Source organism: Bos grunniens, chromosome 27 (genome assembly GCF_055505025.1).
Source record: "Bos grunniens cultivar Pamir isolate PY7600 chromosome 27, Bosgru_T2T1.0, whole genome shotgun sequence".
NCBI lineage: Eukaryota > Metazoa > Chordata > Mammalia > Artiodactyla > Bovidae > Bos > Bos grunniens.
Genome location: NC_141191.1, coordinates 26,359,403 through 26,481,298, shown reverse-complemented (window position 1 = coordinate 26,481,298; position 121,896 = coordinate 26,359,403). Strand labels below are relative to the sequence as shown.

Sequence of the window (121,896 nt, the reverse complement as noted above, 5' to 3'; positions counted from 1 at the left end):
ATTGGGCTTGCTGCATAAATGGTCCTCTGTAGCAGCCTTCTTTCTCCTTTCAAATTGCTGCTTAAATTTCACCTCTTTTTAAATCTTTTCAGGATGATATCGCCTGGCATGTCATCATTCATCATTTCTTCCTTTTAGCTGTTGATACATACACAGATACCCATACAATTCTCTGATACCCAGCCTGCCAAAGGGTAAGGTGTTGGTGAATCAACTCACTGATGGAGATTCACTGTGCTTAAACATATATAAATTAGCAAATTCCAAAGTTAGAAAATAAAATGCACCTAACACCAAATCAGCTGATAAAAAACCCACTTGCCAATGCAGGAAATGCCAGAGACCTCAGGTTCGATCCCTGGGTCCAGAAGATCCCTTGGAGAAGGAAATGGCAACCCACTTCAGTATCCTTGCCTGGGAAATCCCATGGACAGAGGAGCCTGGTAGGCTATAGACCATGGGGTCACAGAGTTAGACATGACGGAGCATGCACACACACACCACCAAATAAATCATTTTAGTATCAATTTTTAAAGCATTATGCGTCATCGCAATTTACCATATCATTTTATTATTATTATTTATTATTAATTGCACATTTTCCAACTTCTGTCAGCACTCAGCATTCATAAGTCACAGTATTTATTAGATCATATATATATATATACACACACATATACACACACACACACACACTATGCTGACTACACACTCATGTTCTCATTAGTCAATGGAGGGGGTACAGTCCATTAACCACACTATATTTCTTTAATACAAATTTATATTTATGACCAAGTGGGATGAATTTATTCCAGGAATGCACGGTTGGTTGTACTGGAAACTCTTACTATTAGTATTATTTTTGGTACTCTGAGAGCCTGACATTAAGCTTTTTGATTGTCAGGCATCCACTTGGAAGGATGGTATCTCAACAAAACACATTGCCAAATACATAACCACACAGAGACCAGGCCACCCCACCCATGCAGCTCCCCTTTTTAGAAAGCACTCAGTGACTTAAATAACTGACCACTTGACTACTTTTCCATTCCTGCACTTTAATTCCTCCTCATACATTTAAAATTCACCAATAAAGAATGAAGCCTCAAAACATGAGGCCCCCCCACTGCCAACCTCAATAAAGGCAGAACCCCAGGTCCACACTTGCTCTCTCTATCGAGACCTCACAGTGCCTCTGGGACCTGTGAGAAATAAGCCTTGTTTTTTCAAAGTTCTCTCTCTGGTGGTTGTTTTGAGGTGCTTCCTGCAATCATAATAAAATCCACGAGGGCTGGTCCAGCCACACTTTGGCTGTGGTCTGGGAACTGTCCATGGGGGCTGCCAGTCACACAGCCCAGGTGAGTGCCCCAGGCATGTCTAGTCCATAGCATCACTATTAATAGGCTGAGACTGACCCCAAAATTGGTTTAACATCTGAAAAGTAGATCAACATAATGCACCATATTAATAGAATGGCAGTGGTGGTGGTGGTTTAGTTGCTAAGCTGTGTCAGACTCTTGCAACCCCATGGATGGTAGACCGCCAGGCTCCTCTGTCCATGGGATTTCCCAGGGAAGAATACTGGAGTGGGTTGCAATTTCCTTCTGCAATGTGAACGGAATAAAGGATCAGAATCACATGTTCATATTGATAGGTGCAGAAGAGGCACTTCACAGAATCTAAGTCCTTTTCACGACAAAAATGCTGAACAAACTAAGGATGAAGGAACTTGTGTGGGTGCATCATTATTTCATGTAATGGACAAAGGCTGACTGCCTTCCCTCAAGGTCAAGAGTATTTCTGGCTCCAAATTTCAAGTCCTAGGGGAGATGAATCAGCCAAGCTAGGTGCCCACTTTCTGCCAGGCTGGGGAGGACCAAAAAATAATCTGTCCTTGGGCACTGGTAGGAGGTGGGGACTGGGCTCCCACCAAGACACAACAGGGAGGAGGTAATTCTCCACAAGGAGATTCAGGTGCTCCTGGGAAGGGGCCCAGACACCGAGTGGCAAAAACTCAACCCAGTTTTGCTTTACAGTAATAGTCAGGCCTTCTCACTCCTGTTCTATACCATCTCACAATATTTCAAAATATCTTTCATAACTCAAAATATTTCGAGGTCCTAATTATGAACATTGATGTTATTAAACAGTCTATGGCCCCACTGAACTGCATAGTAGAATATAGTTAAAACAGTATGTTTTGTATTATGTGACTTTCACCACAATGAAAAAAATATTAAAAAAAAAATCTGTGGCCAGTGGGTTTTGAAATATATGTGGTTGCCGATTCTGGCCTCCAGACCATTTCTTTCCTGGCAGATTCTGCTTATGGTGGCTCCATGCTTCTCCTGGGGCCAGTGAAGGGAAGCCTGCAGCATGTGTGGGTTCTTTTGTCTTCAACTGCTGGACCACTGACCCCATCTAATCAGAACTCCTAGCGCAACTCCAGCTGGGTCCCCTCTTAATGCTCTCAGCCTGGCCTTAGTTGGAATCTTTGTACTCTTACTTGAAGTGAAAGTCGCTCAGTCATGTCTGATTCTTTGGGACCCCATGGACTATACAGTCCATGGAATTCTCCAGAATACTGGAGTGGGTGGCTTTTCCCTTCTCCAGGGGATCTTCCCAACCCAGGGATCGAACACAGGTCTCCCTCATTGCAGGTGGATTTCTTATCAGCTGAGCCACAAGGGAAGCCCAAGAACACTGGAATGGGTAGCCTATCCCTTCTCCAGGGGATCTTCCCAACCCAGAAATCGAACCAGGGGTCTCCTGCATTGCAGGTGGATTCTTTACCAACTGAGCTATCAGGGAAGCCAATGTACTCCTACTTAGAACTAGCTTTAGAATGCCAGCTTATCACCTCGAATGGCCCAGTCTCAACCAAGCTGCAGCCCTAATTCTCTCCTTCCTTCTTCCTCCCCAAGATGCTATGGAAAAGATGGCCAAGGTGTTGTCTCTAAATCACCGCTCCCAGGAAGTCTTGAGGAGGTTCCGAGCAGTCCTCCCAGAAGGCTACAAATTTACTATAATGACATTTCCATAACATGTTTACTTTTTGTCTTTTGGACTGAAAATTTTCTGCAGGTCCACTTTACAAGTCACATACAGAAAGAAATTCCACTAGAACTATACCTTGAATATTATTACACTGTTCTTTTGAACAGTTTAGGCCTCTCCCCTACTACAAAAGAAAATTTATGACAAACCTAGACAGCATATTAAAAATCAGAGACATTACTTTGCTGACAAAGATCCATACAGTCAAAGCTATGGTTTTTCCAGCAGGCAAGGACAGATGTGAGGGTTGGACTATAAAGAAGGCTGAGCACCAAATAATTGATGCTTTTGAACTGTGGTGTTGGAGAAGACTCTTGAGAGTCCCTTGAACTGCAAGGAGATCCAACCAGTCCATCCTAAAGGAAATCAACCCTGAATATTCATCGCAAAGACTGATGCTGAAGCTGAAGTTCCAATACTTTGGCCACCTGATGCGAAGAGCTGACTCATTGGAAAAGACCCTGATGCTGGGAAAGATTGAAGGCAGGAGGAGAAGGGGACGACAGAGGATGAGATGGTGGATGGCATCACTGAATGAATGTGAGTTTGAGCAAACTCAGGGAGATAGTGAAGGGCAGGAAAGCCTAGGGTCCATGGGGTGCCAAAGAGTAGAACACGACTTAGCAAATGAACAACTACTACAAACTGTCCCAAAGGTTCCCCGGAACTTTCCTTGCTCTAGCCCATGGCACTTCATACCCTGGGATCTGCCCATTTGCCTAGCTTCATGGCTGTCCATCACCCGGTGAGAACCCTCACTCCAGCCATTCTGCAGAGGCAGCAATTTCTCAGAACATGCTTCCAGGCCTTTGTGTTTTTCTATTGCCTGCCTGGAAGGTTCTTAATCTGCATAACATCTTTGAGAAATCTGCTCAGTGTCATGCTTTCTGTGAAGCCGGCCAGATCATGCCTCTCCCAGCCCCATCTCTGTCTCCTCCTCTTTGTTTTTACAGAACATCCACGTATCCCCCATCACACGTATCACACCAAACTGCAGTCACAGGGATGGAAAACCGTAGGGCATGTTATCTTAAATTATTTTGAATCTCCAGTGCTGGGTGCTCCTTAAAATTATGGAAGCATCTACTGAATGGGGAGAAGGGTGGTGCACCTTAACATTATTTTCCCTTTAAATCAAAACGAGCTGAGAGTGCGTGCAGATTTATTACTGATGATAGTCATGAGACTTTTAATGAGTAATGATTTGTTTCAAATCAACTGAAGTCATAAAGTATTTTTTAGTTTTTACCACACTTATTTTCCAGATATGATCAGAAAGTTTAGGCATTAATTAAAAACTCAGGATTAAGGGGGGAAAAAAAAAACCTCAACAGCAGATCATCAGCAGAAGTTTAACCCAATTTAACATTTGTTGTGTATATCCTGTATGCACAAATAGCAACCCACTCCAGTATTCTTGCCTGGAGAAGCCCATGCACAGAGGAGCCTGAGAGGCTACAGTCCATAGGGTTGCAAAGAGCTGGACATGACTGAAGCGACTTAGCACACATCCTTATATGCAAGACACTGGTTACTAAGATATTGGTTCAGTTTCACTAGACACTGAGTTTCAGAAAATCAGTGAAAATATAAACTTCCAGAATGAAAATACTTTCAGTTTTTCTGCATAGATTCCAACTCTAAGTGTCCAGCATTGCAAATTATGTTACATGGATTCTTCTCTCTTGTTTTGTTTATATGAGTTGAAATTTTGGGATATGACCAGAAATGCAAATGTCTTGTTAGCATATATATATATATATATATATATATATATATATATAAGAACAAATACAAAATTTTTTCTAGGCAGAATCCTGAACATGCAAAAAAATTATCTACTAGAATTCTAGAGGCCCAGGGGCTAAAGTCTAGATTTTGGTTTTACATAGAGTTCCAATTCAGAAGGGCATTCATTTCATGACATAGCTATATTAGGGTTCTTCAGAAAAACAGGTACCTTCCTTCATAGCTCAGTCGGTAAAGAATCTGCCTGCAATGCAGGAGACCTGGGTTCGATTCCTGGGTTAGGAAGATCTCCTGGCAAAGGAAATGGCAACCCACTTCAGTATTCTTACCTGGAGAATCCCATGGACAGAGGAGCCTGGCAGGCTACAGCCTGTAGGATCGCAAGAGTTGAACATGAGTTAATGACTAAACTATTACTACTAGAGAAACAGAGCCAAAAGGATGCATTTAGATCTATGTGCGCGTGCTAAGCCACTTCAGTCATGTCTGACTTGGTGACCCTATGGAGTGTAGCCTGTCAGGTCTTTCCATGGGATTCTCAGGTAAGAATACTGGGGTGAGTTGCCATACCCTCCTCCACGAATTTAGATCTGTAAGAAAAAGTTTATTATGGGAATTGGCTCACATGATTATGGGGGTTCAGATATGGTATGAGATGCCATTTACAAGCTGGAGAACCAGGAAAGTCAGTGATATAATTCAGTCCAAGTAAGAAGGCCTGAGAACTGGAGGCCTGCTGGTGTAACTGTCCGAGTCCAAGGCTTCTGATCCTGGAGGGCAGGAGAAGATGGACATTCCTGTTCAAGGAGAGTATGCTTATGCATGTTTCCTCTGCTTTTTTGTTCTGTGGGGTCCCTCAATGGACTGTGGATGCTCACCCACATGGGAGATGGTGGATCTTCTTTACTCAGTCTACTCATTCAGATGCTAATCTCTTCGCTTCTGGAAACACTCTCAGGGACACACCTGGAAATAATGATTTCTCAGCTATCAGGACATCTCTGAAGCAGTCAAGTAGACACACAAAATTAACCATCACAATTGATCAGGAAGCCCCACTAGGAGATTGCAAGATGTGCCTTGGGCCACACCAAAGGTCAGTTACACATTTGTACACCAGCTTCTGGAGCACCTGGGCTATTACAAGTGCCCTCAACGGGAACAGAACAGTTGGCTCCTCTGTTTAGAAGTCATTCACTCACACGTTCACTCACTCACTCACTCACTCACAATCACTGATTCTTTATCATATATCAAAGATGTGTTAGATACTGGAGCTCAAAGATTATTAAGACAAGGTTCTTGCCTTGAACCTCAAGGGTATTAGGGTACAGAAGTATAAAAAGAAAGAGTGCGAAATAACATCAGAAGCAATGGTAGCATGACCCCGTAAAAACTGCCAAAGAAAGTCTTTCAATATTTTGAGTATATTGCTTATCATGTAATCAAAGAAATGTTTATGCAATTAAGGTCTTCATATCTCAAGATATGTATATATATATATACTTCATTAATAGAAATATACTATATCTTATATACTTAATATTAATAAAAGTCAATATGTTTTTATAGCTTTAGTATATATGCTGTACTTTGAGTATATATCCTTTTTTAGTATATATCCTTTGCTTTTTTTGCTTTTCCACTTCGACTGCTTTATTTGGTAGCATAGAGAGAAGATACCAACTGTTACATTGCTTACAGGCATATTAGCATATTCTCTGATTACTTTCCTTTTTGTGTGTGGGGGCTCACGTGGGGTCTTGGTTCCCTGACCGGAGATTGAACCTGTACCTCTGGCACTGGAAGTGCAGAATCTTAACCCCCGGACCACTAGGAAAGTCTCTCATTAGTTTCAGCATAACTTAATATTTATTAAGTTTTAGGAATGTAGCAAATATTTTCTTTATTTTCTAATACATTTTATTACACTGCTTATTTTATCTTCCTGCATTAGCTAGGATTTCTAAGACAATGCAGAATAATCATGGAAGTAGAGCATTAGCATTTCGTTGTTTATTATGATGCTGGCTGTTGTTTTCATTTAGTCCTATACTCCTTGTGAAGATTTCTCTGTTCCTATTTTACTTATACTTGTAAAAACTTATGAATGGCTGCTGAATTCCATTGAGCTTTTGAGCATATATTTACATTATATGGATAATATAGTATTAATCCTTTAGTATTTAAGTTAATTAATAAACTTCCTAATGGTGAATCAACTTTGCATTACTAGAATAAACCCTACTAGCTATTTAGTATTATGTTCCTTTAAACTACTTGACATAATTTCATTTAATTATATTACTACTTAATTTTTGCAGACTTTTACCTTCATTTTCATGTGTAATGCTTGTCTATTATGAAGAATTAAAAATTCTTCATAATACGCTAATTATGCTAATCCCATAAGACAAATTGGCACTGTTTCCATATTTTTCTCTGATGTGTAATTTTTGTTACAGATTGTCTCAGTAGTTTTCAAATTATTTATCCTTTAAAGGTGAGCTAGGATTCAAGTTAAAAAAAAAAGTCAACCGAGCCTAATCCTTTAAAAAACAAAAAACCATCTCAAGTATCAGATCAGATCAGATCAGTCGCTCAGTCGTGTCCAACTCTTTGCGACCCCATGAATCGCAGCACGCCAGGCCTCCCTGTCCATCACCAGCTCCCGGAGTTCACTCAGACTCACGTCCATCGAGTCAGTGATGCCATCCAGCCATCTCATCCTCTGTCGTCCCCTTCTCCTTCTGCCCCCAATCCCTCCTAGCATCAGAGTCTTTTCCAGAGTCAACTCTTCGCATGAGGTGGCCAAAGTACTGGAGTTTCAGCTTTAGCATCATTCCTTCCAAAGAAATCCCAGGGCTGATCTCCTTCAGAATGTACTGGTTGGATCTCCTTGCAGTCTAAGCAACTCTCAAGAGTCTTCTCCAACACCACAGTTCAAAAGCATCAATTCTTCGGTGCTCAGCCTTCTTCACAGTCCAACTCTCACATCCATACATGACCACAGGAAAAACCATAGCCTTGACTAGATGAACCTTTGTTGGCAAAGTAATGTCTCTGCTTTTGAATATGCTATCTAGGTTGGTCATAATTTTCCTTCCAAGGAGTAAGCGTCTTTTAATTTCATGGCTGCAGTCACCATCTGCAGTGCTTTTGGAGCCCAGAAAAATAAAGTCTGACACTGTTTCCCCATCTATTTCCCATGAAGTGGTGGGACCGGATGCCATGATCTTCGTTTTCTGAATGTTGAGCTTTAAGCCAACTTTTTCACTCTCCACTTTCACTTTCATCAAGAGGCTTTTGAGTTCCTCTTCACTTTCTGCCATAAGGGTGGTGTCATCTGCATATCTGAGGTTATTGATATTTCTCCCGGCAATCTTGATTCCAGCTTGTATTTCTTCCAGTCCAGCGTTTCTCATGATGTACTCTGCATATAAGTTAAATAAACAGGGTGACAATATACAGCCTTGACGAACTCCTTTTCCTATATGGAACCAGTCTGTTGTTCCATGTCCAGTTCTAACTGTTGCTTCCTGACCTGCATACAGATTTCTCAAGAGGCAGATCAGGTGTTCTGGTATTCCCATCTCTTTCAGAATTTTCCACAGTTTATTGTGATCCACACAGTTAGTCAATAAAGCAGAAATAGATGTTTTTCTGGAACTCTCTTGCTTTTTCCATGATCCAGCAGATGTTGGCAATTTGATCTCTGGTTCCTCTGCCTTTTCTAAAACCAGCTTGAACATCAGGAAGGTCACGGTTCACGTATTGCTGAAGCCTGGCTTGGAGAATTTTGAGCATTACTTTACTAGCGTGTGAGATGAGTGCAATTGTGTGGTAGTTTGAGCATTCTTTGGCATTGCCTTTCTTTGGGATTGGAATGAAAACTGACCTTTTCCAGTTGTGTGGCCACTGCTGAGTTTTCCAAATTTGCTGGCATATTGAGTGCAGCACTTTCACAGCATCATCTTTCAGGATTTGGAATAGCTCAACTGGAATTCCATCACCTCCACTAGCTTTGTTCGTAGTGATGCTTTCTAAGGCCCACTTGACTTCACATTCCAGGATGTCTGGCTCTAGGTCAGTGATCACACCATCGTGATTATCTGGGTCGTGAAAATCTTTTTTGTACAGTTCTTCTGTGTATTCTTGCCACCTCAACTTAATATCTTCTGCTTCTGTTAGGTCCATACCATTTCTGTCCTTTTTCGAGCCCATCTTTGCATGAAATGCTCCTTTGGTATCTCTGATTTTCTTGAAGAGATCCCTAGTCTTTCCCATTCTGTTGTTTTCCTCTATTTCTTTGCATTGATTGCTGAAGAAAGCTTTCTTATCTCTTCTTGCTATTCTTTGGAACTCTGCATTCAGATGTTTATATCTTTCCTTTTCTCCTTTGCTTTTCGCTTCTCTTCTTTTCACAGCTGTTTGTAAGGCCTCCCCAGACAGCCATTTTGCTTTTTTTGCACCTCAAGTATAGTTTACAATAAAATGCCTTTGTTTTAAGTGGACAGTTAAATGAGTTTCAGCAAATCAATATAGCTGTGCAATCACTATCTCATGTAAGATATAAAATATTTCCATCAACTCCAAAAGTTTCCTTGTATATTTTTTCAATTAATCTCACCAGTCTCAGGCAACCAGTAGTCTGATTCTAAAACTATAGCTTAGTTTTGTCTGTCCTAGACCATCATATACATGGAATCATATAATATGTACCCTTTTGGGTTTGTCTACTTTGCTTAACACAATGTTTCTGAGATGCATCCATGTTACTGGACATATTGGTAGTTGTCTTTTTTTTTTTTTTTATCATTGAATAGTATTCTGTTGTTTGGCTATACCCCACACATTGCTGAACTACTCATGTTTTGATGAACATCTGGGTTACATTTGAGGGCCAGAGTGAATAAAGCAGCTACAAAATTAATGTGTATTAATGCGAAAGTCTTTTTATGGACACATCCTTTCTCTTGGTTTAACATCTGGAAGAGGGATTGCTGAGTCATTTTTTAAGTCGATGTTTAATTTCACAGGAAACAGTCTGTTTTCCTAAGCTGGTTGTTCTATTTTACATCCTCACCAGCAAAGGATGAGAGTTCCAGATGCTTCATATCCTGCCTAACACTTGGTGCAAGTCCACAAGGTCAAAACACAAAAACAAAGCAAAAATCTCTATAATCTAAAAGTATAGTTTATACGTCTCCAAGGTCAAAACTGTTTCCAAAATGAAACCAAAGTACAATGCACCTTTTTGGTGTGCGGACATTTGCATTGATGGTTAAAAAAAAAAAAAAAAGGCAAAAGACTAATGGTGGGTAAAACTACTGATTCCTTAGTATGCATCAGGGTGGTAGCACCAACCTGAACTAATGATCATTTTACCTTTCACCACTACATGCTTTGAGTTTTAACAACTGATTGACCAGAGACATATTAATACGTCTTTTGTTCAGTTCACTTTAGTCTCTCAGTTGTGTCTGACTCTTTGCAACCCCATGAATCCCAGCACACCAGGCATCCCTGTCCATCACCAACTCCCGGAGTTTACCCAAACTCATGTCCATCGAATCAGTGATGTCATCCAGCCATCTCATCCTCTGTCGTCCCCTTCTTCTCCTGCCCCCAATCCCTCCCAGCATCAGAGTCTTTTCCAATGAGTCAACTCTTCGCATGAGGTGGCCAGAGTACTGGAGTTTCAGCTTTAGCATCATTCCTTCCAAAGAACACCCAGGACTGATCTCCTTTAGAATGGACTGGTTGGATCTCCTTGCAGTTGAAGGGACTCTCAGGAGTCTTCTCCAGCACCACAGTTCAAAAGCATCAATTCTTCGGCGCTCAGCTTTCTTCACAATCCAACTCTCACATCCATACATGACCACTGGAAAAACCATAGCCTTGACTGCTGCTGCTGCTGCTAAGTCACTTCAGTTGTGTCCAACTCTGTGCGACCCCATAGACAGCAGCCCACTAGGCTCCTCTGTCCCTGGGATTCTCCAGGCAAGAATACTGGAGTGGGTTGCCATTTCCTTATCCAATGCATAGAAGTGAAAAGTGAAAGTAAAGTCACTCTAGATGGACCTTTGTTGGCAAAGTAATGTCTCTGCTTTTCAATATGCTATCTAGGTTGGTCATAACTTTCCTTCTCAGGAGTAAGCATCTTTTCATTTCATGGCTGCAATCACCATCTGCAGTGATTTTGGAGCCCCCAAAACTAAAGTCTGCTGCTGTTTCCACTGTTTCCCCATCTATTTCCCATGAAGTGATGGGACCAGATGCCATGATCTTCGTTTTCTGAATGTTGAGCTTTAAGCCAACTTTTTCACTCTCTTTCACTTTCATCAATATGCTTTTTAGTTCCTCTTCACTTTCTGCCATAAGGGTGGTGTCATCTGTATGTCTGAGGTTATTGATATTTCTCCTGGCAATCTTGATTCCAGCTTGTGCTTCTTCCAGCCCAGTGTTTCTCATGATGTACTCTGCATAGAAGTTAAATAAGCAGGGTGACAATATACAGCCTGGATGTACTCCTTTTCCTATTTGGACCCAGTCTGTTGTTCTATGTCCAGTTCTAATTGTTGCTTCCTGACCTGCATATAGGTTTCTCAAGAGGCAGGTCAGGTGTTCTGGTATTCCCATCCCTTTCAGAATTTCCCACAGTTTGTTGTGATCCACACAGTCAAAGGCTTTGGCATAGTCAATAAAGCAGAAATAGATGTTCTTCTGGAACTCTCTTGCTTTTTCCATGATCCAGTAGATGTTGGCAATTTGATCTCTGGTTCCTCTGCCTTTTCTAAAACCAGCTTGAACATCTGGAAGGTCACGGTTCACGTATTGCTGAAGCCTGGCTTGGGGAATTTTGAGCATTACTTTACTAGCTTGTGAGATGAGTGTAATTGTGTGGTAGTTTGAGCATTCTTTGGCATTGCCTTTCTTTGGGATTGGAATGAAAACTGACCTTTTCCAGTCGTGTGGCCACTGCTGAGTTTTCCAAATTTGCTGGCATATTGAGTGCAGCACCTTCACAGCATCATCTTTCAGGACTTGAAATAGCTCAACTGGAATTTCATCACCTCCACTAGCTTTGTTCGTGTTGATGCTTTCTAAGGCCCACTTCACATTCCAGGATGTCTGGCTCTAGGTCAGTGATCACACCATCGTGATTATCTGGGTCGTGAAGATCTTTTTTGTACAGTTCTTCTGTGTATTCTTGCCACCTCTTCTTAATATCTTCTACTTCTGTTAGTCTGAACATTATTAATTGGAGACAGTTCAATATTTGGTTACATAGCAAATTGCCAGCCACAGGCATTAGTTTCTACAGATAACCCCCAGTCAATAATGTGTTAAAATATACCTGTTTCACTTAAGAATGTATTTAATGATGTAGTAAAAATTATTAACTTTATTAAATTTTAACCCTGAAGTGTATGGCTTTTTAACACTGCTACTACATCAGGACAGCACAGCACACAACATACATGGGAAGTTTGCCTAAGCCCTTCTCCTGAATGTCAAGATTTGAGGAGGAAAAAAGCTTGTGCAGTTGCAAGCATACCTAGCCACTCTTTTCACAGAATATCATTTTTACTGGAAAGAATGACTGATAGACATCTGGTTATTCAGATTTGTGTGCCTGGCACACATGTTTCTCAAAAAACAGAGTGAGTATGTGTCACTTTAAGGAAAATGACAGTTTTTTTCCCAGTGATAGAATTTGAGCTTTCAAGGGAAAATTAGAATTTTCAAAAACTTGAATCCATCATCATGAGCTTGACAGCTTCCCAACAGTTAACATCACTACAAATGTCATCAGAAATTATTTTAACAAGTTCAATTTTCAAAATATTGTGCAGTGGAAGGTGTCAACATTTGGAATATCAGTGTAACTTAATGAACCAATATTTTTCAAATGAGCGAAGTATGAAGTTACAGTTTTGCATGGCTAGAAAATCTACCCACAGTATAAAACAGGCCGGTAGATTTTAATAAGGACAGTATAAAATGCTCGTTGATGTGGTTTCAGGTTTCACATTACAGCTAACCTTTAAGAAATTTCTTAAGTGTTGGTATATATATATTACCAATAGATACTAACTGGTATCTATTCATAGAGCTGACATAACCCACAAACTAGATGGCTTAGAAGAACATAAATGTATTGTGTCATATTGTGGAAGCCAGAAGTCTGAAGTTAAGCAGGCACGAGCTCTCTGAAGGCTCCATGAGTGGTCCTCAACCTTCAGGATCTAATGCCTGATGATCTGAGGTGGAGCTGATGCAGTAACAACGGAACAAAGTACACAATGAATGTGATGTGCTTGAATCATCTGAAAACCATTCCCTGCAATCCCAGTACGTGGAAAAATTGCCTTCCGTGAAACCGGTCCCTGCTGCCAACAAGGCTGGTACTGCTGCTCCAGAGGAAGAATTCTTCCCTGCCTCTCCTAGCCTCTCGTGGCCCCAGATGGTTCTCGGCTTGTGGCAGCCTAATTCCCGTCTCTGTCTCCACCTTCTCATAACCTTCTCCCTGTGTCTTTTCCGCTTCACAGTGTTTTGTTGTTGTTGTTTTTTTGTATGTCCGTGTCTGAAATTTCCTCTTATCAGCACACCAGTCATAATGTATTAGGAACCACTCTAATGCCCTCGTCTGAACTTGATGAAATCTGTAGAGAACCTATTTCCACGTAAGGTCAACATTCTGAAATCCTGGGAGTTAGGACTTCCTTTTTGGGGGGAAACACTATTGAACCCATAACAGTATCAAAGAATAATATTTGCAATGATCTGAAAAGGCTTGTGAAATATTTCTGTGGCCAACACATATCATTGTGAGGCCAGATTTTCGTCTTATACAGCAACCAAAACAACATATCATAACAGATTGAATGCAAAACCACATATGAAAATATAGCTGTCTTCTATCAGTCTCATTAAAAAGATTTGCAAAAATGTAAAATCCTGCCACTGTCCTAATTTTGTTTGTAGTTTGGGAAGTGTGATTATTTTTCATAAAAATATGTCATTTATGTTAATATGTAATCAATTTACTGTTCTGTCTGAATTAATCATGTTTAAAATTCTGTTTTAATATATGTTATAGAAAATATTGATAGGTACAGGGAAATACTTTACCTCTTTGGTACCTAAAAACCTCTTTGGGTGAGAGGGTGTCTTTAATAATTTTATGAGTAGTCTTTACTTAAGGGCTAGTGGCCTTGTAGGCATCTACAGAATGTTCCAGGTGTTCAACAACTGCTCCAATGTCTTGAACCCTTTCAAGGTCAGGAGTTGTTCAGGTTATAACTAACTCTTCAGTGGTCTTTCTTCATATGGACCCACAGAATCTCACTGTGTACAGGGCCAGCTTAGAATTCAGCCAGTGAACCCCTCTGCAGAAACTTTTTCTGTGTGGAGCCCTACTCTCCAGCACTCGGCTCCCCACAATTCAGCTGCGTCAGGCTCCCAGGACTCTGATCTGTCCCTCTGCCCCCGAGACCACCTGTTTCCCCTCCCTTTGCAGGTTTGGCAAATGCCTCCAGGGAGAATGCTTTTCTCAACCTACGTGTTGAGTTTAGAAGACAGAGCACAAGATAGATTGCTTTCATCATTAGGCCTGTTGTTCTGCTTTGGGGTCAACTACACATACCACTGCCCCTCTGAATCATTTCTGGAATGTAAACCTTATTGCTTTTGTTCCCTGATGTATCCTCAGGACTTGAATAGTGCTCGGAACAGAGGAGGTGTTTGAGAATTTGTTAAATGAATTCAGTGAAGGTGTGAATTTTCATGCTTGTCATATAGGACTTGCATGAAAATATTTGATAGAGAAAATATAACGATTTAAAGATAACCTGCTTAGTGGCTAAGTCGTGTCTGACTCTGCCATGACCCATATGGACTGTAGCCCACCAGGCTTCTCTGTTCATGGGATTTCCCAGGCAAGAATGCTGGAGTGGGTTGCCATTTTTTTCTCCAGGGGATCTTCCCAACCCAGGGATTGATCTCTGCATCATCTCCTGCATTGGCAGGGGGATTCTTTATAGTTGAGCCACCAGGGAAGTCCAAAGATAAAGAGGAACCTATTTTAAATCACTTATTTCTATCACCTGTGTCTGTGGCATCCTCAGAGGGCATGGGTTAAGAGCTGATGTTGGCTATATCCGAGCATCAGTTCTTAACCCATACCATCAATAAAGGTGCTATTTCTGTGTGCATAAGGTCTTGTTTAGCTGAGACTGGAACCCAGGTCTTTCATACCCCCATCCCAAGTACCTTACCACTAGCTTCAATGCCTCTTTGAGGACCAGTGAGGAAAACTGGTCTATATTCTTATACTTCTGTGTCACCGAACATTATTAAGCATCTCAAATAATCTGGTTCCAAAGCAGGAACATTTCAGCAGAAATCGATACATCTTAGATTTTTGTTAAAAGCAGAAGGGTCCTTTTAATTGGCTTATGTAATCAGAGCCTACGATGACTTTAAAGTTCCATAGCATATGGCGTTCCGATATCTTCAAAGTGTGGTTTGATGGGACCAGCAGCGAAAATGAAGAGGAGGTATGATTTAAAAGAAAGCTGTTGGAGGACTGTGTTGCAAATAAAACCTAAGAAAGCACTTTGCAATTCGATTTTCTATTTTTTTTCCTGGTGTTTTATTGCTGCCTTTCATTTGCAGACACTATAAATGTTCCCTGCCAGTTTCCATCTAAATTCAAACCTCATCGTGTTCTCTCCAAGAATCTGACACTTACTTCTCCTGGTAGACTGGAAAGAAGGAATGTCACAGCTGAGCTGAGGAAGGGGGTAGGAGGGCAGTCTGAGCCTCCCTGGCATGTGTCACACAGTCTCATTTTTATCCACCATCTCAATCCTAAATGGCAGCATTTGGGTAAAATGACCTCTGAATTCTTCCAGTCCTTTAAGTCTACCACCCTACAGGGATTATGTGCGACTCTGATTCAGATTCATTACGTTTGATACACGTCTACATCCAACTTCTTTGGATGCGGACCATTTTTAAAGTCTTTGTTGAATCTGTTACAATATTGCTTCTGTTTTATCTTTTGATTTTTTTGGCCCTGAGGCATGTGGGATCTTAGGTCCCTGTGGAGGGTTGAACCCTCACCCTCTGCCTTGAAAGGCGAAGTCTTAATCACTGGACCACAAGGGAAGTCCCCCAACTGTTTCTTAAAGCATTTCCTCCCGGCTGTGACAGAGGCTAAAAGGGGAAGAGTGTTTTTCAGGACTTTTGTGCTGCTACTCAGTATTAACAGCGTGCTGATAGCCAGCTAAAGAGGACGGCTGTCTCAGCTGTCATTACAGACCTGGGTCAAGAAGGCCTCACTGCCCAAGTGGGAAGACAGGAGGCAGCAAGGGGTCCATGCAGGCAGGAGCCCAGAGGTTTGCAGTCATAGTGTTGCCCTCCGTTTGTGGCCCTCAAACCCTTGCTTTTTCAAAGTGAGGTGTGAGGGCAACCGACAAACGCATCACCTAAGAGTCTGTTAGATTCTCAGGCTCCTCCCTGGACCTGCAGGAGCAGAGTCGGCTTATTTAGGCGGTTTCCAGGTGTTTTGTGGACACATAAAAATCATACCAACCCACTCTCCCTCTCCCCACAAAAAACCTTAGGAGGTGAAAGTTCTAATATGTTGAGAACTATAAAACATGAGTAAAGGCAATCAAAGATGATTCAAAGAAATGGAAAGATATTTCATGCTCCTGGATTTGGAAGACTATTGTTAAAATGGTCATACTACCTGAAGCAATCTACAGACCTAATGTGATCCCTATCAAATTACCCATGACATTTTCACAGAACTAGAACAAATAATCCTAAAATTTATATGGAACCACAAAAGACCCAGAATGGCCAAAGCAATCCTGAGGGGAAAGAATAATGCAGCAGGCGTAATCCTCCCAGACTTCAGACAATAGTAAAAAGCTACAGTAATCAAAACAGTGTAATACTGGCACAAAAATAGACACATGAATGAATGGAACAGAGAGGCCAGAAATAAACCCACACACCTATGGTCAATTAATCCTCAACAAAGGCGGCAAGAATACACAATGGGAAAAAGTCTTTTTAGCAAGGGGTGCTGGGAAAGTTGGACAGTCAATGGAAATCAATGAAGTGAGAACACATACACAAAAATAAACTCAAAATGCCTTAAAGATTTAAACATAAGACATGACATTATAAAACTCTTAGAGAACAAAGGCAAAACATTCTCTGACATAAATTATACCAATGTTTTCTTAGGTCAGTCTTCCAAGGCAATAGAAATAAAAGTTAAAATAAATGGAATCTAATCAAACTTAAAAGCTTTTGCATAGCAAAGGAAACCATAAGCAAAATGAAAAGACAACCTACAGGACTGGGAGTAAATATTTGCAAACAATAGACTGACAAGGGCTTAATTTCCAAAATATACAAATGGCTCATACAACTCAACAATAACAAAAACCAAATAGCCTGATTGAAAATGGGCAGAACTAAATAGACATTCCTCCCAAGAAGACATACAGATGGCCAACAGGCACATGAAAAGATGCTCAACACTGCTAATTATTAGAGACATGCAAAGCGAAACTACAATGATGACACCCTGTGATAAACTCTTCTCTCTTGACTGGGCTCCCAGGGAGGTGCTCCTGATCCTGTAAACCCCCAGGAACTTGTTCACAGTCTTGCTCATCTATCAGTGTGTATCTACCAAGACCCTCTTGTTCCCACTCCCACCAGCATGGTGGCAAGCATTTGCTTTATTGATTGTTCTGAGAGGCAAAGTGGCTGCTTGAACAGAGCCAGAGGCCAGATCCGCCTGACACCCTAAGAATGCAGGGGCAGTAACTGGATGAAGGATGCAGAGTCTGCTTGAGTCATCCCGCTCCTCTGACATATACAAGCTCATCCTTCTTAGCCTCTTGCCCTTCCTGGGGTCTTATGAGGCCTGACTACTGCCCAACTAGGCCTAGATGCTTTAGCTCTGCTACTGCTAAGTCACTTCAGTCGTGTCCGACTCTGTGCGACCCCATAAACGGCAGCCCACCAGGCTCCCCCATCCTTGGGATTCTCCAGGCAAGAACACTGGAGTGGGTTGCCATTTCCTTCTCCAATGCATGAAAGTGAAAAGTGAAAGTGAAGTCACTCAGTCGTGTCTGACCCTCAGTGACCCCATGGACTACAGCCTTCCAGGCTCCTCCATCCATGGGATTTTCCAGGCAAGAGCACTGGAGCGGGGTGCCATTGCCTTCTCCTGCTTTAGCTCAGAGCCTTCTAAGTCCTAGAGGCTGACATGTCACCCAGGGTCCAAGATCGGTTCCAAGAAAGTCAGGCCTGTTTCCCAAGAAGAGGGGGCCACCTTCCCAGCCCTGTATGGGAGCCCCACAGCCCCAATGCCATCTTGTTTGATACACAGATACTATAGGTTTTTTGTTATCTTTCTTATTGTTACAGTGTTTTTTAACACAATGAACACACTATGTTTTTTATTACTCATTTGATTCCTCAAGTTTATTTCAGCAATCACTTGGACAGTCAGTTTGTGTGAAAGCTCCCCTTTTCAGATATATTTTCCATTTGGCTATTCACAACATATACCTTGGCAAGAAATACAATTCCAAAATCATTCACGTAGCATGAGTAATAAATGTGAAATGTATTTTTAAAGTGTTAAAAAAGATAGTTTGAATTTCAAAAAAAGAACTACAAAAAGGTACCACTTCACACAAGTCTGGATGGCTATCATTAAAAAGTACACAAATAGGGCTTCCCTGGTGGTCCAGTGGTTGAGAATCTGCCTGCCAATGCAAGGGTCATGGGTTTGATCCCTGCTCTGGGAAGATCCCACATGCCATGGAGCAACTGTGCGACCGTGTGCCACAATTAGTGAGCCTGTGCTCTAGAGCCCGGGAGCCGCAACCACTGAGCCCACGCACCCTAGAGCCCGAGGTCTGCAACAAGAGAAGTCACTGCAGTGAGAAGCCCGCACACCACAAATGGAGAGTGGCCTGCGATTTCCACAAATAGAGAAAGCCCGCAAGCAGCAACGAAGACCCAGCACCACCAAAAATAAAAAAAATAAATCTTAAAAAAAAAAAAAAGTCCACAAATAACAAATGCTGGAGAGGGTGTGGAGAAAAGGTTACCCTCCTACACTATTGGTGGGAATGTAAGTTGATGCAGCCATTTATGGCAAACAGTATGGAAGTTCCTCAAAAAACTAGAGTTGTCATATGATTCAACAATCCTGCTGCTGCTGCTGCTAAGTCGTGTCAGTCATGTCCGACTCTTTGCGACCCCATAGACAGCAGCCCACCAGGCTCCCCCGTCCCTGGGATTCTCCAGGCAAGAACACTGGAGTGGGTTGCCATTTCCTTCTCCAATGCATGAAAGTGAAAAGTGAAAGTGAAGTCGCTCAGTCGTTCCTGGGCATATATCCAGATACGACTACAATTCAAAAAGATATATGTACTCCTATGTTCATAGTAGCACTATTCACAATACCCAAGACATGGAAACAACCTAAACGTTCAACAGATGAATGGATAAAGGAAATGAGGTACATATATATGATGGAATATGATTCAGCCATAAAAAAGAACAAAATAATGACATTTGCACAACCCAGCAGGACCCTATGGGGCCTTCCCAGACCAACTACCCCCACTCTCATGTCCTCAGCCTGCTTTTTGTCTGCAAAAAAAACCTTCATTCAAAGAATAAATTTAATCAAAGAAGTGAAAACATTCAGAAACAAAGGGAAACAATGAAGCAAGACAAAATAATAGTAGTTTAAGCATTAAACAAAATCAAGGACCTTTAGTTTCTCAAGGGCTAGAGAGACTATTCTGAGCCATGTCCTCTGAGTTGTTTTGCAGATACTAAAAGGGCCACCAGGTGGGAAAAATTAACTATTCATATGTTTCCCATAAGCAAGCAGATGCCAGATCAGTTGCACCCAGGTTAGTGATGTTGACTCCTGATTACCTTACAATTAGCCAATTAGAAGAACGTCCAGGAGCTGATAACACACCCTACAACCCGCCTCCCTCACTGTCTTTAAAACCCTTTCCCTGAACGCCTTTGGGAGTTTGGATCTTTTAAGCACTAGCTGCCCTGGACGGCTTGCTTGGCCCTGTAATAAAGGCTCTAAGGGCCTTTACCACCACCAGGTGTTTGAAATTAGTAGATTGCCTTTACTGCCCTGGGGCAAGCAGACCCGAGTTTGGTTCAGTAAAATTTGCAGCAACATGGATGGAACTGGAGATTATCACACTAAATGAAATAAGAAAGAAAAAGGCAAATACCATATGATATCACTTACATGTGGAATCTAAAATATCACACAAATGATATCTGGGAAACAAACAGGCTCACAGGGAGAACAGACTTATGGTTGCTAAGGGGGAGCGGGGTTGGGGCACGATGGAGTGGGAGTTTGGAGTTAGCAGATGCAAACTATTATATATAAAATGCACAAACAACAAGGTCCTACTGTGTAGCGCAGAGAACTATATTCAGTATCCTCTGATAAACCGTAATGGAAAAGAATATAAAAACGTATATGTAACTGAACCACTTTTCTGTACCGCAGAAATCAACACAATATTGTAAATCAACTATACTTAATTTTTAAAAACCAAAGTTTGAAAAGCCTTAAGTATGGTCGACCATCCCTACCTTAAGTGTGACAAGGACCTTGAATCATCTGAGCGTCTGCTGTCCTGCTGCAGGAGGGGCGCGAGGGTGCCAGGCACTCACAGTCACCGAGCACCTCCGGGGGAGACGCATGCGAGGCGCCCTGGCTCAGTATGCAGCCCCACTGCGTCCCCGCTGCCCTTCTCGGAGATCTGGAGGCGCCAACTCCCCGCACACCCCGCCCACAGCCGCCGGCGTTCCCCTTGAGGGGCGGGAGCGCGAGTTAAAGCCTCCTGGGCGCCCGGGGCGCTCCGCCCGCCCGCGGCATCAACGCGCAGCGCGCCGCGCGCCCGGGTCCCTGCGCTGTCCCCTCGCGGCCATGGGACGCCAGACGCTCCTTCTGCTTTTGCTTCCCGTGCTGGGCGGCCTCGGGGGCTCCACGACCGGTGAGTGGGGCCCCCGGGGAGGGACGTTGAGGGGCGGAGGCAGAGGAGAGCTTGGGGCGCCCTCGCTAGGTGTGCGCCGCGTCTCCCCGGTCCTGCGGTGACCTTTTATCCGGGAGGGAGAGGCTGGACCATCTGGAGGGGCCCCTGTTTCTCAGCCCTTAACTCTTTAACAAGCCCGCTGGGTAGGTTGGCTCAGCGGACCAATGGATTGTCTTGATCTCTCTGGCCCTCAAGCCTCAGGGTAAGGAAGCTCTCTCCGCACCTGAGTGCTTGGCACACCCTCCCTCCTAGGTTCTTTCTTCCCGGAGCGTCTGGGATTGGCTTTCTAGCCCGGGTCTCTGATGCGCCCGCCGCCAAGGTTTAACCAGGCAGCAAATTTAGCCTCTTGGAGGCCCGAGACCTTGGGAGGAGATGCTTCTCTCTACCAACAGCCGCGGGGGCGACGGAGCCTGGTCCTGAGGTGCAGTTAGCAAGCAACTTGAAGCGGCACTTGTTAATACCACTTAGATGCAGGCAGACCGCAAGGCAGAGGAGAGCTGAGTCGGGTCCCAGGGTGACCGAGATACCCTCAGCTCCCGTAGGGTCGGTGGCTGGTGACTTAGCCGGTGCAGGAGCTGCCCAGCGTTTGTCAGACCACCTGGCCTGCGGGAGTGCATCTCTCCTGACAGGTGCTCCTGATTGGCCCTCAAGGATGGAGGTAGGCTTTACATCAATTGTTCAAGTACGCAGGCACTTTCTTGGTCAAGATACTGTGAACTGGTTTGCAGGAGATGGCCCTTCATCTCTGAGTTGTTTGTCTTCCAGGAGAGATTCTAACGCTCAGGGTTTTCCCCTAACTTTGTGGAGGGTCTCTCTTGTAGCAGGAAGCCCTTCCACGTGTGTGGTCTGTCTTGCCCCACTCCTAAAATGGGATTTAAAGTTACTTGCCTTTTTCACTAAGCAGTGTTTCCCGAAGCCTTCTGGTGTGAAGACATCTTTATAATGTCTTGTTGTAGAACAGTGTGTGATCTGCTTTGTATATGGTACACAATATACTTTGTATATTGACAGACTATGAGAAAGCTACTGTAAATTTAATATGTAGTTAGATTAGTAAAGTTTAAATTTATTCACAGCAAGCATGTACCTAAATTTGAAAAGTCATGTTTGAGACTCATCTACAGATGGTGTGCAGAATCCGTGTGCACACTGGGTCTCCAGACTGAGAATCCCCAGGGCAGAATAGTGTTCTAGGTGGGACTCGCCTAGCAGTGCAAGTCTCTGAGGGTTGACTGCAACCCTAACTGGGATCCTTCTGGAAGGATCTGCTAGAAGAGGTGGCAAAGGAGCCCAGGAGCATTTATTTGCTGGGTTTATGCCAAGTGATTTTGTGCTCATTTAATCCTTGAATTTTCCTCTTAGTACTACTTATTCACTATCTTCACTTTATAGACAAGAAAAACTGAGGCAGTAAGTCTCCCAGGATGATATTGTTAGTATTCTAACCAAAACTCCAACTGAGTAGCCTGACGACTGACCTGGGATACATCTTAGGGGTTGCTGACCTTACCTGCTCTCAGATGGATGGTTTTGGTCCAGTTAAATGGCATCGCCGGGATAGTGTGTGAGTAGCTGGCAAAGTTGTGAGCTATTCAGTAATAACCAGTTCCTTCTGAGTCTTTCAGTTATAATGCAATTTATAAGCCAGCATTTTAAAATCAAACATTGAGTAACTATGCTAAAAGCACTATCTTAGATGGATATAAGTAAGGCTAAGGTCTGGTCCTTACCAAAGAAGGTGAAGTCTATGCAGTGGGCTTCCATTGTCAACTCCCAACACATGGCTTTGCACACAACTTTCCATCCATATGCGCACATTGTCCCTGGGGTAGGACTGCTGGGTCTTCACTGTGTCTTGCAGAAACTTCTACTGAATGGGCCATGTAGTTTATGTTTTCTTGGAACCAAGGATTGACTTTTTCTCTTTGAAAGTTAGGACAAACAAGTAAACTAAATACAGTCAGCCTTTCAAGTGTTTTCCTCTGAGCACCAAATCCATAACAGACTTATATTTGACCATTAATCATTCAGAGTTGATAAACTCAAGTTCATCATGTGAATAAAACTGATAATATAAATCAGTGCCCTGCAAATAACCGAAAACTTAAGTGTATGTAACCAGGCTGCTAGAAGCTTATAAAGATGCCATGTAGGACCCCAAACCCTGACTTCACTTGAAGTTATATCTGCTGCTGCTGCTGCTAAGTCACTTCAGTCTTGTCTGACTCTGTGCAACCCCATAAACGCAGCCCACCAGGCTGCCCCGACCCTGGGATTCTCCAGGCAAGAACACTGGAGTGGGTTGCCATTTCCTTCTCCAATGCATAAAAGTGAAGTGAAGTCTTTGCGACCCCATGGACTGCAGCCTACCAGGCTCCTCTGTCCATGGGATTTTCCAGGCAAGAGTACAAAAGTAAAGTATGGTCAAGTGCTTTGAGCCCAAACCTCTAAATTTGTAACTCTTTATACTGTGAGTTTTTAAGACCAAATCACACCTGGAGGAAGTAGTCATATCTTGTCAAAGCACAAGTACAAGTCTGAGCCATTCTAACAGGACAACGAGGAGGCAAATGACAGCCCTCCAGCAGCAACTCCACAGCATCAGAAAGAATGGTCCCCAAGGATCATCAGTGGTGAAATCGCATGGGTTTTTCGGGTACAGAACTCGCTAGCATTCTCCTCAGTAGTAGTCAGAAAGGTCTTCCAAAGAGAACACTGACTTCAGCTTATCATGAAAAGGTCTCCTGGACCCAAGGAAGCCGGGAAGTCTGATGGCTTTGCTTCTTGGTCATCCAATGCAGATGAAATGCAGTGTCATGCAACGAGGCAAGCTGCATGTGGTGGGAGGTGCATTCCTGTGGCCTGGCTCTGCAATGGAGAGCGAGAGTGCCCGGATGAGGCTGACGAGCAGTGCGGTAAGCGGTCTCCCAGCTGTGCTGTGTTATGTATCGTGCACTCACCTACACCTGGTCCATAGTGCTACATGCCTCGTTGACAGTTCTCTTGGTTTTTCACCCTCTTAGGAAGTGTTCTAAAACTGCAGGCTTTTGGTGGGGTAGGCCAGGGATGTGTCTTAAAGTATTGGCAACCCTGCTGTGCAAACATGTGGAGGGAGACTTGGGATGGAAAAATCCAGCAAGAGTCTGGCTCCTCATCTTAAATTCAGACCTAAACATCTGAAACAGTGTTACTCAACCTGGAATACTACAGGGATTCATTGATAGAAAACCCCTGCATTGTGTACACAATTGAGTGTTGTGTATAAAAGTTGAAGTAGTTTACTGTATATAAAAGTAATTGTGTACACACAATTTTATATGTGTGTACTTTCAAGTTGGGGACAAAAACTATAAAATCAACAGAAGTCAGTTAGCAGTTTGGTAAATGTCTTCCTGAAATAAATTTCTAGTCCGTCTCTGCTGAGAGAACTTAAAACCCCAGAAGGGAGGCTGGAGGACTTGTGTGAGGAAAGCCTCTCACTCGGCCCCTGGCACCTGGGGGTGCAGTGAATATGAGGGCAGACGTTCCTCATTAAACGAGGAAAACCCCCACAGCACTGGGTGAGTGCTCCCCTCATGCACATCCCTGGGCTGGTCACTTGCTGTAATTTAACACGAAATCTTGGATATCAAAATGTGTACTATTAAAGGTTAGGGTAAAATTTCAGACTTGCAGAAATGCCTTGCGCTCAAGCCCCCCAGACACTTCAGCCCAGCTCCTCAAGTTGACTTGCTTCAGCCTGTAGTCAGACTTTGGTGGAAATACTTGAAGGTCTAATTAAGCCCCCAACCCCAGTTCCCAGGTTGCCTGAGGTCTTAATGGAGTCTCAAACGTCAAAAGAAATCAGAGTAGTAAACCTATAAAACTGAACTAATTTAGGGGCCACTAACCACATGTGAGGATTTAAATTTCTTTAAATGAATACAAATAAAGTTCAATTTCTGGATCATACTGGCCACATTTCAAGAGCTCAATGGCCGCATGTGACTGATGACGGCCATTTGGGACAGCAGAGATGTAAAATGCTTCCATTGTCACAGAAGGTTTTAGTGGACAATGGTGTTCTAGAAGAAAAATGGGAAAGAAATGTTAGATTTTTTATTTTTTTAACTTTTTATTTTGTACTGGGGTATAGACGATTCACAATGTTGTGATGGCTTCAAGTGAACAGCAAAGGGACTCAAACATATATGTATATCTATATCTGGATATATGAGGCGATGTCTACCGATCCGCTGACTGATTGCCCGCAAGGTAGGGCTACTGAGTGATGTCGTCGAAAGTACATAAAAGGATGGGCCAGTTTAGGGTTCACTCCAGGGACAAATCAGGAATGAATTGTTCCTTTGCTAATGAAAATACCTGATAAGAAATCCACATTTAAAAGCTGATAGTGCCCTGACAAGCACCTCTTCCTTTGTTCTGCACCTTGGACGCTGCTGCTGACCCACAGAGGAGGTGTGTCGGGGGCACCCCCAGGCCTGGCAGTGTGATGACGGAAGATGTATTTCTTCCCACTGGCTTTGTGACGGTGTTGGCGACTGCTTAGATGGCTCTGATGAGGTTAACTGCGGTATGTACAGCTTATCTTTTTATCTTCCGTCACATTCTGTTTATTAGCTGCATTGATTAGCATCAACTGCCTTAAGTGAAGCCCCTCACAAAGTAGTCTTCTGCCTGTATGCTAAACCTGGACTTTAAATTGTCTCCCATATTGCAGATGACTGTTTTCACTCACTTCTCCATTTTTCAAAACTACCTAAAATTAAGATTACTAGCTTGGGACTTCCTGGCAGTCCAGTGGTTCAGACTTCACCTTCCAATGCAGAGGGTGTGGGTTCAATCCCGGTTGGGAAGCTAAGATCCCACATGCATTGCAGCCAAAAAACCAAAACATAGAACAGAAAGAATATTGTAACAAATTCAATAAAGACTTTAAAAATGGATCACATCTGAAAAAAAAAGTCTTAAAAAAAAAAAAGATGATTAGCTTTATTGACTTAAAACCTATTTGGGGGTGAAATGTCAGATCACAAAATTATGGCCACATCTCTGACAGCTTCCATCCCCACCCATTCTTGGTTTTCTTAAATTCATGAGCAAATCGTAAATCCCTAAATAATAAGGTCACGACGGGGGTGTTCTACCTTACCCGCTAACTCTGCCTTTTAGAGAGAAGGACGGCATGTCCACATCCGAAAACCCAGTGTCCAGGAGATCCGCGGTGCCGAGATGCCTGGGACCCCTGCGATGTCAGTGAGGACTGTGGAGGGTGGTTCGGGGATGCACTCTGCCCCCAGCACCGCTGTCTGAGTGGGCAGTGGCAGTGCAGGAACGGGCTGTGTATCCCGGACAGCTGGCGGTGTGACGGCGTGGACCACTGCGGGGACTCCTCAGACGAGCAGGGCTGTGGTGAGTCTCGGCCTGCCCCACCTTTCGTTAAAGGAAAGGTTGGACCATGTGGGCTCCTTTCTGCAAGCGGTGCTTTAATCCCTATGACTGAGACTCCCATCTTATATCTAAACATGGGGTGTTTCCTAGCAATAACCAAGATTTCCTTATTCATGGAAACATAAAGCAGTGCTTAAATAGCAACTGCAGAGGACACTCGCAGCACGGCCTAGACTGTTTCCGCTGTTCAAGTCTGGCCAACTTGCAGAACACCTGAGCGCCAGCATCCGGAGGCAGTCTCCTAACAGATGCCTACATCCTTGTGTGGTGAATATGGAAAGAGAACATTCCTCACTAAAAAAGAGAAAGCTTCCCCCAAACATGGTGATTGCTACATTCCTTTTTTTTTTTTTAATCCTCAATACACAGTGTAGCAGAACCTCCAATTTTTTTAATGAAATTCAGTACTTTTCACTATTCTTCCCTAGAGTTAAATCTGTAATAGAAAATGTGTTCATTTTGATATTTGGCAAAACTAATACAATTATGTAAAGTTTAAAAATAAAATAAAATAAAAAAAAAAAGAAAATGTGTTCAGATTCTAACATTTTTTATAGTAATTTATAACCTGGTTTCTTAAGAGAGTATTTTTTTAGGGCTCATGTTATCTGACTTTAATGACTTCAATTAGAACTATTTAATGCTGCTACTGCTGCTGATGCTAAGTCACTTCAGTTGCGTCCAACTCTGTGCGACCCCATAGACGGCAGGCCACCAGGCTCCCCCATCCCTGGGATTCTCCAGGCAAGAACACTGGAGTGGGTTGCCATTTCCTTCTCCAATTCATGAAAGTGAAAGTGAAGTTGCTCAGTCCTGTCTGACTCTTCACAATCCCATGGACTGCAGCCTACCAGGCTCCTCCGTCCATGGGGTTTTCCAGGCAAGAGTACTGGAGTGGGCTAGCTCAGTTCAATTTTAATACAATTTCAATCCAGTGCCCTGATGTCTTAACATTGTTGCTATTGAATCTTAAGTCCCAGTTCCTGAAAACTCTGCTTAAAAAGATAACTTCCTTTCCAGCCTAGACTTGCCCTGGGTTATAGAAATAGTGCCACCTCCCTTCCCGGCTGTAAGACTTGTCTATTTTTACTACCACCCCAAATATTAATGAAAACAATGCTTAACTTCCTACACAGCTTCCTGTCCAGAAGGCATGGTTGGATGTGATGAGGGGAAGTGCATTCTAGAATCCCTGATGTGTGACGGGGAAGTGGACTGCACAGATGGTACTGATGAGCCCGTCACATGTGGTAAGAAATCAATTGCTCTGCTTAACATGGGAGAGAGGAGAGTAAGATGAAACAAGCCAGCACCTTAGTTATCATGTGGGTCTACTCTCTGAGACAACTCCTGGGCTCAAACTCCTTTAGAAGCAGTTATCCTTCAGTGATGGATCCCTTACAAGTTCCAGCCCTTGGCTTTGGTCTCCTGAATTCGAGGAAATGTTACCTGACCTGTAAAAACTGAGGGCCATTCTATGTTGTAGCTTTATGGAACTAGATTAGCTAAATAGCCCCCAAATTACAGGGCTCCTAAAATTCTGGAAGAAAGAACATAAACTTTGACACAAAGAAGCAAATCATTTAGCTAAAGAACTGAGGAATGATGAACCTATTTGCAGGGCACCAATGGAGACACAGACAATAGAGAACAGACTTATGGACACAGTTGAGGGTAGAAGGGAGGATAGGGAGGGATGTATGGAGAGAGTAACATGGGATGTATGGAGAGTAACATTCCCATATATAAAATAGATAGCCAGTGGGAATTTGCTGTATGACTCAGGAAACTCAAACTGGGGCTCTATCAGTTTGGGAGGGGTGGGATGGGGAGGGAGGTGGGTGGGAGGTTCAAGAGGGACATAGGTATACCTATGGCTGATTCATGTTGATTGGCAGAAATCAACACAATACTGTAAAGCAATTATCCTTCAAATTAAAAATAATTTAATTTTTAAAAAAAGAACTGAGAAAGACTTTCTTGATGAGAAGGAACCTTCTGAACAGGCAGCTCGCAGCTCTGACTTTTAAATCCTGGTGGTTCCAGTTGGGGCAGAGGAAGAAGGGCATCTGTCCCCAGTCATCTGTCCCCCTCTCATTTCCACCCATATCGATCTTAGACATTATGATGCAAGCTCCTTTAGTACTATTAAAGGCCGTGAAGAAGTTTTGCACTTAAGAGATACTAAAAGCATAAACAGTAGGACCCAAAATACAGGCTTCTGTTCCTGTATAGATAATTCATTGGGATTAATAAATTATTATATCACTTCCTGAACTAATGGTCCCAGCTGTCTATAGATTCTAGAGAAAATAGAAGAGAGGTGGCTGGTCCCTCCATGGGTGAACCGTACACCAACACTTGGAATGGTCCAGACGCTCCACCTTTCCCCAGCTCTGTGATTCCTAACTTTCCCTCTTCTCTGGTCTCCCCACAAAGCCTCCACTTTCCTAGGGAGGAGGGCGGGGTCAAGGGTTATCTTTAGCCAGTCATCTACTCCTCACACAAGTATGGAAGGCTGTGACACAGCATGGTTTATAAAGCATTTGATCCTGACCATGTTCATCTGTACTGACCACTGTCCTGTCTGTCTCTACCAGGGAAAAACTGCTCTCTGGCCAACGGGGGCTGCGAGGGGCAGTGCGGGGACTCACCCTGGGGTGTCCAGTGTTCATGCACAGCCGGATGGCAGTTACAGCCCGATGGTCAGAGCTGCGGAGGTCAGAATTCTTTTGGCTCATCTTTACAAGTTCTCATTGGACTAACTTAACATTTACCATTTTCATCATTTTTAATGGGCATTTTGATGTACATTCACAGTGTTGTGCAACCATCACACTATGTCCAGAACTTTTTCATGATCCCAGACAAAAACTCTGTACCCATTAAGCAATAACTGTCCCCCTTCCCTGGTAAACTTTATTGATTTTCTACCTATGAATTTATCTGTTCTAGTACTATGTATTGGGCTCCCCTGGTGGCTCAGATGATAAAGCGTCTGCCTGCAATGTGGGAGACCTGGGTTCGATCCCTGGGTCGGGAAGATCCCCTGGAGAAGGAAATGGCAACCCACTCCAGTACTCTTGCCTAGAAAATCCCATGACAGAGGAGCCTGGTGGGCTACAGTCCATGGGGTTGCAAAGAGTCGGATACAACTGAGCAACTTCACTTTCACTTTCTTTCAGTACTATGTATAAGTGGAATCATACAGTGTTTGTCATTTTGTTTCTGGCTAACTTCACTTAGCTTGTCTTTAAGGTGCATTCATGTTGAAGAGATATCAGAATTTCCCTCCTCTTTTAAGGCCAAATAATATTCCATTGTATGCATACAGTTTGTTCTTTGTCTATGCAGGCTCCACATCTGCAGATTCAACCAACTGCAGACTGAAGATACTGGGATGGGGGTGGTGTGGGGTGTGGGATTCTAGAAAGTTCCAAAAAGCAAAACTTGAATTTGCTGTATTTACATTGTATTAGGGATTATGAGTACTCTAGAGATGACTTAAAGTATACAAGAGCATGTGCATAGGTTATATGCCAATGCCAAACTATTTTATATAAGAGATGTAAGCATCCACAGATTTTGGTATTCTCTGGGGGTCCTGGAACCAATCCCCTGTGGATCCCAAGAGACGACCGTATGTCACATTTTGTTTATCCATGCATATGTTGATGCACACTTGGGTCATTTCCACCCTTTGGCTATTGTGGACAATGCTGCTGTAAACACTGGTGTGCAAACATTCGTTGAGTGCCTGCTTTCAATACTCTTGGGTATATAACAATAGGGGAACTGCTATGTCACATGATAAATTCTATGTTTAACTTTTGAGAAACCATCAAACTTTTCCATAGAGGCTGCACCATTTGACATTCCCACTAGCAATGCACATGGGTTCTGATTTCTGCACATCCTTGCAGCTCATTCTAAATTGGGCTCTGGCTGGCTTGAGATGGGTCACGTCCCCAGGAATGCTGCTAGAATAACAGGGATGCACATCTAGGGTCCATGTATTGATGGTTCTGCTGCAATGCACTCACATACATGGGAATCCTATGGACATGGGGATTGTCTGTCCTAGGACCCACACCGTCATCTCCACTTAATGCATGCTCCATGAGCATCTGAAAAGTGGCCCCAAAGAACAAAAATACTTGAGATCATTCCTCAGTCTTCACTAATTTCCAACTCTCTGTCATCAGATGTGGATGAGTGCTCGATGGCATACAGCCCCTGCGGCCAGCTATGTCATAACACACGCGGCTCTTACTCCTGTGGGTGTATTCAAGGTTACCAGCTCCACAATGGCACTGACTGTCGAGTTACAGGTGAGTTTCAGTCCTGTAAACAAAGTGGAGGCCCTGCTCTATCCTTAGCAGCATTTAGGTAAGAGTGATATAGACGATTCACTTCAGGGTCTGGTATTAGAGATGACTCCTCTCTTTCCATAAAGAAACTGCTATTATAATGTTAGTTGATCAGTTTTGAGCATAAGTTGCTATTATGTGTCTTTAAAATGATTGGGCTTTCCAGGTGGCACTAGTGGTAAAGAGAAGGAAACACAAGAGACATGGGACATGGTTCCATCTCTGGGTTGGAAAAAACCCCTGGAGGAGGGCATGGCAACCCACTCCAGTATTCTTGCCTGGAGAATCCCATGGACAGAGGAGCCTGGTGGGCTACATTCCCCTGGGTCACAAAGAGTTAGACATCACTGAAGTGACTTAGCACACATGCTTGTCTTTAAAATGATTTAGTTTTTCTGTAGGATCTACAGCTAGGTGCTCCAGAGACCAATTGATGATCTTAGTTTGTCCTGTGCCACTTCCATGATGGGACACTTAATTATATTTGGCTGTTGTCTATAAGGCCTGGAGAGGACCTCTGTCTAGGGGTGAGGGGCTGAATCTGAAATCAGGCAGAAAAGTTCCAAAGATTCATTTCAATGTGCTAGAGTTCAGAGGAGGAATTGAGACTTCAGGTGGTCAACCAGGTCTCCTTTAGATCCACCTTAGTCCAGACTTCAGAGATAAGTAGGTTTTGGCATGGGCCACTAGTCAATGTCTTTAGTTAAGGAGATGGTGTGAAAGGAAGTTCCATAGTCATGAGTCACCTTCTACTTCTATTGCAGATGATGCTGTTAAAATTCTTATTGCAGCAGATAGAGAACTTGGTATCCTGGATCGAGGAACAGGCATCTATGAGACACTGATACCTGTAAAATCAAGGCCTATTTCTGTTGCATATGACCTAGAGAGAAGCATGTACTTCTGGGTGGATGAAGTCTTAAATGTGTTTGTTCTTGGGAAGCCAAACCCTGCTTCTCTCTATCCAGGTATATTTCTTGATATTAAAGCTCTAGCTTCTTTAAGCTACTTAAACATGGTGTGAGAAATATATGTTTATCTGGACATCATCTGTGACTCACTTGTCATGCATCATGAGAGTACATAAAATCTTGATTTTAGTCTATGTAGCTTGGTTCTATAGGAGCTTTGTAGAGCATAACCTGAGATGAGATTGTTAAGCAGTTTGGAAAGTATAGAGATGTGGACTCAGGCCAAGGTTAGTCTCAGCTCCATCACTTGGTATATGACCCTGAGCAAGTTGTTAATTCCTTTGAACCACCATGTAAAAGATGAAGATAAACAGCACTTGTCTCATTGGGTAAGTGTGGGGATTAAGGGGAAGAAGAGCTTAGCATAGTCCTGGATGTACAAAAATCCTCTGCTGGCAGTTAAGAGGTAGCATTCATCACAGCCTTCCCAGAAAAAAAATATCAAAAACTTTGATAATGAATATTGTCCCAAACTGAGGTCACATTCTCCTGGATGTCTTGGTTATACTTCTCCTAAGGCCTTTGTCTTTCCTTCCTGCCCACTGTATACTGGGAATACCTCACACAGCAATAGCTCTCATTCATTCCCTGTGTCCTGTTGGCCTCATTATGTGACTTGAGATCAGAAGGTGTAGAAAAATTTTGTCTGAGTCTCTTTTTTCAAGGTGAGATGGGTATAGGAGAACACAGAAACATAACACTGTCTCTTGTAATCCCCAGAACTTAAAACTATCAACAGTATCTCTTTGGACTGGTTCACGGGGCAGTTGTACTGGGCTAGCAGCTTTGCCAGGGTCATCTGTGCTGGCTTAAGTGATGGCAGAGGCTACATCAGAATCTTGGAAAAGGATCTTGTGCCGGAGCAACTCATAGTGTTTCCCGCAAAGAAGTAAGTTGTGCTTTCTTCGGAATATATCCCAAATCATTGGTTGTCTTAGGTATTTAAGTTGATAGGAGAGCAGGTCAACCTTTTCGACCTACGTCTCATTTGCTCCAAAAAATTCTTAATTTTGAAGTCTAAATTGAATACCATGGAGCCAAACTTTTCAAAGTCTAGTGAGTCTGAGAGCAGAAATCTCCAGGATTCTGACCAGTGGAATGATAAGAGGTCTATGCCAGCAATCAGGGCAGCCTGGCTTGTCAGAATCGTATACATGGCCTGGAGTGGATTTTCTAACCCTTGTGTCTTTGCTGATTTCAGGTACTTGTATTGGGTAAATCGAGGTGGGAAAGGCCTGAGGACTATCGAAACAGCAGGGATGGATGGCTCTGATAGGAAGGTGTTGGTGGTGGTCAACATGGAGGAACCCACAGGGCTGACGCTGGACCATGTGGCTAGCAGACTCTACTGGATCAGTGCATACAAAGAGGTACCATGGATGGGTCAGGAGGAAAAGGTAAACCTGTTTAGTAGGAGTAAAGGGTTCTTTTGAGTACAGAGTTCTGTGTTGCATCAACTCGGTGAAGTACCTTCTGGCCATGAAAACCGAGAAAAGCCCAGCATCTTCAGATGAAACTGGACTGTATCAACACAGGTTGGGAGACTCTGTGACTTTCTTAAACTCTCTATAGTCGGGAATTTCCTGGTTGTCTAGGTCATGTTCTGTGTGGTACCTGGAATATAAAACATTTTAAAACAGAAAAAACAAACAAACATGCAGTTACTTAAGTACCTCAGTGTCTTCTCCCACATTTCTAGGTTTTCGTATTACAGGTCATGTTATCTTATTTTTGAAACCATCAAACTAAAAGACCAGTTGGACATGGGGGCTGAAAGCACAGGCTTGGGAGTCATATTTTTAAGCCTATTTCTTCCAGCTGTGATTTCTGGTTACTTAGGGTGCCTCTTTGAGCTCTTCTTGCCCTCTCTGGAAAGAGAGAGAAAGCCTGCCTCAGAAGGTGGTTGGGGAATGTAGTAGAAGGATTTGGTACAATGTCTGATGCAGACACTAAGTTATAGTAGCTACTTGTATAAGAATTGTGACCCTAATTGATACAAGAAGCAGCCCAATCCTCTGCCTTTGGCATTAACCTCTGCAGATCCCCAGACAACTTCATCTCTATCAAATTGATATCAAAACGTGTTTAATTGGTGTCCAAGAGACTGAGGTACTCTAAGATGGTCACCCCTCTTGCTGCCACACTCTCAAGAGACCCTGTCACCCTTCAGTCCATAGAGACAGTGAACGTGGATGGCTCCGGGAGGCACACCTTTCCCAAGGTCTTCCTGGAAGATGACGATCCAGTGGGACTGGCGGTATTTGAGAACTCTTTCTTCTGGGCAAATAAACTACAGCTGTTTCGTACTTCACCCCACACCACAAAGGAGAGAGAGGTGCTGCTAAACGCTTCCATATCCGCCTTCTTGGTACTCCACCAATCCCAACAGCCTAAAAGTAAGTCTCATCACTTGCTTTCAAAACACTTATGAATCAGAACTCACACTAAATGGAACCCCCCCCCCCCCGCTAAATTACTACCTCCATCTGTTGTTGGAACTTGCTATTTTGGGGCCGGGGAAATGTTCTGGGTATCGTTCCAGACGTACCCAGGACTTTTGAGTAAGATGAACAGAACGAAAATATCTGCTGGAAAACTTGTTCCAGGCACATACCTGGCTTTTATCTAACATAGGAACCAGAGTTTTAATACACAAAACATCTGAGTTTTAATACACAAAACGGGGGATGCGCTGTTCACAAAAGGGCTAGAGTAGCTTTCTCACTGACACATCAATTGATAACAGAAAATGGAACCAAGCTTGGCATCCTGCTTTTAGGAGGAAGTCACATGTTTGTTGACTAGGAGTTAAAAGCTTGTTAATCTGAATTTGTCAGCTTCAACTCAGATTATACTTCTTCATGGGCCAAGAAACTAATTAAAGTGGAGAACTGGGAACCACTATTTACTTCCTATCAGCAAGCTAGACAGTTATTTTGCCTTAACTTGGAAGGGGAAGATACCGTTGGTTGAAGCTTTCTTAGCCTGAGCTTATTGTAGAGAGGTCATTGTCACCATCTGAAAGACGGGACCCCAGGAGTTTAAGGTCAGCATGCTTAACTTAGAGGGTGACAAATATATTGGGGTTCCTTTTAAAGCAAAAATGCCTTAACTCCTTTGAGTCTGAAGTTTTGAACTGGTTTGGATAAATCCATCTGAAATTGTGTCCAACCTGTTTTTACTTTAAAACAGGTAAATACCCAGCGTATGTTCCAGGTTCTTGCAGCCACCTGTGTCTCCTGTCCCCTGTCCATCCCAAGGGCTATAAGTGTGTTTGTCCAGAGGGGATGTTTCTTTTACCTTCCGGCACGTGTAGTGGTAAGGATGGTGGGTGAAGTGGGTTTGGCTCAAGAAGCCACATTCTGGTAGGTCTGGAAATAGTGTCACTTCTGTTTTTGAATTAATCACTTTTGTCCTGAAAGCATAAGAGTTTGATTAGGTTTTTTATTGTGTTAAAAATATACATAACAAAAGGTACCACTTTATTTTTAAGTGTAGTATTCAGTGGCATTAAGTATATTCACATTTTTGTGCAACCATCACCTCCCCCCTTGGTCTCCAGAACTTTTTCATCTCCCCAAACTGAAATTCTATTCCTGTTAAACAATAATTCCTCATTCCCCTCTCCCCCCAACCCCTGGCAATCACCATTCTACTTCCTGTCTCTGAATCTGACTACTCTAGGTACCACATCTCAGTAAAATGGTACAGTATTTGTCATTTTGTGACTGGCTTTTTAAACTTAACATTATGTCTTCAAAGTTCACCCATGTTATAACATGTGCCAGAATTGCCTTTTTAAGGTGGAATAATATTCCATTGTATGTAGATACTACATTTTGTTTATCCATTCATCTATCAATGGATATTTGGGTTCAGTAATTTTTAAAACAAGAAAAAATAGCTTATACTACTCAGTTTTACATGAAAGACTAATGATTGCTATGCTGTCACTTCAGTCGTGTCCGACTCTGTGCCACCCCATAGACAGCAGCCCACCAGGCTTCCGTCCCTGGGATTCTCCAGGCAAGAACACTGGAGTAGGTTGCCATTTCCTTCTCCAATGCGTGAAAGTGAAGTCGCTCAGTCGTGTCCGACTCTTAGCGACCCCATGGACTGCAGCCTACCAGGCTCCTGCGTCCATGGGATTTTCCAAGCAAGAGTACTGGAGTGGGGTGCCATTGCCTTTTCCGAGACTAATGATTAAGTTGGTATAAGAAAGAAACCCTCTACAGTCTCATGACTATAGTATTTTCTGACTCTTGCTTGTAAGCAGAGTGTCTACATTAACATTGTTAACATAATTCCTCATGTCACTGTTCCATCTTTGAAACTGTGAAGGCTACATAATCAGTTGAATATCACTGCCCAATTCCTTGAATTTTTCCTATAGAACAGTGATGTTTTAAGAAGAATAAATGATATAAATATGTTGATGTTCTAACTACCTTTGTAGAAGGCAATTCACAATGGGTAGCCATGGAGCATGATTATAGTGTAATAAGCTGTTGTGCCAAACACAAGTCTTAGCTTAAAATGTTTGTGAACCTTATACACAGTTAAGCACCCAGGTAACTTTTCTTTAGATAGGCAGCAGAGCTTAAATTTCTTTGTGTTGAAATGTGTGTGCTACAGACAAGGATTTGATGACGTTACTGAATCCAACAGTAGCTGAGGCCCTAATCCTCAGGATTCTATGTTAATCTTTTCGCAGACATTTAAAGGCCTTGGTGAAACTGAGCAGCACTTTCATTTGCCCAAATGACTTCCTTCTCTAAGGAAGCCAAGGCATTCATGTTGTGTGTACATGCTTCAGAAGCAAACTTTATAAGATCCTAGAATTCTAGGGAAGCTTCAACTTGAAAGAGCAATGTTGTTTCAGAGGGGAGCATGGGGCTTTTCTGACAAATGCTCAAACAGTACATCTTTCTTTTTCTTCGGTAGAGTTAAAACTAGTGTTTTCCTCCGGCAAACGTCTCTACTTGTTGAAAGTTGGTTTTATGGGAACTGCTATAGAGAGAAGCCTAGTTCAAGAGCATCCAAGGAACATCTACTTGCTGGATATTGACTGGAAAAGAAATCTCATCTACTGGACAGATACCCAGGGACATCTGTTTCGCTCAACTGGCTACCTGGGAGACAAGCAAGAAATTTGGACAGAACATACAGGTAGCTTGGGTTGGTTATTTTGAAATTTTTCCTTTACTTTCTGGCTCTAGATTTAAGTAGGCTCCCAAACATCTCCAAAACCCTATCTGTCTCTGACCTGAATCAAGCTTAATACCAAAGAGTGGTTCTTAACTAATTTAAATATTAAGTGTCTGTGATTTACCCTTGTTCTTATGGTGTGCAGACTCTTAAAAGGCTACCATGATTTGGGAAATACTGAGGTCAGTAATAAGGGTTTTAAAATTTTACTTTTCTGGCCTTACATCTGGATAGGATGGAAACAGACCTTAAATACTTCAACTTTGCATTGCAGATTTTTCTTACACTAATTTAGAAGCAATTTGCAATGCAGATTTCAGAGAGAACTAGCAAGATATTTTCTTAATTTGATAATATATGCTTTCTCTCCCCTCCCACACTCCTACATGGCATACCCCACCCTTAGCTCCCTGTACTCAGCCTAAATGAAAATATCTGCTTTATAAAAGTAAACTGAGAGGTGAGTTCCAGGGTGAGTAATCTTATTTCTGAATGCCTGTACTGTGGGTATTCTAAGTGCCAAGGAACTGCTTTACTATATGAAGTGCTGTATTGGAATCCATGTTCCCGAGACACCCTTCAGATCAGTGGCTGATGTCTTAATCCTTATGGAACTGGAATGGCATCAGACTTTTTTTTTTTTTTTTCTTTGTTTAGGACACAGTTTGTGTTGCAGAATTGCTTGGTGTGGGGGGAAGAAGCACATGTCTGGTGTCACAAGTATTGAGGTATAGTAAAGGGCTTCCCAGGTGGCATAGTGTTGAAGAATCCACCTGCCAGTGCAGGAGACCCAAGGGATGTAAGTGTGATCCCTGGGTTGTAAAGATCCCCTGGGAAGATCCTGTGGATGGCAACCCACTCCTGTATTCTTGCCTTGGAAATCCCACGGACAGAGGAGCCTGGCAGGCTACAGTCTGTGGGGTCACAAAGAGTCAGACATGACTGAGTGACTGAGCACATACACACAGAAAGGAGACACACAAGTGTTTTTCCTACACAGTTAACTGGGAAGCATGACACAGCCAGGCAGGCCTTTTCTGGGTAGTGATCAGCTTGACCTCTGCTCTTCAGGCCACTGTGCAGGATCTCAGGGCCTCCTGACAACTCTTGGGTCTGCAGCTTTCACCTTATTTTCACATCAGCGTGTACACGTCTCTTGTGTCTCCTGCACTGGCAGTTGGATTCCTTACCGCTGTGCCACCTGGGAAGCCCTTTACTATACCTCAGTACTTGTGACACCTGTAGTGTTGCCCCCCCCACACACACCAAGCAATTCTGCAACACAAACTGGGTGTCCTAAACAAAGAAAAAAAATAAATATTACCTGACGCAATTCCAGTTCTTTAAGGATCAAAACATCAGCCACTGATCTGAAGGGTGTCTCGGGAACATGGATTCCAATTCAATGGACATGAGTTTGAGTAAACTCTGGGAGTTGGCGATGGACAGGGATGCCTGGCGTGCTGCTGGCCATGGGGTCACAAACAGTCGGACACGCCTGAGTGACTGAAATGAACTGAACTGCACTGACATCTGTGTTGTTTTCCCTTGGGTGTGTTAATCTTGTCCTCAGACTGAAACTTGAGGGTAGAAAAAACAGATGAAGTTCTGAATCAAAAATGGGAGGGCTTTAAAGTTCCACTTTAGGAAAGAGTGCACTTTTTTTAAGAACTGGTGTAGAATCACTCTGAGGGCATTCTGTGATGCTGGCATGCGGGATTTTTGTGGTTACATCTGACTTCAGAGGAAAGCACATATTTTCTGCAGAGGGCAGAGCCCAGTGAGGTCAAGAGAAACAGAACCCCATGGGGCCAGTGTGTTCTTAGGAAGTTGCCAGTCTTCCTAAGCTATCCAACTTACAAAATGCAGTGCATGTCTACCTTGCCTAGGGGTTGTCAAGGATCAGGGGAGCTCATACTGACAGACAAGAAACCAGAGTAGGCATGATGGGACCCTTGTGGGAACAAGGTGTGTAGGTTTCTAGGGAATGATCTTTGCATCCTGAAACTGTCTGCCTTCATCCCTGGCCCAGAGTTTAAGACAGTATGAGAACACATTTGAATGTCCTTCCTAATGGGAGCGACTTGTCCTCCTTACAGTCTGCTCAGCGAATGTGGACATTCCAACTGGGAACTTGTACTGGCTGCCCTGCGACAGAAGTGCTATTCAGAGGACGAGACTTGCTGGCCCAGACACCCATATCCTGTACAAAACGGGCAGCGTTATACTGCATCTCCTTCTTGACTGGCCAAGGAGGCTGCTCTACTGGGTGGAAAGTGGGGAACCCTTGAAAAGTATGACCCTTGATGGCAAAAGCATACAGACAGTCTGGAGAGGCACCTGGACGGCAGACACCCACGTAACCTTAGATCTCGGCTCTTCCAGCATCCTCTGGACCACCAAAGGGTCAGGTAAGTGCTGCATAACCAGTGAGGTTGGAAGAGGCTTGAGGGGCTGAATGAGAGTCTTCTTTTTAGTAGTAATGACACCATTTTTAGAACTAGTTAGATATAGTCTCAAACTCTGATTTTCATAGTTAAAGCTTGGGCATGAGTCACTGACCTCAAGCTCTATTCACATCTATGAGTCTAAATTTATGATTGAAGGGATAGAAAACTTTAGAAATAGCGTACTTAATTTTTAACACTGCAAAAAGCTATTTGTTTCTACTTCGGTAAGTAGAAGTAATGGAATGAAACTTCCATTATAAACAAAGTACAGATACTTTGGTTATAACTTGACAGCAGGTACATATTACACCTTCATAGCTGAATGTGACAGTCTACTCGCCCAGAAGTCTCAAGAATGGCCTGACAGCACTGTGCCTGATGACTGGGGCTGTAGGACTGTGGTGGTCAAGTCACATCTGATGTTCCCATGCGGCACCCCTCACTTTTCTGGAGCTTTAAACACTTCCTTGGATTATCTTTAACTATAGAACTAAAACTTACAAAACTTCACAGATGAATCTGTGCATATTTTCAGTGCAAGGTCATTGAAATTTTCAATCCAGTGTTGCCCTTGCCTCCTTGCTGTCACAGGTTACTTGTTCTGTATCAGCTTGTAAGGACTTGACTCTTTCTTAGGGTTGCAAAGTCTGAGTCTCCTAAAAAATAGAACCTACACTTTGAACGAGACTTGGAGTGATGGCATGATTGCGGCCCATGAGCCCTACCTACTGACTCTGAACAGAACGGCTCTCGTGCTGTGGAACAGGAGGAAGCCAGAGCCCTTCTCAGTGTCAAAAGAGGCCTATGTCCAGAAGATGATCATCTTGGCTGAGAACCTGGAGGTTCCAGGCAAGTCTTCCCCTGGGGGTTTTCTTAGAGATCCACGTTACGTGGTTCTTCTCGGTGTGTTTCCTACGAGAAATTCCCGGGTATCTTCCGATCTGTGTCAGCGTGGTCCCACCCCACAGTTCGGCAGGCCTTCTGCCTAACTTGTCCTTGTACTGAAACCTGTTCAAGTAAGAATCTAACACATTTCTCAAAGTTGCTAAACGGCACCAGTTCCTGAGTAATACCCCAAGGAGGGTGCACACCTAGCCCCTTTTGGGAATCATCTTTCATGTTAGCATGTTGAAGCTCTTAGTTTGGCTGTAAAGAGAGCCATTTAACTTGCTCTAAACAGGTTCCCGGGCTACCTAGGTGGCACGGCAGTGAAGAATCTGCCTGCCAATTCGTGAGACCCAGGTTTAATTCCCGGGTCAGGAAGATCCCTTGGAGAAAGAAATGACAATCTACTCTAGCATTGTGGCCTGGAAAATTCCGTGAACAGTGGAGTGTGGTGGACTACAGTCCATGGGGTTGCAAAGAATGGGACACAACAGAGCACCAATGCATGAAAATCAGTTTCCCAAGCTGGCTTTTTTTTTTTTAAACCGAGAAAGCCCCTTTCTCATAGCAGTGACATCTTGCAGGGGATCCTCTGTGAAGCTGCTCTGGGTCCTGGTTACCAGGGGAAGCAGCTCTTCTGTTAAAGCTGTGCCTTGATCATTCAGATTAATCTGCTTAAAGCTGGCTTAACTATTTTCGTATAAACCTTTTTGCACGGTGCCAAAAAATCTGATTTCAGATCTTGAGGCAGAAGAAAAGGTCTTATCACAGGATTCAGGGGGCTTTCTTGGTGGAAGCAGCTGGAAACCCCAAGGAAGAATAGAAACAGAGATGCACAGACCTGTTCCTCCTCCTATGTACCTGCCCGCTAGAGGTCTTTCATCTCCCCCTGCAGTCTAAACTATTATTTCCTGATTCACTTGCTTGACCTGATTTTCAAGATTAAGAACCATTAGGCTTAGGAACATGTTTCCTAGGTGGTAAAATGTGTTAACAAGAGGTTAACTCTTGGTTAAAAAAAAAAAAAAAATCCAATTTTGATTATTCTACTAGCATATCCATTAGGTTTCTGTGACAGGTGCTGAAGAATACTAACTGGTAACTTCTGGAGGTGACTAACTCAGACATCTCACCATGAAACTGAAGTCCCGTCTTCAGAAACTTACTTTATTCTGCATGCCTAGAATATAGCATCAGGTAGTGGAAAAAATTAAATTTATAGGCCTGAAAGGAAAAAACAATTTCCCCCAATTCAAAACCATGAGATAATGGGCCAACACACCACACACATGGTCTAAAGACCAAGGGTCTTTACTCTTTCTTTCTACAAGGTAGACAAACATAGCTACCTGGCCAAGACGTGGGGTTTTGGGGAGCGGGGCAGTAGAAGCCTGTCTCCACTGCTGATGTCTGATGGATTCACCTGCTGACATACTGCTGGTTCTAGATCCTGAGGTCGAAGGAGCAGCAGCCCCCAGCCCTCCTCCCCCACCCCCGCCACCCCCTGTCCTCTGCACCCGATCTTCTGTGCCCTGTCGTGATGGCCTGGAGTGCATCTCCCAGGGGTACCTCTGTGATGGCAAGCAAGACTGCGGGGATGGCTCTGATGAGGAGAACTGCTCCCGCTTCTGCAACAGACCAGGTGTGTCACCACCTCCTGGTCCTTGTCCCAGGCGTGCTGATTCTGCCTTGGAAGCATGCTATGAATTGCTGGAGTGTTCATTATAATCACATTTGCTTTCCCTATACATTTTCATAGATTACATAGCCTGTCAGAACACAGACTGTCTGATTGCCCGTTTTATCACATTTAAGTCCATAGTGTTTTGCCAGGTATAATTTGACTATTGTTTCCTTGCTTCCTCAAATTTGCCTAAGTATTCCAATAGCTGCCTTTATATTGGCATGCTATGCTATGCTATGCTAAGTCACTTCAGTCGTGTCCGACTCTGTGCGACCTCATAGACAGCAGCCCACCAGGCTCCCCCATCCCTGGGATTCTCCAGGCAAGAACACTGGAGTGGGCTGCCATTTCCTTCTCCAATGCATGAAGGTGAAAAGTGAAAGTGAAGTCGCTCAGTCGTGTCCGACTCTTAGCGACCCCATGGATTGCAGCCTAACAGGCTCCTCCATCCATGGGATTTTCCAAGCAAGAGTACTGGAGTGGGGTGCCATTGCCTTCCTAAATGGACTACTTATAACTGACTTGGTTGTATTTTACAAGTTGTTCAAGTAACCAAACCAATATGAAGCCTTAGTATTTCAAGGACCTAGTTCAGCTTAATTAACCTTAGCACTTTATTAAAGCTCACTTACGGATCAATTAATATATAGAACTCAGGGGACTTCTCTGGTGGTCCAGTAGTTAAGCCTCCACCTTCCAATGCAGAGGATCCGGGTTCGATCTCTGTCAGGGAACTAGATCCCACATGCCATAACTAAGAGCGTGCTGCAGTTAAAGATTCCCCATGCCTTAACAAAGATCAAAGATCCAATGTGCTGCAACTAAGACCCGGCACAGCCAAATAAATAAAAAATTAAAAAATATGTATATATAGAACTCAAATGGGCTTTCCAGGTGGCACTAGTGGTAAAGAATCCCCCTGCTAAGGCAGGAGACATAAGAGATGTGGGTTCAGTCAATTCCTGGGTTGAGAAGATCCCTTGGAGGAGTGTATGGCAACTCACTCCAGTATTCTTGCCTGGAGAATCTCATGGATTGAGAAGACAGGTGGGCTACAGTCCATAGGGTCACAAAGAGTCAGATACGACTGAAGCAAGTTAGCATGCACACCCAACTCAAGATTAGTCTACCTACCCCTCGAACTCCAGAATAAGGGTTGAGTTAATTTAGTAATAAAACTTCAGCTTGATGAAGATATATGGTCCTTGCTTTTGACTTGTTCCATGGAAGGGGTCTTCCAGTGTCTGGATGGAAACAAGTGCATTGAGGAGAAATATCACTGTGATGGAGCCCAGCAGTGCTTGGATGGCTCCGATGAGCTGGGCTGCTGGAAGCCCGTTGAAGACTGCTCTCTGCGCTGTGACAACAAGACCCGCTGTATCCCCAAGAGCTGGCTGTGTGATGGCCACCCCGACTGTTCTGACGGAAAAGATGAACAAGGATGTAGTAAGTTCCATGGAAGTTACCTGGAGTATTTCGAACTACACTGTAGTCAGTTCTCCTTATTTGTGGGAGTTATGTTCTATAAAGCTGCCATGAACACTGAATTAGAGGATATTGGATCATTGCTCCTGGAAAATATGCAGGGTGAGGTTTCTTAGAGTCTCTGGTCACATTTTTGTCAACTGATCAATATAGAACCTTTTTAAAATGTGTGTTTCTGTTTAAAGATGACTTATCATGTATTGTTGACTCAGTAATATCCAGCAGCACCAAAACTCATGCAGAATAGAGCTTATTGAATGCATGTATATTTTCCCATAAGATACACTGTAGACTCCTTACCCTGAGGAGCACCAAACAGCACTTCAGCACTACATTTGGGGTCTTTTAGATAGAAAAATCACTAGAAAGTAAAAAAAAAAAAAAAAAAAACCATGGAAAACATGGTCCTAAATGATTGCAAGACATCCCTGATGGCTTAGTGGTAAAGAATCCGCCTGCCAATGCAGGAGATGCAGGTTTGATCCTTGGGTTGGGGAGATCCCCTAGAGGAGAAAATGGCAACCCACTCTAGTATTCTTGCCTGGAAAATTCCATGGACAGAGGAACCTGGTGGGTGAAAATCTATGGGGGTCACAAAGAGCCAGACATGACTTGCTGGACTAAACAACAAAAAGGATTACAAAAAAGCATACTTCTTTTAGTCTGAGAGTGAAAACTTGAGGTCAAAATGGTGCCTTTTCAGCCTCAATTGGAAAGGTGTGTTGGGGCAACTCACATTAGGGTCCCAGGCAAGAATTCCACTCCCCTGCCTGTCCCAGCATCCTCCTACATGTCCTCCCATCCCTGTCTCATCCTCCAGGACAGGAGGATTTTCTGGCCTCGCTTATAGGCCCTTTCTGTCCTAACACTCTGCTTGAAGCACCTTCCCACCCTAACCCCCACTGGGGCTTAATTCCTAAGGTAACAGGAGAAGACTGGGAGTCTTCAAACCGTTTTATTTGCCATCAACTTGCTTCTTCTCCATCTGGCTGAGTTGTTACCTAAAGCTTTGTTTTTCAGTTCATGAAAAATGCAGCCCATCTGAATTTAAATGTGAGAATGGCCAGTGTGTATCTTCTTCCCTGCGTTGCGATGGGAACCGTGATTGCCTGGACCACTCGGATGAAGAGGGCTGTCCTGCCTGGCCCCTGCCATGCCCGTCAGGGGAGGTGAAGTGCCCGAGGAGTGGGGAGTGTGTGTTGGCAGAGTGGATATGTGACCATGACTTAGACTGCAAAGACGGAACTGACGAGAAGGTAGCCCACTCTTCCTTCAAAAAAAGAAAAACACCGTAGACTCCTAATCACAACAGTAACTTGTGCTTCCTCACCAGAAAACTTGGGAAAATGTACGAACAGAGGTCTCCCACAATCTCTGCCCATAAAGCCATTTGTAACTGCATCACAGTGTCCAAAATGTTAAGATCCTCTGGTTGAAAGTCAAACTTGTAAGATCTTTATTGGAGGAGCTTTGCAAATATTAGGTCTTGATGGTCATAGCTTGAACGTCTTGTTTAGAGAGATGCTTTGAAGCCCTGCCTAACCAGTTCCCGTAACATACACCGTTGCTTCTGCATTGTGTGAGATGCAGCCCAATTTTGAACCTACTGCTCACTTTTGACCTTAAGAAAGCAGCTCTGTGGTGATGTTCTATTTTCTCATCAGTAGAATGGGTAGTGTCTGCTGGGCTGAAACTATATCTTAAGGTGCTGCTGTATCATAGGTGCACAGATCTGAAATACCCTTCTCCCTGCAGCAGTTCTGAGAATCCCAGTCAGATTAGGTACAAATGCTGGAGTGTGCATTAGAAATGGTGGGAATTCTAAGAAGAGTTCCTAGAGCAGATTCTTTTGCTTATACTTTAAAAAAAAATTTTTTTTAATTGGAGGATGATTGCTTTACAATATTGTATTGGTTTCTGCCATATATCAATGTGAATCAGTCATAGGTTCTTTTTTAATATAGTTTTTTATTGAAGTATAGTTGACTTACAATGTTTCAGATGCATAGCAAGGTGATTCAGTTACACATATACCCATATATTATTTTTGAGATTATTTTCCATTATAGGTTATTATAAGATATTAACTATAGTTCCCTATGCTATATAGTAAATCTTTGTTGCTTGTTGCATATCTGTTGTTTTCATTAGAAATACAGCATTCTATTCATATTAAGTCAAACAAGTGGAATCAAAATGTCATGAATTTTTTAGTTAGGCAAAAATTCATAAGTTTTGTATTATGGCTCAGACCGTAAAGAATCTGCCTGCAATGCAGGAGACTCAAATTCAATCCCTGGGTCGGGAAGATCCCCTGGAGAAGGAAATGGCAACCCACTCCAGTATTTTTGCCTGGAGAATTCCCTGGACAGAGGAGCCTGACGGGCTACAGTCCATGGGGTCGCAAAGAGTCGGACACAACTGAGTGACTATCACTTTCACTTTTAAAAATACTATATATATACACACACACACACAAAATCTTTTCTACTATGCTTGATAAAGGCTTGAGAAAGAATGTTTAGAAAAAAGAAAAGATGGAGAAATTGAAAAACATAAACTAAATGAAATGGGACCATTGAATATGAAATAGAAAACGTGAACCAAACTAGGTAAACGATCATCATAAGGTCTAGTTGTTTTTAAACAAGCTGTAGGTTCTTAAACGAATTAAGACTTCCTGGCTGGTCAGTTTACAGAATAAGGTATCTCCTTCCCACTTTCCCATCCACGTTGGTATCACCCACAATTCGTCGTCTGAACTCCAACTGAGGAAGGCGTTGCTTATCATCCACATCTCTGGCCTCATTGAAGAGGGGACTTGAGGGTTCTCTCATAACCCAGGCCCCTTCCTGGGCTCTGGACCTGGGAGTTGACGGAGTCGCTCACTGTCTCCTCAGGACTGTGACCCCAGGGAGCTTCGCTGCGGCTCCAGGCAGTGGCGCTGTGCCAGTGGGGAGCAGTGCGTGCCCGAGCCCTGGCGCTGTGATGGGCAGAGTGACTGTGGGGACGGCAGCGACGAGACGGGATGTAAGTACAGGGCGAGGAGGTGGGCGGCCTCCGAGGGGCGCAGCTGCGCAGGAACCCAGCTCAGTGAGCAAATGCTACGGGGCTGAAATCCATCCCTCTACGGGGATAGAGGTCTTGATTGTACGCGCGAGAACCTTGCTGTGGGAGGGAGGTGTGGCAGAGGGTTTGACTATAAAGGCAGAAAGTCGTTCTCCAGGCCCCCCGGAGAAGTGTGGGAGCTCCGAGTTCCAGTGTCACCCCTCCGCCTGCCTGGACCTCAGCCTGGTGTGTGACGGGAAGCGAGACTGTGCCGATGGCTCCGACGAGGGCGGGCAGTGCTCGTCGTCCGCCTGCCGCCAGGGACAGTGTTTCCACAGCTGCTACCCGTCCCCGCACGGACCTGTGAGTGGTTTCTCTTTCTGTGCTCTGGCGGCTGGAGCCTCGGTGTGGGGAGAGGCGGCCATCCTCAGCCTGGCTGTCTGCTCCCTACGCGAGTCTTCCACGGCGGAGCCGCCCTGAGCCCTCCTGCCACGTGCCCCTGCTTGAGGCTTTCTGCCCAGTCCTGTCTAGTTCCTTTCCCCTCTCCGGTCTTCTGGAACCCTGTCCCCCAGCTCCAGAAACTCCCCTACTGCGACATTCACGGTGAGACAATGTTTGGAGGGATTTGTCCCAAGAGTCAAGTAACTCCCCGCCATGCTACAGCTCAGGAAACTAAGTACCTGTGAGGAAGTCCTTTCTGTGTGAGTATTTAGAATATGACTTGCCCTTCAGTCAAGAACTGTCCCTGTTCTGGTCTGGCATTATTAGTTGGCTGAACATGGTGAACTTGTGGAAGTGGAAGAAAACCATGCTGATGTCTGGTCCTGTTGGCAGACAACCAGTTCAGTGAAATGCAGGGGTCTCTTCACTTACAGATTCTGATGGAGTCCTAGGTGGCCTGGGCTGAACTGGACATCTTTGTTAACTTGGGACCCCTGGGGGTGACAAGGGTGTGGGGTGAGCGGCAGGAGATGGAGAGAGTGACTGCATTCAGAATGAAGTTGGTTCAAAGAACAGTTTGAGTTGTTGACATGGAGCATATCGCCCTGTGCTTTTTATATCAAAGCTGAGGTCTTTTTTTATCAACTGTGTACCTTGCCTTTAGAAAGTCTTCATGTTTTCCAACCTCTGTCAGGTATGTGCTTGTGAGCGAGGCTTTGAGCTGAAAAGCAGTGGCCAGATCTGTGAGGATGTGGATGAATGCCAGAGGCTGGGTGGTCACCCTTGCAGTCAGACCTGTGTCAACACAAAGGGCTCCTACACCTGCGCCTGTCATCCTGGCTACTCACTGGAGCCTGATGGCCATACCTGTAAAGCAACTGGTAAATGCAGCTGCAAATATCTCAACTGTAGGTTGAGAGCTTGAGGTCCTATGACATCCCGGAATACCAATGCAAATCTCTTTCTTAGGTCTTAAGTGTTCCGGCCTGCTTTGTCTTCAGAACAAGACAAGCACAGTTCCAAAGCCTCCTTTTTATATTTTGTAAACTGAGTGATTTCACTTTCACTTTTCACTTTCATTTTATACCTTGAATTTGAATCTGAAAGTATCTACAAATAAGGCGTTATTACAACAAACCCATAAGTTAAACCTCTGTAACCATGGGTCAGCCTTACCTTAAGACTAGACAAGCCCTTCTTTCCTGTCCACCTAACACCAAATATTTAGTTATAAATGTGGTTTTCAATTTAGGCTAATGATGCCTTTATGCTAAGTATCTTTAAACCATGTTTTAGCTTAACCATTACATCAAGGGAAGAACTACTTAGATGCCAGTGAGCTGGTACCACAGCCCTGTCAATGAGAAAGCAAAAACTACTTTGTCCTCTGATTCCTTAGCCAGTGCTGGGCTCACCAATCAAACTCCTTAAGGCCATGTTGAAAGCAGTTCTTTTTTGACAGGTACTGAACCAGTCCTCCTTGTGGCAGTCCAGTTTAAACTACTCCTCTATGGGATGCGGAGTTTGAAAGAAGATATTCTGGCAACTACAGACAAGAACCTGATTATTTTTTCTATTGACTATGACTTAGTGGATCAGAAAGTCTTCTGGACCGATCTCGGGGCCCAGAGTATTCAGTGGATAAGCATGGACATGAAGAAGAAGGGGACTATGGTGAAAGGTTTGTCTCCTTATAAGAGGCTCTCATCTTGCCCTTACTAATTACACATAGCATGAACAATAGGATGAGTGGCCATGAACTTTCTAAACATTGGTTTATATCTTCTTAACTACAAGTGGTCAAGTCTTGCTATTATTAATAGTTAGCTAGAAATGAGAAGTTTCCATCTCTGTTGATCAGAGTCAGTCAAACTATCAGCCAGTGACCATTACTCATAATGGTCATCTTCTTCTGCAAATAGTATCTTGGAGCATTTAAAAGACTGCTCTGATGGAGATGCATATATCAGTTGGAAAATGAATTAACGTGGAATGCAAGTCTGAGGTCTGTGAGCTTCAACCTTCTGAAAAGCTGTAATTTAAGTACACATGATGAACAGTTTCTTCTCCTCAGGGATAAAGGCAGACTGCATAGTGGTTGACTGGATTGGGAGGAATCTCTATTGGACAGATGGGACAGCTGGCCAGATTTTGGCAATTCAGTTGACTGCAATTTGGAGAGGAAAATCTGAGTACACGGTTGTCCTGGACAATGACTTGAACCAACCACGGTCTTTGGCTTTAGATCCCCTAAATGGGTGAGTCCGGGTGTCACAAGGCCTGGTCAAGTCTGTCAGGTCTGTGCCTCTTTAGTTCCACTTCGATTGTGTTCCCTCAACACAGAGTGAGGGAATAGAAACCTTGTCTGACTTGACTTTGGATCTTATGATGTGAGCCAGCCATACCATAGTAGTTGTGAAAGCTCCTGCAAAAACACCTTTATTTCAGAAAAGTGAGATGTAGGCTTGCTCACTTGGTGGCCCACCTATACTTTCTTTGGCTAAAACAAACAGGTGTCCCTCTGAGTGGAGAATCTGTATGGCTTTAAAATGGCAGGAGGAGGGAGAATGGAACTAGGGCTGGTGTTTAATTTATAGTAATGTGATTGGGGGGTGTTGATGGGGGCAGAGGAGTTGGATGTGGGGGTTGAGCTCTTCGGTCTAGAGCCCTTTCTCTCTGCAAAGGGCCAGGAGCTTGGAGGCAGCATTTCCTACTTCTCCAAGCAAAGCCCTAATTGGGATGGCCATGTGTGTATCAAATGTAAGAACAAGATAGAGCAAAACTCAGGATCCAGAGGTGATCTAGGTCAGATACCTTCCCTCTTTTTTCCTCATCTTTTCAATACCTCCAACCAGGAATCTGGTAACATGGTCCTCAGGAGATTGGCAGGAGTTTCCTGATGGATCTAATGGCTTATGACCAAGAATGTGATCTGAAGCACCCATTGTCCATGGAACTAGTGGACTTTCTAGCCCAGAAAAGATTGGCAGGTTCCCTGGATGTTTTCCAGGCTAGGGTCTAATGTATTTTTTAGACTTCCTATACAGCTGTCATAATAGATATTATATCCCTACATAATGAACAATCACCATAAAACTTCAAAGAAAATCTTCTTTTACTACTTCACAAATTATGTTTAAGGCATAGACCAAGTTTAAGTTTGAGGGAAAGAAATAATTGGGCTATAAATCAGAGTTTTGAGGAATGAATTGGTGTTATTTTCTGTGAGGTAATACTTTGTCTTAAAGCTGACTTTTATCCACATAGGCTAATGTACTGGTCTGAAATTGGAGGAGAGCCTCAAATAGAACAAGCTGGAATGGATGGGAGCAGCAGAAAAATACTCCTTAGTCAAGGTCTCGGCTGGCCAACTAGCATAGTTCTCGACCAGCTGAGTTGGAAGATATTCTGGTCTGATGACAAATTTCACTGCATTGGCTCTGCCAACCTAGATGGTACTGGTATTAGCGTAAGTGTTCTTTTGGTAATAGCCTTGTGTGAAATGTCATGTGCCTTGTGTAAAACTCATCCCGGGAACCTCACCATCACTGTTTTAGATGTTGCAGCTAACACAAATCAAGAGCCCCTTCTCAGTGGCTGTGTTTGAGGATGAAGTCTTCTGGTCTGAAATGAAGACGAGAACAGTACAACGCATGAAAAAGATGACTGGCAAGAACCGGGCTGTCCTCATCAAGCGTTTGGAACAGCCTTATGGACTAAAGGTCTATAGTTGATGCTTCAAAATATCCTCTGATCCTCCCTGGGAAGGCTACGTGTATGAGCTGCCCAAGGACAAACTGCAGGGACCGCATCTATAATGACTGAAAGGCAGGGTTGAGTTACTTGCTGTTTTTAAGGATTCAACAACATGTAGTGACATCTAGGTGTTTTCTTCCAGGTAATGCACGAAGTGCTACAGCCCAGGTCTTCGAATCCTTGTCTGGACGCTGAATGTTCTCACTTGTGCCTTCTGAGCCCACAATCCAAGAGAAGCTGTCGCTGTCCAGCTGGACTCCTGCTTGCGGATGATGGTGTCAACTGTGTTCCCCTCAAGGAATCTGCGTTTCTGTTCCTTGGGTTGCCCACAGTTATCATGCAGGTACTATCCTGTTCTGTCACATGGTTGGGCCACAGTCTATTTCAGACTTTGGGTAATTTGAATTCCTTGAATTTCTCCCCTTTGGGATATTCTTCAAATACAATTTAAATTTGAATATTCACTGTGTATTGGGAGCTTTGATGACCAAAAAAAAAAAAAAAAAGTAGCTATGAATTGAAGACCACTCCTACTTAGATTCCTTAAGAAATGCTTAGCACCTCAGAACACAATGAGGCTAGGGATCTGACATAATATTTAATTCACTTGAATTGTCCAAGCACCTAGCTGATGATGCAGAGTAATTCCAAATACAAGAATCTTGGCTGGGTTCTAGTCTGAGAGGTAAGTACATTTTGTGAGGACACTTTTCTTAAATCATAGGAGGAGAAAAGGTACTAACAAGCAAGTCACCCCTAACTTCTCATATCCAGAGGATTTGATGACTTTGATTCATGTCAGTGTATGGCAAAACCACTACAATATAGTAAAGTAATTAGCCTCCAATTAAATAAATTTATATTAAAAAATAAATAAATAAAATGACAAAGCAAATTTTAGGGCTGGAAGACCAACTTCAGTTTCAGTAAGATCTTCGGACTGAAGTCTCATTTAAAGAAGAGGGCCTTTCATATATATATATATATATATATATATATATATATATATAAGTGTATCAAACCCACACATTGTACAACTTAAACTTACATAGTATTGTATGTCAGTTTTATCTCAGTAAAAATAATTTTAAAAAGTTAAGGGGGGAGGCCTTTCACAGAGGAGTAAATATTTCAAGCATATGAATTCAAGGAATTTTAAGGGCCTGAAACTACAGGAAGGGAGAGAAATGCAATTTGCTTTTAGGCAATAAGACTGTGTGAAAATCTGAATGTAAGTATCTGAACATGAATTCAAAATCAAGATGAAGAATTTGACTAGTCTCAACTGGTGCCATCCAATTAATTTTCCCCCACAGATCTATCTGAAAAATCTAGATGCTTCACGAGGACAAGCAACTTTACCAGGACATAGGATTCTTCCCTTTACCAATGTCAACCAGCTTGCATCAATGGACTACGTCGCCCAGGAGAAGGTGCTCTACCTGACAGAGTGGAATACAGGTGATATCTGGCTACTGAGGCTCAAAGACTCTGGAAAGCTCTCCTGGAGGAAAATCATATCCGTGGAGGGCACAGTGACTGACCTTGCTGTGGACTGGTTGAGTGGAAACATATACTGGATTGGCAGTGAGAATGCTCACATCAACATAGCTTCCCCTAGAGGCCAGTACTCCACCGTCTTGCTCAGCGGAAGTCTCTATCGCCCAACCTGTGTCGTGCTCCACCCGCCAACTGCAGTCATGTGCTTTGTGGACCTGGGTCCCCAGGATGATGGTAGGCGTGGCTCCAGCATTGAATGCGCCTCCATGGACGGCAGCAGGAGGAAGGTGCTCTGGCGGAAACCCCAGGTCCCTGTGGGCCTGAGCTTTTCAGATGCAGGGACTCGTCTGTACTGGGCTGATCCTGGTGAGCAGTTATCTTCTCCACCCTAAGTGTGAGGGTGAGGGACCTTGGCCAGAGAAATAGTGATGGTTTGTAGTCTTCAGCTGTAACTTCAAATGGCTTTTAGGTCTGAGTTTACATTTTCTGTACCACTTTCTAAACAAATACAATCAGTCCCCATCCTGAGCAGCATATATTAGCCCAGAGAGTCATGCAGTTGCCTCTTGGTGAAGGGGTGAAATCAAGAACCTAACAAATATGCATGAGTAAATCTTTGTGTAGTACTTTTAGAATGAATAAGAACTAGTTTTCAGGAAATGCATGTATCCTTCTGGAAGGGAGGCAGGACAAGATATAAAGAGCCACAGGATGGAGTACAGCTGTTTGGGCTCCAAACAGAAATTAACTGGCCCTCTCCTTCTAGGGAGAGGACTCATAGAAAGTATTCAACAAGACGGCTCTAGATACAGAGTAGACCGCAGAGGAATTCAGGGCCTTAACCTGTTTACATATGGCCAAGGCATGATGTTCTGGACCACCGTGGATGACGGTAGGTCTTAATTCTACATCTGATTATCTTTGTGAGCTGAATTTACTCCTGGATATCTAAAGCAAATCTGCTACTGCTTAGCACTGATCTTTGGCAGTGTGTTTCTTGCGGAGGAATAGCTAAGCAGCTTCCCTAATTTAACGTGTATAAATGTTAACAGTGACTGTGTGATTTGGGGGAGCTTTTACTTATTTGGTTACTCTTTACATGTGAATGTGCTTTATCTCATTCTGCCTGAGATTTCTGGCTTTTGTAGGAGGCTCTTGGCTTTGAAGGACACCAGGGTATGGTACAGAGAGAACTGGGCCAGGAGTTGGGACCAGGTGGCTTTGTCAGCTGATAGCTATAACACCTTACCTGTAACATGAGGGAAGTGTACCTGTCTTGATTGACTAGGTACACATGAAAGTATTAGGTGAATTCCAGAGCATTCTATACTTGCTGGATATTTCTAGTATTCAAAGAAATGGTCTAAACCACAGTATTCTTTCTAGTATGTTATTTCTGACTAGAGTCTAGGTCTGGTAAAACTGGAAAAGGCTGTTTAAAGTAAATCTGTCTCTCTAAATTTCCCAGTGCTGGTCCCTCGACCAGTTGGGCTGGCCTCATGAGAACTGCAAAAATAAGTTATCAGATCCTACCGCAAAGATGCTAAACTGTTAGGTATGTGGCGAGACCTTTGCCATTTAAGATCCCCTGGTGACTTTTGTTACAAATAAGCCATTTTTAGAAATGCTGTTCTGGGAGAATGCCTAAAATCATTACCCATCAATTGCTTGAGCTGAATTTTCATGTATCATATATCCTACTTTTCTCTCTGTGTATCCAGATGTCTATGAATGTGCTAGACATACGTTCACTGGACTTTATTTTCGGCAAAAGCACAAAACGGCTTTTACTGATCTTTAAGTTTCTTCCCAGGAACTAGGTTTAAAAAAATGCATGTCTCTTCTGTAAAACTCCTGTTATTTAACTGGAGTTTTTCCAGATGAGTGACAGTTTTCATACTGAGCAGTATTCTTTGTCCAGGAAGTTGGAAGATAAATTTCACTTTTGTTAATGATTGTTCACTGCCTTTTGTTTTAGCCCAGATCAGTAAAGTTTGGTACAGCAAAGCAGAACCTTCAGAAAACCGGTGGTTCCAAGTAGACCAGAAGATTGTGGATTTAAAAGTTTATAGTAAACTTAGCCAACAGGGTAAGCAACCTTGCAGTGATTATAACAACACTGAAGTCTACTGGATTTCCCTATGATGGAGTTGTTCCATCCTATAGTATCTCCTTGGAATATCTTTGTGTTTCCCAGTAAAATATTTCTCTGACACATTCCTGTAGATCTATATAACTCTTATCTTCATGCAGTTATGTATGGTCTGCTTCTGTTTATAGCTAGTCCTGTTGCATAGCCAGGAGACACAATGGTGGTAAGGATATTGGGCTTGGGTTTGGTATGCTGCTGCTGCTGCTAAGTCGCTTCAGTAGTGTCTGACTCTGTGCGACCCCATAAACGGCAGCCCACCAGGCTCCCCCGTCCTTGGGATTCTCCAGGCAAGAACACTGGAGTGGGTTGCCATTTCCTTCTCCAATGCATGAAAATGAAAGTGAAGTCGCTCAGTCGTGTTTGACTCTTAGCGACCCCATGGACTGCAGCCCACCAGGCTCCTCCGTCCATGGGAGTTTCCAGGCAAGAGTACTGGAGTGGGGTGCCAGGGCCTTCTCCATGGGTTTGGTATACTTGGGTCCAATTTTATGTTCTCTTATTGAAGACTGAATTACAGTTGTAATAAAACCGGAAATCCCCTTTTAGTTCTAGAGTGAAACTGTTCTTCATTCTACTCATTGTCACTTACATCTACTTTTGATGTTAACTTATCTTTCAAATATCAACTTGAGGGTGCTTGCATGTATTTCTCCACCTTTCTTATAGACGCAAATGCCTAACTGAGGGACCCTGTCATTTCTGAAGTACACTTTATCTTCGTTATATCCATAATCTATTCCAGAATTCCTGGAATATGTCAAGAGATAAAGCCTCACCAGAAGTCAAAGCTTGAGATAGAAGCCTTGGAGAACTATGGGGAAATATACATGGCTGACTTAATTAGACTCTTGTCCCCCACCATCTAACCCCTACCTCTTGAGTCCACCAATCTGTTCTCTGTATCTGTGACTCTTAGAAGGATGAGAGAGACCATAGCCTCTGAGTTCTCATCTAAAGAGAGCTTTATCAAGGCCCTTCTAGTTAATATCTTGGCTACATGATGTGAAGGGAAAGGAGAACTTACAGGGGATCTTGGATGAGCCAAGTTTACCTCAGTTTTTCTTAAGCTGGTCCTTTATATGAACTACTGGCTTGTTTTGCTTTGTGCACATGCATGTTTATTGCAAATTTATTCACAATCACAAAAAACTGAAAACAATCAGGATGTCCCTGAATAAGTGAATGGATAGACAAGCTGTGGTACAAATGGAATATTAGCCAGCCACAAAAAAGAAACAAACTCTCAAACCAGGAAACAACATGGATTAATTTAAGTGCATGATACAAAGTGAAAGAAGCCAGTCTGAAAAGGCTATATACTTATGTGACATTCTGGAAAAGTCTAACTGTAGACCCTGTGAAAAAAGATCAGTGTTTTCCAGGAAGGAGGGGGAAGAGGAAAGTTGAATAGGTGAAGCACAGGGGCTATTTTTAAGGCTTGCATTCTGTATGATTATGTAATTGTGGATATGTTAAATTATGCATTTGTCAAAACCCATGGAACTTCATAGCACAAAGAGTAAACCTTAAGATGTGCAAATTTAAAAAAATCATTTAGAAGGTCAGGGGATTCTAGGATGGAACACAAACTATGACAAAACAATCTAACTGTTCTACAAATGTATGAAACAACGTTCCTGAAAAGGTAGAAAAGGTGCTGAGCAAAGTAACTCTGGAAATGAGTGGAGTCTAACACTGAAGCAAAAAAAGCGATACATAAGCCCTGTACCCTCCTTGATAAATTTGTTTCCCACTGGGGCACAGACTAACAATTCTGATACCACTATATATGTTTACTAGAATTGAGCAATGAAGTAAATAGATGGCAGGTGATAGGAGACAGTTTTCTCACTATTGAGAATTTACAGATCACCAAGCAAAGGAAGCTAGAATGATCCATATGGTGATAGATTAAAGTTGGAGAAATCAATATAAACTTATGTTTAGCTTAGTCACAGTTACAGATGTGAACTCCTGATATTCTAAAGCCATCCTTATCCATGAAGAAGAATCACCAATCACTTGGTTCTTAGTTGTCTAAAAGGAATTAAACTGAAAAGCCACCTACTCTGGGGAAAAAATCTGAAAAATCTGGGTCCTCTAACTCTGATGGTCTATTTGCAGAAAGTTTACAGAAGAGCCTTCTGAAATAGTCTAAATCAGTATTTTTTGGGGGGGTGGGGATCCACAGGTAGTAACCACTGCTCAAAAGACAATGGAGGATGTAGCCATATCTGTTTACCAAAGCCGGAAGGACAGACTTGTAAATGTCCCAGTGGGTACTACTTGGATGACATAAAGAAGTGTCTTGAAGCTGTCCGATGCTCTGCACCATCACAGTCCTGTAAGGATGGTCAGAAATGCATTTCCGCCACACAGGTTTGTGATGGTCATGCTGACTGTCTGGATGGATCTGATGAAATGGACTGTGAGTAACTCCTACCCGAGACCCACCATTGGTCACCTTGGTGATTTACCTTTAATATTTAATTCCACAGTGTTCCTCAAGATTTTATCCTTTAAACTGTTTTTTCCTTCTCACTGTGTACTCTTTAAACTGAACAATATGAAACTTCTAACTATGGGCAATTGTATATAGATTATGGGGACTCTTTGTAAAAAGCTAACGTCCCCTCAATTCAATTTTAGAGTAGGCCATATGATAGTTCACTCCACAGGGCTCGACAGTATATGTTGCCTGAAAGAGCACTCATCTAACTCAGATCCAGTTCAGCCCCTGGTCACAATAGCATCACCTGGAATGTAAGAGGTTGGCAAACTAGTTGACTTGTCCTGGTTCCCCCTTTTGAATGTGGAAGGAGCATATTCTAGCTCACAGTTATTAAGGAATTAAAGAGGGTGTGTAGAAAGCTGTCATATTATTATAACACTGTCAAGTTAATCCTTAAATGCTAGCTATAGATGGTTGTTATAGAAATATTGTTCCAAACCATGCCTTCATGGGAAGGTGTTGTCGTGGCCAGACAGCTGAGTAATCATAATACCTAATTCTGCTGGAATCATCAGCTATAGCTCCATTGGTATCTAAGTCCCCTTCACGATAGAATTTGAGAGACAGTGGGCTTAGTCATAACCAGCAAAGGAAGAGATCTGAAAAGGAGCCTTACAGTGAAGAATTATCACTGACTTCTCAATGTAAATTCTTACTTCTGTAAAACCTGACTAGCTGGAAGACTACTTATTACCTCTAAACACTTCATCTTAAATGGGAAAGATAAGGGATTTTGATTCCCATAGTTGATTCTATTTTTCAGCAATTAAGGGTGCTTTTGTTGCTAGGCCTGTGTTGGCAATGACTCAAGGATGGGGGTAAATGAGTGAGAAATTTATCACCTTTACCACTTTGAGGTTAGGTTAGGTTTCTGGTTTAAAACCTAACCTAACCTTCTTTTGCCCTCCCATTCCTGATGTGCTGGGCCTAAGAGCTGACCTTGCTTCTTGATGATTTCACCCTGACTACATATAAAACTTTTTTGAGGGAAATGGTACTGGGTATATAAAATTAAGCTGAATTCCTTTGGATGTAACCTACCATCAAGGATCCTAAATGTCCAGGATTGGAAATGCTCCTGTGAGGCCAGCTTAGGACAGAAGCAAGAAGCATTTTTATTGCTAATTCTGCTCTTTCCACTCCTGGTACTTCTGTCTTCCATTTGAGGAGTAACAGTTGTGTCAACAATGACAGAGAACATGGTGAAATGCCTTAAACATAAACTTAACTCTTGGATTGCTATTTGGCTAGAACCCTGTTGTCTTTCTGCTCCCTGCTTTATGAGTGTCCCTCCCACGCTGCCACCAAACTTGGTTCAATATTTGCAACTTGTACGTTTTGCTAAACCTACAGTTTACTTGGACTCAAAAAATGTGACATATTTACAGATAAACTTAATCCTTATAGTCTAGATATATACTACTGTGATCTACTACACTCATCCTTATAGAGAAAACACTTTTGGAACTGGTGGCATCTACCTTGGCTAAAATCCTGCATGTCATCATTTGAAAATGGACTGGTATGATAGACTACGCCGGTCCAGAAACCAAATATTTTAAGTGCCTTTAGATGTGTAGTTTTTAAATCAGCTTTTGATAGTTTTTTGTTTTGTCAAAAGTATGGTGCTGTGCTGTGCTTAGTTGCTCAGTCGTGTCCAACTCTTTGCGACCCCATGGACTGTAGCCTCTCAGGCTCCTCTGTCCATGGGGATTCTCCAGGTAAGAATACTGGAGTGGATTAGTCATGCCCTCCTCCAGGGGATCTTCCCAACCCAGAGATGGAACCCAAGTCTCCCACATTGCAGGTGGATTCTTTATGATCTGAGCCACCAGGGAAGCCCAAAGTAATGGTAGTGATTGTGATTTCAAAAATTCAAACTTATCCAGTTAAGTTCACTGGGATTCTTATTCTTCTGAAATAGTTATTAATTGACAATAACAAACCTGTATATACACTCGCACTCACACCTACTGTTTTTGCAGGTACCTATCCAGATACAACCCATTCAACACCAACACCTAAAACGTCAGAGTCTGGAAAGAGACTGACACCAAAAGCTGTCCAACCTCTCCAGGGTACCAAGTCCACCAAGACTAGATCTCCAGGTCCAGAAGGAATGAATTACCCTGTCAGAAAAATCCTAACCCCTCCGATTCCTGCTCTAGAGAGCGAGACTCCAGAAACCAAGGAAGGAGGTCAGCCCAAGGATTCACACAGGGAAAAACTTCTGCTCTGTAGCAGCGATTTCTGCAGTGGGAGGGGAATCTGTACAATGCAAGGAGAGCTGAGAAAATGCAACTGTCTGATGGGCTACAGCGGAGACTTCTGCGAAGCAGCCGCCCATGGACCTGCCCCTGGCCACATCGCCCTCAGCCTAACCATAGCCCTACTGGTTGTTCTGGTCATTCTGGGAGCATTTGTATATTTCAGAAGAGAGCACAAATTAAAGCGGTGAGCAGCCACTTTTGTCCTCATGGGAGAATTTTATTCTAAAGGCGGCTTGTTAAATAAAACTAAAACAAGATTAATGAGATCAGAGGTATGAATCCACTGTAGAAATTTGTTCTCTGAGGAAAGATTTGAGCAATGAAGCAGACTTATCTGTTAGATGACCTGGAAAAATCATAACTGAGACCATCTTTGTGTGAGACCTGTAGCAAACCATAATGTAAGGAGCAGTCAGGGGCAGTGCTTTTACTATAATGTAAAAGCAGTCAGGGGCACAGTCTCAGGCATAAAGTGAGGAGAGTCCCCTCTAATGAGGAAGTGTGTGTGCATGCATGCTCAGTTGCTAAGTTGTATCTGACCCTTTGTGACCCCATGGACTGTAGCCGACCAGTGTTCTCTCTCCATAGGATTTCCCAGACAAGAATACTGGAATGGGTTGCCATTTCCTTCTCCAAGGGATCTTCCTTACCCAGGGATCAGACCTGTATCTCCTGCATTGGCAAGCAAGTTCTTTACCAGTAGCACCACCTGGGAAGCCTCCAGTGAGGCAGAGTCAGTGCCAATGACTGTTTGGAGGGAAAATTTCTTGGGTGTGTTAGTTTGCTAGTGCTGCTATAACAAACACTCCCCAGTGGGTGTCTTAGACAACAGAAATTTATTTTCTCACAGTCCTGGAGGCTGGAAGTCTGAAATCAACGTGTCAGTATGGTTGGTCTCTTCTGAGGCCGAGGGTTGCTTTTCTCCTGGGATTGTAGATACAGGCTTCTCCTGTGTCTTCATGTAGTCTTCCCTCTGTACATGTTGATGTCCTAATCTCCTCTTCTTCTAAGGACACTAGTCCTGTTGGATTAAGACCCACCCTAATGATTTCCTTTTGACATAAATTACCACTTTGAGGACCCTATCCCTAAAATGGTCACATTTGGAGGTACTAGGGGTTAGACTTCAACATATGAATTTTAGGGGGACAAACATAGCCCTTGACAAGAGGTGAGATAAGCTTATAAGAGAGATTTAAGGCAAAAGCATAAAGTTTTATGTAAAACAAGAGTCACTGGATTAAAGAAACAAATGAAACAAAAAAGAATGACTCAAATGATTAAGAATGATGACAAAATAAGCTTTAGGAAGATACAGTAATTGAAGGGAACTGATTAAACATATTGGGAAGGGATATTAAGCAGCCTATATATCAAGAAACACTGGGGCTTCCCTGCTGGCTCAGATGGTATAGAATCAGCCTGCAATGTAGGAGACCCAGGTTTGACTCTGTCTAGGTCAGGAAGATCCCCTGGAGAAGGGAATGGCAACCCACTCCAGTAATCTTGCCTGGGAATCCCATGGACAGAGAGGAGCCTGATCTGATGGGCTACAGTCCATGGAGTTGCAGACAGTCAGACATGACTGAGTGACTAACACACAGTACCTGAAACAGTACAGAATACATATCAAGAAACATTACAGAGATAACTAGAATCCTTTAAAGTTACATCTCCTCTGTACAGCCTTCACTTTACAGACTGGAGAAAAGGCGAGGAGAAATGGTATATCTTTGCCTAAAGTAACACTGGTTAATGTTAAGATGAATTGAGGTGCTTCCCTTGTGCTTCTGACTATCAGTCGCATCTGTCTTCTACATTAACCTGCTTTCTTAACTCATCTATGTCCAGTTGCTAGTTACCTGTTTTTAGATTCAATTCTCACTGACTAATTTCCTAGTTTCCTCTCAACTGAGAAGATACAACATTTTGGAAGTTCAGTGAATGCCTAGTAACAAATCATAACTGACTCAAGTGTTGGCCATTCTAGGTCAGTTCTTTGTTATAGAGACAATAAAAGCACAACATCGTTCCCATAACAATAACTTTTCATAAGTGAAGTCGCTCAGTCGTGTCCGACTCTTTGCGACCCCATGGACTGTAGCCTACCAGGCTCCTCCCTCCATGGGATTCTCCAGGCAAGAGTACTGGAGTGGGTTGCCATTTCCTTTTCATAACTTTTCATAGCGGACGAGTTAATGTCTTCGAACCATGCCCCATTCCCAGCTTCTACCTTAAGGAACAACTCTTTTGACTTTCTCTGATTTCTAGAAACAGGACAGCATCATCAAGAAATTTGACCTGCCATAAAGAAAATGACCAAGAAGAGGAGAATCTAATGAATAGTGAGACTTTTGTCAATGAAGCTTATGATGAACAGGTATGTCTGGGAAGAGTTTTTGAGGAAAACATGAGGTGAGGTCCAGTCACAGAATGCCCTTACCAAAAAATCCTAGCAGAGTGAAAGTAGGCCATGTTAACTTAAAGAGCTTTTTGTTACTGGCAAATGATGTTATTATGTAGACCAAATGAACGCTCAGTAACTTTTTGGATTGCTGATTCTGTTCAGTCTCAAGTTGTTCACACCAAAGTGAAACATACATGTAATCAAGAAATTCAGCTTTTGGTGGACTTCCAAAAGGGGCTCAGTACTACTTGGGGTGAAGCGAGGTGTAATTAGGGTTAATTAACATTACCCCTAAAATTTATGTCCCCCACCCCCATCCTGCGATCTCTGCTCACTTCTGTGTAGCTCAACCATCTCTGTGTTTTTGCTTTGTCTTAATGTAACGCATATTCTCTAATTTCAAGTCTCTTTTCCTACAGGAACTGTTAACGTCTTTACAAACTGACTAACCTGACAAAAAAAGAAGCTGAAACATCTCAATAAAAACTGTTTATATATTTCACTGTGTACTGTTTTAACTTCTGTAACAATTTGTGGTAAATGGTAACTTCATATTAAAATAACTGCTTTTTATTAGTTTATTTTATTGAAGTATAGTTGATTTACAGTGTTGTTAATTTTTGGCTGTGAAGCAAAGTGTTTAAGTTATACATTTATATACATTCTTTTTCATATTCTTTTCCATTGTATTTTATCACTGGGTATTTATTAGAGTTCCCTGTGCTATACAGTAGGACCTTGTCTGTCCATTCTCTATACAATGGTTTGCATCTCCCAACCCCAAACTCCCAATCCATCCCTCTCCCTACCCACCCACCCCCACCTTGGCGACTACAAGTCTGTTCTCTGAGTGAGTCTATTTATGCTTTGTAGAGAAGTTCATCTGTGGCATATTTTAGATTCCACACCTAAGTAGTATATGGTATTTGTCTTTTTCCTTCTGACTTATTTCGCTTAGTATGATAATCTCTAGGTCCATCCATGTTGCTGAAAATGGCATTATTTCATGTATTTCTTATGGCTGAGTATTAATCCACTGTTTATATGCACCACATCTTCTTTATCCATTCACCTGTTAAAGGACATTTAGATTGTTTCCATGTCTTAGCTATTGTGAATACTGCTGGTATAAGCATAGGGGTGCATTTATCTTCTTGAATTAGTTTTGTCTGGATATATGCCCAGAAGTGAGATTGTTACCAAAAGTAGGGTCCAGCTGTTTGCTGCCCAAAAGCCAATAAAGAGGCAAGGTTGATGGAAAGGAAAAAGTTTGCTTTATTTCTGAGGCTGGCAACTGAGAGTGGAGTCAGTTGCCAAAGGCCAACTACCGCCCATTGGCAATCAGCAGACCAGAGCTTTTATTGGTGAAGGAAGGGGGCTACATGCAAAACAGCACAGTCAGCTGTGACAGTCCTCTTGAAACCGGTAACCAGCATCATCTTGACTTTGTTTAGGTACAGTTCATCTTCAGTTCCAGAGCCATTTTGTTCCCATATTTTTTGAGGCCAGCTCTTGAAACTGTGGCAGCTTATGTCATGGCTTACAGTCTGGTCATCATGTTCTTAACTTCTTCCACTTGGTGGGGGCTTTAGTGTCTATAATATTAAATACTAATACATTTTTCCTTAATCAATTCAGTTCAGTTGCTCAGTTGTGTCCGACTCTGCGACCCCATGGACTGCATCACTCCAGGAGTGATGTCCATCACCAACTCCCAGAGTTTACTCAAGCTCATGTCCATCAAGTCAGTGATGCCGTCCAACCATCTCATCCTCTGTTGTCCCCTTCTCCCACCTTCAATCTTTCCCAGCATCAGGGTCTTTTTAAATGAGTCAGTTCTTCATATCAGGTGGCCAAAATATTGGCATTTCAGCTTCAGCATTAGTCCTTTCAATGAATATTCAGGACTGATTTCCTTTAGGATTGACTGGTTGGATCTCCTTGCTGTCCAAGGGACTCTCAAGAGTCTTCTCCAACACAACAGTTCAAAAGCATCAGTTCTTTGGTGCTCAGCTTTCTTTATGGTCCAACTCTCACATCCATACATGACTACTGGAGAAACCATAGCTTTGACTAGACAGACTTTTGCGGTTAAAGCAAATATACAATGTATGTTTAGTAGGCTACAAGCAGGCTGTTTCAGTTAACCTAAAGTTCAAATTAAATCATATATGAGCCAGAATGACTTCCCTATACCTCAATATGTGAAAATTTCTTCCATCATTTTCCCCTTTTAATTGAAAATCTCTCCATAGAAAGCACTGATAATATATTTTTCCAGCATTGCCAGAACGGCTTAGTTGCTGCTCTGGGCCCATTCATGTCCCTTGGTGCTAGGCCTACATTTTGTTTATATATTGGCCCAGTTATCCACGTTGGATTCTAAAACTGGACACACAGAGGTACTGACACAAAGGGTCTTTGGACCAGAAGTCATCTCAACTAGCTTGTGTCTGCTAGAGAAACATGCAAATGCCACTTAGATCCCAACACCCTTTGTGCCAATACCTCTGCACGTCTTCCTGCATCACTGCTTTATTCATACCCACATAAGGAATCAAAGGAATTGAATCTGTGATGGGATATAGGTAACAAAGCAGGAATATGGTCTAAAGTTCGACAGCAGCAGCCTTGGGCAGATGACTTAATCGTGAAACTGTTACCCCAGAGATAAAAAACAGGATTAACAGAACCTACATCAAACCATTTGGATACTGAATTAAAACACAAAAATGCCTGCTTAGCCTAGTACCTGAGACTGATAACATGAGCCTAAATCATAATAAACACAACTTGACTTGGAAGATTTCTTGCTTGTATCTTTTCTAGACTATTTATACTTAGTTTTTTGCAGCATGAATTTGTATAGGATGCTAAGCACAAAGTCCTAGGCTTATTACCGGGAGTGTAGTGCATAAAACAAACTGTGCTTTGCAGTCAAGTGTAAAAATTCCCAAGTACAGATCAATCTGACCTGACCTGGAGTGGAGAACAGTCGCTGGGGGCTCTCCTTCCTCAAGGCTAGAAGACACATGGAGCATCATCAGATTGCCTCTGGGGCTCAGCTGTACTTGAGAGAACCCATCTTCACCCCACAGTCCCCTAGACCCCTCTTATCCACAGGGTCAGCCTCACACTTGTCTGCCACTTTGGCCAAGAGCCATCCTCACTGCTAAGTCTGCCCTGGCAAGGCTCTGCCTCTACCTGTGCAAAAGTGACTCAAAAGCATCCAGACACAGAACCTATGACCCAAAAGCATCCAGACTGAAAGCCTGCAGAGATGAGGTACGATGAAATTCTCCCTTCCTGAACGTGCTGAGGCCGCTGTCTTGGCTCCTTAGACCTTAGGCCTCCAGCAGACTCGCAGGGCTGTGTCCTGGGTGGCTCAGTCTGCTTCGCAGGCTCTGTTGGAATGGTACACTCAGCCTCCCTCCTGCTCTGCAGACCTGTTTCGTGTTTGGGCCCCAGGAATACCCCCTGCTTGCTCTTCCTGGGTAAAAGGGAGCTGACTGCAGCTGAACTGTCACATATGCACTCTTTCCACCCTGACCACTCTTATTTATATCTTTCCTGTCTTTGGTCCTTTATGAATGTGTGCCTATTATCCCATCTGAATGTACTTTATCACATCCTATTGTGCTTTCTCTATTCAAGAATTCAGAAAATATCTGAATGTCCTTTTCACCAGAAAGGCTTAATTTTATGAACAATATTTAAAACTTTATACTTAATTTCTAACCATCCCATCCCCTAAATTTATTGTAATATGTCCATTTCACGACCTTATCTATTTGCAGCAATGGGCATGTTATGAAGCATAAAAGCCTTCTAGTGTGATCATCTCCATATTAATTTCTCAATTCCTCTACAGCTGACAAATGGAGCAGTAAATCTGTAGAAGAAGGAAATTCTACATTTCATTATAGAAACTCAACTTCTATAACCTGGTAAATAGGTATGAGTTTTCTTCTGGAAGAAAAAAAGAGCTTTGGAAAAGTTCATGGTTTTATGCTTTAGGCTCCAAGGGCCCTACACAAAACTTGACCTCCTGTGTCTACTGCTAGCAATTAAAGAATTAAATTAAGAATTTATATTTGTTGTTCCTTGGTATCCATGAAGAACTGGTTCCAGGATCCTCATGGATACCAAAATCCACGGATGCTCAAGGCTGTTAGAGCCAGCCCTCTGTATCCACGGGTTCTGCATTGAAAATATTCCATTTGCATTTGGCTGAATCCACAGATGGAGAACCTACAGATACAGAAAGTAGACAATGCTTATTTTCTCTAGGAAACAAACAAATTAGTGGACAATGGGCTTCCCTTGAAGCTCCGTTGGTAAAGAGTTTGCCTGCAGTGCAGGAGACCTGGGTCCAATCCCTGGGTTGGGACGATCCCCTGGAGAAGGAAATGGCAACCCACTCCAGTATTCTGGCCTGGAGAATTCCATGGACAGAAGAACCTGGCAGTCTACAGTCCATGGGGTTGCAAGAGTCAGACACGACTTAGCTACTAAACCACCACCACGATGAACAATGATGAGTGTGCTGTTCTAAATTCCTACTATGTTAATTGTTGACAGGCTTTGGAAATTCAGAGAAACTGAGAACCAGAATATGGAGTTTTTTGCTTTCAGGCCAGTTACTAATTTTATGTGTCAGTCAGCTTCCCCAAGTCTCACTGTTCAGATTTCACATCTCTTCTTCCAGCCTCCCCTAGTTTGTAACCTTCACTCAGAATATTTAGATTTGGGAAGACCTTCTGATAACATCTAATCCAGTCTTCCCGGTTATGCAGCTAAAGAAACTGAAATCCAGCAAGGGCAAGACAGAGGCTATTATTACGGAACATATTATTACCCACATTCTAGTAAAATGGCAGTGACTTCTTCAGTTTCCTCAGCTGAGTGGTGAGTGGCAGCGATTTGGGAGGCAAACATGGTCGGGGTGGGGAGGAGTACAAGGGCCATTTGCCCATGGATGTCCAGGGAGTGTGGCATAATGGGACAAGAACGCGGTAGAGCTGCACTTAACTCTCTCCCCAGTGACTCAAGCCCTCTGGTCAGTACTATCTCCCCTCACTCCACCCCCACCCCCTGCCCAGCCTTGTCTATGTTATTCTTTATTTGTACAAATTAAAACCTTGTTTTCCTGTGCTCAGTCCTGCTTTGTGCTCAGTTCTACTTCATAAAGACTTGCTGGAGGAGGTCATTTTATTGTCTTCAGTGAAAAAAAGCAGCAGAATGTGGGCAGAATTTGGGGGGAAGATGGGGTAAGAATTCCACTTAAGTTTTTACTTGAAATATTGACTGAGGGAGTTCCTGGTGGTTCAGTGGTTAGGACTCTGCACTCTCATTGCTGAGGGCCCAGGTTCAATCCCCGGTCAGGGAACTAAGATACCACATGGTGCAGCCAAATTTAAAAGGAAGAACTATTGATTGAGTTCCTTTTCTCTCCCCTTCCCAAAGGGAGAAAGATCTCATCTGTAGTGTCTTGGGGGTAGAGGAGGCATGGGTTGTGCTGATCTTTGTAAGCCAATCATAAAGATTCACAAGGCTGCTCTCATGGCCCCCCCATTGGGTTTTGGGCCAGTGGCCTTGGGCCACTAATTACTTTCCACATACATGACAAGTTGTGTGTGACCACTTGAGGAAAGCACTTGGGTACAGAAAGGGCTTTTAGAGGTGACTTTTAAATTAATTTATAATTTAATTATTTGCTAACAGGCTCTGAAGACCTGTTAGTACCCATTCTAGGATTACAAATATAAATAGAAGCCGTCCATGCCCCACCTTCAATTTAGAGATGAGATGAGAAAGTACACCAAGGAAAGCACACATCTGAACATTTGAATGGTATGTTCAAAGATGACACCTCCAAGCTGATGAGGAAAAGTAGTTTAGAGTATGTGTGTGGGAGAAAGTGATGAGAGTGAAAGCCTCAGCCTTGGCCAAGTCATGAATGGAATTTAAGAGTGAAGCATAGGTAAGGAACATGCTGAGACTCTTAAAGATGAGTTACGGTTCTTCATTTTAGGAAGGTCGGAGTGAAGACGTGAGATGAGTGTTGGGAGAGAGAGCCTGGTTATTAACCATTCCTGTCACTTCAGGGATATGATGAGGCTCTGAGGCTAAAAGACCTTTCTCTGCCTGTGGGCTTGTCTACACATTGGCAGACTAGAACGTTCTTCACCTGCTATTCATATATCAAATTGTTTATATTTGACTCTGAAAATGTTCTATGCTACAGATTGAATCCAGACTGTGTTCCCTCCTTAAATAAGCTACTAGAACAGAAGAGGTCCTTGGGTTCTCTCAGTTGGTCCCCCCAACTTTGTCCTGTCCTTACCACTCCCATCTAGGGTGAAGGAAAAGTAAAGCATGGTATCGTGATCACTATGCCAACCTGTTTTCACTAACATTTCTTTACTGGGAACTTGGAGTTTGCTGTTCTCTCCGACACCCAATCTTTTCTCTCAGTTCTCTGCTCAAGCCCCACTTCTTCCCAATCACCTTCCTTAAAATATTGCCTTTTTTCTCCAGGCTTTGACCCTGGTTTGTTAGTCTTCATTTTCCTTGCACATCTTTCTCATGCTAGAGTATGAACGTTCTACAAAGCCCAGGCCTGAAATAAATTTGCTTTCCAAGGCAGTCAAAGATGTGCTGACAGGATGACAGGTGCCCCAAAACTTACAAATGATCTAGACCATGAAAATGAGGGTGGTTGCTAAAGCATTGTTGACGCACCCGCCAGAGCCTCAGCAAGGGATCAACAGCCTGTGCGCCCAAAACCCCGCCCCTCCTTAGTGAGGGTGGGTGTCTGGATCAGAGCCTGACTGGCAAAGTGGCAGAGCAGTAGCTGTGTTAACACAGGGCATGCTCTATTTTCACAGATTCCTCGTTCCTCCAGGCAGAGCTTGAGCAATCTTGAAAAGACTTCACCCATTAAATGGGGACACATACTCTGTATGTCATTAGGATTATTAAAAGCAAATCCTCACAACAGTGTCCACATGGTCAAAGCTATGGTTTTTCCAGCTATGGTTTTTCACACATATACAGGTGTGAAATTGGACCATAAAGAAGTCTGAGCATCAGAGATTGATGCTTTTGAACTGGGGTGCTGGAGAAGACTCTTGAGGGTCCCTTGGACTGCAAGGGAATCAAACCAGTAAATCCTAAAGGAAATCAACCCTGAACATTCACTGGAAGGACTGACGCTGAAACTGAAGCTCCAATACTTTGGCCACCTGATGTGAAGAGCCAACTTATTGGAAAAGACCCTGAGGCTGGGAAAGACTGAGGGTAGGAGAAGAAGGGGACAACAGAAGATGAGATGGTTGGATGGGATCAATGACTCAATGGACATGAGTTTGAACAAACTCCAGGAGACAGTGAAGGATGGGGAAGCCTGGCAGGCTGCAGTCCAAGGGGTCTCAAAGAGTTGGACAGGACTAAGTGACTGAAAACAACACAACAATGTAAAGCAACTATACTTAAAGAAAAGAGTCTAAGAAAAAAGTGAGTCGTAATGGTGTGTCAGAGGTGTGAAGGGCTTGAGGCCAGGAGGCAGTACTATTTCACGTTAGAGTCTCACTGTGGTGTAGCTCCTTGGTTAGGTGGATATTAGGTTTAGGGAAAGGACTTGTCCATGATAGCAAGTCCTGAGGCTCCAGCCTCCTCCAGCATCTTGACTCTCAAGTCTATTGTCATTTTTTACTGCTCTAACACAGCATGATTCTCAGGTCAAACCCAAATCCTGCCCCAATGCAGAGAGGCTCTTTCCATGCTGTCTTAAATATGTTTTTTAATAGTAAAAAGAAGTTTGGTTTTCTTAAAGACAGTTTTCGTTTTATTCCTGTGGATGAAGCAAAAATGGAGTTCTAATTCAGCAGCAAACCTTAATCACAAAGAAGAAGTGTTTTGGATATAAGCCAGAAGAGAGTGACCAGCAGGGAACAGTAATATCACACTAAGTACTAGTACTGATTGTTTTTACCAAGGCTACTCTAGAAACACTGGAATTATGATGTAGGCAAGAGTCAGCTTCGGTACTTGCCAGAAACTCAATATCTTTATGTTGTCTGCCTGGTCCTGACTTCTCAGGTGCTCAACCTTTTGAGGTGTCAGCTGAAAAAAGTAGGATTGCCATTTTCCAGTCTGGCTTGATTCCCTAAATCAAGTCCCCAAACTCATCTAGGCAATAGTTCTCAAAGATCTGATTACGTGCTGCCAGTTGGGATTGAAATTTGAGTGAGGCACAGTCCCAAGGAAAGCCATGCAGCCCCAAGAGGGGGCCTGTGAAATGGCAGCATTGGCATCTCCTGGGAGCTAGTTAGGAAATCAGTTTCAGGACTCACTCCAGACCTACTGAATCAGAATTTGCATTTGAAAAAGATTCCCCAGTGATATACCAGCACACTCAAGCTTGGTTGCAAAAAGAAACAGGTGACTCCAGTACAAAATGGCAAAGAAAATGAATCTGCATTATCCCTTCCACTTCTAATACTCTGCATGTGCTGCTGAGTTAGTTCTATTATAGCTGTGTTGTCAGTGTCTACTGAGGTGAATGCTCCTACCTCTGAATTGGCTACCATTCAGTTCAGTTCAAGACAGCCCTTCAATCAACCACTTGGAATTGGAGCCGGCCCTGCTGGAGATTTAGTCCCGCTCATTGTACACATAGCTGCCTACCTGTGATTTTAGGCCGTACTGTTACAAGAGGAAAAGATTTCTAGTCTCACCTCATGTGGAAACTGGTGCTTCTAGTTTTTTCAACAATAGACTTGGCTTTGCACAGAAAACAGCATGAACCTGAAAATAAAGCAGTCAAAGATTGAAGCGGCCCATTGGCTAGTTTTAGTAATCTTAGCTAAGAGGTGCAAAGATGTGAGTGCTAGATTTCAGCCTGTGTAGGCAGCCAGGAAACTGTTAGTAATGAAAGCTTAACCTTCCAAAGGTTGTGCAGGAGACAAATGCTTCTGTGAGTATAGTGAAACTCTTGCTCTCAAATTTTATTTATAAATAAGAGATATATACACATGTACATTAGCCTAATGAGATTAACAGGTTCCATTTTGTTCCAAATATTTAATATATAGCTCTTTATGGCCAGTGTGAGGTAGCCAAGAAATAGAACAACACAGCATTAGTCCCTTCATTCTCTTTCTGGCGTCTAGAAGAGAAACTCTGGAGTGAGTGATAAAAGGATAAATCCTCTTTATACCTGAGGAAATGTAAATATGAGTTAATCAGGTTACTTCGTTCCATTAGAGTCACTAAAGCTGCTGGTATTTGCATGGCTCTATGTTTATTCTAAGAGCCTCCTTCAAATATAACCAGAAACATACTAGTCTCCTGAGAGTTTGCATGAAAATGAATTATACAGTGGGGGGAAATTAATAATAATTATACTGATCCAAGGTTCATAGGCATTTCAGAATATTGTTGTTTCAAGCCTCCATTTGCTTATTTTGACATTATTATCAACGGGATGCAAAGTCACTCTTTCTATGTCTCCAGCTAAAAGTACGAAATGCCTGTCGCTCCAGAAGAGGGCCTTGATTCCTCTGGGGAGGAACACTAAACTCTTTAAAAAGAAAATCAAACCCAACCTGAACCAAGAGTCCAAGGAATCTAGTTTGGCCACAGGAAAGGAAGATGGCCCTCCAAACCAGTTACAGGAATGTGTCCCAGGGTCCGACTCAGAGCCAGGTGTTTTCAGCGGAAAGGGAAGGTTGGATCCTGGTGAGACAGGGCTGAGCCAGTACATGCTTGGGGTGCCGCCTACACGTCCGAGTCGCAGGGCAGCGTGCTGCCGCAGGGCCGAGTGCTGCGGGAAGACGAGCCGGGTTCGGAGTTTGTAGCGTTCTCCCCTTCGAGCACGTCCACCGGGTTGCTGTAGGCTTTGGGTGGGGGCCGGGGCATCGGGAAGCCGGCCTTGCGCTGGCTGGTGGCGCCCAGCTGATCAGGCCGCGGCCGGTGCTGGCCATCACTATAGTACTTGATGGCCGGCGTGAGTGCGGGCTCTGGCCCGTCGATGTACACTGTGCTAATGCTGCTGCGGCGCGCGCTGCTGGAAGGCGCCTTGCGGCAGCTGTCACAGCGCTCAGCGCACCAGGGCGCGAAGCTGAGCGCCAGCGAGAAGCCGCCCAGCAGCAGCAGGCAGCTGCCCAGGTAGCCCAGCACCAGGCTGTAGCCGACCTGCACCGTGACCGGGCTGGGCTGGGCCGGCAGGACGCTGCGATCTGCCAAGAAGTGGTTGTACCAGGAGACTGGGATGAGGCTCAAGAGGCCCGCGGTGAAGAGCACAACGCCGGAGAGGCCGGCCAGCACGAAGTGGGGCTCGTCCCTCCAGCAGCGCACGCCGAGCGTCGCCAGCAGCAGCCCCAGGCCCGTGACGGCCAGCGACGTGACCATCAGTCCCCGCGCCACGCGCACCGGCTCGGCGGCGAAGTAGCCGAGGTCGTCCGGCTGGCCGCACTGGCGCTCGCGACTGCTCTGCTCGCGGCACATGTCCCACAGGCCCTGGTACAGCACCAGGTCCAGCGGCTGGTCGAGGAAGCCCTTCACCAGCCTCCAGCCGGGCGTCAGCGTGCTGGTCAGGGTGAGTAACAGCCCACAGGGCGCGAGTACCATGCCCAGCGTCATCACCACCGGCGTCCGCATCCTGGGTGGCGCACCTGCCGCTGACTGGCAATCTCTAGCTCTCGCGCCCCCAGAGAGCGCTCCGGGCTCCAACTCCCTGAAGTCCGCACGCTCGCCACCGCAGCCACGCCCGCGCTCCTGCACTCGGTTCTCCTCCGGCCGCTCTTTGTCTCCAGCGCAGGACTGTCCGCTCTCGGCCGCGCGTCCCTAGTTTGCTCCAAGCGTCCCAGCCGCTCCGCCCTGCCTCTAGCCCGGCCGCCTGATCGAAACCAGTTCGAGGGCGAGTCTGATCGAAACTGCAGTCGGAGGTGGGGACGCTGCAGCAGCCGCGGCCCAACCCGTTCGGGTGGGAGGGGCGGGAGGGCCGGGAGTGGCGAGCCGGAAACTGCAAGGGCCCCTCTGGGCCGAACCGAGCAAAGGTCGCCCCGCCCCTGCCCCTCCGCTGGGCCCGCCGGCCGTGGGCGGGGAAGGAAAGGGGCGGTACCACCCGGACAGCCCGGCGCACCTGGCCGGCGCTGAGCAGGTTCCTGCTTCTCAGCGGCTAAAGCTTTTCTCCGGTCCCTGACGGTCGACCGTGCACCTGTAGCCTGTCTTCCCTCCACTCCCCACAAGAGAGATCCCCCGAAGTTTTGCGCTGTTAGCTTGCAGCTACTCGTGGCCAAATGGATGGAACCTCCCGGGGTGCGCTGGGCAGGTGTGCACCGAGGGTCCACTTGGTCGAGTAGTGTGTCCCGGAGTGTTGCACTTGTGTATTTTGTTTCATTTGCTTAAAAAACATGTCATACTCCGGATTAACCTTGATACAAAAGAATCAAAGCGAGTGTTTCTGGGATGAAGAGTTACATCATACTGGTTTCCACAATAAGTTAAATAAAATCTTTGACATTCATTTTATATTTGTGTGAGAATCAGGATTTTACATTTTCCTAAAAATTATCCTTTAACAATGTTTTCCTCATTTTCTGTATTTCTTACAATGGAAGTGTGTTAACCTTTACAACTGTTTAAAATGATTTCTAAAAGAGCAAAGTTAAGCATTAGTTTGAAGTAATTTTGAACATTCTAGGAATGGACAATACCAAGGATGGGTCTTTTGTTTTTTTGAAAATTTTTAAATTCAAAAAATTGTGGTAAGATACACATAAACATGGAATTTACCGTCTTAACCATTTTAAGCATACAATTCATTGGAATTAAGTATACTTATGTTATTCTACCATTCCCATCAGCCATCTCCTGAATTTTTTCATTTCTCCAAACTGAAACTATTCATTTGTCAGTAACTCCCCAACCCAACCAATAAATTACCAACAACCAACTCTCCTACCCCTAGCCTGGGGCAACTGCCATTTTACTTTCTGTCTTGATGAGTTTGAATCCTCTAGATATTTCATGCAAGTGGAATCATACAGTATTTATGACTGGCTTATTTCTCTTAGCATGATGGTTTCCTGTTTCACCCATGTTCATAAGCATGTATCAGAATTCCTTTCCTTTTTAAGGCTGAATAATAGTCCATTGCAGGTATGGACCACATTTTGTTCATCCATTCAGCCTGTGATGCACACTTTGGTTGCTTCCACTGTTTGGCTCCTGCAAATGATCCTTCTATGCATAGGGTATAGCAATATCTCTTAGAATCCCTGCTTTCAGTTCTCCAGAAGTGGAATTGCTGGATCATACGGTAACTCTATTTTCAATTTTTTTGAAGAAATACTTTGCTGTTTTCCACAGTAGCTGCATCATTTTACATTCCCACCAACAATACACAAGGGTTAATTTCTCCAACTACCCCCCCACCTCCTCATACCACAACTCAGGAAGACTGGATTTCCCATTTTTTTTCTGGTGTGTTGTGCTCCCTTTTGTCTCTAGACCTGGGTATACGCTCTTTTCTTTTCCTAGAGTCCTACTTGCCAATTCCCAAATCCAGTGCATCTCTCAGATCTTTGCTTAAATGCCATTTTCTCCGGGGGAGCTTCTCTATCCCATGGATTAACTCTTCCTATTGGACTTCCATACACACCCTCTCTTCTATTGTAACAGTTGTCATAATTCTTTATTACTTGAATCATCTAGTTGTCCAGGACAAGGATAAATTCTTTGATGGCCTGGCCCGAAGCAGTCATTCCACAAACCCATTTTCTCTCTTTCCGCTCTGTGTCCTTTCACATAGTATCCACACAATTCTCTTACACATGGTTGCCTGGTCAAAATAAACTGTTAATGCATTTTAGTAAAGTTGTTTATTATTTGAAAGGCTTTTTCTCCAGCATAGAAAACAATGAGATTTAGGGTAATTCCAATATTTATGACAAAAAAAAAGTGTAGCCCTGTGTGGGTGACTTTCTATAGTAATAAAAGATGATTGCATTAAGCACAGCATCTGATTCTAGACCTGGGCTCTTTGTTCCCTGTGCCTCTGAGTTCATCGCAAAGCTGAGTGAAAAACAGCATGAAACACTGTGCAGCAAGGATGAATTATTTCTGAGATTAGTACCTGCTGTGTAAATGATCCTCAGGCCCTAGAATAGCTTTCTTTTCTGCAAAGGGGCCTATGATAAGACAGGAATCTGTTTACGGTGCCCTATGGACAGAGAAGCCTGGTGGACTATAGTCCATGGGGTCAAAAAAGAGTCAGACACAATTAGCAACTAAATAGCAACAACAAAGATTCCCAGGGGACCAATGTTGGTCCCCTGTTAGCCTACACGGGCTGGGTCTTGTTGCAAATTTGGGAAGCAAAGATCAGTATGCCATTATGAGGTATCCTCAGAGTTCCTTTATCAGGTCTTTATATTTCACTCTGTCCACATATTAAGACCCTGTTAATATGTTAGTCTTCCAATGGCAAATCCAGTTCAGTAGGTCATAGAATAAAAATTAAACTATGAAAAAAAAATTAAACTCTGATCATCCTCTAGTTTTAAATAGTGCCTGAAGTGAATGAAGACCACTCATGTGGCATTAGTTTTCCTTGATGACCTCTAGCCTGACAACTGGTTTCAAGCTTTGTGTGCAAAATATTGTAGACAATAGATAACCTTGGACATCCAATTTAAAGTAGCCCCCCAGCTAGCCCAGTATCATATCACCCTAGTTTATTTTCCATATAGAACTTACCACTACCAAATATTTTCTTATTAATTGCATATTGACCTATTTATATTCTTTCTCTACCATTGCATTGTTAAGTTACAAATAAGTGCTTGGTACCCTGCTGGCTATATCTCAGCAGCTGGAATGGTACCTAGCTCATAGGAGGTACTCAATAAATATTTTTAGTTAAATAGTGAAATAAATTTTGTAAAATCCTACCCAGAAAAAGGAAGATACAACACACATCATTTAAACAATCATAGTAAAATACACAGAACATGAAATGTATCTTCTTACTTATTTAAGTACAGTTCAGTAATGTTAAGGGCATTCCCATCACTGAATCTCCAGAAAACTTTTCATCTTGCAAGACTGAAATTGTCTGCTGCTGCTGCTGCTGCTAAGTTGCTTCAGTCGTGTCCGACTCTGTGCGACCCCATAGATGGCAGCCCACCAGGCTCCACTGTCCCTGGGATTCTCCAGGCAAGAACGCTGGAGTGGGTTGCCATGTCCTTCTCCAATGCATGAAAGTGAAGAGTGAAAGTGAAGTCGCTCAGTCGTGTCCGACTCTTAGCGACCCCATGGACTGCAGCCTACCAGGCTCCTCCATCCATGGAATTTTCCAGGCAAGAGTACTGGAGTGGGTCACCATTGCCTTCTCCGGTTCATAGTGCATAGGAGTCTAATTTATAGTGCACAAGAACGTGAATAATAAGACAACGGAAAAAGTCCAGCAAATGAAAAGTATATTCCCTCTATTTGAGAGAAATACCTCCTTGTCCCTGTGCGTCCCAAGGATTTGCAGCTCCTGTCCTCTCGCCAGGAGACGGTGTCGAGCTCCCTGCGTGGCGACGAAATTCTCTACCTATCAAACAACTCTCCTGTCCTCCCAGCCCCTGATAACCATCATTCTACTTTGTGTCTCTGACTTTGACTAATGTATCCAAGTTATAAAAGTGGAATTACACAATATTTATCCTTTAGTAACTGACATTTCTTTTAGCTCAATGTCCTTAACTTTCATCCACGTTGTAGCATGTATCAGAATTTTCTTCCTTTTTAAGGTTTAGTAATATTTACTGTATATATAGACCAAATTTTGCTTATTCACTTATTAATCAATGGACATGGGTTGTTTTCACCTTTTGTCTATTGTGAATAATGATGCTGATAGTAAATCAATGTATTTATTATCTATTTTATTCAGCATGTGGTATCATCTTCTTGCAGTGGAAGAATGGAGTCTTAACCACTGCAGCACCAGGGAAGTCCCTAAAATGTTTTCATTACATCAACTAAACCAACAAATTGTTGCAAAATTTCCACCAATGACATGAAGTATAATTGATGGTTAACCTTTTTTTTAAGACTGAAGTATAGTTGATTTACAATGCTGTGTTGGTTTCAGGTGTACAGCAAAGTGATTCAGAACCACTGAACTCCAGGGAAATCCCTAGTGAATAAATTTAAATTTATTCTATATCATTTCTGTGTGGTTATTCATCTAAAGCAAGCATCTACTTGCCATTCCTCTTTTACATATAAGAAGGTATCACAGGATATTATGACACTTATAAAGGAAAAAAAAATCTGCTTAAGTTTTATCTTCTAGAGGCTTCTAATCCTTCTTGGTCTAGCATGAAGGTTGCCTCCTTTACAAAGTTGTGGATGTGTGGTGGGGGTAGGGCTGGTCCCAGGAATCAGCAGCTGTGCTTACGTAGCCTGCTTCCCTTCAACTCTGTCCATTTCTGTCTACTGTAGGGCAAAAAGATTTACCACACCATGGACTAGGTTCACTTAAATCAATATTTCATATTATGAAAACTTGATTACTTTGTCATGGTACATAGACAAACATCTGAAAATTTTAGACATATTACAATGAAGATGATAATCAAAATTCATCTTTACATTATTCTCAGAATGTTTTTTCCCCTTAATGGTTAAAGCAGATGTACAATGTATGTTTAACAGACCATAAACAGGCTGTTTTGGTTATGCTGAAGTTCAAATTAAGTCATGTATAAACCAGAATGACTTCCCCATACCTCAACATGTGAAAATTTCTTCCACCACTTTCCCCTCTAAACTGCAAATCTCTCCATAGAAAGCATTGGTAATCAGTACATTTTTTTTTTTAGCATTGCCAGAGTGGCTCAGTTGCCTGCTTGGGGTCCATTCAGGTCCCTTGGTGCTAGGCGTATCTTTCGTTTATACCCTGGCCTAGTTATCCACACTGGGGGAAAACTAATCAGACATGACAAACAAGTACAGAGGTATTCTGATGGAGAAATTTTATAGCTTATACTTTTGATCACTTATACCCAATTGTCACACAAGAATGGTACATGTGCTTTTAGCAGTAAACTTATAAGCCAGCAGTAATATACATAATGAGTAGTTATACCCTGTGACAACTTCCCTAGACAATTTTTTTCATCCTAAACATTGGGGTCAAAAATATGGTTTGAAGCAAAACAATCACTTTCCACTAGAATTCTTTAAATTTCTTAACCATTAGAATTCTTTTATGCTTTCCATATAATTTATCATATCAAATAATCCTAGTTTCCTTAATGATTCTTTTGAGATGCCTAGGGGCCCTTTGGAATACTCAAAGTTAGAGAAAGAAACTTACAATCTTACAAGATCAGCTAAGTATTCCCCATCCAGAAACAAGCAGCTCTAGGACAAAATTATCATCATTTTTCCTCACAAAAATATCTCCATTCTTTGTATCTTCTCTCACCAACAACACATATCCTACTTGCTTTACACACTGAAATGCTTTCCTTATCATTTTTAGTAGCTTTAATTACATATGACAATTTTTAACATTTAAAAGCCTTAACAAAACCAAGAAACAAGTAATTAAACTGTTTTACCAGCATTTACTGATTGGCAAACTTAGAACATATCCCATAACCTCTAAAAACTTGAATTTTTTTCTCATAGCATAATTTCTCTTTAATGTGAAACAAGATGTGTGTTTAAGAATCCCAAACATCTTTTGAAATTCTACTATTTAACTCAAACCTAAAGTCCCAGGCAAAGTGGGATTGTCTGTATTTCAAGGACATGGTAAGAGTTAACGTCAAGCTTTCTCCTAGGCTTATTTTTGCTCTTACGGTCAGAATCCTGAAAACAGTATTTTATCAAGCTAGCTTTCTCTAACTGCATATACAAAAAGAACCAGTGTTGGAATTGCAAGAGTTTCATCTTAAACAATCTTCTCTGGAGTTTCAAGAATACTGTTGCCATACATTGTTTACAAAATCTTTCTATTTCTTTATTTTTTTTGTCTTTAATTGTAATTTTTAATTGTAATTGTAATTTTGTAATGTTTACAAAATCTTTCTATTTCTTTAATTTTTTGTCTTTAATTGTGATTTCATAGCTAAAGCTTTCTAATAAATTGAACCTGAACTTCCCATTTTACAAAAGACAACAAAGATACCGATTACGCAAATGGAATACATGTATACACACCAGTAGATGGAACCATCACAAATGTGCCAAGAGAATAACCAATACTGAGTCCCAAACAGACACCTCCTCCACAAAAACGGCCCTCCACATCAGACATATATCAGAACCAACTGGCCAAAATGACCAGTAATAACACTTTGTGCTCACAAACAATCATCAACAATAGACACCCATCAGAACCAATTGGCAAAATGCTCAAATGACATTCAGTGCTCACAAACAGTTCTCAATGGTAGACACTCATCAGAACCAACTGCAAAACGCTCAAAAAGCACCTTATGCTCAAAAGAGAAGTTTGCCGAAGTGCACACATATGGACTTACTTGGGTGTGGGGCTTGTCAGCTTGTCCAGGCGCATGTTTCCATTCCACCAAGGAAATGTGTATGTTTGCAGCCGGTGCCGAGCAGAGGAGACTGCTCTGGATCCTTGAAACAAATGGTATCCCCCAAAGTCCTTTCTTGGGGCCAGTGGGCCTTGAGCAGTGAGTTCCTTGCAGCCATCCTGGCCATCATGACCGCGTTCTGATAGGGGAAAATGCTGGGAGCCCAATATCGCGAGAGCACAGCCTCACGTTGGCGCCAAAGTCTATTAGCTAAAGTGGGTCCTGCTGCTCTCCACTTAAAAGCCAATAGAGCCAAGATTGATGGAAAGGAAAGTTTGCTTTCTTTTTCAGGCCAGCAACCTGGTTGGAAGGGCAAACTCCTGTCCGAAGGCAGACTTCCCTTACCACACCCTGCCACCCACAGTCAGTCGAAAAGAGATTTTATAGACAGAGAAGAGAGGCTACATGCAGAAACAGCAGAGACATCTTGAAATTGGCCACGTGGTCATCTGAGCAGTTTCATTTTGATTGTTTTAAGTACAGTTAATCTTTAGTTTCAGGGTCGGTTTATTCCCATTTCTCTGAGGCCATTCCCATTTCTCTGAATTACAGCAGCTTATGACATGGCTGCAGTCTGGTTATGAGATTAACTTCTTCAGCCTGGTAGGGGTTTCAATATCTACAAAACACCACAAAAGACATGGCTTAGGATATGATCTATAGCCCCTGAAAAGAAACTAAACGTTCTTGCACTTACTTAATGACTAAACTATTATTATTTGGTCTCATTTGACTGTTTTCCTCTATTTCTGCATTTTCTCATTTCTCCGATTAAATGTATTATTTGGCTAAAGATTTCTACAGGCAAAAGGCAGGTTGAAGACATGAGGCGAGGGATCATAGGGTCCTTCTCTGTTTCATTAGGACAATTCTTTCTGTTTTTGTGGCAGAAAAGAAGTTAATATTTCATATCTCTCTGGCAAATCAATAAGAACACAATATTGCAATGAAAAATGGGCAAAGAAAATGCACAATCACAGAAGAGAATAAATATCTAATAAACACATTCAGAGTGATCAACTAAATGACCCTTTTATTCACATAAATGCAAAATAAAATGTGCATGAACCATTTTTTCTCCTTTTAAATTGGACACGTTCCCACATGCCACAGGTAGAAAGATCCCACATACTGAAACTTTAAAAAAAAAAAAAAAGAACCGCAACTAAAACCCCAAGCAGCCAAATAAAAACATTAAATAAATAAACAAAATTGACAAGTTAAGGGGAAAAAATGCTATACTTTTGGCTAGATTTGGAAAAGTCACTAGAGGAAATAGAGTATTATATTTCACAAATAACACTGCAGTTTGTTTTGAAAGCCTTAATTATGTGCCTTCTCTTTGATTTTTCAATTAGCCTTTCAGGTATTTTTCTCCAAGGAAATAAACAGCATGTAGAACTGTTTAGCAATAAGGATATTCACTGTAGTGTCCCTTATAATAAGCAGATTACAAAATAGTACTGTAGCATGAAACCAATTAGGTTAAAAAGAAAGTTTATGCATAGAAAAATACTAGAAGAAGATATACCAAAATGTTAGCTGTATTTGGAGTGATAGATTTCAGAACCAATCTTTATTTTCTTTGAACTTTTATACATTTTCAAAATTTCCTTATTCTAGGTTTTTAAAAGCATTTATTTATTTTAATTTGAAGAGAATTACTTTATAATATTGTGATGGTTTTTGTGATACATCTGTATCAATCAGCCATGGGTATACATGTTTTCCCTCCATCGTGAACCCTCCTACCACTAGGCTTTTTTAAATTGGAAAAAGATGACTTTTAAAAATTCATGGCCAACTATGTTTCACAATTTCTCTAACTTTGAAGTCCAGTCCCACACTCTTATGACACAAATTTTTCTTCCATAATTGTGAGTGCACAGTCTTTTATGGCTATAATTAGGTCATATGTGAAAAGTGGGAGAGAGCGGAGTTCTGTCACATCGTCATCCACAGAAATGTACACACAATTAACAATATGAACAAACACCAGAAAGAAAATTGGGTGGTGTTTTCCCAAGTATTTTTCATGTTTACACATGATATAGAAACCCTCTTTGAAGTGAAGTGAAAGTCGCTCAGTTGTGTCTGACTCTTTGTGGCCCCACAGACTGTAGCCTTCCCAGGCTCCTCTGTCCATGGAATTCTCCAGGCAAAAATACCGGAGTGGGTAGCCGTTTCCTCCTCCAGAAGATCTTCCCATCCCAGGGATCGAAACCAGGTCTCCCGCGTTGCGGACAGATTCTTTACTGTCTGAGCCACCAGGGAAGTCCAGAGATATTCTTTACTCAGCAACAAACAGCAAGGGCAAGATTCAGTATATAAATCAGTCATGAGCTTCAAAATTCACATTTGGCATTGACTTTGAACTTCAAGATTACATTAATATTTGGGAAATATGTTGTGGACTGGTAAGCAGAGAAGCCATACGTCCAATTTTCTCATTTTTTCATTATTTCTTTTTTTGGAAGGTCATTTTTATTAATGTTGTTCATAATAATGGTGAGTACAGTATATTTAAAAGAATAAGAAATATATTTTCCCCTTTTCTTCCTGGAACCCTGAATAGACTTTCCTGTGGTTGCTAAGCAGATACAACAACCCTATGAATTACCCAATGTTATGTTTATAATGTCATGCTATGTGAATTCTAAACACATGTGAGGAATGCACTGAATCTAATAGCACAGGTGAAGACCATATACTGCTAGCCCATAAACTTAAGTTAGAAAGTTTAAAGGGGAAATTTTAGCTCAAAGATACCAGATAGAATTATAGTGGCTGTATGGGGAACATACATCCCATAAGATTTAATTATATTTGGATGAAGTAAAAGTGAGTAAATTTAACAAGCAGTTGTTTTGACTGAAAGATCTTCCAGACTTGGGAATGAAAAAAGGGGCATAAAAGATGTCTCCCTCCTGATTGGAGGACAAAATAACCCCTTTGCCTGGACATTTGCAGAACATGTTTGTTCTCCGACAGGTAGAAAACTGTAGAATTGCTCTGGAGAATTCTTTGTCCTGTTTCATTCCTGTGCACAGCTATGTTTCACATCAGCAGACAGAAATGGGGTGAATTTTACTGAAATAACTAAAATATGAGAGACAAAGGAGTTACATACATCACTAACATCTAGAAGACCATCAAAACATGCAGAAGTGTATTTTACTCACTTTATGGTTGGCGTGAGATTTGTTAAAAGTAGCTAGAAAGCAAATGTTTAAAAAATAGAGACCTTTCTAAGCATAAGCTTTTGAGAATGATCACTTTCTCCTCAGTTCAGCATTCCTTTCCATCTCAATCTTGTAGAAGCACTTCAGAACAGAACCTGTTAAACTCGCAAAACTTGTCAGTGTGAAGCTTGATGCCATCAGTCAGGCATTTTATCAGTCTTTCACTTCACCTGAATCAATAACCATAATGTTTACGACCAGACAGGCATACTTCGTTTCCCGACCCAGTGACGGGTAAGAAAGACCTGGACAAAGCCTAGCAATGGAGAAATGGGCAAACCCATCATGGTATGTGCAAATCAGCTACCCTTGGGGCTGGAAGGAGAGAGCATAGACTCTTATTCCCCTAATGTACATTCAGAGGTGCAGAGAGGAGAGGTGACTTCAGAATGATGGAGTGAAGGCCACTGGCACCAGCTTTGACACAGAGCAGACTTTCTGTGTCAACTGGTTCTGCCATGCATTGCTTATTGCTGGGCCAAGTTGAGCTCTCAGAAGCTGACCTTTTCTCTTCAAGTCAAAATGGAGCAGTTAGTTTCTACTCAACAGGATTGGTATAAGGATGAGTGAAATAATCTTTATAAAATAGGCGCTTAAAATGGCATTTTATTAACAGTGACAACACAATTAATATGTATTTGAATGATATCAGCTTAAACCTCATTATACTCTTTACCTAGTATTTCTAAAATTTATAATAAAAATGGGAATCTAGAAGTCTCAAGAGCATAGTGGAGAGTAGTGTGTTCATATGGATGATGTGGTAGTGACTTGAAATAAAAGGCAATATTTTGGTCCGTCTAGTTTTCTGTGGCTACAGGATATAAGAAAGAGGCAAATGACCTATGAGGCAACCTATGAGGTGATGGTATTAGAACAAGTGTGCCCAGTCTGCAAACCAGTAAGTGTGTGTACCATTTACAGTAACCTGAACCCGAGGCTAGTCAAGGCTATGGTTTTTCCAGTGGTCATGTATGGATGCGAGAGTTGGACTGTGTAGAAAGCTGAGAGTCGAAGAATTGATGCTTTTGAACTGTGGTGTTGGAGAAGACTCCTGAGAGTCCCTTGGACTGCAAGGAGATCCAACCAGTCCATCCTAAAGGAGATCAGTCCTGGGTGTTCTTTGGAAGGAATGATGCTAAAGCTGAAACTCCAGTACTTTGGCCTCCTCATGCGAAGAGTTGACTTATTGGAAAAGACCCTGATGCTGGGAGGGAATGGGGGCAGGAGGAAAAGGGGATGACAGAGGATGAGATGGCTGGATGGCATCACCGACTCAATGGACGTGAGTTTGAGTGAACTCCGGGAGTTGGTGATGGACAGGGAGACCTGGCGTGCTGCGATTCATGGGGTCGCAAAGAGTCGGACACGACTGAGCGACTGAACTGAGCCCTAGGCTAGTGTTCCTTTTGCCTTTAGACCAAGGTATTCATTCTGTAAGTATTCCCTGGTGGCTCAGCAGTAAACAAGCTGCCTGGCAATGCAGGAGACTCGGGCTCAGTCCCTGGGTAGGGAAGATTCCCTGGAGAAGGAAATGGCAACACACTCCAGTATTCTTGCCTGGAGAATCCCATGGACAGAGGAGCCTGGTAGGCTAAAGTCCATGGAGTCAAAAAAAGTTGAACACTATTTAGCGACTAAACAACAACAATTCATTCTGTAAATCAAATTGAAGTGCTGAAAACCTATACACTTTTAAAATTGAGTTTGTTTTCCAAAGGAGTTTTATAAAAATCTTTGAAGTTGATTCGACCAATTTCTTTATGGCTCTGCCATGTGGCTTGTGGGATCTTAGTTCCCCAACCAGGGACTGAACCCTGGGACACCACAGCGAAAGGACCAAGTCCTAGCTGCTGGATGGCCAAGAAATTTCCAATTCTGGTCAATACAGAATTGGCCAATACAGAATAGTCTAAAGCTAATTGAAACTATTTTTTCACAGTCATTGAAAATGTAATGGGGCATTTCTGAAAGTAGAATGTTCAAATATAATCAGACAATGTGAATGCAAAATTCCAAATTGGAACAACACAATTCAAATATAAATTCCAAATTGGAATAGTACTTTGTTAAGGGGATGCAAAATACAACCAGTATGATGAAGATGACAGAATTGAAAGAAAGTGAACACACTGGAGTTGGAATCTCTAAGAAATGTAGAAGGATGGTCAGTCAATAGACACCCTCTTCTATTATCAGATCCCAGCCACATGGTACATGTGGTTTTGCTTCGAATATGTTTTAAATTTCGTGGACAATTGATTTCATTAGAGTACAATTCATGAACAGTTCTGGTCATGATGTTACTGGGCTGCTAGCCAAGTTATTTGGTCGCTCAGCTCTAAATAACAGATTCAGTTAATTGAAAGATGCACGCTTCTATCTTTTGCCTTGGGGACATCTGCTGGTCCCGTGGGGAGGAGGCTGGCTTTGGAGGATTAGTCAGCTGGAAGACTCCCTGGAGAAGTAATGACCTAATTCAGAAGCGCTGAATTGTTAGTCGCATCACTTGTGAAAAGTTACTTATTGTAGGGGCAATAAAACCTACCTCATAGAGGCGAGAGTGCTTGTCCATAAAAGGCTGGGCAAGGAGGAAGTTTCTTGAGAGAAACCTATAAGGTAGATACTATTTTGAACTGCATGATGAGGCAAATGAAGAGAGAGGGCATTGGTAAGAAATGACATACTGGTGACAGGTTTAGCTAGTTCAAAATCTATTTGCAAGAGATGAGATTATTTTGATTAAAGTGAATTATGACCAATCCTCACTACACAGCGTGATCTCTCAAAGACTGAGAGTACTGAATCAGTTGGCCTTTGCTGCATTAAAAACGGTATCAAAATGTCATGGCTTGAAACAATGCTTTTTCATTATTTCTTTTGATTCTATGGCTTGGCTGGGAGATGCTTCTGTAGGTCTGGTCTGGGCTTAGTCACGTGGCTGGGGGCTGGGCTCTGCTAGAACAGCTAGGTCCCCTTGCATAGCTCATTCTCTCTCCTCAGAGTCATCCTCCAGGAGACTGCCTGGGGCTGTTTCACATGTGACTTCAGGGTTCTAGCAGCAACAGAGGGCAAGCCTAACTCACAGGCCCTGGGCACATCTCTGCTCACATTTGCTAAGTCACATGAACAAGCTCAGAGTAAGTGGGGAAGGGGTCTTCCGGGGTCTGCATAAAGGGTGATGAGAGCAAATCCAGGCCATTAATGCCACCATCTATCACAGATATGTTCAACCGTCTCTGAATAGGAAATGTTGACAACCAGAGAGTAGAATTCAGCTAGATCAGTGCTGTCTGATACAGATACATGTCATTAGGTATATATGTAAATGGGGCTTCCCTGGTAGCTCAGCTGGTAAAGAATCTGCCTGCAATGCAGGAGACCCCGAGTTCGATTCCTGGGTCTGGAAGATCTGCTGGGGAAGGGATAGGCTACCCATTCCAGTATTCTTAGGCTTCCCTGGTGGCTCAGACAGTAAAGAATCCATCTGCAATGAGGGAGACCTGGGTTTGATCCCTGGGTTGGGAAGATCCCCTGGAGGAGGGCATGACACCCCAGTCCAGTATTCTTTACTTGAAGACACCCCATGGACAGAGGAGCCTGGCGGGCAACAGTCGCTGGGGTTGCAAAGAGTCAGACATGACTGAGCGACTAAGCACGTACATGTAAATATATCCATACCAAGTGCTTCATGGCTTCCTGTGGCTGGTTACTGTTGCATTGCTGAGCACAGATTTAGATGTTGACACATGGGGCAAGCAGGAGAAGGGGGATTGTAAGACTGGGACTGATGGACAGTCTGTATGCAGGGCAATCGTCTCCCTCCCAGCCATTTACACAACCTGGCAGTGAAGCGTGGGAGGTGGGGGAGCAAGTCTCTGTTTAAGAATGAAAGCCCACAATATAATCCATCATATCAATAACTCAGAAGAAAACAAATAACCACACTCAAAGATTCTTTTTAATAAAACTCAATATGAATTACTGATTAAATCAACAACAACAACAACAAGAACCCTAGTGAAATAAGAGAGAGAGAGAATTCTCTCAGTGGCAAAGAATATCTACATCAGTGTCCGGCATTGTAAGCGGTGAAATAGCAGGCACGTTCCTGGTAAGTTGAGGACTAGTTTACAACAATGACCTGGAAGGCTAACCAATGAAACTGGATAAGAACCTAAGTTGAAGAGTAGAAATATTGCAAGGAAGAAGCAAGATAGGGGGGAATAAAAGGTTCATTCATAACAGCAACAACATATTTAGTAAGATTTCTATGATGTGGAGGATTAAAAATGACTGCAAATTCTTTGCCACTTTGTCCATGAATAGGTAAAGTCTAAGTAATTTCCCTCCCACATTGGCTGGGCTTGCCATGGCCAATGAGACCACCATGCATAACTAAACAGAGGCTTATGTAATGGAAGTTGTCCAAGTAAGTAAGCTAGTTGGGCGGGTGGATGGAGGATGGAGGAAGCCTGTAGGCGAACCAAGGCATCCAGTGCACAGCTAGCATTGAGGCCCCCTGACAAGTGAGTTCATCTCGAACCTTCCTTCTCAGCCAGCTGGATGTAGTTGGAGGAGTGAGCCCAGATAAGACCACAGGAAAAGACACTCACCAAACTCTAGAGAAATAATAATGAACCACTGAGTCTTAGGGTAGTTTGTTAGGCAGAATATTTAACTGATAAAGAACACTGCCTTTGTATCCTACAGTTGTAATTATTTTAGAAACCATTGAATTGCATTTCCTTATAACAAAAGGATACTGGAAACTAGGATTAGAGAGTTTCAACGAGGAATGACACTGGCAGGCTTGGTCCAGAAATCTAGTTTCCATCCATTTATTAATTTTTCTATTTTTTCACCAGGCATTCATTGAGTGCTCATACTGAGCCTGGTGCTAGCAACAGAAAGATCAAACCAGATATGTTTAGAGGGCACGATAGAATTAAAATGAAGAGTCATGATTCAGAGATAGATACTGAAAGAAAGGAATGTGTGAAGTGCTATTTCTGGGGAACCCAGGGTCAGGGTGGGAGGGTCACAGAAGTGTCGTTTGCACTGGGCCATAAAGGATTAGTAAGATGTTGTGAGTCAGAGAAGGCTGGGAAAGGACAGTCCAGGCAGAGACAGAGGGACTAAGAGCCAAGAAACGTCTAAGTGAAGCCTGGTCTGGGAAATCGTGAGCACTCTGCAGCCTAGTTACAGGAGGGCTTGATTTGGTTTGCCCTTTGCCCATTGCGGACCTAGTTCTTCCAATCCATCTGTGATTGCCTTCCCCCAGGGACAGAGGAGCCTGTTGGGCTGCCGTCTGTGGCGTTGCACAGAGTTGGACACGACTGAAGCGACTTAGCAGCAGCAGCAGCAGCAGCAGAGAATCCTAATTGCAGCTAACTCTTCACCAACCTTTTTGCAAAAAGTTCCTGTAAAATTTAAAAAAGCATCTGTAAATTTAAAAGGTCTTGCAATATTTTGCTAGAGGGTTCAAAATTTATACTTCGCCTCCTCTCTGCTGTTCTGCTTTTAATGTGACATACGTTTCACTGCTGATTAATTTTATCCTAATAGATAGGTGAACATAATTCCCAGTGTGAGTTTTGAGGATAATCTGCACTCGTAAAATGAACTGATTTATTTCCTCCTGGGCAGAAGATGGAAGAGGAGAACCCCACTAATTCACAACTACTCTGCTTCACCGTGTCCCATTTTTGTCATCAAAACATGACCTTTAACTTCCATGCTGTGAATCTGAGTACCATTTACAGGAATTTGACCTAGTGTTCCTCATTGTCTACATTGTCCTCTTTGTAACTAGGGAAATGTGTTTTCTGGGGGCTTTAAAATTCCAGTCTATAGTCTAGTTAATCTTTTTATCCCTGTAGATAAATAGAAAAAATTGTATCAAACATTGTTTTTATTTTTACTAGCCCACATCCTCATTCAGAGGTTGTGCTGTTGACAATAATAAGGAAATCAGGTTCTTTCCCAAACACTTGACAAATTACTTGTTCCTGGTGAATATGGAAATAAATAGCTCTTATTTTAAGGCTGGATTATACTATTCCAGTGCTTAAAGTAAAATTGGATAGAATATCACATCAAACTACTTGTCAATAAAGAAAGACATATCATCTTGTCTCCTTATTTTGTGAGTTTAAAATATGTACACACTGTCAAACATGCTTCATTCTTCTCATTTCAATGACTTTTAAAATTCATTTAGTTTGCTTTCATGTTTTTCATTAAAAACAATATGTCCTCTTGTTTATTTTTTTGTAAATGTTCTTGAGTAGCGCAATCCATTCTCAGTGCCCGGCATTCTAGACACACACAGTTAGTCCGTCAGTACTGTGCTGGGTTCTTAGGAAGAAGAAAATGCAACTATCACAGGGTGTGACGAACCCTCTTCCTGGAACACAGGGAGCAGGGGACGACTTGCAGAGAGCAGGTGAAGGGATACAGATGAGCTGGTGCTCGAAAGATGAGACCTTCCCAGGCAGATAAAGCATGCAGGCTAGGGAAGCCGCAGCAGGAAAAGCACAGAGGAGTTAATTCTTTCTATGTGTAAGTGTGTGTGTTTGTGATCACATCATCACCAGCACTACGACACTGTTAAGGCAGTTCTGAATGAGATGGCATGCCTGCTGAGGTGTGTGGTCTTCATTCTTCAGGAAACAGAGGTATCAGCAGTTTTTAAAGCAAGGCAATGTCATGTTCTGGTCTGTTTTTGAGCCGTCACTCTGGAGTAGAATAGAGAACCGGGAGAAGTGGGGTGAGATAAGAGGCTATTTACTGTAATGCTTCAGGTGAAACATTTTAGATTTAGAGGCAATTATTTGGCACTTTTATCCCCATAGTGAAAAACCACTTTCTAAAAAGTGTTGTCATTCAGAGAGAGGAATTTCAAATTATAGGTAAAGTTAAAGATGTTAGTGAATTTTAGGAACTATTCTGCCTACTATAAAATTGAGATTATGTATCTTTATGGTATCTTCCATAAGGAATTGTGGTACTGGAGAAGACTCTTGAAAGTCCCTTGGACTGCAAAGAGATCAAATCAGTCAATTCTAAAGGAAATCAACCCTGAATTTCATTTGAAGGACTGATGCTGAAGCTCAAATACTTTGGCCACCTAATTCAAAGAGCCAAATCACTGGGAAAGGTCCTGATGATGGGAAAGATTGAAGGCAAAAGGAGAAGAGGGCGGCAGAGGATGAGATGATTAGATAGCATCACCGACAATGGACATGAATTTGACCCAACTCTGGGAGATAGTGGAGGACAGAAGAGCTTGGCGTGCTGCAGTCCATGGGGTCACAAAGAGTCAGACAGGACTTAGCGACAGAACACCACCACCAAACAATAAAGAGACAACGGTGGCTTCCGTTTCTTGGGCGCCTACAGTGTACCAGGCAAGGTGCAAAATACTTAGCTCACATCAACTCATTTTATCCTTTTGTGACAGGATGTGAAACATGACTTTTCCTGTGTTCTCCATGTGCTTGGCAGATGCTTCAAAACTGCTGCTGCTGCTAAGTCACTTCAGTCGTGTCCGACTCCGTGCGACCCCATAGACAGCAGCCCACCAGGCTCTCCCGTCCCTGGGATTCTCCAGGCAAGAACACTGGAGTGGGTTGCCATTGCCTTCTCCAATACATGAAGGTGAAAAGTGAAAGTGAAGTTGCTCAGTCGTGTCCGACCCTCAGCGACCCCATGGACTGGAGCCTACCAGGCTCCTCCGTCCATGGGATTTTCCAGGCAAGAGTACTGGAGTGGGGTGCCATTGCAAGCTAGAGGACAATAAAAGCCAGACTATCTCTGCAGAACAAGTTCTGCCACCATAACGCATCAACCACCTCCAACCTACACAAGGGAAAAAATCCACTAAGACTTTCTAGGAGAGAGTATTCCTTTAGAGATAGCACCGTGCCCACCTCCCAAAGCCCCACATCCAAGCTGGACTCTACACGGAAAGAGCAGAGGCCAGCTCCATTCTTTCTCAACACTGGGTTGTGACACTTTTCTTTAGCGTTGTTCTTCCTGCTGCTGGAGGGATTTCTGAGTCACAGCATTCTTCGTCCCTTTTGGATATTACACAGACTGATAGCAAAATGATAGCCACACACTTACAGCATTTCCCCTCCCCAGGTCTGTCCCCTCTGCTTCCTGCCCCCTACTCACCGTGCCCATTCGGGATTCAAGGGAAGAACGAGAAGAGTTGAGGGGCCATACGTGTTGGATCTGACTCAGATAGTTATAATCTGCCCCCTTAAGTGTGGCAGATGGCCAAACACTGGCTGCTTATCCCCAGGAGCCTTTTTGTGGGGATCTTGAAAACCCCACTGGGCACAGCCAACTCTCATTCCATGCTTAGCCCCTCTGACTCCCTGCAGGTCAGGACCGCTGCCATGTGCCCGCTTCATCCCAGGTGGTCTTCTCAGGCAGAGATATGAGCTCCCAACTGCCTTGTTCACTGTTCCCAGTAAGTGTAAAGCTTGGCAAGAGCTGGGAAAAAACCTGGAAAACACCTGTCAAGGCCCAGGATGACAGACATGCAATATATATCAGCTGATCTCTGGTTCCACCTACTGGAATAAAGTGGTACTTCTCTCTCTTAAAAGTTCAGCTATCACTGCTGTCTTTAGATCCAACTGTTATTGGTAAAAGGGGTGGCGTTTTAGTGTGTGTTTATAAAAATATAAAATATAAACACACCTTGTATTAATAAGAGTTTAGTTAGGTTAACTCTAGAATGTGTCCCACCTGAGTGCTATAGGAAAGTGAGGAATTGACTTGCAATAATCTCCTCAGGTTACACGAGTGAGTTTTACTACTTGCATTGTTAGAAATTAATTCCTATTACACATCATCCAGAACACAGGACTTGCAATGGCTCCTGTCAGACCACCTGACGGGGCATTAGGGTGTTTATATGGCATGACTGGGGGGTTCTCTGGCTCCACCCACCTGGTCAGAGACCTGGAGGCTGTTGCATCTCTTACACCCATGATCGTCTTCTCCTGTGTGAAGCTTACCTTGGCTTCTCTTTGCACAGCAGCACGACAGCCTCTTTTACGAAACTTCTTTATTCGCTGTTATCCTCTCACTTGTCAGCAGGTGTCAGCAAACCTCAGGGAGTAAAATGCACTGTCAGACGTGGCCTTTTGTCACTGAACTGGGGATGGGGGAGAGGGATAAAGACAACAGATAGTGGTTTATAAACTATAAATCAGTGTGCCTATATCAGAGTTTGCTAAGGCTTCCTTGAAACAGGCGGAGTGTCATTCTTCAGAAATCCCTTTGGGTTCAAAATACCAGGTACATCTTTCTGGGGTTCTGTCACTTTTGATTCTTAAATTGCGTACACTTTCCAGGCCATGGCTTACTCAGCTGTGAAAATGAGAACAAAGCCTTAACCTGCCTTTCAGGATGAAGTACCACAGGCTGTGTGAGCCTCTTTTGAAAGTCAACTGTAGGGAATTCTCTGGCTGTCCAGGGGTTAGGACTCTGAGCTTCCACTGCAGAGGCCGGGTTCAATCCCAGGTGGGGAAACTAAGATTCCACAAGCCTCACAGAGCAGCCAAAACAAACACACAAATGAAGTTAACTATGGTGCCCTCTGGGCTTCCCAGGTGGCACTAGTGGTAAAGAACCTGCCTGCCAATGCAGGAGGCATAAGAGATGCAGGTTCTATCCCTTGGTCAGGAAGATCCTCTGGAGGAAGGAATGGCTACCCACTCCAGTATTCTTGTCTAGAAAGTCCCATGGACAGAAGAGCCTGGTGGGCTACAGTCCATGGGGTCGTAAAGCATCGGACACGACTGAAGCTACTTAACACACACCTGCACACACGTGGCACTCTCTAGAAGTAGGGCATTAGTAAAACATTTTTTGGTGAGAAACTTGCATCCTGCCTGGGGCCAGTGAGTTCTTGTGATGGTAACCAGTTCTATTGGAGTCTGGTGTAATAGTTTCTTGTAGCTGCCGTAACAAATGAGCAAGTAAATTTACTTACACAGTTTGGAAACTGGAGGTCTGAAATAGTTTCCATTTGGAAATTCAGGGAGAATTCATTCCTTGCTTCTTCCTGATGTGGGGGGTTTGTGGTAGAGCCTGAGAAATTATGCATTTCTAACAATCTCCCAGGTGATGTTCTTGGTCCGTGGACCACACTGTGAGCAGCAGGTGTACAGCACTTGGGCTTTTGTTTTTTTCACAAGAGAGAATGGATTACAATCATTTCTCTTCTAATGAATATTCAGTTCACAAATATCAAATTTATGCCTTGCTGCTTTGTCTGCCTGCCTTTCTGAAGACACTGTAAGTTTTCTTTTCAATACTGAATCACGGTATAATCTTTCTGAAGACATTTTACACGGCAATTAAACCTGGCACATGTAGTACCAACAACGCACATAATCCCGCTGAAGTGATGACAACTGCAATGTCTGTGAACAAGTTTGCACATGCAGGCAGTGACAACTAGGTCACGTGGATGCCTGCAGGCCAGCGATTGTAAGATTGTATAGGATATATGCCAATTTCAGAGAGTTCAGAGATGTCAAAATGTGAAAAAATGTGCATCTTAGAATCAATGCCAAATGGAAACTATTCTTTTTGTTTCTTTCTTTTCTACTCCTTCTTTGTTCTTAGCTTGACATTTCCATCAGTGATTGATTTCACAGAATCTCTGTGGTCAATTGATTTTGCTTTCAGGGGGTGAGTTCGCTACCCTATCCAGACCCATCTAAGGTTCTACACAAGTGGTCAGGGCAGTGCCACCCCGTGACCTTGTTTGAGGGTCTCTGTCACCTTCCAGCCTGGCCACTCATTCTCTTCCTCGGAAGCCTCTGGGGGTCCATGAGTCTTCATCCCTCCTGGACACCTTCTTGGCATGGCCCTACCTTCTCTGAGCTTCAGAGACCAGTGTGCTGCTGACAGGCTAGTAATGCACTGAGCTTCACCCAAGATAGATGCTTGGAAAATGTCTGTGGAACGCTTTAGAGTGATAAGCCCTGCCTGATCTGTGATGCCTGAACTTCTTGAGTTACGGAGGATTCATTTTATCACAGGAGATTATGGACTGTGTTAGTCAGTTTGAGGTGAGGTGGGGGTGGTGATTTCCATTTGTGAGCAGTTATGCTAGGAATTTTTCTCACAAATTCACATGTTATCCACCCCTGACCTAGAATGGAATAGCATCAGAAAGAAGGGACAGGGTAAGTAAACATGTGATGAATTTAATCTCTAGATCCACATTTCCCTCAAATATTTTCCGTGCAAAAACATTTGCGTTTCCAGGGATGAATAGGTATGCCAAAAAATGACTTCCCCAACCATGTGAAATAAACACACACCTCCACTTACCTCCTACTGACCTCAACTATAAAGCTTGGACAAAGTACAAATCAAATACATTTGGGAAATTCGGGGATAAACTGAGTTAATTAAACAGGTTTCTTTACCGCACAAACCTGGATCATCTTTTTTTACCTTAATATTTGGCAAACTAGAATCAAATAGGTATTTGAGGGAAAAAGAGGATGACTTCGTACTGACAAATGATGCGCTAGGTCAGGATAACAGTCATGATTTCTATATATTTTGAAACCTGGGTCATCCTTATTAAAGGTGGTAAAACTCTAAAAGGGGCCCATTTGTACTTGCTGCTGCTGCTGCTGCTGCTAAGTCGCTTCAGTCGTGTCTGACTCTGTGTGACCCCATAGACGGCAGCCCACCAGGCTCCCCCGTCCCTGGGATTCTCCAGGCAAGAACACTGGAGTGGGTTGCCATTTCCTTCTCCAGTGCATGAAAGTGAGAAGTGAAAGTGAAGTTGCTCAGTCGTGTCTGACTCTAGCGACCCCATGGACTGCAGCCTATCAGGCCCCTCCACCCATGGGATTTTCCAGGCAAGAGTACTGGAGTGGGGTGCCATTGCCTTCTCCGCCATTTGTACTTAGTGTTTTGCAAACAATTTGATTATGATTTTTTTTTCCTCAAGGAATATCCCAAGAGATGTGCTGCCTGTTTCCATGTTCCTTACAGTCCCCCCTGTGCATTAGATGGATAAGACACCACACATAGCTTACCTTGAAATCACACTTTTAAGACAACTGTAACATTTTGGGGAAAACAACCTGTCAAGTCATGGTGACTTTAGCTTGGCTATCAGATGGAAGGCTATATACATGGTCACTTCTTATAGTTTCTTATTATACTAGGCTTGCTTTTTTCCCCCTCTTGAATGATTCATGTAGCAATAATTAAAGCAGTAATACAATACGATTAACTTTTCTTCCCTAAAACTCAGTAAGTTTGATTGACCAAGAGGGCAAGGGCAATAAAAGTAATGAAGCAGCTTATAATTGTACAGAGTTGTGTAGATGCATTTAGCACTGCTGGAGAGTTGATGTTGAGCAGATTGGTAACTTTGAGATATTTCGCTAATGCTGTATTGGGGATGGCGAAAGAAGAAAAAAACCAACAAAGCTTTGTTAGAAAACATGCTGAGAAAAAAAATCAACACTTGGAAGATCACATTTGCTCAGACATAGACTTTGCTTTCAACACTGCTCCAGGAAGGATTAACATTAGATTTTTTGCAATGTAACAAATTATCCCAAACACAGAGGTGACTAAAACGTAGCATATACTGTGTGCAGCATATAGTATATAGCTCTAACTTGTCATCGTCTTCCGGTTAGTGATAATTTATGACTCTCATCCCCATCTCCCTACGCTCCAGAGTCTACCAGGCTCTGCCCGGGTCTCTCCCTGCCTATACTACAGAGCAGAAACTCTCTCAAGGCAGCAAGCTGGAGCAAGAGTATGGCTCACCTAATTTTTCCTTATTCTTCAGAGATCACTGTCTTCCACTGTCTGATGACCAGTGTCTCAAAAACTGTTGTGTCATACATTTTGCTGATTTTGTTTGTGTGTGTGTTTGTTTCAGGCAGTAGACAAATCTGACGTCATTTCTCCACTTTAAGCAGAAGCAAAATCCCTCAACCAGTGCCTCTTCAACAAGAATAAGACCTGGGTTCGATCCCTGGGTTGAAAAGATCCCCTGGAGAAAGGAAAGGCTACCCACTCCAGTATTCTGGCCTGGAGAATTCCATGGACTGTATAGTCCATGTGGTCGCAAAGAGTCAAGCACGACTGAGCGACTTTCACTTTCACTGAGTTATCACACAATGTTTTACTGATGAGGAAAGTGAGACACGTCAAGGTTAAAGGTCACAGAGCCAGTCCATGCCCTAATCACGATGCCACCTCCTATTCTCACAAGAGAAATTTTAGTGAAGTCTTTCTAATATAGCCCAATACTTGGTTCTCATTATATTTATAAATGCTAATAGGAGTCAAATCATAATTATGCTAATCTCTGTGTCTAGTTCCTACTGTTGCAAGCAGTTATGGTCAATGAGCTCAGTTTGTGAGCTGGAATTTATTAAATCTAGCCATTAAATACGCCTCTGTTTTAGGAAACTGCCTCTAACATTTTTGACTAAAACTATTTACTTTAAAAATATCCTAATAAGATACAAAAAGGCTTTTCATCTTTATTTTCCTTTGATAGAACAGAAAAGGAAAACACGCCTGGAGTCAGATTTTTGGGCTATCTATTAGATAACAAGGACTCTGTGAAGCTCTTCAAAAATATTTCAAAGAATGTTTTCTGAAGAAACATGCCCAACTCCAGCTCAGAGCAGTAAAGGAACTGTGGAGGCCTTGAGAGAGAGAAATCTTATATCCTGGACAGTTGGTGGCACAGGTAGCTGGTGGAAGACAATTAGAGCAGAAAATTAAACATACATGAGATCTCTTTATATTTATTTTTCATACGCTTATTTGGACACCTATAAAATGCAGATATGTTCAGTGGATTTAGAACTAGCTTTAGGCAAGATTCTGAAGTGTAACTTATTCTCCTTGGTAAAATGAGAGCTGTAACTGACAGGGTCTTGAAGGCACTCGCTTTTCCTGAGAGTTTATGACTCTCTGGTCCCCAGACTCAGCCTTCTAAGGCTCAGGACTTCATGCTGGCCTGGGTTCCTAGAACCTACCACTTCGTCATTGGTATGTGACCCCATTTCAGCATGCCTCCCACACTCATCTCCCATCCAAGACTGTTTTTCTGTTTGTCCTTGTTTGGAGAACACATCTTGACTGTTCTCCTGGTGATGCTAAGAGATTTTGCCTGCTGCTTGGATCTGGGGAGGCCACCTGGGAGCCAAACTAACAACTGATTTTCTGCTTTAGCTCTGTCTTCACCTCTACTTTCAGAAGTATCTGGTGTTACCAGCTTCTGAGTTTGGGGAGGGTTCTACAAAGTAAGACAGGATTTTCATGGCTGTGAATTTTCATTTCCTCTCTGGCTTCCAAAAGTTTTTGTTCTTGTCTCCTCTCTCGTTGTCCTTTGCATTTATGTCTTTGAAAATCTTGGTACTGTTGCTTTGCGGGGCTTTAGGAAGAGGTGGAACCATGAAGGTGTGCTCAGTGCTTGATTTTCACCCCCAATTTTGGTTTGATAATTTTTTGAACTCAACTGTCCAGCATTTGGATTTTGAAAAAAGGCTCCAGGACCTAAAGAAGAAGTGATACATGTGCTGACATTTATAACTATTTACTTTTGTTGATATTTATGTGCTTATTCACACTTTCTTCTAGATTGGCCTGATAAATTTTGTTTCCTGTGCTTATAGGATGGATTAACATAATGGGTTTTTAAAATATTTTCAAGGTACGGTACCATTTGCTGAATTATCTTCTAGATTCCTTAGGAATCTATTACTGTGGGAGGAAATGTAGGAATATCATGTTTTTGATGCTCCTCCAAATCCACTCACTATATTAGTCATTTATGACAACATGGATGGAATTTGAGGGCATTATGCTGAGTGAGATAAGTCAGAGAGAAAGACAAATACTGTATGATATCACTTATAAGTGGCATCTAAAACTTTAAAAAACAGCGAATAGAGTGGAGGTTACCAGGTGCTGGGAGGTAAGTGATTTAGAGAGACGTCATTTAAGGCAACAAACTTGCAGCCAGTCAATAAATAAGTGTTTGAGATCTAACACATAGCACAGAGATTAAAATCGACAGTACTGTATTATAACCTTCAAAGTTGCTAAGAGACTGGATCTTAATTGTTCCCATCACAAATAAGAATGTTAATTATGTGACGTGGCAGAGGTTTAGCTAATAATATGGTAGTAAACTCTCTGCAGTATTTGTAAATGTATCAAGTCCACGTGTTGTACAGTTTATGGCTGTACAATGTTATATCAATTTTATCTCTGTAATAACACTAAGAAAAAAAGATTAGGATAGACAGAGACAATCTGAAAGTCACTCAGTCGTGTGCAACTCTTTGTGACCCCATGGGTTGTATTGTCCTCCAGGCCTGTATTCAGTCTTTCAGACCTGAATTCTCCAGGACAGAATGCTGGAGTGGGTAGCCTTTTCTTTCTCCAGGGGATCTTCCCAACCCAGGGATCAAATCCAGGTCTCTCCCATTGCAGGCAGATTCTTTATCAGCTGAGCCACCAGGAAAGCCCAAGAATACTGGAGTTGGTAGCTTATCCCTTCTCCAGGGGATCTTCCCAACCCAGGAATCGAACCAAGGTCTCTTGCATTGTGAGCGGATTCTTTACCATCTGAGCTACCAGGGAAGCCTGAGACAATCTGGGCATGCTGATAATAACTCTCCCCAGTTCTCCAATAACAGGAATAGTCAATGAGATCTGATCTTCGCTTTTTTTTTTTTTTTTTGCAGTCTAGGTGGCCACAAATGAGTGCAATTGAAGGATCACTCCAGTTGGAGCACTAAAGGAAGCCATCACCAGAGCTTTCCCAAGAGAATATCATAAGGAAACACAAAGGTTATAACTTTGACCAAATAAAATCAGATGTGTCCAGCAGCTTGAGAACCATCTGTGTTCCTACAGTCACATTAACACATGCGGCAAATCAGCGTCCCCGTTTCTAAAGGCCAGGATGTGGAACATTTTGGTCTGGAATGTTGTCCTTTCAGGTGTGAGATCTTCTGGTGTTTCTACAGAGCAAGCAACATTCCACAGCTTGGAAGTTTCTGACATAACCTTTTAGGGTCAAGCAGACACTCCCAGCTGATGTGCATTCCAGTAGACTGAAGTCAAGTTGTCCTTTTCCCTGAGCACAACCAGGAGAACAATTCCAGGCAACCAAGGCACAGCAAGTGCGACCTAGTTCTCCTTTTCTCCTTGGAGGAAAAGAAAAAGAAAAAAAGAATTGAATCTGGGCCAGTTAATAATGCAGTCCACTGGTTTTTGCCCAAGATGCTGAATCTGAGAGTTACAGTCATTTCCAAAAGATGATCTGTGCCTGGAGGAAATGCATAACCTTTCTCCCAGTTTGTCTTTTAGGGCTCAATTACCTTGGAGTCACCTCTTTTTACCGGCAGTAACACCCCCAAATTAGTCTCCATTCACAAAGTATCTCTGATGATGCCTCCCTGGGAAAACTTAAAAGCCTATTTAACTAAAGGAGAGCCTGCTGCCAAGAAGTCAGCCTGGGAGAATGGCAGTAATTAAATGATGATAATATTTAGGATCCTGGAGGTATAACAAAGGCCCCTTTCTTTGTCTCAGGTGGGGACACGTTAACACATTGCCTCTGTCTGGGAAAGGATGTAGGCCAAAGAGGAACGAAACCACTGTGGGGGTGTGAGAAAGAGGAACTGGGGAGAGCCTTGTGGTAGGGGAGGGGTGGCGACTCCTGAGCACTGGGGGAGAGACTGAAGCTGGGAGGGAGGGAAGTTTAATCTTAATATTCATCAGAGATGGGCCCCGTGGAGTTTCAGCCTAAGATATATTAGAACAGGTGAGAGATGAAACAAAGCATGTTTTCTGTTCCGTGGTTGATGGTATGTAGGAGGCAGGGAAGGGAGGGAGGCGGGGTTGGGGAGGAAGGTAAGGGAAAGAAAAAGATGAACTACCGCCATCAGAAAGGTTTATTTGAGTGAATCTTGCACGGTACACTTGGCTGGAGATGTGAAGATGCTAAAGCTCTTGGCAGAGCCTCACATCGCAGTCTCACAGCGGTGGGGAGATGGAAATTTGAGTCTAATAATCAGCCTTTCCTCTCTTCAGTTGTGTGATCTACTGCACATCACTGAACAATCAACTGTACCTCCCTCGGGAAGGGGAGCCAGCTCAGCCCCTAGCCCACCAGCCCACCAGCCAGACACACTGACAGATGGACACTGTGAGCACCAGGGTGGACTTGTCTCTTGAGTCGGGTGGTCCAGAGGTCAGTCTGACGGATACATCCTGTTAATCTAATACATAAGTAAATCCGTGCCACTTCTCTCAGCGAAAGCAATTTCATCTTTTCAGCCCACAAAGAAGATAAAGAAAAATGCACAGCTCATGGCTCAGGGCCAGGGTTCCAAACATGTGGGAAGGGGCCTGAGTTTCTCATTCATCTCTGCCAGAATCTGACAGATTCTATCCAGGAAGTCTGAATCAGCCTCAATCTCAGATCTACCTATTCCTCTACCCTCCACTCCCCTCTGCCCCACCTTTCTCCCCTTCTCTCTGGTGGGGCTTTGCTGTGGCTAAGCAATCTGAGCCTTAGAGGGCCGTGGTGCAAAGACCAGGCTGCTGTTAGCAGCGTTTGTCAAGATGCCCTGTTTTGCAGTTAGGAGTGTGAAGGGGTGAAGGGCGGTGGGAGGAAAAAGAAGAGGAATTTAGCCAGAGGGTCTTCTCATTGTATCAAAGCAAGTCTGACCTGGGATCCCACATTGTTTACTTCTTAAATGAACACAGAAGAAAGAAGCCTGAAATTCCCCAGGGATGGACAGGGGCGGGCTGGGAAGGTACACAGGAAAGAACAGACAGGAATTCTTCACATTAAAAGAATTCTGCACATTAAAAACAGCTTCCATTATTGCTGTTTTTTCTGTTTGTAAATATAACACACATTCAGTATAGAAAGCTTAGAAAACACACAAAGGAGTCTAAAAAGGGAAATTAAAACATTCACAATACTAAAACTCAAGGGTAAACACCATTAACCTGTTGGAGAATTTATCATTTTAGTATACTTTTTTCTTTTAATAATCATTAAATATTTAATGGCTTACTGTTTTCTTTTAAATCGTTTTATGGGCATTTCCCAAAGACATAACAAAATCTCCAAAAATTGATTTCAGCTTAGTTGATTCATAATTCTTTATAGGGATAAAATATAAGTTTTTAAAAAAGCATTTCATAATGTTAGCACTCAGGTTTTTATTTTTCCTGTTATGACAGAAAAGCTCCAGTAAACACACACACATATAGTAGAATATTACAGAATGTATGAACATACAAATAGAATAAAATAGAATTATTTTCTAGAAGTGTGTTCATGAGAGTAGAATCATAAAATTAAATTCCCTAGCTGTGGAAATTCTGTGAAGAACAGTCTCACAGTTACACATAGGGGGCTCCAACATCTCAGGTTTGCAACAGATGGCAGCTCATACACTGGAGGTCTTCTCTGGCTCACTTGAGTGCAAGTGTGTGTGTGTGTGTGTGTCTGTGTGAATGTGCGTTTGCACACATGCACATGTTAATGAGTGCACACATGCATGTGTGATAATTCTAAGAGGGGAGAGGGTGCACCTGCGCTGTTTTAGGCGGACTCCTAATTCATACGACGGTGTGTTTACAAATACCATGTGAAGAGATTAACACACACACATACATACACACAAACACACAGAACTCCCTATGAACTGGTGTTGTGTTGCCACAAGCCACGAAACTACCAGAAGCCAGGGGAGGGGCCTGGAACAGCCCTTTCCCTAGCACCGTGAGAGGGAGCAGGCCCTGCTGACACCCCGATCTCGGATTTCTAGCCTCCAGAACTGTGAGAGGATACACTTCTGCTGTTGAAGCCACTTCGTCTGCGATCCTCTGTTAGGGCAGCCCCAGGACTGCGCTAGTGGTGAAGAAACCACCTGCCAATGCAGGAAACGCAAACAACACAGGTCCAGTCCCTGGGTCGGGAAGATCCCCTGCAGGAGGGCATGGCAACCCACTCCAGTATTCTTGCATGGAGAATCCCATGGACTGAGGAGCCTGGTGGGCTACAGTCCATGGGGTTGCAAAGAGTCAGATACAGCTGAAGTGACTTAGCAAGCACACAGGACGCTAACGCACTCACCTTCCCCCAGGAGCTAGAAGCCTGCTAACCTTGGAAGGACTCCCGGCCTCTTCACAGCTCTGCTTTATACAGAAAGACCAACCAAAGTCAGGTCTGATGTAGAGATAGGGAGACTGCATTTCAGAGAGATGAAATGATTCATTTGAAATTGCTTTCTTATAAAAATCTTTAAAAGAACAAAGCCAAGAAAAGTTAACTCTGCCAACGTGGTAACTGTCTGCCAGCTGCTTCCCTCACATGCAAGACTCCTGACCCACCTTAAGGCTGGCCTTGGGGAGGCCCTGTGCTCAGGGGTGGAATGGCCACAAATGAGTAGCAGGTCAGGGGTGTGCAAGAGTAACACCAAGCCAAGTCTTGCTAGAACATAGAAGGACCCATTTGGGTCACTAAAACCTGACAATACAGAAGGGTGTATACACGTAAAATATATATGTTCATGCCATAAAATGCCAAAGAATGCCATGAATTAAAAAAAAAAAGTATTTTTCATCCTGAAGGTGGAACTTCCCAGGTTCCCAAATTCTTCAGCAAGCATCTGGATCAGAACCATGTTTTAAGTGCCCAGTCATGAGGGATTAAACATAAAAGATTCTAAAAGAAAGCTGCAAGGAAAGGAGGACCAAGCAGGCTCTGGGGTCAAGGCATGCGGTTGGAGTTTGAGCTCCGTTCTCTCCAGAGGACCGACATTAGGTGTGACGCCTTAGCATTTCTGAGTCTCGTCTATAAACAGGACAACCAACACCACCAAGTTCCAGAGGACCTGAAAGGAGTGATGTAGGTGGAAGTGGTTTATAAAGGGCAAAGTCGCTAAGCAGCACAAGCAGTTGGGTCTTAGGAGTGCAAGAAGGACAGTTCAGGATTCCAAGGCAGCACTATACCTGGGAGTGTCCTGGCACTGACCACTGCGTGCACACTGATCTCTGACTTGGAGAAGAGAACTATGGAAAGGATTTGGGGAGTTAAAAACTGAAATTTTTTGCAAATGTGTGCATGTTCACTTTTTGGGGAGACAACTCATGGGTATAAGAGTCTGTGACCACCTTCATCTTTCCTCCCGAAGGTTTCTTTGGAAAGGGTGTGCAGGGTAGGATGGGGCACTCAGACAGAACAGTAGGAAGGAAAGGAGCTGGGGCACCTTGAAAGAAGTACACAAACAAGTCTGGAGACCTGTATCCATCAAATCAAATGATCAATAACCCCTCTTCTAGCCTTCTCCACCTTAGCTAACACCCTACCATACTTACCCTTCTCTCCAGCGGGCCATGCTTCTGTGACTCTTTTTTATCCCCTCAAGGCTTGGCCTGTGTCTTTGGGGAGGAAAGGGAGGTGACAGTAGTGTCAGGGGTTTAATGGAGTGTCATTTGTGTCTATGTCCCCCTGCCCTTATACTAGAGCCGGGTATACCTCTGATACCCGTAAGAGGCTGTGGTGTCAGAGGGCGCCGTGAGGGAGTCAGACTGCCACTGCCCTGTCCCGTTCCCCCAGGAAGATATGTGAGAGCAAAGAGTGGCTCCTGCCAAGCTTTGGGTGTTTGTCAGGAGCATGTAGGCTGGAGGTGCAGTGAGCAGGGGAAGGAGGAGGGAAGGAAGGTGAGAGGGCTGTGACTCACTCCAAAAGAATTGTGGTTTCTCAGGGGCTGGGAAAGCAAACGCAAATGACCTCAAATTTAGCTAATAGAGAACATCGATTTCCTTTGTGCAGCACAGCCAAGTACATTTAACTTCTACTTAAATATTGCTAGCAAGAATGTTTCCGCTCTTATATTCAAATTCCGTTTTTAGGTCACCTTTAAAATTTCCTAGCTGTCCCTTTGAGGACCTGCATTCAGTGATGATGTCTCAATCAGGCAAGACATGTGACTGCTGATTATGTGGCCAATATGCACTTGTCCCTTCCTTTTTCAAAGAGTAGAGAGAAAAAAGGCAGACATTCATTCTATAGAGCTATTTTATTGTGCTGTGTTTATAGAGTTGCTGTATACATATGATCCCATCTCTGGCAGTCTGCCTCTGGGCTTACCTGTCCACCAACCACTCAGCCAAGCCCAAGGATGGTATTTATCAGGAGTGGGAAAGCAGTAGCTTAATAACAGCCACAAAAAGAGCAAGAAGAAAGTGGATTCTTTTTTGCTGGCTCCCATGGCGGCACTACATTATAATTATAATTTCATATTGTCTCTATATTCCTCTAATCTGACTTTAGGTGACAGTCCTAAACCAAATGATGCTTTTACTTTCATTTGCCTAATGTTAAAATGTATACAGAATTTGTGAGCTGACAATTATTAGGAACTAAAGAATATTTTACTCGCTAAACTAATTATCACTGTTGTATTTAGTCTCACAATAGGAAAACCCTGACATGCCTCCTCTATGGAAGCTGTCTAGGAAGCACATCTCAACCACTGGAGAAATTCTCATGCCATGGCTTCCTGCTATTTTCTCCCTTGGGTTCCCCTCCCCCTCCACCCTAATGAATATTCAGCCTGCATCCTTCATCCAGGAATTTGAATAGGATGCTTCCTGTTTTTCCTATTAAAGATTAACTGTTGTCCTGGGTAAAGGGGATTGTTTGCTAAAACCTTGCAGCTGGGAATTCCTGTTTATTTTTCATTCTGACCCTGGTTCTGGGGACAACATATATCCCATAGTTTCAAAGAAGGCTCAGTGCTCTGTTAGCCCTGACTTTAAACGTAACCTGCCTACCTCTTCCATCTCACTGTGAGAAATCCAAAGTCAGGGACTAGGTCTTATTTAAATGCTCTTTTCTGGTGCCCCACATAGTACCCAGAACAGAGCAGAAGCTCAATAAAATTTGTTGAATGGATGAAAAGCCATAGTGATTATAAGTTCCAGACAGAAGTGGTCATAATCATCCATTGTCCTCAGGCTAGAAAAGGATAAAGAGAGATGAAGATTCATTTGTGCCCACTGTCTGTACTTTTTGGAGAACTGGTGATTACCTAGGCATGTTGCTGCATGAACCAGTGGATCCTGGAATTGGGTTTTCGTCTTCTGTCTTTCCCAACGGTACATTTTCCCACGTTTCTCTCAAGTGCTTAGTAGCTGCCATAGATTTGCCTGGTTACAGGGGCTCCATGGATCATGGATGCTCTTCCTTGTTTGGTGTATACTTCAGAAGTCAGTCACCAAGGATGTTTTGTGAACATTCAGTGGTTGTTACCTGGCTAAACTGAGATGTTCTGGAAAAACTAATTTACAGGAAGGTGATGGTCTTGTCACTTAACAGAGAATTATGAGCAAAAGCATGTTTGAAAACATGATTCTACCAAAGCCATGTATAAATATGCTGACATTTGCCATTTAAATCCTGTAGATTCTTGATCTATGACTTGGACTACGCAGGTGATCCATGAAGAAATGCCTGGGAACCTCTTCACAATTAAAAGGAGATCCATGAGTTCCTTTCCTGAAGACTTTATGGATGATGTTTTGCATTTTCCATCTAGGGGGAAAGATAGAAACACCTTCGTATTTCCTTCATCCTCATTTTTAAAGGCTGCAAGTGTACTTAACAAACATCATTTCATAAATCCTTAAACCAAGCCTGGGAAATAGTAGATATGCTTAACATCTTCTAAAATCTCTCAATAGCTTCCTCTCTCTCAAGGGATTAATTCTTCCACAGCAGTCTCTGGTTCTACCCTCTGAATTCTTTCTCAAGCACTGACCTCCAGTTACACTAAACTTCTAGCCTCACAGACATTTTCTGCTCTCAATCCTTTGTGTCCATTGCTCTTCCTTCTAGAAATACTCCTCCCTCCCCCTCCTCTCCCCCTTTTAGTCCTTCAAGTTGAGAAATTTGAATATTGCTTCCTGGAGATGGGTTTTCCAATTCCTGCTCTAGGTTAGGTCCCTTGCTATTTGTTATCTTACGGACGGAGCTCCAAAAAGAAATTAAGAGCCTAAGGTGCACACATTTTCAGAGTAATAACAACTTTTTAGAAGTTATTTTAGAAGTACATAGGAAATACTTGAGCTCAGGATTGTCCTTTTTGTGATAATCCATGTCCTTCTACTTGCAAATTTGAAATGAGGTCCTGTCAAAATTTGCTGCCAAAATTGCATTTTAGAGGAACCAGGAAAAGCCTGTCAAACATCTTGACTTGTAGTTTGGAGGATTTTACTTTATCAAATTACCTTGGTTGTGCAGGGAGCAAGTGAATCACACTTAGTCCTTTAACATATTATCAATATTAGTAGTTGGACCATAATTCAAATTCTGTTATTAGGAACATCCAAAGAGTATATATATGTGTGTGTGCTAAGTCACTCCAGTCGTGTCCGACTCTGTGCAAGCCAGTGGGCTGTTTCCTGCCGGGCCTCTCTGTCCATGGGATTCTCCAGGCAAGAACACTGGAGTGGGTATTGATCTCCCCGACCCAGGGATTGAACCCGTGTCTCTTAAGTCTTCTGCATTGGCAAGTGGGTTCTTTGCCAAGTATACTAGAGTGGGTTGCCATGCCCTCCTCCAGGGGATCTTCCTGACCCAGGGGTTGAACCCATGTCTCTTAAGTCTCCTGCATTGGCAAGGGGGTTCTTTGCTTACTAGTGTCACCTCAGAAGCCCCAAAGAGTATATGAGTATATGACTTTTCTAATTATATTACGACATACTTTTATTAAATATTATTTAAAATAAGTAGTTAGGGACTTCCCTCGTGGTCCAGTGGTTAAGAATATACCTGCCAATGCAGAAAACACAGGTTCAATACCTGGTCCAGGAAGATCCCATATGCTGCTGAGCAGCTAAACCCATGTGCCACAACTACCGAGCCCAGACCGTATCTTGGATAACCGTGTCCAAGCTCTTCCCACACCCACATCTGAAGCCTTCACACTCCTTCCATCATCCGTCTCTCACTGATACTGTTGAATCACAGAAGGACACTGCTGTGGAAGGAATGCGTTCTAATTCTCCCTCTGTCATTTATTATTTTGTGAAGAGAATCAAGGAGGAAGCAAAGCTGGTCAGCTATTCATTCCATAGCAGCCTGACCCTTACAATCCTTGGTCTCAATTTCCCATCTGTCTACTGAAGACCTTGCACTTCAGTGGAGGAGGCTTAAGCACCCTAAAGAGTTGTACTATTTTTTTATTTACCAGCAGAAAAAAACTGGAGGAGGTATTCAGGATTTGGGCAAAAGGATTCTATTTTTTAAAAATTCTGCGAAGACTATTAAAATCCATCTCATTGAAATACGTGACTTGAATACCATTAATTTAGATGGTAAAGTTTTGTGGCTATTATAATATGATAGCTGATTCCTTTGCTAAGCTCTGTGTTTGTTTATTAAACCCTGGAAACCATTATAATAAAGTTAATAGGAAGAAGGAGGTCCCTGAACTTAGTGTACTTGGCAGTTCCTGAAAATAGCCCAGGGTTAGTAAGTGGATGGCCCCTGGTAAAATCCGTGCAAACAGGAGGTAAGGAAGCCTCTGGAATGCTTACCCCTCCTTCACTTAATTATCTACATTCAAGTCACTTCCTTAGGGCCATGTCCATTTAAGATGGATCACTGTAAGGATATTTTTATTACAGCACATTTGAGGGCAGATTGTTTTACAGATATATAAAGGTACAATTAACTTGCCCCTAGCCCAGGGCATGGTGTATAAGTGCTTAACTAAAAGTTACTGGATTCTGATAATTTGAGAAAAATCCATAATGTTTAAACAGAATATTTGGGCCAACTTGCAACTAAATAACTTCTTTAGAAACTGCTTCACCCTTAAGAGTATGTCTGATTTTGTTTTCTGGAGATATCAAATGGCCTCTGAAAATAGTTAACACAAAGTTTTCACAATTAGCCATTGGTAAAATGAAGATTAGATTTTTCTGCCTCACAGCATTGGCATAATGGTTAATAGAGATAAATCTGTGTAAAGAATTTTCAAGAGTGCCTGGTGTAGAGCTGTTTCTCAAAAAATCTTAGGTAGCATTATTGTCATCATCAATAAATGAGCTTCTCTGGTGGCTCAGAAGGTAAAGAATCTGTCTGCAATACAGGAGACCTGGGTCTGATCCCTGAGTCATGAAGATCCCCCAGAGAAGGGAATGGTGACTCACTTCAGCATTTTTGCCTGGAGAATTCCGTGGTCAGAGGAGCTCAGCAGACTACAGTCCATGGGGTTGCAAAGAGTAGGACACAACTGACTGACATTCCCTTTCATTTTTGTTTTGAATCTATGATCAGCCTAGATATATTTAGCAGTCAATACAAACTTAGATCTCAAAAAATTACCACTGTCCGCTATACTCTAATGTCTTAAATCTGAAGAAACAGTACCTTCTATTTTTTTCTCTTTTTTTTCCCCCTTAATTTAAGGAAACCATTTGGTTTAAATATCTGACAGGAGTCTGGCAGCAAGATCTAAAGTCAAGGTTTTCTATCATTATGGAAACAGGTTTCTCTGGCCATTTTCCTCAAAAAAACAAAACAAAAAACCAAACCTAAACAAACAAAAAAGCCACGTGCTTTATAAGCATTTAAAAATATGCATTGAAACTTAGAGAATTGATAGAAGAGAAAGGATTGTAAAAAAGCATGCTGTTGGTAAAATGGTATGTGGATATAAAAAATATATATAAATGAGAAACGTCTTAAATGTCTGCCTTGGGAGGCCTCAGGAAGCTGGAGGAAGCTGGAGGAAGCCCATTTCCTGACCTGAGGTTTCTGAAGAAGGAGCCAGGCCATTTGTCTTGTAACCTTGACCTGAGTCTCTGGCTGGCCTTCCCTCCCTCACTCCAACCCAGTGGACCAGGCAATAGGGGACTTGAATTCTGAAGTTTTAGCTCAATATTTAGCCCTTCCTATGACTACACATTTCTCATCCCTCTTTCATGCACCCACAAATGTCTGTCAGCACCCATAACGCTATTGAAAGTGAAAGTCACTCAGTCACGTCCAAGTCTTTGGGACCCCACTAACTATATAGTCCATGGAATTCTCCAGGCCAGAATATTGGAGTGGGTAGGCGTGCCTTTTCTCCAGGGTATCTTCCCAACCCAGGGATTGAACCCAGGTCTCCCTCATTGCAGACAGATTCTTTACCAGCTCTGCTATCAGGGAAGCTCAATTAAGGCTGTTGACCTAAAACAAAGAGACTGCCAGCTATTTCTCCAGCAAAAGTGGGCTTAATTGGTATCAACAAACAAATGCAATTCAGGGTTTGTAACCATGGCAAGCCATGTGCAAGACCCCATATAAGGAAAGAACCTGGAAAAGACTCTTGAGAGTCCCTTGGATAGCAAGGAAATCAAACCAGTCAATCCTAAAGGAAGTCAATCCTGAATATTCATTGGAAGGACTGATGCTGAAACAGAAGCTCCAATACTTTGGCCACCTGATGTGAAGAGTCGGCTCATTGGAAAAGACCCTGATGCTGGGAAAGATTGAAGGCAAAAGGAGAAGAGGATGGCAGAGGATGAGATGGTTAGATAGCATCACTGATTCAATGGACATGAGTTTGAGCAAACTCTGGGAGATAGTGAAGGACGGGGAATCCTGGTGTGCTGCAGTCCATGGGGTGGAAAAGAGTTGGACATGACTTATCGGCTGAACATCAAAAAAAAAGGGGAGGGGGTGCAGTTGGGAGGGCTACAGTAAACACTGGAGGAATTCAAAGTTCTAAGTATGGTGGTTTCTCATTGGCTGAGATCTGCAGTCTCTCAGTGGCTGAGCTCTTGCCAGGCAGACAGTCTTTTTTTTCCTTTTGTGAGCTCAGGAGTGCTCCCCCTTCTGGTTTCCTCATTCTATTTGAATTGAGATTTCTGTTGATTAATTTTTACAATGTCCAATCTCCTTACAATTTCCTTCGTGGTAAAGACTCTTTGTTATCTATCTTTATACTTCTATGTTTAAAACATTGCCTTGCATTTTTTTAGTGCTCGAAATATGTTAAATGAATGAATAAAATAAAATTTAAATGAAGTGACTGTAGTATAAGTGCCTGACCTTACACTTTTGGTTGCCAGGGCAATCATTTTGAAGACATTCATCTCGAATAAACAGATTGCCAGATGCATGACACAGATACCATCAAAACATCTATGTAAGAAACTAGGCTGCCCCCAGTCATGAAAGTCTCCTTTCAGAAAGTCCTGAGTAACCTAGAAAATGCATCACTTAAGTGACTCCACTTCTCCCTACACACACCCTCATTCCGGCTCTGAACTTTAAATTCACCAATAAAGAGTGAACTCTCAAAATGCTAGATACCCAACCCTTGGACCCTAATAAAGACAGAGCTCCTGGTCTGCATTCCCTTCCACTGTGACCTCACTGCCACATGGGTACATGGCCCTTGGGCATGCCGTGTACCCTGTAGGACCTGTGAATAATAAGTCTTGTTCTTTAAAGTTCCCTGATGTTTATTGCTGAGATGTGTGCTGCAATCACGATTAAATCCACAAACCAAGACAAAAACCACAACGTTGGTACGGGTTGGGGAAACATCTGTGGGGACTACCATAAGTTGTAAGGTCCAGGCAAGTGTCTTAGGCATTCCTAACCAATAACCTCACTATGAACAGGCTGAGATTCACACAGCAATAAAATAAAATGTTATTTTGTAATCCAACATACAGAGAAGGCAATGGCACCCCACTCCAGTACTCTTGCCTGGAAAATCCCATGGATGGAGGAGCCTGGTGGGCTGCAGTCCATGGGGTCACTGAGAGTTGGACATGACTGAGCGACTTCACTTTCACTTTTCACTTTCCTGCATTGGAGAAGGAAATGGCAACCCACTCCAGTGTTCTTGCCTGGAGAATCCCAGGGACGGGGGAGCCTGGTTGGCTGCCGTCTATGGGGTCACCCAGAGTCAGACACGACTGAAGTGACTTAGCAGCAGCAGCAACCCAACATAAATTAGCTATTCAATAAAGAGTAGGTGTGATTATGATGATAAATAATATTTTATTGCCATGCATGACATGTCTCAAAAAATGTAGTTTAGTCTTATAGGCCATATTTTTTAAAAGTTATCAAACAATGAAGGCTTAAATATTCAGTTGAATTTCTCTTATATGTTAATCTCTAGAATACGCTCCTGAACATAATTCTTTTACAAAATAAATTTTATTTTTCTTGTTATGAAAATGTTAGGTGTTAACTATAATTCATAAAATATAGAAAAAAATTATGCCTAGTTTTATTATCCAGAGACAACCATATCCATATATAAGAAACTTTCAGCATCTTTTTTTCTATGCAAGAGTCTTCTTTTTAGCGTAGTTGTAATTCATTCCTTGATTCATTTAACAAATATTTATAAAACGCTTACTATCTGCCAGAATTGTGCTTACACTATGTATACTGTGATTATATAAATAATTTTGCATCCAATTTTTCATTTAATAGAGAAAACAAACATTTGCCTATATTACTAAAATCCCTTTGTAAATACAATTATGCTGTGTTTAACTACACCTTCTTGTCGGACACTTAGGTCTTTTTAGAATTATAATGCTGCAATAACATTTTGGGTGTTTAGGATGCTTTATTTAGGAAAGAATCCAAGGTCTGGATTTACTCAGAGGAAAGCTGTGAACATTTTGAGACTTTTGATACATTTACCAACTTGCTTTCCAAAATGATGTAAAAATGAACTGAATGGAGGTCCACTGATACATAGAAATATAGAAAAAAATAAATAAAAACATATAGAAAACACATTTTCTTCACATAGAGTATAAAAATATAGTTTCAGAAGTATACCTCAATTTTAAAGTTTAAGTGATGAAACAGTGAGGCAGTGGCATTCAACCAACCTTGCTTTGCAAATACTAGACATTCATTTGGAGTTGCCAGCTTGTTGGGAGGTTGTGCCGGGTTGAGGTGCCTTGTTCCTAGTCCAGTGTCTCCAAAAAGTGCAGAGCCTTGGTAATTTAAACAAGATGTCTCGTTGGTATGTCTACAAGTGCCTAAAACCATGACAAATCTGGGACAAATATAGCTGACTCTATGCACCCAAGAGTTTCATGTAACGAGTAAAACTAAGATTTCTTTAAAGGCTTAGCATTTCTTTTATGTTAAATATACTGCTTCATTTTTAGATGGGGGAAGCTCTGGGCCTAAGCAAGGAGTGTAATATCATCTTGTCTTGTCTTGTCTTGAAGGATTTTAGCCAGGAGTTTGATTCATTTTTAGCCATGACATTCCAAGAAGGCTTTAAGTATAGGAAACTAATACTTTCTGAAAGCAATTTTAGCCAAAAAAGATACAGACTTTTGAGGCAGAAGATGTAGACATTGCAGGCATTTTCAATTCAGTTATATTTTGTTTCCTTTCTTTCTCCCACCCTGTCTCTTCTGTCTGATGTATGATATACATACAAGTAGGAAATGTAGGTGACTTCAATGATATTTCAAGATTTCCCTTACTACTAGTGAGTATAAAGCTCAGAAATTTAGTTGTGAGTAAGAAGGTAGAGTATTTACTTTTACTCTTGAAGCCCTTTCCTGAGGCATTCATGTAAAGGCTGAATGTTTTTTCAACTCCTATCAATGCAAAAATTTGTCGTCACTTCACTGGTTACAAATGAGGTCACAATTTCAGTCCCCATGACACTGTTAATTGTATACTGTTTCATAGTCAGACTACCCTGAATTCCACTGGATTGATTGTGTGGTGTTTAGGGAGAGCAGGAGTAGGTAGACTCTGGGAAGGAAGAAGCCTGGAGGCAGAAGCATCTGTTTACCCACTAACGCAGGCCATTCATTTCACATGGAAGCCCAGCCAAAAGAGTAACGGTAGATCACTCACTACAAATTCATCACCAGCATGGGAGGAAACAGCATTCACAGTGGAGTATTAGCACATTTATGGTATGAAAGATAGTTCATCTCAAGCTCTAGTATATAAAAGCCCTATTTACAAATAAAGACGTATTATCATTAACCACTATCAGCATAGGTTCCTTAGTTTCCTATCTAGCTTATTCACTCCTTCATTCAATAAATATTTATGAAGGGCTCATCATGTGCCAAAGTTCATAGTTGGAAGGTTAATTCTCCTTATCTAGACAGGATATGTCATATGACAGAGCCTTTAGCAAATCATAAAACCAACCTGAACTAGGAGTGACTGTGACTTGGGTATGTCAACAAATGGGGAGCAACTGTATTGATATAGTAGCAATCTATACAAGGTAAAACTGACTTCCTCAGAATAGATAAGGCCAACTAAAATCAGACAAAGTGAAAAGGAAAGAGGGCTGGGTATAGGAATGTACAGAAACTAATATTCCAGGGACTTTGGAGGAAAAACCATTAAAGGCAATTTAGAATGATGATGAAAGAGGGACCACTTTTTCTATTTAAATCAAACCCAATACAATATTGTAAAGTAATTAGCCTCTAATTAAAGTAAATAAATTTAAATTAAAAAAAATCAAACCAAGATTTGCCATCTTAGAAATAGATGGTGAAGCTTCTAAGAACTAGTTTAGCCAGATCAGAGATTCAACTTTCCCTGGTCTCTGTCTCTGGAAACAAGTGCTTTGTCTACGCCTTAGGGAGACTTTTCTCTTCCTATAGGACTTGGGTTCAGATATGGACATGTGATGCATTAATGCCATAGCATGATTGAGATAGTTCAGTTCAGTTGCTCAGTCATGTCTGACTCTTTGTGATCCCAGGGACTGCAGCATGCCAGGCCTCCCTGTCCATCACCAACTCCTGGAGTTCACTCAAACTCATTCACGCCACATTTCTGTTCAAGAGCAGCCTCTTTCAACCCCTCCCTACATCTATAGTAATAAACACTTGTTCCTCTCCTGTAACCCAATCCACTGCATCTGAAGGAGACAGCCGACCCTCCTCACGCCACTCAGCGGGATTTGAGACTTAGAGAATCAGTGCAAGACAATGCTAATGCTCTAGCTACTGCTGTTGCTGTAAAAAAGTTCTTTGTCTCTGGCCCAGGGGTCTCGTGTCTTATGTCAACATCCATGATCATAGGTAAATTTGTTAGTTTGCGGGTAGAGTAAAATCTCAGACCTCTCTTGATTCTTGACAGCTTTGTTGACATGGGTAGGATGCCAGCTGAGACACGGCTTTCTATAAGAAGAAGGAGGAGGGCCTCCTGGGCTAATGAATGGAATTTGAGGAAAGTCCATGGGATTTGTAGTGATCATATTGACTGCCTAAAAAAAAAAAAAACAAACCTATGCCTATTTCCAACTTTTAGCCTATTTAGATGGTTCTATTCTAGATTCTTGAGTGGATTTCGGACTTAGTCACTTTCAGTAATTTTTGAATAAAGAATTAAGACTAGAGTACTTCGTCCTCCAAATGCAATGAGCAGTATCTGCCCACTGGGCATGACTATGGATATTCCTGCAGCTGGTCCAATGGGAAGGATGGAGGCAAGCAGCTGGAGCTTAATAGCTAGAAGCTCCCTGAGAGGAGGGTCTCCTAGCTGGCTCATGGGGAAGCATCATAAACCCCCAGAAAAGTTCAAGGGATTAAAGACAAAGGGGACTATTGCTTGGTTTACAGGATTTAGCTGGGGACTCTAGAAGCCTCATAGAGAAGTTACGCATCCACTTGTATACAATGGATAGGCAATGCCAGTGTTGTGGTGAGTAGATGAGTGGCCTGAGGGTACGATGTAGGGCAAGTGAGGGTACGATGTAGGGCAAGTGAGGGTCCTCTGATTTCCAGAATGTGGTTGAGCAGGAAGGTCTAGTTGGGGAGAATGCAGAGCAGATGGAACACGAGACCAGAAACCGTGGTGGGACCACAGACATCAGTAGCATCTGGTGTGGCAGGATGATGCCCCTGGTCAGGTACATCCACCTGCCCTGCAGCGGAGACAAGGTGCCTGGACAGCAGACAGACCTGTGGGAAACTCCGGTCCCTCCAGGGGAAGAGGGGAGAAGAGTGAAGAGGACAGTCTTTAATATTCACCTGCCTGAGTTTAAATCTTGAGTTGACTCTAACCCAAAAGTGACACAGGTTCTGAGTTGAAATGGGGCTTAGGAGCTAATTTAGGTTCTATTACAGAAAAGGAGTTACAGTTACATGTTTAAACACCTGGGGCATAAGTTTTAACGTGTTGTATATACATGTTCTGAATCCCCTTTCCCCACTGCCTGTTTTAGAACTATCCTTTGCTCCCTTTCTCTCTGAAATCTTCAGTCTCTACACACTGCTCTGAGTTAGTCATGCTTCTGTGATTCATTACTCTGCTCAACAACTAAAAAGTCCTCTTCTTGACCTGTCATGCCCTTTCAGCTACATCTGTATTTCTTATCTTTCCTACCTAAGTGTCCTATAAACATTTTTACCGTCTTTAATCAATTCCTGTTCATTTCTTAAAGGCGCTCTTATTTGGTTTCGATCACCATTATTCTACTGCCGTTGAGCTTATAAAGTTTACAAAAATTGATCACTTCCTTTCAGGTAAACCCCTGCCCACCCCATTCTCCCGTCTTTCTGTGATATGTATCAATGTTAACCAAGCTCTTACTTTTCTTTTTTTCATTGTAAAATTCTTTTTAATTCTACTTTGTCTTAAGTTGAAATTTTCCTGATTCTGACTTTCTGCATGGTTGCTTAATTTATTCCAAGCACTGAAGCTCCCATTGTGGGTTTACTTATTCAATTTATTAGACTTAATCGTGCATGCTCATTTTTAAAGGTGAAGAAACAAATTACTGTGATGAAATCTACTTGATGACTCAGGTACACGGCCACCAAACTAAAAGAGCTGGTGTCTGTTACTCTTTCTGAGGAGTGGGAAAGCACTAAATCAGCCCAGCTACTTGCGCTATCTGGCAGACACAATCTGACTGATGCTGCACACATTTGCATAAATTAGTCTACTTTTCTTCTCCCTGCTTAACTCTCTCTAAAGGAAGACCTTTGGGAAGACAGGAGCCAGAAGGCTGAGCCGCAGTGACCATCTGACACTGGGGAGTGCTGGCCTATAATTAACCATGGTAATGACTGCGGGGGTGTGGGGGGTGATGAATTGAACTATTGACACCGAGAAGGCCAGACCCTTGCTTGTTCCACAGAAAGAACACATACTGATATCTTTACAGGAACAGCACATATTTGGGGATGCTGAAAGCTTAATCAACTGCAGACCTCTGCTCTCTGATTTGGAAAGGGCATCATATATAATGTTGCTTCTGATTGCTTTTGTTTTCTTTAACTACAGTTTATAGTCAAATAGAAAAAAGGCATAAGCTCTCTGAAATGACTTCAGATGATATTTTCTGTGAAATAATGCTGGTGAAACTTGAAGATGCCATATAGAAATGTGGGTTATCAAATGCACGCACATGGGGTTAGGGGACCAAACTCCACTAAGATATGTTTCCATGGTGGACTCCCAATCCTTGTTTCTATCCATTTCTCAGTATTCTTAAACGAGACATTCTTTCGAAGCCCTTCCATGGTTTCTGACACCAGTTATTTATCACTAGAACAAACCACACAAAATCTCATTGACAAGAAGTAGTCATCCTTGTTCCTGAATTTATAGGCCAGTTGGGCAGTTCTGTGGATCTTCGCTGGGCTCCTCCATAATCTGTGGATAGGGAGGCAGGGGCTGGATGAGCTAGGATGGCTCCAGTGACCCATTTGGCTGTTGGTTGCCTTTGAGCCAGGGCAACAAGGTGATGGAACCACTTGATTCCCATGATCAGCAAGTTGGTCAGGCTTGTTTTCACTGTGGCTGGATAGGATTTCAAGAATGAGAGCAGAAAGTAGACTCAGAACTGGCCCAACACCATCTTTACCTCATCCTATTGATCAAAGCCAATGATCAAAGGCCAGACTTACGGATGGAACAAGAGCCTCCACTTCTTGATGGGGGGAGCCGCTAAGTCGCAGTGCCAAAGGAGCTGAGGTAGATGCATGGAAGGAGAGTTAAGGAAAAGTGTGTAGCACATGTATTACAGGGATATTTCTTATAGATTATTATTTTTAAAAACTTTGCAAACAGACTTAACCAAGCACCTGTATCAAAGAATATGCTGAGATAAAGAAAGAATGTGGTAACTACAAGAATCGGGTAACATGGTCAAGACAAAATCTTCACAGTGTTTCAGAATATTGTATGAATCTGACTCACACGTTAAACCAAAGAGTCTTTTTGGAAGGAAGTGAAGATCACAATGAGTCTTTTGAAAATAAGTATTGATGAAAGTTCCTTTTTCCTAAGTAGATTCTCCTTTTTGCAGATTAAACTTCTGTGGTTTTTCACATCAGTGCAGCGTATTACCAGGGAAGTAGTCTAGAGGTTATCTTGTCTAATGGTTTTCAAACCTGCTTAGTTCCGTGGGCCCTGAGGTTTTCATGGAGGTGTTCCATAGGTGCCCTCCTATGGGGGGAATTCACAGGACAAACAGAGGGGGCAGAGTTGTGAAGCCCTTGAATGCGTCTGGGTCAGAGCCCTAGGCCCTCCACATGAATCTTCTTATTTTGTATATTGGGCTGTGACATACAATTTCATTAAAGGTAGCAGTTTCCAAAGCTTTTTCAACAACAAAAAACCTCATAACCTAATTAAAATATGGGCAAAGAATTTGAGTACACATTTCTCCAAAGAAGATATACAAATGGCCAATATGCACATGAAAAGATGATCAACATCACTAATCATTAGGGAAATGCAGATCAAAACCACAACGAGATATCATTTCACAGCCATTAGGATGGCTGTTTAAAAACGAAAAGCAGAAAATAATAAGTATTGACAAGGAAAGACAGAGATTAGAACTCTTGTGGATAGTTGGTGAGAATGTAAAATGATATGGCCACTATGAAAAACAGTATGGAGGATTCTTAAAAAGTTAAAAATAGAATTACTACTATATGATCCAGCAATTCCACTTCTGGAATATAACCAAAACAATTGAAAGGAAGAAGAAGGAATATTTGCATACCCAGGCTTATAACAGCATCATTCACAACAGCCAAAAGTTGGAAGCAACCCAAATTGTCTGTTGAAAGATGACTAGAGAAACAAAATATGGTCTAGTTATACAAGAGAATATTATGCAGCCTAGAAAAGGAACAAAATTCTGCAAATGCTACAATATGGATAAAGCTGAAGACATTATGCTGAGTGAGATAAGCCAATCACAAATGGACAAATACTGCATGATCCTACTTACATGAAGTACCTAGAGTAGTTGACATAGAGACGGAAAGTAGAATAGTGGTTGCCAGGGGCTGCAAGGGGTGAAGGAAGAATGGAAGATTAATTTTTAATGGATACAGAGCTTCAGTTTGGAGAGATGAAAAAATTCTGGAGACAGATAGTGGTGATGGTCGCTCAACAATGTGAATATACTTGGTACCATTGAGCTATACACTTGAAATGGTTAAAACGGTAAATTTTATGTTATATATATTATACTACAATTTGTTTTACACTCGCCTGGTCGCTCAGTGGTAAAGAATCCACTTGCCAATGCAAGAGATGCAGGAGTCGCAGGTTCAATTCCTGGGTCAGGAAGATCCCCTGGAGAAGGAAATGGCAACCCACTTTCGCTGGGAAATCCCATGGACAGAGGGGCTTGGTGGGCTACAGTTGATGGGGTCACAAAAAGTCAGACACGGCTCAGCGACTGAACAACAACAACAGTACTTTGTGTTAAAAAGGTTGGAAAGCCACTGATCAAATGTAATCCCTCATTTTACATTTGAGAAATTCTTTGCTTTTTTTAACCCATGGATATAACTTGAAAATCTTTACACATCAGTCCTATAGGTCTGCCCAGGGATGTTTGAATCACTGCTCGCTATTCTGCAATTTAGATGAACCACAAATTATTTAACCAGGCCACCAGTGATAGGCAGTGGTTCAGTGTGTTGTCATCACATCTACTTTTCACTCTGGCTTCCCCTTGTGAACTGCAAGCACCTTCCAGGGGTGTAGACTGCATCTCATTCATGGCTCTCTCTCCAGAACCCTGCACAGTGCTCCAACCTTGACATGTTTACTTATTAAAGAAATGAATGAATACAGGCCACATATGGCCCAGCAAACATAGATTCTGGTCCTGATTCACTATGAATGGACCCTCTGACTTTGGGCAAGTCCCATCCCTTTCCAGGCTTCAGTTTCCCTACTGATATAAGTAGCTAAAAGGAGAGGTGCTTCGAGCTCTGAAATCCCAGGATGCCAGAGGTAGGGTGACCTGGGATCTGACATGATTTTCAGCCTGGGGAATGGAGAAGGGAGGGAAGAGTCCCTCTTCTGCTCTTGGTAGAGCCCTTCCCTTACCTGGGCCACCACTGAGAGCTCAGCCTGTTCAAAGCCTGCTCATTTTCACCTGGGAGTGGACACATCATACATCCATGCTTCTGGCTCAGCAGTGGGCTGGAAATCCTTCCAAGGGGCCTTTGCCTGGGTTACAGAGACCGATGGAGCAGTTTCACACGGTTAACTGCTATTTGCATAAAATGTCCCAATAATGCAGGGCACTGTGCCTTTTCTGCAAAGAAAGAAAGAAAAAAAGGCACTAACAAAAGGCCTCACAATGTTGGGAAAATGGATGTTAACATTTCTGCCTGACTGATAATCTCTGATGTTACCCTTGGGAAGCCCCAGCTTTCAGAATGATTTATTTGTCAGGGTTTGGAGGTTTTTACTCCTATAATGGGCAGCGGAGGGAGGCTCAGGGCTGGAAGCAAACTGAGGAGGGTTTTATATGTTTTCTGGAGATTTTATTTGTTTTTGATTTCCGAAGCGAAATTTTCATTTTGAACAAAGAAGGAACAAAAAGGGACAAAGAACCAGTGGGCTGTTTTGTTTGGTTTGTTTTTCTTTACATGACCTTTTCCTTTTTTCAGTGCCAAACTCTGAAATTGAATGTTGGGCCCTCAGGGGTGAAGCACGGGGTGAGGTTTCTTTCTGACTTGTCCTGGGATATCTCGGGTTTTATATTTCTTTGGTATACAGAAACATTATAGAGACATTATAAGAGAATTCACAGGAAGAGATCGTGCCAAGGGGCCAGAGCAAAATCTGCTTTGTGGCACACAGCAGGCATTGTGAGCAGGAGGGATGTCAAAAGGCTAGGGCCCCAGGGCTTCCTTCCAAGGGAGGACACAGGACCCTGCCTGTGTTCGCCCTCTGCTTTCCCTTCACTCTTGCATCTGACAATCATCTAACCCTGGTTAAGGGCCCATGTGCTTTTCTAAATGTTTGTGCATAAAACAGCTTTCTTTCCACTTGCTTCTCAAAAATCCCTCATTATTTTGAGAAAAATATCAAACTTAACACCTGGATTTTGAATCCAGGATTCAAGTCAATACCTTTTAGCAATAATGTCAACTTGAGATCAATGCTGTGTTCTTGGCATCATATTGTGAATGAAAAATATTGCCTGCCATATCAGTAAACAAGGGATGCTGCAGCCATCACAATACAACCACCCTGATGGAGAACCCTGAGGAAACTCAGGATGGAAACAGGATGCCCACCATCACGCCATCAACCAACCCCCCAAAGGTGCACCTTGAGGAGACTCAGGATGAGAAAACACAGGAACCTGGCCTCAGATGGCTGAGCTGCCTAGGAAAGAGATGATTTCAGTGAGCCCAGACTCTTGCATCTTCCCATACTGGCTAAAATTCTTTAACTTGAGATGTCTGGTTTTCTTTAATGAATAGTACTCTTTTGATGTTCCAACTACCTGGTCTTTGTCACAAAACCCACGCTATATCCTGTTCCTCCCTACCTCTTTAGAACAGTCCCTCAGAGCTATCTGAGATGCTGTGTCAGAGGCTTAAGTCCTCAGTTTTGTCCTCCAAAGAACCCCATAATTCTCAACTTTTAGGTCGTTCTTGTTTTTTCCAGTTGACGTATGTAGTCCTAGGTGTGTAGATGAAGGTTCACTTACTGCCCTACAGCCAGCACTGAAACAGCTGCTTTTTTCCTCTCACTGGATGAACAATGTGAAAGAAATAAGAAACATTAACAGATATCACAGATATAACAGGTATCACGAGGCTGCTTCTGACTAAGTGCCAAGAGAGTGGAAGAAGTAGTGATAGATGCTAAGTGAGATGTCTAAGAAAATCTGAATCAAGGGGAATCAGAACTTCATGGTTGGGACTTCCCTGGTGATCCAGTGGCTAAGGCTTTGGGCTCCCAATGCAAGGGGCCTGGGCTCCATCCCTGGTCAGGGAACTAGATGCCATGTGCCACATCTAAGACTCAGCACAGTCAAGTAAATAAGTAAATATTAAAAAAAAACCACAAAATCTTTGATGGTTATATCTGTGAGTATCCTTACCTCTATAACCTCAAAAACGTGATGTCATCTGGTAGACAGCACAGAGTTTGGAATTTAGTAACTCCCCTGATAACATTCTCAGACCTTGAACTTGTCTTGCACTTGAAAGGTTTTCACTCCAGTAGGAAAGGAAAATGATGGAGATGACCTCCATCAGAGGGATGTAGCATGTAATTCATTAATTAAAGGAGAATTCTTCAGGGAGCCTTACACACTCCTTGTGAGAGCAATTGCTGCAGCCTCCTTTCTGATTTACCAGGGAATAGTATTTGGGGACAAGGCTTTGGCATAGAAAATACGATTAGAATCTCTCTTGTTAAAAGTGTAATTACAGGGGGCTTTAAACTGACAGTGGCTGACAGGATTTCCACTCGCACATTAGAAAATCAATGGCAAACACTCTTCAACATCAGGCAGTTGTGAGGGCTGCCCCTAAATTTGACAGCCAGGGAGAAACATGTAACTACTTGTGGTTTACCTAATATTGGCTTCTATATCCCTTTACAGAGTCTAACAACATCGTTTCCAATCTCCCTCTGCCTTTCCTAGGCCAAGTCTCTGCAGAGAAGATTAAATTTAATTTTCTTAATTATCACTCTATCTTGATGGGGAATTCAAAATGCATCACTTTGAGGTCTAAAAAAAAGTCTCAACTCAAGAGTAGATAAATGAAAGAAGATATAAAGTATGGTTCACAAATTTGCTCCCCAGTTATAGTTAAGTCCCTCTGCTAATTAGAGAGGAATGTGCTTTTAAAGAGGAGAGCACAGCAACCCACTCCAGTATCCTTGCCTGGAGAATCCCATGGACAGAGGAGCTTGGCTGGCTATAGTCCAAAGGGTCACAGAGTCAGACGTGACTGAAGCAACTAAGCAGGCACGCACATGCTTTTAAAATTTCTTCCAATATACTCTAAAAAAATTAATAGTGGGATTTAGTTATGTATGTGTGTGTGTTTGTTGATGGGGAGGGGTGGATTCTTAAATAAAAACAAGAATTTAAAATTGGCCTTACAATTTTT

At 42.7% G+C, this 121,896-nt stretch overlaps 2 protein-coding genes, 2 long non-coding RNA genes and 1 other non-coding gene across 9 annotated transcripts; 2 read left to right on the top strand and 3 right to left on the bottom strand.

Moving 5' to 3' along the window:
• Positions 1-1,041: 1,041 nt before the first annotated feature.
• Positions 1,042-20,778, bottom strand: LOC147343668 (uncharacterized). Of its 2 annotated transcripts, XR_015155971.1 has the most exons (3): positions 20,500-20,727; positions 5,685-5,772; positions 1,466-1,604 (listed from the first exon to the last, which is right to left on the bottom strand). It is a non-coding gene; the product is annotated as an uncharacterized LOC147343668 (long non-coding RNA). The 2 variants fall into 2 exon arrangements; XR_015155970.1 differs by lacking the exon at positions 5,685-5,772 and having other exon boundaries at positions 1,042-1,604; positions 20,500-20,778.
• LOC147343667 (low-density lipoprotein receptor-related protein 2-like) lies at positions 20,669-62,032 on the top strand. Of its 2 annotated transcripts, none has more exons than XM_086379686.1 (33): positions 20,669-20,903; positions 23,744-23,857; positions 25,396-25,515; positions 26,115-26,354; positions 27,530-27,643; positions 28,994-29,113; positions 30,599-30,724; positions 31,528-31,731; positions 32,455-32,623; positions 32,936-33,104; positions 33,905-34,130; positions 34,927-35,052; positions 36,679-36,903; positions 39,042-39,353; positions 40,029-40,241; positions 41,725-41,919; positions 43,192-43,407; positions 44,467-44,702; positions 46,347-46,476; positions 46,673-46,857; positions 47,630-47,816; positions 48,398-48,616; positions 49,010-49,193; positions 50,203-50,404; positions 50,493-50,657; positions 50,834-51,034; positions 52,008-52,557; positions 52,958-53,083; positions 54,170-54,280; positions 56,535-56,771; positions 58,841-59,309; positions 61,397-61,505; positions 61,952-62,032. In XM_086379686.1, the coding sequence occupies exons 1-33, from the start codon at positions 20,837-20,839 to the stop codon at positions 61,979-61,981; spliced, it is 6,297 nt and encodes a 2,098-aa protein (XP_086235812.1). In that variant the 5' UTR covers positions 20,669-20,836; the 3' UTR covers positions 61,982-62,032. The 2 variants fall into 2 exon arrangements, with proteins under 2 accessions (XP_086235812.1, XP_086235813.1); XM_086379687.1 differs by having other exon boundaries at positions 20,697-20,903; positions 32,936-33,131.
• Positions 31,199-79,283, bottom strand: LOC147343664 (uncharacterized). Of its 3 annotated transcripts, XR_015155973.1 has the most exons (4): positions 79,088-79,283; positions 70,274-70,343; positions 35,035-35,149; positions 31,199-33,348 (listed from the first exon to the last, which is right to left on the bottom strand). It is a non-coding gene; the product is annotated as an uncharacterized LOC147343664 (long non-coding RNA). The 3 variants fall into 3 exon arrangements; XR_015155972.1 differs by lacking the exon at positions 70,274-70,343 and having other exon boundaries at positions 33,119-33,348; positions 79,088-79,224; XR_015155974.1 differs by lacking the exons at positions 70,274-70,343; positions 79,088-79,283 and adding an exon at positions 43,096-43,224 and having other exon boundaries at positions 33,119-33,348.
• TRNAE-CUC (transfer RNA glutamic acid (anticodon CUC)) lies at positions 66,849-66,921 on the top strand. Its single transcript has one exon. It is a non-coding gene; the product is annotated as a tRNA-Glu (tRNA).
• CLDN23 (claudin 23) lies at positions 70,518-72,603 on the bottom strand. The gene has a single exon (XM_086379701.1). It carries the CDS (start codon positions 72,195-72,197, stop codon positions 71,316-71,318), a length of 882 nt encoding a protein of 293 aa, XP_086235827.1. The 5' UTR covers positions 72,198-72,603; the 3' UTR covers positions 70,518-71,315.
• Positions 79,284-121,896: the final 42,613 nt, after the last annotated feature.

Excerpts from the sequence above, each read along its gene's own strand:
- CLDN23 (XM_086379701.1), bottom strand. The coding sequence starts at position 72,197 with ATGCGGACGCCGGTGGTGATGACGCTGGGCATGGTACTCGCGCCCTGT.
- LOC147343667 (XM_086379687.1), top strand. The coding sequence starts at position 20,837 with ATGGGACGCCAGACGCTCCTTCTGCTTTTGCTTCCCGTGCTGGGCGGC. Across the intron at positions 25,516-26,114 it reads CTCTGATGAGGTTAACTGCG|AGAGAAGGACGGCATGTCCA; the intron begins GTATGTACAGCT and ends TCTGCCTTTTAG. Across the intron at positions 51,035-52,007 it reads TGCCCACAGTTATCATGCAG|ATCTATCTGAAAAATCTAGA; the intron begins GTACTATCCTGT and ends TTTCCCCCACAG.